Source organism: Canis lupus, chromosome 17 (assembly GCF_003254725.2).
Source record: "Canis lupus dingo isolate Sandy chromosome 17, ASM325472v2, whole genome shotgun sequence".
In the NCBI taxonomy this organism is placed as follows: Eukaryota; Metazoa; Chordata; class Mammalia; order Carnivora; family Canidae; genus Canis; species Canis lupus.
In genome coordinates this window covers 7,478,173-7,593,362 of record NC_064259.1, presented here as the reverse complement: position 1 = coordinate 7,593,362, position 115,190 = coordinate 7,478,173, and the positions used below count along the sequence as shown (strand labels likewise).

At 41.9% G+C, this 115,190-nt stretch overlaps 1 protein-coding gene, 1 long non-coding RNA gene and 1 other non-coding gene across 11 annotated transcripts; 1 reads left to right on the top strand and 2 right to left on the bottom strand.

Annotated features, from left to right (window-relative positions):
* Positions 1 to 24,724: 24,724 nt before the first annotated feature.
* Positions 24,725 to 108,233, top strand: NOL10 (nucleolar protein 10). Its single transcript, XM_025454670.3, has 21 exons — positions 24,725 to 24,918; positions 27,498 to 27,543; positions 29,692 to 29,790; positions 32,322 to 32,399; positions 33,579 to 33,616; positions 34,694 to 34,830; positions 35,946 to 36,011; positions 37,831 to 37,891; positions 40,258 to 40,343; positions 42,844 to 42,922; positions 44,470 to 44,619; positions 47,509 to 47,575; positions 54,596 to 54,648; positions 82,662 to 82,788; positions 84,981 to 85,060; positions 85,246 to 85,344; positions 87,037 to 87,126; positions 94,295 to 94,468; positions 94,725 to 94,972; positions 104,001 to 104,103; positions 107,432 to 108,233. The coding sequence occupies exons 1-21, from the start codon at positions 24,853 to 24,855 to the stop codon at positions 107,549 to 107,551; spliced, it is 2,067 nt and encodes a 688-aa protein (XP_025310455.1). The 5' UTR covers positions 24,725 to 24,852; the 3' UTR covers positions 107,552 to 108,233.
* LOC112665147 (U12 minor spliceosomal RNA) lies at positions 28,291 to 28,437 on the bottom strand. The gene has a single exon (XR_003140249.1). It is a non-coding gene; the product is annotated as a U12 minor spliceosomal RNA (small nuclear RNA).
* LOC112664837 (uncharacterized) lies at positions 62,734 to 96,366 on the bottom strand. 9 transcript variants are annotated; one of them, XR_007403182.1, is made up of 11 exons: positions 96,162 to 96,366; positions 95,419 to 95,517; positions 82,643 to 82,775; positions 80,944 to 81,014; positions 76,920 to 77,085; positions 76,132 to 76,480; positions 72,533 to 72,663; positions 70,824 to 71,018; positions 68,295 to 68,431; positions 64,308 to 64,394; positions 62,734 to 63,823 (listed from the first exon to the last, which is right to left on the bottom strand). It is a non-coding gene; the product is annotated as an uncharacterized LOC112664837 (long non-coding RNA). The 9 variants fall into 9 exon arrangements; XR_007403184.1 differs by lacking the exon at positions 72,533 to 72,663 and having other exon boundaries at positions 96,162 to 96,365; XR_003140025.3 differs by lacking the exons at positions 70,824 to 71,018; positions 72,533 to 72,663 and adding an exon at positions 83,408 to 83,532 and having other exon boundaries at positions 96,162 to 96,363.
* Positions 108,234 to 115,190: the final 6,957 nt, after the last annotated feature.

Genomic DNA, 115,190 nt, shown 5'->3' with positions numbered 1-115,190 from the left:
TCCTTACGGCACCATTCTTTCTACAAATATGGCTTCCTCTAATGAGCTTGTTTCACGAAATAAGAGTCAGACACAAAATAACTCCTGGACATCTGATTAAGAAGTTATTGAAGATCTACAGTGTTCCTTGTCTTAAAATCTTCCCACTGAAAACCTAAAATTTTCTGATTATTGTACACCTTAAGCTTCTTGTTACAGGTTGGAATTTGTGATAGTTGATGACTCCTGCTGTAGAGGTAGCTTGACTTTTTTCAACTCACTTTTTTCTGCTTATAAACATCACTTTCTGCTGCTTATAGAGAATTTGGAAAACATGGAAAGTATAAACAAGAAAGTTTAAAAAATCACCTGTATTTCCACGGTCTGAAAATAGCCCCTCTTAACATTTTTCTTAGCTACCTTTTAATGCATATTCATATATATAGACTAAGACTTTTGGCCATGATTGAGATTAGATATTATACATAAGGTTTGACATCCTTCTGTGGATTGTTTTTTAAAGATCAAAAAATTATCAAGCCAATCTTATCAATGAAGAATAATCCAATGGCATCAACAATTTACCACAGATCGGGACTTGAATCAGATCTATTTGATTTCAAAGGCAAATGAAGAGATCTTGTTGGACAACTTACATCTTAAATAAAAGGATTTTAAAAAAACAGAGAGAGAAGAAGAGAGAGAGATGAAAACAGCACTGTCTTGCCCCAGGGGTCTTTTGATTTGCAGCTTTCAAAGGCAACATCTGTACTCATCAGTTCTGAACGGACTTGTTTTATTTTGTCACGTTTCCCTATAGTCAATCAATCTTTAACACAGAGAAATTGGGAGAAATTCACCAAAAGTTGTGGAACCTGGTCCCTTGGTATATCTAAAGAATATAAAACAGCATTCCCACCCCATAAGGAAAGTGATTCCTTTCCATGTATCAGCCTGAAGCAGCCCTTATGAACCCATGTGCAGTTCCTCCAACTGTCCCCACACTCCCAACTTCTCTGAAATCTACAGCTAAATAACTCCAAGCTTATGTGCCTTGACCACTGCTTTGAAAACACCCGCAGGTTAGGGAAAGTGCCTCATAGACACAACCCTGTAAGAACCCAGGTTGTAAAGAATATTATCTCTTCCTGGGAATAAAGGCCAGGAAGGAAATGCTATCAGCTTGGAATTATCCTGAGATTATTATGAATTTAGCTTTGGCTACATAGTCCAGGAATATTTCCACAGTTGGCACTGGTTATGTATTGAGCCAGCTGAAGTCTGTGCAAGATGAAACAGTCCCATCAAGTTTGGGAACCAGAAGGACCAGGCTGGCCTAGTTGGTCTGTTGTTCCCTGGCCTCTCCCAGATGCTGCCCTTTGGATCTCTTTGTTACTTTGTGGAGAGAGCCGTCATAGGATGCTCCTTACGATGAGCACGGACACGTAATTCCACCTGCAGGTGGCTTAGGTGGATTTTTCTAGGCTTTCCTGATAAGAACCCAGGGAAGTTATTCTATAAGGACAGCTCTCTGGTGGAGATAAATGTTAAGTGGAGCTGTCTGCTGAGTCAGGATGGTGTTGGAGAAACAGATTAGGCTTTGGAATCGGGCAATTGGATGAGCTACTTAGCCTTGCTGAGCTGTGGGTTTCCCATCTGAAAACAGGGGCACAATTATGCCCACGTTTCAGGCTTGTCCTGCGGGTGAGAGAGAATAGCATTGGAGGCACCAAAGACGTGGTGTGCTCTGTGAACGCTCCCTTCACTTCCTGATCCCTCTCTTTCCTTAGATATCCAGTTGGGTTTTGTATCTTAAATATGGGCCATGCCAGGCATCTTTCTCCATGAGCCTAAAGTACTTTGACTTACGTTTTCCCATTCAGCCAATACCCTTGTGATTTAAGGACAGTCATGATGGCTTTCGCTCTTTGGTTGGACAAAGCGAGGCCATGAATTCTCATGATTTATTTGCCCAACCTGGACAGGGTTATGGAGAATACTGCTCTTCTTCTGCTCATTTAACAGCTTGTTACTATTCTTTCCAGTGTCTGCAAGGCAGTGGGGAGGATGCAAAAGCGAATCAGAGTTTTCAGCCTAGCGATGGAGAGAAGCAAGTGCGGTAAACAGAATCTTAAGAAGTCCTAACTCACAAAGGTATGAATACAACCCCCCGAGCAGGATGTGATACATGCATAGAAATGAGATGTAAGCGCTCAAGAATGCCATGATCCTTGTTTCACAGATGAAGAAACAGGCCAAGGAGATTAAGTGATCTGATCGGGAGCACAGTTACTGGTAGACCTGGAACTTGAACTTCATTCTTCCACCCCTGAGAGCATATTGCTCAACCAGATCTAAGCTCCCTCCACTGCCCTGTCCAAAGATGAGTTACTAGCACTCCGTCCATGATTACCTTCCTGACTCTTCCACTCTTAGCTGAGTGAACTTGCACAAGTTACTTGATTTGGGTGAGCTGGGACACAGAGATAGTAGACGTACCTGTCTTCTAAGGTTTTTCTGGGGATTCCATGATATGGCCCATGGACCGGCCCATATCAAGTCCTTGGTGAAGGCGTGCTAGGAGCATTAGCCACCTCAAACACTCTGCTCCTTTTCCTTCGTCTTTCCTTTCCTTATCCCTCACAGGGTTCTTTTGGAAGACACTGATTCTGCCCTGTTGTAAACTTGTGGCTCATTTGTCACTCATGCATTCAGTCACTTCAAACGTGTCTTTGATGTTGTTCGCCTTAGAGGAAGTAGAGCACAGCTAGTGCTCTGCTTGGGGAAGAAGGCAAAGCAAAGAGTCTCTCAGGGGTTTGGGTTCTAGCTTTGGAATTAAGAGGATCTGACCTCACATCCCATTTCTGGTGCTTATTAACTGTGCCCTTGCCACATACCCAACCTCCTTGCACTCCACTTTCCTCACCTGTAAAATGGGGACTTCAAGGTCTAGCTAGAGAGTTATGATAAAAACGGAAAGAAACGGAATGTGTGCAAATGTCCAAGTGTGCCTAACCCCACTGTGCTCCTCTCTTTAGATCAGAGGCTTATGCTTCACTCACTGTCACGTTCTTGGTGCTGAGTAGATGCTCAGGGAATATTTTTTGGGTCACCTAAAGCAAAGAGCTTAAATGCCCGCCACTGCTTGGAGAATCAGGGCAAGCCTGGTGAGAATTTTCTTGCTCTTCTTAAATCGATTCTGTTTTAGAACTTGTAAATGGTTTGACAGGGTCATGAAGATAGAACACTGTGTGTGAGTAGTGGCTCGGAGTGTTCAACAGGAGTGGCTTTCACAGTCATTTGAATTATATTTACAAGACTGAAAATTGGAGGTGGCGTAGATGCCCAACCAAGAGGGTTTGAGCAAATCAATAATGGCATAACCATGGTGCCATTGAAAATGTTTTAGAGGAATAGTAAGTGTCGTCATTAAGATTCCAATGGCAGCCCGGGTGGCTCAGCAGTTTAGTGCCACCTTCAGCCCAGGGTGTGATCCTGGAGACCTGGGATCGAGTCCCGCGTTGGCTCCCTGTATGGAGCCTGTTTCTCCCTCTGCCTGTGTCTCTGCCTCTCTCTGTCTCTTTCTGTGTCTCTCATGAATAAATAAATAATTTTTAAAAGATTCCAACTTTGTAAGAAATGATAATGTAAATATAAGAAATGCAATACATGCATCTATATTCATCTTAAAAGGAAATAAATTAAGATGTTAGAAGAAGTTATTGCTGGAAAGTGGGATCATAGGTGTTTTTTCTCCTTTGACCTTTGTATTTTCAACTTTTTTATAATAAACAAGTCTTTTTGGGGGTGCCTGGGTGGCTCAGTCGGTGAGGCGACTGCCTTTGGCTCAGGCCATGATCTCAGGGTCCTGAGATTGAGCCCATGTTGGGCTCCCTGCACAGTGGAGATTCTGCTTCTCCCTCTGCCTCTGCTGCTCCACCTGCTTGTGCTCTCTCATGCTCTCCCTCTCAAACAAATAAATAAAATCTTTAAAAGACAATAAGCAAGTCATTTTAAAAAAGATTTTATTCGTCTATCTGTTTATTTAGAGAGAGTGCATGTGCAGCAGAGGCAGGGCAGAGGGAGAGGGAAAATCTTCAGCAGACTCTCCACTGAGCACAGAGCCCAACTCAGAGCTCAATCTCATGAACCTGAATCATGACCTGAGGCAAAACCAAGAGTCAGATGCTTAACTGACTGAGCCACCCAGGCGCCCCTGTAGTAAACAAGTCATTTTTAAACTCAAGAAAAATAAGGAATCATAGTAAAATTAACAGCCATCCAGACCACCAGACACCAATCACTAAGGTGCAATAATGTCTACACGCTCCACCTCCTGTTCCAAGCTCTGAAATCTACCATCTTCCATCATTCCTGCCCTGCCCAACTCTTAAGCTCAAAGAAGCCAAGGAGAGACTGCCTTCTTTTTCTCTTTCTTTTTCCTTATCCTCATATTAGTTTGTACCTCTGAATACTCCCATCCTCTGTCCCTAAAAAGGCAGAGCATGATCAACACTTCCTTCCAAGAGGCCAAGTATTTAAGGCCATTAGAGAACTTTTCATCAGCTACATAGTCTTGCTTTTTATTATTGTATCATGATTAGTTATTTGTTTCTTTATAGCTAAATTTTAAGTGTCCTGAATTACCTTTCTCTGATGACTCATTTCATTTTTTTTGTCTTTTACTTCTCTGAGGAACTTAGAACACACCTAGCAAACATTCAAAGGTTGTTAAGTAAATATTTGTTACCACCAAAAAAAAAAAAAGGCTCTCCTAGCTTTATTACAATCTTTTAAAAACATGAGGTAGAAAGTTTCCACGTGTTCTGTTCTTCAACCTTTCCTCTAAGGAGCTTCCTAAGAGCCAGTCCCAAGCGTGCCCTACAGATTCCAGAGTACAACTTGAACTTGCCCACTCTTCTTCATTTCTCTGTTCTGGGCCATCATCACCTCTGCTCCCGTCTCCTGCAGTGATTGAATCATGCTCCTCTCCCAAATTCATGTTCACCCAGAACCTCAGAGTGGATCTGATTTGGAAAACAGGTCTTTGCAGATGTAACTAGTTAAGAATATCAAAATGAAATCATATTGGATTTAGGGTCAGCTCTAAATCCAGTGACCAGGATCCTACAAAAAGAGGAAATAGATACACGTGGGGAAGAAGACCAGGTAAAGACAGAGGCAGAGGTTGGAGGGATACCAGCCAAGGAAGACTGAGGGTGCTGGGGCCACCAGAAGGCAGGCGGAAGCAAGGAAACCTCCCTCCCCCCCTGAGACTCCAGAGGGAGCATGGTCCTGCTAACACCTTGATTTAGAGCTTCTAGTTTTCAGAACTTGAGAGAACAGATCTCTCTTGTTTTAAGCCACCTAGTTTGTGTCACTTTGCTAAGGTAGCCCTGGGAAACTAATACATCTCCCTACAGCCCAGAGTTGTGGTTTATTTTTTTTTAAAGATTTTATTCATTTATTCATGAGAGACAGAGAGAGACAGAGACAGAGGGAGAAGCAGGCTCCACGCAGGGAGCTCAACGCGGGATCTGATCCAGGGTCTCCAGGATCACGCCCTGGGCTGGAGGCGGCGCCAAACCACTAAGCCACCAGGGCTGCCCCAGAGTTGTGGTTTATAACACATATCAGATCACATCATGCCTCTGCTCAAAATCCTCCAATCATTTCCCATTGCTCTTAAAATAAACTCCAAAGCCCCATTTCTCACATAGAGGAAAGAAGTTACAAATACGGAAAAGGGGGGAAACTGGAACAAACCTTGTGTAGCTGGATGGGGATTAGAGGTGTGAGTAAAGAATTTCTAGATTTTCAGGTGGATGTGTGGATGCTGCACGGATAGTTGGATGGACAGATAGATATTTTCCTAGCTCTGTTCATTGAGAGAGCCTAGATGCAATGATTTATCAGTTATCAGCACCGAAAACATTGGTAGTTTACATCTTGATTTCTAAATACCATAGTCCCCTGAAAGGAAGCAGGGAACCAGGGAGAAATGTGTAGTTCCAGAGCTGGAATAGAGGACAGTAAAGGGACATAATGTCTTCAACTTACTCTCAAACTGTCCCAAATAATAATAACATATATTACATAGAGAGATATGTGTATCTCTCTCTTTTTACACACAGTCTCATCATATACCTACCATATACCATAGATATATCTATGGGTATCCCTTGTGCTATTTTTTTTAAAGTATTTATTTATTCATGAGAGACACAGAGAGAGAGGCAGAGACACAGACAGAGGGAGAAGCAGGCTCCCTGCGGGGAGCCCGATGTGAGACTCGTTCCCAGTACCCCGGGATCACGCCCTGAGTTGAAGGCAGATGCTCAACCACTGAGCCACCCATGCGTCCCCCTTGTGCTGTTCTTGTTACTTTTCTGTCATTTTGAAATTATGTTAAAATAAAAAGAAAATCTCCCTTTGCAGGCCTGCGGGAAGTGGAAGGGAAGAGAGGGGTCCCGTTCCCCCACCTCTGCTCACAGCCTGGCCCCTCTGTGGGCCTCGAGGCCACTAGGCCTCTATACTTCCATTCCGCCACCACAGGAAGCCAGCCCCCCGGCCAGGTCACCATTCCCATCTCACTCCTACTTCTGTCCCTCTTCCTATTCCTCCTCAAGCCCTCAGCCCCTGTACCTGTGCCCTCTGTAAGTCACACCCCCATCAGCAAACCCATGCTGTTCCACCTTCCTTGAGCCTCCCTCACCATCTTGTGCTGACCTCAACCTGGCTCCCCCTGAGGCCATGATTTTCTTCAGATCTCTCTCAAGCAGCAGCTGCTTTTCACTCTCGTACCTCCTAGCATTGGGTCTCCAGTGGGAAGCACCCTCCTTGCTCCTTCCTGCCACTTCCAGGTTCTTCTTCCTCCACCCCCACCCCCAACACCTCTCCCCAGCTTTGAATCTGCTGCTTGGCTCGTCCACTGGAACTTCTCTGCCTCCAATGGAAAGGAAACAGTTTCTAACTGTGCTCCCTTCCCTGCATGGTAGCCACTAGCCTTGTGTCTATTGGGCACTTGAGATGTGGCTAATGACCCTAAGGAATGGAGTTTTAGATTTTATTTAATTTGTATTAATTTAGGGGCACCTGGGTGACTCAGTGGTTGAGAATCAGCTTTGGCTCCGGTCATGATCCCCGGTCTTGGGATCGAGTCCCTCATTGGGCTCCCCACAGGGAGCCTATTTCTCCCTCTGCCTGTGTCTCTGCCTCTCTCTGTGTGTCTCTCATGAATAAATAAATAAATTTAAAAAAAAATTTTGTATTAATTTAGATGTGAGAAGTCACACATGGAGGGTGGCTACCATATTAGACATACCACCCACTTCCACTCAGGATGGTGCTCTATACACCCCCAAGGCACTCCATCTTCTTCCTCAAAGAGTTTAGTTCCTCACACATTCTTTCTCTTAATGCTTGGTGGTGGCACCACATATGGAACTGATCCTGGCCACATTCTGGCTCATTTCTCTGAACTCTTCTCCTTCAGTGATGGTGACCATCTGTCTTTTACTCCCATGGTCTTAGCCTTTGTCATTACTGCCTGGAACCCTTTGCTGGTCTCCATACCATGCGTCTCACTCTCCAACCACTGTCAAATCCACTAAGAATGGTACTGATGTTCCCCTATTGCCCAAAGAGGAAGTGATTTTCTCTGCCTCGCTTTTTATTAGAGCATTTGCCAGAGAAAGGTATGTTTGTAAACCGTAAGTCTATCCTTTTACATGTATATCAATCTTTTTTAAAGCTACAGAAGCCTCTGGCCAACAAGACAACCCAGGGAGGTTTTGCTTAAGGCCCCTCTTTGAAATGTAGACATCAAGGACCTAAGCTTCCTGTTACCACTTGTTATAGAAATATGAGAAATTTTCTTTTTTGCCTTTGGATAAAGGCAGTTGGCCAACACAGACAGCTACTCAATTACCAGGTGGATTATGTGCCCCCAACCCAACACCACCACCTTATTTTCCTAGTACCCTATGGTCCTTGTCCATCCCACTGAGACCAAAATCCATGGGTCCTGCCATTGGCTGTCACCCTGCCATGCCCTCACATCCCTCTTTAAACCTCACTGTCTGTATTATATTTACTCCCTTGCCTACCCTCTCAGCATTCTTGACACTTACTTGCTTTGTTTTACTTGATGGCCAAAAAATCCAACCTTGGGAAAATCCACCTCTTCGCCCACACTGTGCTGCATCACGCAGCAGTCACGGCTGGAAGAAAACACAGGGCTTGAAGGAAACATAGAATATGTCCCTTGATTGGTCTTGAAGGAAACATAGAATATGTCCTGCCAAGATATGCCATTGGTCTTAAATGTCAAGTGAAACTGTAGAGGAGGAAAAATTCTCCTCCACCCTATTTGGATCTCTGGCTGGACCTAAGGATTAAACTGGAACAAAACAGATTAATGGGGAAAAGCATGGCAATTTTATTAGATTTTTACAGGTACGTGGAAACCCTCATAAGACAATGAAGCCCAGAAGACCAGACCAGAGCAGGAAGCTTTTATTCTCTTAGGTAGAAGATTAATCAATTTATGAATTGATCAGACAAAGGAGTTTGGACTAGATGTAGTAGGAAGTGAAGAAGTAACTAGGAAGATAAAGGGTAGTTTAAGTAGGTTGCTTGTGCACATTTCTTGGCTCCACATTCCCCTACAGTCTCCCTTGACCTTTACCACCAGGATCCTAGATCGTGTTCTTGGTACAATCCAGTAATATACTACATTTCCCTGATCCATTTTGTCCCCGCTCTTCTATTTCAAACTCTCCTCTCTCCTTGTATGTTCAATTTCTCTTCACCCATTCCCACCCCCAGCAGGGAACTTTGCTAATTCCCTGAAAAAGGAAAACAATCTCCCCCACAAGCTCCCACCACGTCTACACCAATTAAGTCAAAATGGATCACAAACTTAAAATGAATGAGCTGAAGCTATAAATCCTTAGAAGAAAACAGAGCAATCTTTGTAATCTTGGGTTTAAGAAAAAAAATTTCTTAGATATGACACCAAGATCGCAAGTAATGAAAGAAAAAGAAATTGAATAAATAAAAACAAAAATAAAAAATAAATAACTTCTGTGCTTCAAAAGGACATCATTAGAAAATGGAAAGGCAACTCACAGAATGACAAAAAATATTTGCAAATTATATATCTGATAGGGAACTTGTATCTAGAATGTATAAAGAACTCTTACGAACTCAATAATAAAAAGACAATTCAATTGAAATGGGCAATGGATTTTTAAAAAAGATCTTATTTATTTATTCACGAGAGACACAGAGAGAGAGGTGGAGACATAGGCAGAGGGAGAAGCAGGCTCCCTGTGGGGACCCTGATGTGGGACTCCATCCAGGGACACTGGGATCACGACAAAAAAGAAATCACTATGAGATACCACTTCATACACACAAGTTGGCTATTACTGAAAGAAAAGAAAGAAAGAAAGAAAGAAAGAAAGAAAGAAAGAAAGAAAGAAAGAAAGAAAGAGAAAGAAAGAAAGAAAAAAGAAAACAATGGAGCATCTGAGTGACTTAGTCGGTTAAGCATCTACTTCTTGATTTCAGCTCAGGTCATGATCTCAGGATCTGAAGATGGAGCCCTGTGTAGGGCCCTGTGGTGAGTGTGGAGCCTGCTTGGGATTTTCTGTCTCTCTCTCCCTTTGCCTCTCTCCCCATCAAAATAAACAAACAAACAAATAAATAAAATTTTAAAGAAAGAAAAAAAAAAACAAGTGTTGACAAGGGTGTAGATGGATTGGAACACTCAAACGCTGGGAGTGGTAATATAAATGCTGCAACCACTTTGGAAAACAGTTTGGCAATTCCTTAAATGCTACCCCAGATGGCTCAGCAATACCAGTCCTAGGTACATACTAAAGAAATGAAAACACTGTCCACACAAAAAACTTGGACATGTGTGTTAATAACAGTATTATTCATAATAGCCAAAAAGTAGAAACAACCCAACTGTCCATCAGCCGGTGAAGAGACAAATAACCTGTGTTACGTCCATACAATAGAATATTACTCGGCAGTGACAAGGAATGGGGTGTAGACACAGGCTTCGCTGTGGATGAACCTTGAAAACATGATGCTAGGTCACAAAAGACCATGTATTATATGATTTCCTTTATATAAAATGTCTAGAATGGGCCAGTCCATTGAGGCAGAAGGTAGATGAGTAGTTGCCTAGAGCTGAGGGGTGGGAAGGGTTGGGAAAAAATGGAATATGACTATTAATGGATATAGAGTTTCCTTGTGGGGTCATGAACAGGTAAACTAATTGCAGTGATGATAGCACAACTCTATGAATATACTTAAAATTATATGGTATGTGAATTATATTTCAATAAAGCTACTTTAAAAAAGGAAAGCAGCTGCAAATACCACGTACAAAAAAAAAAAGGCAGCCTAAAAGCAAACAGGTCTGCTCAAGCACGACCGGCCTGTGAAACCCTTCCAGGTCCTTGATTGGATTTCTGTACCAACTGGCATCTCCTATCCCTCTCTTCATGGCTTGCAGGGCATCAGGCTGTGGTCGTGGGTCACTCATCAGGCCCATGGCTGGGCCGTGAGCCAGTAGAGGCCAGGAAAGACACCTCACTCTTCTCTGCGTCGTCAACACCCAGCACGGCGCCTGGCACAGAGTAGGTTGCCGGGAAATGTTTAATAAGTGGATACTCATAATTCTCTTGAAAAAAGATTACATTTAATGAGTATACCACTCAGATATTTAATTATTTCATAAGCATATATTCATTGCCATGAATAATATATCCTTGATTCATACACTGCTGATAAACATTGCCAGAACTATGAACCTAAGACCCACGCTGCGCCCAATAACTTCAGAGGTCAGGAATGTCAGTCTCTGAATGCTCGAGCTCTGTCTTGATCTCAACACTGCACTGCCAACGTTTTTGGGGAGCAAGCCACTGTGTAGGTGGTTGGAGGGACAAGCCTTGCCCCAAACCCCGCTGCAGTCAGCTTTGGGGACAATCCAGGTCCTCTTGATCCGAATCATGTCTGTGCCCCTGGTCTGGACACAGTGTTCCACATGGAGTGGGGCCCCAGGAAGGCTTGTGCTCTGGTTATCCCACATGGCTTATTGAAGAGATTTATGCTTAGCCAGAGGCCGGTGGAGGTGGGGTGTGGATTTTACAGGCAGATGAGCAGATGACAACAGTAGAGGAGGTAGCCCATCCCTTCATCCTTGTCCCTTCACCCCAGCACCTTGGGAGGACATTGTGGGAGGTTCCCTAGGGTGCAGATGAGACTGCTACCCAACACTTAAAGAGGTTGTAAAGATCTGTTTTAGAACTACTACACGCACCTGTGAACATTTGTGCTGAAATGCACAACCTCCTCTCCCCCGTGGATTTACCTGGCAGGAGTGGCACACTGACACCGAGATGAAATAACATAGAATGAGCTAAATAACATGCCATCTTTTTAAAGCACATCATTGTTTTCAAGGCCTGTTCATTTGAAAAAACCAGCAGCACAATCATAGGTAATTTTGAACCAGGATGTTACAGAGGAGCAATGGTTCTCCACCAGCATGGAAGAGCAGCACAAAACTCCCACAAGTCTCTGCTTTATGGAAGTCTGCTGAACCTGTGGACAAAGTGAAGCAGTTCACACACACCAACTTATAAAGCAGGGATTTTGAGGTGTTGGTAAGGCCAAGAGTGAAATCTCTAGGCAGAGTCCAGGCTGGGTATGAGCCTGAGCCCCGTATCCATGGGTTTGGAGAGGCCCTTGGGAACCCTCATTTCTTGGGCGAGCGCGTCCTGGCCTGCCAACCTCCTGGTCATCCCCACTTCTCCCCACCCTGCTCTCCTCTCTCTGTTCTTCCCGGAGTACTCAGGATCCTCCTTCTGGTCCTAAAGGCCCAGGGATCCTGGGAGCCAACATCCCCGGCAAGCAGACAATCTGCATGTCAGCCTTCCTCTGCCTCCCACCACGACCCTCCCCTGAGGACACCTGTGGGGAGACCCCCAGATGCCTCCGAGATAGTGACTGTGCAGAAGCCCCTCCCTGCTGAGGCTCCTGACCCCCAGCTGCCCACCGCCCTCTGCCCCTCCTAGGAAGGGACAAGAGAAAGCAGAGACGTGTGTCCGTGATGATTCGTCCTTAGACATGACAACACCCATCAGGGAAAGACCCGTATCTGCCTGCTTCACTGCAGGGTGAAGCTAATCAGCAGTATTTCCTGAATGAATGAATGAATGAATGAATGAATGAATGAAATGTGATGAGTGAGTGAAATGTCATCATCTGGTCACTCCCCCTTCCTCAGTGAAATTTCTCTGCAGCCCAGGATGCATGGCTCGAGTGTCCCCATGGACACCCCCCCCCCACCTCTGAGCACCTGGAGCTCTTCCCCTCCAAGGACCTTCCCTTTCTGTCCCTCAGCTCCCACTCCTGTGGCCACGCCCTGCACCTTGCCCCCCACCCCGGAAGCTCCTCCACATCTGAATGCTTAGATACTGCCAGCCCCTCAGCACAGCCGGCTGTCCTCCTTGTCCCCTGCCCGACTCCCACTGCATGGCCCACAGCGCACGCTCACACACGTACTCACATGCACACACACATGCATGCACATGCTCACAGTGCTCATGTGCTTGCACACACGCACATGCACACGCAGGCACTCACACCTGCTCTTGTGCATGCGCACACGTAAGCACGCCTGTCACCGGCCCTTGGAGGACCGACTGCCTGAACTTCCATCTCACCTGCACCCTTGTTCTCTCGTCCCCGGCTCTTGCCGCGGATCGCGGATCGCCCCACCTTGCTCAGCAAACCCCAGGCCCCTCCACTCTGTAAGGTTGCCACCATCCCCACGCGGCAGCTGAGCAGAGCTGGAGGGAGCCCCACTGAAGTCTGACCCCCACTGCTCTTGGCACTTGACACCCCCCACCCCCCAGCGGTCCCTTTCTTTGGGTCACTCGCCTGTTCACTCATTCCACAGCTATGCCCTGAGCACCTCCCACGGGTCAGGATAGTCATCAACAGGACAGGCAGGGTCCCCGCTCTCAGGGACCTTACCCACCATGGGGAGACAGTAAAGGGATCATAACCGTCAAAGGGATTTAGCGAGCTTCCCATTGCCCTTCTGCTGGGGTCCCTCCCCTGGGCTTTGCAGCCTTCATTCTGTAGATGACTTTGCCTCTTACTTCAAGGAAAGTGACCCCCTCAGGTGTCATATGCCTTCCAGTCTATGAATGTTTCACCCTCTGCACCCCCTGCTGCCACTGCCACCTTTTTTAAAAATTGTCTCAGAGGATGTGACAGGTCCCTGCTCACCCGGAGCCCCGTCTCTCCCATCAGTTGTTCCCTTTTATCTTCACATGGTCACCCTACAGATCCTTCCCTCAGCTTGCAAACAAGCTCAATCACCTCCTGTCCTGAAACCGTCCTCCTTGGTCCCCGAATCCCCTGTGGCCACCACCCAACCTCTCTTCTCTTCCTGTCAGGAAGCTTTACTTCCTCAGGCCTGGCTTTTGCTTCCTTACCACCCTGCACACATACTGTTGCCTGCAAGGGAAAGTGTGTGTAGGGGAGCAGAGCCCTCCTGGTCCGCTGCAGTAAACTCTACCCTTACCATTTCCTTGGCAACCATCCCACATGATGCTTCTGAGAGTTTGTGTTCTTGGGTGGAGCAATGGTTCATTCATTCTTTTTTTTTTTTTAAGATTTTATTTATTTATTCATGAGACTCACACACACACACACACACACACACACACACAGAGAGAGGCAGAGACATAGGCAGAGGGAGAAGCAGGCTCCATGCAGGAAGCCCAATATGGGACTCGATCCTGGTACTCTGGGATCATGCCCTGAGCTACAGGCAGACACTCAACCGCTGAGCCACCCCCGGCGTCCCTGGTTCATTCATTCTTAATTGACAGTGTTCATTGTTGGTCATTGCACTTTGTATTTTGGTGAACTTCTGTTTCAAGTTTGGGGTTACTAGGAAGAAAGCATTTGTGAACATTCTGGTAAGTGTCTTTTGGTGCACATGTTGTTCGCATTGCATTTGAAGACGTGTCTGGGAGTGAAATCAGTGGGTCTTGGTTTACATAGGTTCAACTTATGTAGATAATTCTAAATGGTTTTCTGAAGTGAAAATTTAATTTTAATGATATCTCATTGTGGTTTTAACTAGCATTTCTCTGATGACTAAATATGTAGAAGACACATGCATGTGCTTTTTGGTCATTACTCTATTAATACATTTTTATTAGATTTTTTTTCATTATTGAGTTGTAGGAGCTCTTTATATATGCTAGATACCAGTACTTTTTGGCATATATGTTATGATTGTTTTCTCCCAGCTTGTATTTTGCTTATTCATTTTAACCATGTCTCTTGATGGTCAGAAATTTCTAATTTTTGATGACGTCTAACTCGTCAATTTTTCTTTTATGATTACAGATTCTTTTTGTGACTGAAGCAGCTCTGCCTATCCCAAGTCACAAGATACTCTCCTGTGTTTCCTTTTAAAATCTTAATGGTTCAACTTTGATGTTGAGATTTATGATCACTTTTGAATTCTTTTTTTTTTTTGGTATGGTATGAAGTAGGACTCAAGGTAAGCTTTTCCCCACCTGGAGATCCAGTTACCCCAGCACCATTTGTTGCAAAAAAATTTCCTCTCCTCATTGGACTGCTTTGGTGCCACTGTTGAAAAATCAGATGATTACATAAACTAGGGTTTATTAGTGGGCTTTTTATTCTCGTCTGTGATCTGTTTGCTGATTCTTATTCTAGAAGCTCAACTATCTTGATTACCGTAGTTTTACAGTATATCTTAAAATCAGGTAGTGTAAGTTTTCTAACTCTTTTTTTCCCCAAAAGTGTTTTGAAAGAAAACTTTGTATTTCTACACATTTTAGGATCAGCTTGTCAATTTCTACCAAAAGAAAAGAAAAGCCCCCTGGGCTTTTGATGAGGAATGCATTGAATCCATAGATTAATGTGATGAGAGTGGACATTTTAACAATAAATCTCATCTTGAATTATTTATGTATCTCTCCCACCCCTCCCCAACCTGCTCTTATACTGTGTGACATCATGCCTGCCCCTGAAACTGGGAGGTGCCCTGAATTTGGCCCTCTCTCTTAGCCTCAGCAATAATCACTGAGGCCTGCTTATTTTTCTCCCTAAATATATGCTGGATCCATTCTTACCTTTCCCCACTACTGTGAGAATGTAGTAGAACATGCAGAATGCAGGCTTTCCCCCTTACTCAGCTAGAGAATTGCAATCACTGCTTACCTAGCTGCACTCTGCAAAGCCAGCTTGCACAGCAGCCTCAGAGAGAATCCTTTGCAGATCTGACCATGCCACTCTGGCTCAAAGCTCATTAGCTCCAGAATGTGGTCCCAACCACCTTAACTTGAAATGCACCATGTGCACGATCTGGCTCTTTGCCACCTTGTCAGCAGCATTTCCTGATATCCCCTGTGCCTTCCTCTATCTGAGAGCCTCCCCATGCCCACCAAATGAGTTAGGGGGCCTTCCTTGATATGCTCATTATGCCCTGTACACAGGATAAGGTATCTAATGTAGGGGGCCCTTGTTCAAAACTTATTAAGGATTTCAAGATGGTGACAGCAGAGTGTTAAGCCAAGAATAAGGCTTTTCTGAGTGCAGGGCCCTGTGTGACTGCACGGGTCCTTTGCACATCTCACACTTGTAACTGTTTCTGTTTCTATAGCGCAGGAAGCCGTAGAGCTTTAGAGGGCCCAGGCAAGTCATCCAGAAAATGAGTTGCTTTTTCCTAAAATCAATGGCTTTTGTCCTTTGGTATAATCTCATCATTTTAAATGGTCTCAGAAGACAGAACATTGTATTGTAGTATTGTAGTCCAGTTACTTAGTCTTGGAAAGTAAGTCAACAAACAGCTATGCGTAAGGCCCGCTGAGATCAGAACATTGTGAGCTCTGACGAAATGAATTTGCCTGTGCCCACAGTGTCAGCCAGCAACTCCGTCATAAGGAGAGGTCATGATAAGCTTTCAGGCACAGAAGTCACCTGTTTGTATTCTGTATGCTATACTCACCCTGTGCTCATTTTCAGTAAGCATCTGTTCTTATTTAAAGGAGCTCATACGTTAAATACTCCAAATATCCCCTTCCAAATAAGCTGGAAATGCATGAACATTCATATTTGGTATTCTTTTTTTAAAAAAGTTTTTTTTATTTATTCATGAGAGACACAGAGAGAGAGGCAGAGACACAGGCAGAGGGAGAAGCAGGCTCCCTTCGGGGACCCCGATGCAGGATTCGATCCCAGGACCCTGGGATCACGACCTGAGCTGAAGGCAGACGCTCAACCACTGAGCCACCCAGGCACCCCCCATATTTGGTATTCTTTATACAAAATGTAAGTGATTGAGGAGGAAATGTGTAGCGAAGTAGCATCTCACTGTCTGAGGCTGGGTGTGGGGTGATGATTGTGGTCTGGTTTGGGGCACAGGTCCCAGTGAGGGTATTTTTGATCAAGTGCAAGAAGTCTTCCTGTTTTACTGCTCAGCTTCCCTGGTTGGATTTCTCCCTCTCCAGGGTTCATTAGCAGTTTGGGCTATATCCTGTGCAGGCTTTTATTCCTAACGTGCACAAGGCCCGGCAGCAGGTCCAATAAATGTTTGGCTGATGAATGTATGAGAAGGGGGAGGGAGAAAGGAAAGAAAACAGAAGGAGACTTCAGGGCAGGATTCTATTATCTTATGGAAATAAGATAACTCCCTCCCTCTACCCCCCCCACCACATAAAGCTGACAAGCAAACAAAACGACCCGACTTAATCTGAAGTCCAGTTTAACTTTATCCTTAATGTAGGTACAGGTTCACTGAAGACCGTTAAATGCCCATGTTAATAATACTAATGAAGACAATAATAAATTTATATCAATAACGTTTATGAAATGTTATTTTCTTAATAACATGCATAGGGCTTTAACCATTTTTAATTTGGTTATTCGTTTATTTATGCACTCAACAGACAATGAGCACCTATTACGTGTCAAAACTAGGGAATACGTTTCTGTGGTCAAATGTTCTATAGTTTATTTTACCATTGGACATTTGTGGATTTAAACATAATAAAAAAAAAAACTAGAACCCCAGGTAACTCAGTCAGCTAAGCCTCCGACTATTGGTTTCAGCTCAGGTTATGATCTCATGGGTTGTGGAATTGAGCCCTGTGTTGGGCTCCACACTCAGTGGGGAATCTGCTTGGGATTCTCTCTTCCTTTCCCTCTGCCCCTCTCCCTGCTTTCTCTCTCTCTCTCTCTCTCTCTCTCTCTCTCTCTCTCTCTCTCCTGTATGCCAGGACTCCTTTGCATGGAAGAAGTGACTGTCTTCTCCCTCAGCAGGAAAGACAACTTGCCCTGGATGCTGGCATTGGTGGCAGTGGCGATGACTATCCAGGTGTGGTCAGCAGTAATCTAAAATGACCCATTGACCTTCACTTTTCCATGATTCCTTCCCCTGTGCATGTGATAGGATATTGTTATGTAGCAAAAGAGATTTTTGCAGGTGTAATTAAGGTTACTAATCAGTTGATCTTGCAGTAGGACCTCACTAACTCACACAAGCCCTTTAGAAGAATTTTCTCTGTTGGGCACAGAGGAAGACATCAGAGGGACCACACTGAGTGGCCTGAAAGAATGCAAGCATCCAGATTGTGAGGTGCCTCTGGGGGTCATGGAGGAGGGATCTGAGATCAGCCTCTGGGAGCCAAGAGTGGCCCCCAGATGACAGCCAGCAAGAAAAACAAGGGATCTCAACTGCAAGGGAACGAATTCGGCTGACAAGAATAATCTTGGAAGCTGATTTTTCCCCAGAGCCTCCTGACCAGAACTCAGCCTGGCTGCCACCTTTGTTTCTGCCTTGTGGTGCCTTGAACCAGGAAACCCAGCCATTCCATGCCAGATCTGACCTATACATAGCTGTTTAGTCGATATGTTGTTTTAAGCCACTCAGTTTGTGGTAGTTTCTTAGAGAGCAAGAGAAAACTAATGGCATTTTTAAGATAGGGAAAATTGTTCCATGGTTTACGGGCAAACCTAAGTGATGATGCCGAGAAGCAGGGAGACGGGCAGACGTGGAATCCTGGGCAGGGAAGGGCTCAGCTAGGAGGGGGAGGGCGAGGTCCACAGTCACTCAGGCAGGGTGCATCCCATCTCTCTTATGCAAACTGGGACAAGTTTGTTTTTCTTTTAAAACTTTCAAACCTACAGAAAAGTTGAGAAAGCGGTATTTTCAACATCTCACATACTCCTTTACATAAATTGAACAATTATTAACATCTTTTGTAATATGAGACAATTAATACTGCCTCCTCCATAGGTTTTGGTGAAGATTAAGAGAGGAGACTTGTATAAAGCATTAAATTAGAAAGCTTACTGTCCTCGCAGTGAAGTTGGTGATTTTATTCTTATTAATTCTTGCAACATACACTTAGCAGCATCTACATGGGGTGAGACACTTTCAATTCATCACAGATCTCATGCTGAAATTGCAGTTTAGGAATCTATGGAGATATGGTTAAGTAGATAAAAAATTACAAATTCTTCAACCTTAAGTAATGATCATTCAGGTAAGGGGAAAAGAAATCTCACTCTCAATATTGGCTTGGCTTATTTAAAAAAACATATTTATTTTGAAATAATTTTAGATGTATGGAAAGGTTGTAAATACACCACAGAGAGTTCCCATATGCACTTCTTCTAGGTGCCCTACTCTTACTGTCTTACACAACCATGGCATGTTTATCAAAACTAAGAAGTTAATACTGGTGCAATACTATTTTTTTAAAAAAATGTTTATTTATTTACTCATGAGAGACACAGAGAGAGGCAGAGACACAGGCAGAGGGAGAAGGCAGGCTCCCTGCGTGGAGCCTGATGCAGGACTCGATCTCAGGTTCCCGGGATCATGACCTTAGCCGAAGGCAGACGCTCAACCACTGAGCCACCCAGGTGCCCCTGATGCAATACTATTAACTAAACTACAGATTTTATTCAAATTTTCCTAATTCTTCCATTAATGTGCTCCTTCTGTTCCAGGGTCCAATGCAGAACACTGCATTGCAATTAGGACTTTTTTTTTTTAATGTTTGACTTGAAGATGTGTAAATATAAAGCCAGCTATAAGTTTATTGTGGTTTTAGCTCTTGCATTACTATACAACAGAATAAACCTATACGTTATTTTCAAGCAAAATGTTAAAAGTTCAAACCATTTGCCACTTTGTTAAAGGAATATATAGCATTGCATGAATTTTTTTTTTCATTGCATGAATTCTTTTGCATTCCCTGCCCCTACCTGACCAAGTTGATTTGATTCTTCCCATCATTGTTCTCTATTTGACGAACTGTAAAACCTTCTTTCACACAGCAGGCCATGACATCACTGGACTTTTACTTGGCTCAAACTTGTCCCTATCATATTACTTCATACCATCCTCCTCTCCTAATCACTGAGCCAAGACAATGAAAGTAGTGACACGTGGCATCAGTGAACTGTAAACGAAATGCAAACCTGGCACTGACACTGAACTTCTTTCAGAAGATGGCCAACCAGATAATCAGATACGCTTAAATCAATTATTAAAAAGACTATCATTGAAAATTTTTTTAAATCCTAAAGTTTTTTCTTTTAAAGAATACAGCCAGAAGTACCAGGTTAAGTGCAGCTTAAGAAACACTGCAGTGAGATTCTATACAATGTTTGATGAGAACTTAGATATTTTAAGGCCTCCTAGAGATGAAGAAGGATGAATGGGAGTTACTGAGGTTTCCAGAGAGAGGGAGTTGAAAAAAGTCAGAAGAGCAGGAGTGGCAGGAGAGGGTCTTGTATTTTTCAAGCCGTAAGTAGTTCAGCTTAGAGAGTCTAGTGGGTGAGGGGCAGCATCAGGTACTGTGACTGGAAGGCCAGAGAGGTCAGCAAAAGTAGGCAGATGTATTCTTCTAGGTTTGGGGAAAACTAAAGAGTTTTGAATTGGAGTGTAATGTGATCAGATTTTCCCATTAGAGATGGTTTTGTCCCCTGGGGGGGACAGAGACCAGAGAAAAGGATTATAAGGGGCTGGATGAGAGAGGATGAAGCTTTGAACTCTTATGGCACGATGGCAACAGAGAAGAATGAATCTGACATCTGAAAAGTAGAATCAAAAGGATTTGGAGACCAATTGGCAATGGAGGTAGAGAATTAAAGAGGAATCTTGGAGATTGCTTGAAAGTTTCTGAAATGGCAACTAATAAAACAGAACATTTAAGTTAGGCTTCATGGCTCCAAATATGGAGCCTACATTTAGCTCTTTTTCTCTTAAATAGTTTTAAATATTTTGGTTCCCAGGACTAGATAATAGCAAGTAATGCATAGTTTTCACCATGTCAGGTGCTGTTTTTTCACCATGTCAGGTGCTGTTTGGAGTGCTCCAACTGTACTGTATTTTATTGAATCTCAAAGCCCAAGGGGGCGCCTGGCTGGATCAGTTGGTAGATCTCAGGGTTGTGAGTTCGAGGCCCACATAGGGCATGGAATCTATGAAAGAAAAGAAAGAAAGAAAGAAAGAAAGAAAGAAAGAAAGAAAGAAAGAAAGAAAGAAAGAAAGAGAAGAAAGATGGATGCCTGGGTGGCTCAGCGGTTGGGTGTCTGCCTTTGGCTCAGGGTGTGATCCAGGAGTACCTAGATTGAGGCCCGTATCAGGCTCCCTGTATGGAGCCTGTTTCTCCCTCTGCCTATGTCTCTGCCTCTCTTTGTGTCTCTCATGAATAAATAAATAAAATCTTAAAAAAAGAAGAAATAAAGAAATAAAAGCCCATTAACTGTAAGACACACCATTAGCTAAAGTACCACTACAGGAAAAAACACCGTCAACTAAACATGCATGACACAGAAGACAGACCTTCACTTCAGGAATGTTAAGAATATATATCCTGGACTCCATGATTTATGGCATCTGCTCATTTAAAAAAAAAATTACATGGGGGTCCCTGGGTGGCTCAGCAGTTTGTGCCTGCCTTCGGCCCAGGGCGTGATCCTGGAGACCCGGGATCAAGTCCCACATCGGGCTCCCTGTGTGGAGCCGCTTCTCTCTCTCTCTCTCATGAATAAATAAATTCTAAAAAAAATTACAACAGCCCTCTGAAGTAGGTCCTAATATTATCTTTATTTTTCAAATGCGGAAACAGAGGCAGGGAGAGATTAGGTTCGCTCACTGTAGCTCTAGGCTCTCTCTGGGTAGCCAGTGGGAGAATCAGGATCTGGCTCCAATCTGGCTCTACAGTCTATGCTCTTAGCTCCAAGCACAGGCATCTAGTAAGCATTACATTCACAGTTCATTATATCCTCAGAAGCGTTTGTGTTATAGATGATACTAGAAACACTGGAGAAACACCTGCTTTGCAGTTCTGTCCTCAGTGGAAAGCAACCTAGAGTGCAGTCATAGTCAGTAAGCCCCTCAGGCTAGTGACGGTGGGGAGGGAGCTGTGTTGGCTTTGAGGAACCAAGAACACCTTGTTTTATCTTGCAGGAAACACTGTGTTCCCTCCTGTGTGGTTTCTGACTCTGACATTTCTTGTTGGAGACACAAGAAATAGAAATGGACGTATCTGAAACAGTAATCATCTGGCATAGAGATACACTGTTTTTAATAAGGCCGCAATGTACAGATGAAAGAATTAGGACTTTGGGTCAGGATGAGCAGTGATAAATTAGTTGATTCATTTCAATGAAGAGATATCTACTGAAAGTGTGCTACACACTAGGCACTGGGTTGGCCCAGGGAACCCAGAGATGAATTAAGGCCCAGTGCTGCCACCGAGTCTAGATGGATGGGGTGGTCAGACACGTACAATACAACCCTCAAAGATAATTGCCGTGGATTTACACAAAATCATTCAAACTAACCCAAGAAGAGGGAGTGTGAGGGTACAATGGAAGCATGCTGGGTCACATGTGAGCTGTTGAAGCTGGTATGGTATTATACTTTCAAATATATTAACATTTTCCTATGGTAATAAAAATGAGAGAGGGAGAAGATAAAAGAATGAAGGACATGTTCTAAAGGAGACTGTCCCAAGTTTAATAAAGGAAGATGCTTTATGGGCTCTTGAAAAATGCCATTTTAGTTAGCCTCGAGAAGTCATGGTGATTTAAGGAAACCAGAGCACTTGAAGGAAATCTCCAAGCCTAGGCTTTGAGGACAGCATTACATCCAGGTTCATTATTATTGTCCTTACAGGGTGTGTTAAATTACCGTGTTTATTGCTAACAAAAATCTACCAAAAAGATATAGTTGCCATAAAGGTACTTATACAGTACAGTGAGCATAAGAGAAAGAACAAGATATTCAAGAGGTGAGTTTTGAGGAGGCGGTGGAAACTGGATATAAGGTGAAAAAGAGAGCATTCCAGAATTCAGATTAGCATGAACGAAGATTCAAAAACAGAATGAAACCAGTGCTAATGAATGAGGAGGCAAATTTAGGCATCCATGGGAAATAGGACCCTATAAAGCAAAGCGAAATGGCCTATGGCCCTTAATTACCAAAATTAGTAGGATAGGAGTGCCTGGGTGGCTCAGTCAATTAAGTGTCTGACTTTGGCTCAGTTTGTGATGTCAGGGTCCTGGGATCCAGCCCCGCCTCAGGCTCCCTGCTCCGCAGGCAGTCTGCTTGTCCCTCTGCCACTCCTCTTGCTCATGCTGTCTCTCTCAAATAAATAAAATCTTTTTAAAAATTAGGGGACGCCTGGGTGGCTCAGCGGTTGAGCGCCTGCCTTCGGCCCAGGGCGTGATCCCAGAGTCTTGGGATCGAGTCCTACATCAGGCTCCTTGCATGGAGCCTGCTTCTCCCTCCTCCTGTGTCTCTGCCTTCTCTCTGTGTCTCTTGTGGATTAAATAAATGTTTTAAAAAAATTAGTAGGACAGGTCTACATATCTTCTAACGCATAGTACTTCATAAGTGACAGATACTATCATGTTTTACAATCAATGGACTTTTACAAGACATTCGTGGAAATAATAAAATATCCTTTTCGTATAAAATTATTCTAGATTTCTTGGAAATCATCTTGCATATTTTGGAAAATAAGCGTCTTCTATTTTTATGACTTGCTTGCAAGGCTTATTACTGCTATGGAGCCGATGACCTAACTGTAGCACGATGCCTCCCCACCGGGGATGACAGTCCTGCGCATTTCCTCCAAATAAACGCTCAAGCAGAAGGTAGAACCTGGACTGGAACTTTGAGGATAGTTACAACAAAACCAAAATTGCTAAGCCCAGAAGCCTTCCCCCTGGGGTAAACTAATGCAGCCTGTGCTCGAAATGACCCACCTCGGTTACATGCAAGGGACGCAGTACTGTTAGATTTCACAAGGCCCCGTGTGACTGCTTGGAACTACACTTTCCCATTAACTTTGCATCTAAGCTGAAAATGCTCCAGTCCCCGGATCTGGGCAACAGTTTCGGAGGCCTTCTCCCTCACCAAACAACCAACAGAGTTCGTCAACTTTCTGAAAACGCTGTAGCGAGGGGCTGTATTTGTCCTTCCGGTCACACACCCCTCTCCAAAGACATCAGTTTCAAAAGCACTTCATCCTTGATCTTCACCCCTTGCTTTTACAATTTTCCTTAGTATGCTTTTTTTTTCTTTCCCTTCTTAGTGGATGAATGTCAAACAAATCTAGATGCAAGTAACATTTTTACTACACCGGCTTTTTAAAAAATAGATTTACAAAATATTTATTTATTCATGAGAGAGAGGGAGAGAGAGAGAGAGAGAGAGAGGCAGAGACACAGGCAGAGGGAGAAGCAGGCTCCCTGCAGGGAGCCCGACGTGGGACTCGATCTTGGGACTCCAGGGTCAGGCCCTGGGCTGAAGGTGATGCTAAACTGCGGAGCCACCGGGCTGCCCTTTTTAAAATATTTCATTTCTTTATTTATGAGAGACACAGAGAGAGGCAGAGACACAGGCAGAGGGGAGCCTGTCGGGGGGACTCGATCCCAGGACTGTGCGATCAGGACCCGCGCCGAAGGCAGGCGCTCAACCTTTGGCCTTTGGCTCCGGTCGGGATCCTAGGGTCCCGCGGGGCCGGGACTTGATCCCAGGATCACAACCGGAGCCAAAGGCAGAGGCTCACCCACTGAGCCACCCAGGTGCCCCTACACCTGCTTTATTCATTGTTTTAAAGATTGTATTTATTAGAGACACACACACTCACACAGAGGCAGAGACATAGGCAGAGGGAGAAGCAGGATCCATGCACCGGGAGCCCGACGCGGGACTCGATCCCGGGTCTCCAGGATCACGCCCTGGGCCGAAGGCGGCGCTAAACCGCTGAGCCACCCAGGGATTCCCCCGACACCAGCTGTAAAGCGCACTCATATGCGATGTATTATAGCTAAACGGGGGGAAGAAAAGAAAACGAGTCCACCGGTTCGCGGCCGCCTTCTCCCGCTGGGGTCCCTTGACCCAGCCTCCAAGACCTCCGGTCGCCCGGCAGCACCGCGACACTCGGCCAGGACGGCGGCTCCAGGGGCTTCCTAACGGCCAGGGGTGTGGAGGGGCGAGAGAGCGACCCTCCTGCCCCGCGCCGGGGTCGCCCCGCCAGAGCCCCACTCGTTGTCCACCCAGCCGCTCCGCTCCCCGCCGCCCGCCACTTCCTTCTTCCGGAGACTGGCGCTGTTCCGGCGCGGGGGCTGCGTCATCAGCCGGCGCCTGCGCCTGCGCCTGCGCCGCCCAGGCGCGCGGGGCCCACGCTCAGAGCCGGATGCTCGCGTGCGGCGCGGGGCCCCGGGCGCTGGGAGGAACGCGGGGCGCCGCGGCTCTGCCCCACCATGCAGGTGTCCAGCCTCAACGAGGTGAAGGTTTACAGCCTCAGCTGCGGCAAGTCGCTGCCCGAGGTGAGGCGCTTCGGGGTCCCCCTCCTGGCGACGCGGCCGCCCCTGGCCTCGCCCCTGGCCTCGGCCCTGGCCTCTGTCAGGCTCCCCCCGGGCCGGCCCCTGACTCGGGGGTGGGGGCGGTCGGTGCGGGGAGACGGGGACCTTGCTGTGCCGAGGGTGGGTGATGGGCGCCGGACAGCTTCGCTGCACCTTCTGTCGGGTTCTCTGGAACAGAGGACGCGTCCCTTTGGGCTTCGAGGGATGCTCCCAGTCTCGGCCGCACGGAGGACGGAACAGATCGGTTACAGAATTTAGGGTGTAGAGGGCAGTATCTCTGAGCCTTGCTGACCTTAGCTTGATGTCATCGAGTCTTGGGACCTTAGGACCTCGGAATTGGAAGGAGCTGGGAAAACAGTGATTCCTTTACAGTCTTATATTTAAAATGTGCAACAGATCCAGTGATGGGAAGGGTGACTACTTATCCAAGCTCACACACCTGTGCCCTGAGGCTTGGTGTTTTTTTGTTTTGTTTTGTTTTGTTTTGTTTTGTTTACTTCTTAAAAGTTTCAGTCAAGGGATCCCTGGGTGGCGCAGCGGTTTGGCGCCTGCCTTTGGCCCAGGGCGCGATCCTGGAGACCCGGGATCGAATCCCACATCGGGCTCCCGGTGCATGGAGCCTGCTTCTCCCTCTGCCTGTGTCTCTGCCTCTCTCTCTCTCTCTCTCTCTGTGACTATCATAAATAAATAAAAAAAAATTAAAAAAAAAAAGTTTCAGTCAAGCCTCTGTCCAACTGCTTCCAGCGAGAGGAAACGTAGCAGAGGCTGATTTCCGTTTTTAGATCACTGATTAGATACTGGTTTTATTTACTTATCTATCTATCTATTTGTTTAAAGATTTTATTTATTCATGAGAGACACACAGAGAGAGGCAGAGACACAGGCAGAGGGAGAAGCAGGCTCCCTGCAGGGAGCCCAACGTCGGACTGGGTCCTGGGACTCCAGGATCACGCCCTGGGCTGAAGGCGGCGCTAAACTGCTGAGCCACCCAGGGATCCCCTAGATAGTGGTTTTAAAACTTGTCGTTTAACAGCATGCTGGTGTGGGTTTGACTCTTGCCCTTAGAAATCAGAATACAGGGCAGCCCAGGTGGCTCAGTGGTTTAGCACTGCCTTCAGCCCAGGGCGTGATCTTGGGGTCCCGGGATCAAGTCCCACATCAGGCTCCCTGCATGGAGCCTGCTTCTCCCTCTGCCTGTGTCTCTGCCTCTCTCTTTCTCTGTGTGTGTCTCTCATGAATAAATAAATTAAACCTTTAAAAACAAACAAAAAAAGAAGTCAGAATACATGTAGCTCTTTGCGGGGTCTGCCCCTGAAAGACCTGAAGTCAGGGATTCGATTTGTCCTCTCTTTTCAGAACTCAGGCTAGGTAATTCCTCATCTTCCAGTTTTATTCTTCACACACAGTATGATCTTTTCTCGTTTTGTTCATTCCCCACATTTGTTGAGAGGTCACTGCACGCGGGCAGCCCTGTTGTGAGTGTTGGGATGCACGGAGAACACATCAGATCAAAGTTCCCTGTTGGGATAAAGATGAGTGAACAAACGAGGAGTCAACTGCAGATAATGATTAAGTGTTTTGAGGGACGTGTGAGTAGAGGAAAGCATCGTGGTGAATGTGGTCAGAGAAAGTATTTTGGGTAAAGCCTTTGTGGAAGGCCTCTCCACCAGAAGTATAGGAGCAGAAGCTTGGATAAGGAAAAGGAGCCAGTCGTGTGAAGCTGGGGAAAGAGTTTTCAGTGCTGGGAGAACAGAAAGTCTAAGTGTTTCCAGATTGGAATGCTCTTGGCATGTTGGAGAAACAGAAGAAGCACAGGTGTAGGTGTGGCTGTGTTTGGCCAGTGGGGAGAGCAGAGGTGGATAAGGCTGGAGAGGTGGGCCCTGAAGGTGGAGGTAGGGAGTTGGGGTGTTGTCCTTAGTGCTGCTGGAAGCCATCGTTGGGCTTTAGTATGGGCTGCTGTGTACAAATGACTGTCACTGGGAGAAGCTGAGTGGGGATGAGGTTGATGGGCCACCTGAGAGACTTGGGCTTTGGAATTACACTGCCTGCTGCGCTGAGCTCCATTAATTTCAGAATGAAATGTGCCATCAATGAATTTGACTTAAAAGTGTCATTTCTTCATTATCAGGTATCAGCTGTTTGGTTAGTTGATGATCTACTTTTCTTCTTTGTTAAAAAAAAAAAAAAAAGTGTCCGTAAGAAACTTTCTCCTTTTAATGTTTTACTGATTAATATTTCACGTGAATAAAGTTATCCCATATGTTAGTTGTAATCCCTAATATTTGAGGCTTATTGCCTTCCGGATGAATTCATTTTCTGTGGTGTCAAACATAGTAGTTCTAGAATTTATTATCTAATGTGTCTAAATATGTAGTAGAAAAAAAATCCAGAGGATATAGTAACAAGGTTGGGAGCAGAGAATATTTTCACTTCCTATGTGAATATATTCCTGTAATGTTTTGATTTTTTTTTAATATGAGCATTTTTGTAAGCAGAAAAGCAAAGTAGTTATGTTTTGAAACTGTCTCTTCATTTTCTTTAAGTGGCTTTCTGACAGGAAGAAGAGAGCACTACAGAAGAAGGATGTCGGTAAGTATTATTTTTTCCCACTTTGGCTATATTCATGATCCATGTTATAATGCTTTCACACATTTGTTGTTACATTTAAGTGGAGGTTCGCAAAAATATGGCTCAAAATACACTTTTTTGCCCTTTTCCATCTAGAAAACCTTATGCTGTAATTGATATGTTCTGGTGGGTGTGGGGTTTAATTCTACCTATGTATAACCAAATAAGTTAGCCTGTTACTATTTCATGGATAATAGCAGAGGATGCAAGACTCCTGGGTCAGAGATGAGGACTCTGTTACTCAGTGTGGCATGGCAGGTAGCAGACATGTCAGCATATTGCTGTCAGTTCTCTTTGCCCTGAGTCCCCCAGGGGCACTTAGATAGCCCGCAGCTGCTGGCCACACAGGGGGCTTGTGTTGAAGCTGAGGGACTCTGAGCTTGGGGAGTCCACTGCTTTTATAGCAATTAAGAAGCAAGCCTGCTTTGTCCAGAGGAGACGTGTTACCTGTCCAGGTTCTTAGCTGTATAGTTAACCCAGAGAACTGGCTCAGGTGAAGGCATGGCTGTGGCCTTATCATACCTAGCAAGATGTATAGGAATGTAAGAGGCCCAAGGAGGACAGTCTGTCCTAGCAGTGCCGTAATTGCCTTGTTCTGCATTGTATCAATTTTCTTTATTAAAAGATCATTGCAGAAGATTTTGATTTTTTAATTGATGGTGGTTGGGAAGAATATAAGATCAGTTGTTTGTTTGTTTTAAAGGGGGACTGGCAGATTGTGACTCCCAGGCATCCCACAAAGTAGGCCGGTCACCTTAGGGGCAACCTTTACCCACTTAAAAATTCATCTCACATTAACAGTGAGGATTCATGTGTCACACTGAATTATTTTCCTTACTCATAACTTTGAGGCATTGAGGCATTGATCGAGTTGGTTTTTTTTTTTTTTTTTAACAAATTTTCACTAAATTTTCTCCATCACAACTGTCATATAAGAAAGATGATTTACTTTCCATATATATTGTTTAAATTTGTCTCTAAAAATCAAAGACTAAGATGTTGAAGGGGTTTCTTCTGGGTGTGAGATAAATACCCCAAGGCAAGCATCTTGGAAGAGATAGCTTTGTATAGCTGGGACTGAAGTTAGATGAGAAAACTTTGAGTCAAAGGAAAATGAGAATGCTGCCCTAGTAATGTTCACTGATTTGGATTTCTTCTGATTCCCCCATCTACTCCAGCACCCAAGTGTGTAGGAAAACAGATTTAGATGACTTAGAGGAAAAAACTGTTCATGGACTCTTTCAGCCCATCTCAAAACTATTGTGTATCTTCCATATCGAGTGGGCCATTCCTACTCAGCTGGTTTGAATCTTATATTTGGGTTTAGTTTAATAAACAAGGCAGTAATGTGCCATAGAGTCATAAACAGTCCTTGCAGTAGACCCATTGTTACTATAACAACCCGCAAGAATCCACACATTTTTATAGAAAAGGGAACCAGGTGTGAGAATCCATGTTTGTGTTTTGATCCAGAGAGATTGCTCTAAATCTTTACCCTGGGTCCTCTCAGCTCAGCTGTGTGCCAGTTTCTTGGTAGCAGTTTCTTACATTAACTTAAGATTTGAAAGGTTTAAACTTATTATTATTTAGAAGGAAAAAAAGATTTTTGTCTTACCTATGACTAATAATAGTGGTATGATGTTTGTTGTTTCCCCTTTATCCAGATTTTGAAACTGGATGATTGTTTCACACCATTATGGATATTTTTCTTTTCAAGTAGTGATGATACTTCTTCTGTTTAAAAAGTAAAAATAAGAGGTGCCTGGGGGGCTGAGTGGGTTACCCATCTGCTTTCAGCTCAGGTCATTATCTCAGGTCCTTGGAATGTTGGGCTCCCTGCTCAGCGGGGAGCCTGTTTCTCCTTCTGCCCCTCCCCCCTGCTCATGCAGGCTTAGTACACTAAGTACTAAGCTTAGAAAACTAATGTATGAGCTAAGAAAAAACCTCCCCATGTGATAGGTGGGTCTGTACTGATGTGCTTTCCCAAGGCTCGGAAGTACGGGGACGTTGATGACCTGTTCATAGTGATTGTTCTATGTGTTTAGTCTTTTTATGAAATAAAATAAGCACTTGGTAGTTAAACCCATTACTTACTTCCTCTCTTTGTAGATGTCCGCAGGAGAATTGAACTTATTCAGGATTTTGAAATGCCTACTGTTTGCACCACTATCAAAGTGTCAAAAGATGGACAGTATATCTTAGCAACTGGTAAGTATCATTACATACATGATTTACATACATTTTATAGTAGGAAATGCTAGGGTGGGAAAGGGCACTTTTTTATTTAACATTTTATTATAAACCATTTCAAACATACAGAAATACTGAAAAAATTGTATAGTAAACATCTCTTTACCCATCACCTAGGTTCTCATTAGTGTTTTGCATGACCATATCTCTCCATCTCTGTGCATGATGTGCATTCATTCTGTTTCTTAATGCATTTCAGAGCAGGTTGCAGATATGAGTGTCCTTTTCTGCCACATTTTTTGAGGAGTTTTGACAGAGGCATACACCTGTGTAAGCCAAATCCCAGTCAAGATCCAGAACATTCCTTTTACCCAGAAATGTCTTTCATGCCCCTCATCATCTTCCTCCCACCCATGCAGAGGCAATGCTCTGTGGTTTGTGTGTTGTTGTGTTGTTGTTTTGGTACTGGTGACAAGTGCAGCCTGTTTTGGAACCTTACATAAATGGAGTCATACATTGTGGATTATTTTTATGTGGGACTTATTTTCTTAGGACTTTAAGATTCATACGTGTTATGTGTGTCAGTAGTTTTTTCTTATTACCAAATAGTATTTCCTTATAAAAATAGAGTTTATTTATCTATTCTCCATTTAATGGACACCTGGACTGTTCTAATTTTTTGGCTGTTATTGATAAAGCCCTGTGAACAACCCTATACAGGCTTGTTTTGAGAACATTGCTGGGTCATAAGGTCTTTTTAGTTTTAGAGGGAGCTGCCAGACTTTTTCCAAAGTGGTCAGATCATTTTACATTCCTACCAACAATGATTGAGAGTTTCAGGAAGGGTTACTTTTAACATAACTTACTGTATAATGGACTAGTATTTTTTATGCCACTAAGCGTTTATATTAGTAATATTCATCAGTTTCAAGTGATATGAGTGTCACTCGTATAAAATATAGGGAACTTTTAATGTGTTATAATTTAGAAGAGTATTACCCAGGGTGTGGTTTGGCTGTGCTTTTGGTACAATATCCTGTGTATTGGCCATACACTTTTTTTTACTTCGCTGGCTTAACATGCATCTGTATCCCTTTTCTAAACACTTTCTTATTTGACAGAACTTTTATACATCAACATGCCAGTCTCTCTTACTCTGTAATGGTTGTCTCAGTACTAATACTATGCACATTTCTTAGCCTCCAGTTCATATGTAAGAACTATGTATGCCATATGTAGTTTTATATACATAAACTTATGGAATATATTATATATAGTAATGGTGTTTTTGTGTGTGTGTGTGTGTGTGTATATATATATATATTTTACACTTTTTAAAAATGAGCCGAAGGCAGATGCTTAACCACTGAGTCACCCAGGCGACCCTATTATACCATTTTTAAGTGAGGTCTTAGGAACTCAAAGATTACCTTATTTCCTTTTTAAAAAATATTGGCTTTAAAAATCAGTCTTTTTCTTTTCTTAATAATGCAAACATGATAAACTTACAAAAAATGAAGACATTACAGAAATATAAAAGATAAAATGTGAAAGGACCCTAAAATTGGGCTTCACAGAAATGAACAATCACTGTGCAGAGTACTTACATCATCAGTGTTGAGTCTTATAAACATGGGGTCATAGGCACCACTCTGCAGCACTCACCTGGTCCCTCTGTCCTCTCCCTTTACTTGGTAGTGTGTTTTGGCAGCTTTCCTTGTCAGTACAGGTCTTCATCCTCCACTTTATGAGGTGTATGATGATTTGCCATCATTTATTTAATGATTTTTCTATCAGTGGACATTTTACTTCCTTTCAGCTTTGGGCCATTTGTAAACAGTGCTGCAGTGAACCCTCTTCATGTCTCGCTATATGTTTCTCTAGGACAAATTTGTATAAGTTGAAATAAGGATTCCAGGTATATAAACATCACATATTGTACAGATTTTGCCAGGTTGTCCTTCAAAGTTATAACAATTTATACTAATCACCAAGTGTGTGAGAGTACTTCTTTTTTTAACACCCTCATCTACACAGATGTTAACTGTCTTTTAATCTTTGCCATTCTGATAAACAATAACTATTTCATTGTTTTAATCTACTTTGTTAGATTGTTTGTGAAGTTTATTAGTTTTTTGTATTTCATTTTCTGTGACTTGCTTGTTTGTATTCTCTGCTGATTTTTTTGTTTTTGAAAGATTTATTTATTTATTTATGATAGACATAGAGAGAAAGAGAGGCAGAGATACAGGAGGAGGGAGAAGCAGGCTCCATACCGGGAGCCCGACGCGGGACTCGATCCCAGGACTCCAGGATCACACCCTGGGCCAAAGGCAGGCGCCAAACCGCTGAGCCACCCAGGGATCCCCCTCTGCTGATTTTCTTCTTGGGTTGTTGAAGAGGGCTGCTTTTAGATTCTTTTTCTTTCATGAGATTATAATGAATCCTATTCATCTCAGAACAGAAGGTATACTTAATACACCTGCAAGGTATTGACAATGAAAAGCATGTCCTTTAGGTTTTACATCACATTAATTTTTTTTTTATAGGAACATATAAACCTCGGGTTCGATGTTACGACACCTATCAGTTATCCTTGAAGTTTGAAAGGTGTTTAGATTCAGAAGGTAAGTAAGAGATAAAATTTGAGTTCACGAAAATAACTTTTTTATATGTGGCTACTCTTCTGCTTTTTAAAAATGGAGACGGGCCATGTATAAGTTTTCTTTGCTGTGTAATGGATTGGCATGAATGTGGCAGCTTAAAACATCCATTTATTAGCTGATTGCTCTGTAGGTGAAGTTCATCTAGGCTCTGCTGTGTCCTGTTTTCAGGGCTGACCCAAGCTGTCAGCCAGGCACATCTGGCTCTTACTCAGGAACTTTGGGTGAGAATCTGCTTCAAAGCTTCCCGGGTGTTGGCAGAATGCGGTTTGTTATGCATGTGGGGCTGGGGTTCCCGTTTCCTGCTGGCTGTCAGCCTGGGGCCACTCTCAGCTCCTGGAGGCTGCCTGCATTCCTTGTCACCTGGTCTTCTCCACCTTTAAACCAGCACCTACTTGTTGGGTCCTTCTCCTGGTTTGATTCTCTTACTTCCCCTTCTGCCATCAACAGGAGAAAACTGATTTTAAAGAGCTCTTGTGATTATAAATCTCCCCATTCACCATCCAATGCAATATAGTCATGGGTGGCCCACCACACTCATAGGCTTCACCCTCTCTGCAGGGAAGGTGACTGTACCAGAAGGGCAGGGAAAGTGGACAGATTTCTGTCAGGTGCCTGGTTTTGAGGCATTTGAGAGAAAAGCAGTTAATGGACTAAGTCTTCTCCAACTGGTTTTACTCTTTCCTTTTTCAAAACAAGATGAACTTCCGCATGCTACTAATAGCAACTGTTTTCACTCTTCATTTATGTTTAGCAGATATACAACAAAAGGGTAAAAAGCTGCTGTTCTCTTTTTTAAGTAAATCATTAAAGAATTTTTGAATGTTCTTTAATGTCTATTTGTATTTTGAACTCAGAAAAACTGGGAAAGTCTAGAAGTCATTATGTTTTGTGAGTTTAATTCGCTTCAGTTCTGCAGAAAATCTGATCTATCTGTATTGAGAAATTAAAAAGCTTTTAATTTTCCACTTGTTTTAGGGCCAATATAATATGGCAACTTTATTATTTTATGAAAGGACAAAAAGGGGGAGAACCCAGTATTTGCATATAATTTTTGTGTTGAATTAGAATCTGCATCAAGTTTGCATTTGTATGAAAGTGGATTGATAATTGTAATTTTTCTTACTCTTTCCTGTTTTTCAGTTGTCACCTTTGAAACTTTGTCTGATGACTACTCAAAGGTATGCTTGATAGTGCTGGTCAGAACTGATCATGATAGATATTTCTATGATGTTCCCATTGTTACGTTAGGAATGGCTCTGTAGTAAAATAAAACCTATAATTTCTATTAATATATTTTTAGTTTGACCACAGGTGTGATACATAAAGTATCTTTTAAGACAACAGTGATGGCCTTTGGCCAGTCTAATTAAGTTTTCTATATAACATATGGAACTTTGTCTACATCGTCAAGAATTGGTAGCAGCCATCTCTTTTTAGGCCATGTTAGATTGTAGATTTGTGATTTTTAAGTATTTCCTTTAAACTAGTATTATTTACCAAGTTGCTTTCATATGTGAGAAGTAAGATAGTATTGTATGACTAATTTTTTTTACCCTGCAAACAGATGGTCATGGAACAGTTCGAAACACAGTTAAATTCATCTATTTTTTCTTGTCTGTTTTTGGTGCCATTAGTCCATCTTTCAACTTATGTCATATTCAGTAGTTATAAAATTGTCAGAGTACCGTATTCAATTTAAGGTACGTTAAAAAATAAAAAAAAAATTTTAGTCATGTCAGATATCACTGTGAAGGAAAATGGAATTTCTGAGCTGACCTGGCTTTATGTATTGTCTTCAGTTCTGGAAACTGTGGAATGTAGTCTATTCTTTTGCCTAATAGTGGTCATTAATTGTGTTTTTGGGAACATATAATTCCCTGAGTGGCAATTGTGAGATTATTAAAATGTGTTAAGTAAAATAGGGAATTACTTGAGGTTGCTGAGCAGTGTTCCACGTTGTAAAGTGCTGGAGCCAGGTAAATGAAGGGCGTTTGTTTTAAGTCTCTGTCAGAGGCAAGAAAAACTATCTTGGGTTCAGGAAAGCAATAAGAAAGCATGGGAGAAAAAAAAAGAAAGCATGGGAGAGGTTTGATTCTTAGTCATGATAGAGAGTTAGTTGTGTGTGCACACGTACGTGTTACAGAGAGGGAGGGTGGGAGGGATCAGAGTTATCTAGCTCCATCGGTTCTAGTGGTGATGAAGTAAATGCTTTACCTAGAAACCTCAGCAAACTCATGTTCTTGTTTCATTTTCAGATTGTTTTCTTACATAATGATAGATACATCGAATTTCATTCACAATCAGGTTTTTACTACAAAACCAGAATACCAAAGTTCGGGAGAGATTTCTCCTACCACTATCCATCCTGTGACTTGTACTTTGTTGGCGCAAGGTATTGGGTCGGATTCTTTGTTTTCTCCACCCCACCCCCCACCCCCCAGCTTCTGTTGTTGAAATCAAGAAGAGGGATTCAAAGAGGAATAAGAGGGATCCCTGGGTGGCACAGCGGTTTGGCGCCTGCCTTTGGCCCAGGGCCCGATCCTGGAGACCCGGGATCGAATCCCACATCGGGCTCCCGGTGCATGGAGCCTGCTTCTCCCTCTGCCTGTGTCTCTGCCTCTCTCTCTCTCTGTGACTATCATAAATAAATAAATAAAAAAAATTAAAAAAAAAACAAACAAAAAAACAAAGAGGAATAAGACATGATCCCTGCCTTTCAGTTGCTTGAAGGATGTAGTTCCAGAGTAACTGCTCATTTGGGAATTACATCCGTGGCTTTCATTAGCGTGGTGCTCTGAACCTAGCGCCATGTGGGCACCTCAGAGGGTCATATTGGTGGTGAAGGTGATTTCCTAGTCCCATTGCGCAATGTTTTAAAATCTCATTTTTTAAAGCTACCTTCTATATGATGATAAAAATAATACATATCCATTTTAGAAATTGGGAAAATATAAAAAAGTATTAAAAAAATCACCCATCATCATGCCTTCTAGAGGAAATCCTTTTAAGTATTTAGTTGTATTTCCTTAAAGTCTTTTCTGCTATATACATACGGATCCATTTTGGATCTTGTATTTTCTGTGTTATTTGTAAATAACATTCCACCTGATAAATTCTTTTTTTTTTTAACCCTTTGATTTTTTTGTTGGAGTTCAATTTGCCATCATTTAGCATAACACCCAGTGCTCATTCCGCCAAGTGCCCCCTCGGTGCCCATCACCCAGTCACCCCAACCCCCGCCCACCTCCCTTTCCACTACCCCTTGTTTGTTTCCCAGAGTTACCACCTGATAAATTCATAATATTTTATTTTGTACATGAACAAACTCACAAAAAAAGGTGATTATTTTTTAGGTTTAAAATACATTTTGGTTTAAGTTTTACATGGGGAAGTAATGCCCTGTAAGCAAAAGATATATGTACATACTTCTAAAATTTATATTTACTTGAAGTGAAGTTCATTGCAATTTACCAGATTTCTAACTTAATTCAATTCATTACTTTGCAGCTCTGAAGTTTATAGATTAAACTTAGAACAAGGACGGTACTTGAATCCTCTACAGACCGATGCCGCGTGAGTGTTCTGTTGTCGGAATACTGCTGTATTTCTCTTGGCCAGGAGATGGAGCCAGATGCTCAAGTTATCAGATGGCATGTTGCATTTAAAGGAGCATGGGGCAACTTAGTTATTTAAAAAAGTATCATTGAGTTTTTTCTTAAATATAAAATTCACTGAAAGACCTGGTGATTTCTTTAAAATTTTAATTTTTTAATATACTCGAAAATTTTATAACTCTACAAAGTTCAGTTTATTATTTTTTGGAGTGTTCTTTAACTTTTCATTTATGATTTTGTTCTGTGATATCTCTTATGGAGAAATTTTGGATTATTTGCAATATGACTTTTTAAATTTTATTTTTTATGTTTTTGCTGGCAGACATTTAAGGTTTTTTTTTTCAAGTTTTCCTCCCCCCCCCCCCTCACATTATAGTCTGTATTTTTATTTTATTCAGAGAGAAATCCTTTAGGGATTAATTTATCATAATAATAATACTGAGTAATAATGACAATGGTAACAGTGAAAGCGCTTACTCTGTGCCAGATATTCAGTATTTTATACATATTAGCTCATTTTAAACTTAGAACAATTTTACTATCATCATTTCCATTTTAAAGATAGGACAGCTGAGGCACAGAGAGCGTGAGTCCATAGTCACACAGCTAGTACGGATTGGAAGCTAGGTTACTTTTCATCTAAGTCTATAAAGCACTTTTTGGATTTTCCTTATTTTTTTTTAATATTTTAATTTATTTATTCATGAGAGACATAGAGGCAGAGACACAGGCAGAGGGAGAAGCAGGCTTCATGCAGGGAGCCTGACATGGGACTCGATCCCAGAATCCCGGGGATTATGCCCTGAGCCAAAGGCAGACACTTAACTGCTGAGCCACCCAGGTGTCCCTGGATTTTCCTTATTGCTTTGAGAGGGTTTTTAAAGGTTGGAAGAACGTGTAGTGATAAAGACCAGATAAACTCTTCAGTATTTCTTTTCATATGGCTTGAAATGCTCTTATTTTCTTTTAAAAAAAAACTAGAGTAACTTCATGATGCATTGTTGAATAATAAATGCTTTATGGCTGGATACTTTCCTGTTGGTAATAGCTATTATTTATTGAGTATCTTGTGAGTTCGGATGCCGTGCTGAACATTTTATCATTTTTTCATTTAGTGAAGTATCCATTTTACAGAAAATGAGGCTTAGGGATCCCTGGGTGGCTCAGCGGTTTGGCACCTGCCTTTGGCCCAGGGCATGATCCTGGAGTCCTGGGATCAAGTCCCACGTCAGGCTCCCGGCATGAAGCCTGCTTCTCCCTCCTCCTGTGTCTCTGCCTCTCTCTCTCCCTCTCTATGTCTATCATAAATAAATAAATAAATAAATAAATAAATAAATAAATAAATAATCTTGAGAAATGGGTAAAATGTTATAAAAATAAAAAAAGAAAGAAAGAAAGAAAATGAGGCTTGGATTAGTACACCCAACTCAAGCTAGTCCGGTCTCAGGACTCACTATCTTAGTAATAGCCTGTGTTCTTTCTGCCGTGGGGAGAAGGTATACTGAGAAAATAGAATGAACCTTTATTGTCAAGGTGGTAGGATAGTATTTTAGAAGGAATCCCTTCATTGTCTCATCCCCTGGCAGATTGAGGGTTGAGTGTCATTCTGGGGAATTCTTTCCTTTCTGGGATTTTTTTGTACGCAGATGAATAAGGAAGAACCTACCTGTCTTCTTTTTCCACAGGATTGAGTTGGCTATTTAGAAAGTTCATGGAGTATCTCTCCCACCTAAAATAAATATAATAATACTTTCTCCCTTCCTGCTTTACTGATTCAGGGAGAATAACGTGTGTGACATCAACTCAGTGCATGGCTTGTTTGCCACAGGAACGATAGAGGTAAGCAGACATGGTGTTTATTTTTTTAACTTGTTTTGCATTTGATACTGAGTGGAGTGTTACTTGAAGATGGAGTGGCTTGTTCTAAGAGCAGAGTGCTAATGGAGCAGCAGGCTACTGGTTTACTTTTTGCAGGGACATTGGTAACGCTGCACACCCAGACAGGGCCCTTCTGTTGCTGCAGATTGGCCCTGGTGTGTCTGCTCTGGCACACTTTGACATGGATCATCTCTGACATTGATCATCAGGAGCTAGATGAGCATTGCCAGCCTCAGGGGAGCAGTGGTAGCATGACAGCCAGTCCTGTTCCTAGCAGGAGGCAATATGTCATGCAGTCCCAGCTCTGATACTTCCTGGCTTTACAACTGAATTACTTTCCCTGAGGCTGTTTCCTCATCAGTGACATGGAGATAATGATAGCTTGCTTGCCAGCTTTATAGAGGCGCTGGTGAGAGCCACTCCGAACACCCTGTGTGGAAACATTGTCGGCTATAAAGGCATACAAGATCATGATCTGTACATCCTGGAGAGTAGGATTCAGTAAATACACAACACTTCCCTTTTAAACTGTAGTACTTTGGAGTCTATGTTCTTCGTACTTGTTGAGAATATTCCTAGATTTGCAGTTTTTTGTTTCTTTTTTAAAGATTTTATTTATTTATTCATGATAGAGAGAGAGAGAGAGAGGCAGAGACAGAGGCAGAGGCAGAGGGAGAAGCAGGCTCCATGTCGGGAGCCTGACACGGGACTTGATCCCAGGACTCCAGGATCATGCCCTGGCCCAAAGGCAGGTGCTAAACTGCTAAGCTACCCAGGGATCTCCAGATTTGCAGTTTTTAATTAAAATAAGTACTCATAGTTTTAAAAAAAAAGTGAGAAATGTATTATTGAAAAAGTGTTCTCTTGTGCCTTCCAGTCATCAAATCCTACAGCCTGGAGTTAATTCTTTAATGTTTTTTCCCTAGGTATATGCAAATATGCATATGTTAGTCATATATTTTTTTAAAGCTTTTTACAAAAGTAAAATTATATTTCTTGACTTGCTTTTAACATGATAGTATATAATATACATCTTTATACATCTCTACTTATAATGCTAAATTAATTTTTAAATTTTATTTTATTTTTTAAAGATTTTATTTATTTATTCCTGAGAGAGACAGAGAGAGAGAGAGGGAGACAGAAACAGGCTCCATGCAGGGAGCCCGATGTGGGACTTGATCCTGAGATTCCAGGAGCATGTCCTGGGCCAAAGGCAGGTGCTAAACCGCTGAGCCACCCAGGCATCCCAAAATTAAATTTTTTAAACTGATGGATAGGATTCCATTGTTTAAAGGTACTATAGTTGATTAAACCAATCTCAGATGGATGAAATTTAGGGCTCTACTCAAATTATTTTTATGCATTTTTCTTTTAGTGATTGCATAGTATTCTTTTTTTTTTTTTTTTAAGGTTTTATTTATTTAAGAGAGAATGAGCAGGGAGGAGGGACAGAGGGGGAGAGAGAGAGAAAGGGGGGGGCAGACTCCCTGCTCAGCAGGGAGCTGATAAGGGTCTCGATCCCAGGACCCTGGGATCATGACCTGACGCCACCCAGGCGCCTCAGCATAGTGTTCTTCTTAAATGGATTGTGCCAGTCACTCTCTTGCTCTATTGCTTGCAGTTCTTTTTTTGTTATTGTTTTTTCATTTTTTGTTTTATTTTTCCCTAGCTATGTATTTTTTTAAAATTCTGAAAAGTTGGAAACTGCACTTTCAAAAAAAAAAAAAAGAAAACCGCACTTTCTGAGAAATTGAAAACACAGTTCACTTATTACATACATTTTGCACATTTGCTTTCTTTTCCATAAAAATATGAGTGTATATATAAAATGTTTTTTGCACCATTTGAAAGCAAATTGCAGACATTGTGACATTTTAGCCCTAAATACTTCTGAATGTTTTTCTTAAAAGCAAGGACTTTCTTGTATAAAATCATAGTACTGTTATCCCTAAGAAATTTAGCATTGATACAATAAAATTATGTATTAAATACTTAACATTGATACAGTAAATATTTAAATAGTTTCAGTTCTACCACAATGTCTTTCACAGCTCCTGCTCCACTCTACCACCCAAACCAAGGTCCAGTCAGGGATCAGACATTGCATTTCAGACTTTTCTTAACCAATTTTTTTTTTCCTTTTAAAAACAAATTCAGCTCATTGTAAAATATTTGACAGTACCAAAAAGGGTGGAAGAAAAAATTAAATTCTTAGCCCCATGAGATAATCAGTGTTAGTAAAGCCCTTTTCAGTATTTGTCTAAGAATTTTCTGGCAGCAGCTATTTTGTAAAATTACCACGTTTTGTTTTTTTTTTTTTTTAGGGTCGAGTAGAGTGCTGGGACCCAAGAACTCGCGGTAGAGTGGGCCTGCTAGACTGTGCATTAAGTAGTGTCACAGCAGATTCAGAGTAAGTGGAAATGAACGTGGTTTAAGTACCCATCTGCTTATGATTTAAACACGGGTATCAATATTGCATTAAAATTAATTGCTGAAGGTATCTGAGGTAGTAGTTTTGTGAGTGTTTTATGTAAAAACCCTTTTCTGGAAAAGTTCAATAAGAGGGAAAGCCGGACAGAATTCCTTTCTAAGGTGCTACATAGAATGTCTTTTTTGTTAGTTGCTGTTGAATTTTATTTAAATAGGTACACTGCAGGAATGTGTAGTTCCAATTCTGTAGGATCTAGTGATAGAACCATGTGTTCACCACTGCAGTTAATAAGCAACAAGGTGTACTTTGAATTCTAAGGTAGAGGAAGGCAAGTGTTTCAGATATCTTCTTGTTCTTGTTTGCCAATTCCTACTCTAAAACAATCAGAAAAGTAACACACACTTGGGGGATGAAAACTTCTATCTGCCTGAATTTTAGTAAGATGTATAGGCCTCTGTTTTCCCTCCACTCACCAGAGTGGTTACTGTTGCACTGTTTGGTACATATGTTTTCAAACATTTTTCTGTGCTCATATTAATACATATGCAATCTTACACTTTCTTGGTCAGATTCACGATTTGGGATTATTTGTTGTAATCATTTCAGAAACATCTTTTCTCTGGGATCTTGATATTTGTAGTATTGAGACTTTACTCATCATTTCGGTTGGCCAGACATATACCTGTAGTTGTGTTGTGTGGGAGGTAGAGTGTTTGATGGGGGGGCTGCAGAGAGAATGTGAACCCTCTAAATTATTTCTGATATTTGTGTGATTTGCATTTTTCTGGGAGAGAAAAGAATTTATGTAGTTCTTTCTTTTGAAAAATTAGCCTATTTAAAGCATCCTTGACTTAGAGAAAAGGTATAAATTGCTTACTTGGAAAGACATCTTTTTCTAATGTATACATTTTCCCCTATATGATAAGTAAAGATTTAATCTTTTTCATCTTTTAATTATGACATTTAAAGGGAGTGTAGGTAGTGGGGGGTGGGGTAACTGGGTGACAGGCATTACGGAGGGCACATGATGTAATGAGCGCTGGGTGTTATATACAACTGATGAATCACTGACTACCTCTGAAACTGGTAATACACTGTATGTTAACTAATTGAATGTAAATTAAATAAAAAAAATAAAGGGAGTGTAGGGAATTTTTTTCCTTATTAATGAGTAATACTAAAGTAATACTAATGAACAATTTCATTAATCATGGTATGGAGTATAGATAGTAGACAATCTTAAAGTGGAAAATTTACTTATTCTACATTCGTTTGTTTTTAGAATTAGACATTTCTATTGTGAAATACCATATACATACACAATCTCAAAACATTAATGTACAGATTACCAAATTATTTTAAAGCTCTATGTCAATAGAAGAAACCAATAGAGAAATGATTCTCATAGAAGCCTGAGAAAACAGGCCAGCAGCAGTTCTATGTATTGTGTCTTAACACTTATTTTTACTGTAATTTTTATGACTGTAATAGAAGTAACATTATAGAAAATTTAAGGAAGGGATGTGAAAAGATAATCTTTAATGTGGTCTTTAGAAATATGGGAGTATTTATTGTTTTTTTTTTCTTTACATAAAATATTGATTTACAAACACTTCCTATGACCACTTTTGTTCTTGTGAGTTGAGTGTTTTTAGCTATGATGACAGTTATTTTGTTTGCTTGTTTATTATTTTTCAAAGATATTTATTTAAGAGAGAACATGAGCAAGGATAGAGGGGCAGAGAGGGAGGGAGAAGCAGGCTCTCTGCTGATCAGGGAGCCCAACGCAGTACTCAGTCCCAGGACTCTGGCATCATGACTTGAGCTAAAGGTAGATGCTTAACTGACTGAGCCACCTAGGTGCCCCCAAAGAAGAGATGTTTATGTAAATACCTTATCCTGGCTTAATCAAAGGGAAGATATTGTCATACTGATCTTTTTCAGGTTTTATAAATTTTTATTTTTGCTTGTAGATACTTTGACAGTATTTTTTACAGTTTTGAAGAAGTTAATCTACAGATATTTAAAAGCAGATTACATTTACATATAAAGCTTATTTTTTATTTTGATTAAGAAAGTCTGGATATAAGTACCTTTTTATTATTATTATTTTTATTTTAAAGATTTATTTTACAGAGAGGGAGAGAGAGAATGTGTGTGGGGGGAGAGGCAGAGGAGTAGAATCTTTTTTTTTTTTAAGATTTTATTTACTCGTGAGACAGAGAGAGGCAGAGACATAGGCAGAGGGAGAAGTAGGTTCCTCATGGGGAGCCTGATGTGGGACTCGATCCCCAGGTCTGGAATCATGCCCTGAGCCAAAGGCAGATGCTCAACCGCTGAGCCACCCAGGCGTCCCTGTAAGTACCTTTTAAATATTATGCTAGAAATAGGATTTTCTCCATTAGAATTAAAGATTAATGCATTTGTTATTTGAAAGGTTTGGCCATAATACATGGAACACAAATATTTTGCCTTTCAGAATAAACAGTTTACCAACAATCTCTGCTTTGAAATTTAATGGTGCCTTGACCATGGCAGTTGGAACATCCACAGGGCAGGTGAGTATGTTTAAGATGGAAACTTCATACTTAAGTTAGTATCTCAGAGGCATGTATATATTGTGGGAAACATCCACTTTATTTGTTCTGTTTGGCAACAGAAAATGAAGCATTATTGTTTTGACCAGAGTGGAGGGGGTACTCTGGAATGCTATACTCTTTTAGCACCTTGAGAAAAAAAAAATTTTTTTTTAAAGATTTTATTTATTTATTCACGAGAGACACACAGAGAGAGGCAGAGACATAGGCAGAGGGAGAAGCAGGCTCCCTGTGGGGAGTCCCATGCGAGACTCAATCCCAGGACCCTGGGATCACGACCTGAGCTAAAGGCAGACGCTCAACTGCTGAGCCACCCAGGCATCCCCACCTTGAGAAATTTTGATTGTGGCCTTCATGGTTGACCTGAGAGGTTTTTTTTTTTTTTTTTAATAAGATTTTATTTATTTATTCATGAGAGACACAGAGAGAGAGGCAGAGACACAGGCAGAGGGAGAAGCAGGCTCCATGCAGGGAGCCTGATGTGGGATGTGATCCTGGGACTCCAAGATCACACTCTGGGCTGAAGGCGGTGCTAAACTGCTGAGCCACCTGGGCTGCCCAATCTGAGAGGTTCTTAAGCTGGAGCTACAATGGAGCTATTTATTATGCCTCAGGCATTCTCTTAAATGTGATTTAGAATAATATTTTCCAGAGTGTGTGGGTCAGCAAAGCTTGGAATTTCAGCAGATTCCTACTCTTGCAGGATCACAGTGCATTTGCGTACATATTGAAGCTCTGAAAAATTCATCTAGACAAGAAATGTGCTTAACAAGTATTTCCAAAATTTATGTATCCCAGGAAGCTTTTTTTCACCAAGCACCATTGACCCCATGCCATGCAGTAATGTACGTTCGCAGTGCTCGTCTGACAAGTATGGGTTGAGTAGCCACTGTGACCTATTCTTTCTTCCCTTCTTTCCTTCAAGGCAGAGCCCACACACTTGCAGGTTTGCTCTCCTCTGAAACAGATTCAAGACCCTATTTCCAGTGGAGATACTGCCTGTGTTGTCATGGTCTGCAGAACTCGGCCCCCCCCCCCCCCCCCCCCCCCCCCCCCGCAACAGTCATAGCTTTGCCATCACTGTCCGCTCAGATCTGCTGTGATTATGTTCAGCACGCCTTTTTTTCTTATTTCTGTCAGCAACTCTGACAGTGCGTGGTACATGTAGGTCGTCGGTATATATATTTGTTTTAGTTCACAAATGACACAGACTCTTACAAATTTTTCTTTCTGTTCCTTTCTTAGTATAGCCCAGTTATTCTCAATCTTAGTGTGCCCAAAAATTATTCTCTGGTGAAATTCATAAAACTGTGTTACTCTAAGGGTGATTTAATAGATTTTTCTAGAATGTTTTTGTTGTCAGATTTTAGAATCATTGTGCCCTGAGTAAGGTGTTCATTATACTCGTAAAAAGGCAGTAAAACAAATGGCATCCATTATCCTAAGTTTTCAAAGTTGTTTTTAACATACAATTTGTTTAAACAAATCATTTGTTTTCTTTCTCTTAGGTTTTATTATATGACCTTCGATCGGATAAGCCACTGTTGGTTAAGGATCACCAGTATGGGCTGCCCATTAAGTCAGTTCATTTCCAGGATTCATTAGATTTGATTTTGTCTGCAGACTCGCGCATCATCAAAATGTGGAATAAGAACTCAGTATGTACTTACTAGATTATTTTCCTAATATTTCTTTTCTTTCTGTTGTCTTTTTGAGTTATGTGGGCTTTTGAGAAAGAGATGCTAAGTACCCATCTGAGAGTTTAGTTGGGAGTCAGTTACTTTAGCAGAGATAATATTCATACATAAATAAAGTAGTGAAGACTGCTTTCTTACTGCTGAGAAGTTGTCCTGGTTTGCTAGAACTGGCATGCCTTTCTGCATGTTCAGTTAGGTAGAGAGTAAATCCCTTTTTAAAAACATCGCTCCATGAGAACCTCCTAGATCCTGAGGCTCTTTCACAGCTTGGGAAAGTTTTTATGAGCTACTAATTATCTTTCCATGTCAACGTTATTATGTATCTCAATTTCATACCTTTTAAAACCTATCTCAAATAATTGCCTTCTGGAAATGACCCCTTTTCAATAATTTCTTAAAGTGTTTTTCTTAAAAACATTATTAAGAATATTTGATGTGGGGACACCTGAGTGGCTCAGTTAACAGCTCTGATTCTTGATTTCGGCTCAAGACACAATCTCAAGAGTTGTAAGATTGAGCCCTGCAGTGGGCACTGTGCTTGGTGGGGAGTCTGCTTGAGATTGTCTCTCTCCTTCTGCCTCTCCCTGCTTGTGTGTTCTCTCCTTCTTTAAAAAAAAAAAAAAAGAGTATTTGATGTTCTTTCTTCTCACTTCCAAGTGTCATTTAAAATGTAAAAGTAACAAGCCTACATTTCTGGTTTTCACCTGCCTTATGCTTTTCATTTTTTGTTTTAAAACTTTAAATATTTTGAGAGTTGGGACACCTGGGTGGCTCAGAAGTTGGGTGTCTGCCTTCGCCTCAGGGCCTGATCCAGGGTCTGGGGATCAGGTCCCATGTCAGGCTCCCTGCGGGGAGCCTGCTTCTCCCTCTGCCTATGTCTCTGCCTCTCTCTGTGTCTCTCATGAGTAAATAAATAAAATCTTTAAAATTTTTTTTGAAAGTAGAGGAAGATTGGTTTGTTAATAAAATGGGAAAAAATTCAGTATAGCAATTTTTTTTTTAAAGATTTTATTTGTTTAGAGGGAGAAAGAGCACAAGTGGGGTGAGGGGCAGAGGGAGAGAGAAGCTCAAGCAGACTCCCCTCTGAGTGCAGAGCCAACACAGGGCTCAATCCCAGGACCCTGAGATCGTGACCGAAAGCAAAATCAAGAGTTGGATGCTCAACCGACTAAGCCACTCAGACATCTCAATATAGCAATGGCTTTTAAGGTTCTTTGTATTTGGGGGTCCCTGGGTGGCTCAGCGGTTTAGCGCCTGCCTTTGGCCCAGGGCGTTATCTTGGAGTCCCGGAATTGAGTCCGACATTGGGCTCCCTGCATGGAGCCTGCTTCTCCCTCTGCCTGTGTCTCTGTCTCTCTGTCTCTCTGTCTCTCTCTCTCTGTGTGTGTGTGTGTGTCTCTTATGAATAAATAAAATCTTTAAAAAAAAAAGAATTTTTTGTATTTAATTAATTACAAACTTCAGTGTCTTTAGTAAAAAGTGTTACTTTTTTTTTTTTTTTTAAATTCATTTTTGAGGTGAAGGGGGTGGAAAGTCCAGCAGCCTCAGCAGTAGTTGCCAGAGTTGCACATGTCCAGGACAGAAGTGCTACTGCCATCCCATCGTACTTCAGCTACGTCCCCAGCTCCTGGGACCATAACTTTTGTTTTTAATTTTCTTTTGGTTAACTCCCGGAGTATTGGCCTTTGTCATCATGTCTTGAATTAGAATTTGGCTGCAGCTTCTCACTGCGTGTGCAGTGGGTATCTTCCCCATGCTATAACTAAACCCCCACTCCTTCTCATGGGAGCCTCTGATGATACATTAATAAATGCAAGAGCTAGCAGACATTTTCAACATCAGTTCTTGAAATTATTCCACCGCGGTTGCTGCAATGCATTTTCTTTTGGTGTTGTTATGACTAAATACGCCCTCTTGACCAACACCCAGATTGCTTGGTTTTGCTTCACTCGTTTTCCTTATTTACCTTTCTCATCACCTTTTTCCCTTTCCCATCTTCTTATCTTTTGCCTCTTGTTTCTTTTACTGTCCTCCTCTTAATTTTTTAAAATATAACACCTTTCTCCCTCTGCCCCCATATTGAATATAAAAGTCTGTTAGCCTTTCCTGCATAACTAACACATTACATGTTTATAGGATCACATTTTGTAGGTTATTTTCTGCCCATGTCTTACTCGATCCTCCTCAGAGCTTTGTGATCCAGGTGTTGCAGATATGCTCTCCTCTGACCCTGCTGACCATCTCCCATTCTTTGCTTTCTCTGAGTACAAGCTTAACTGAGGCCTGTCTTCCAGATGAGAAGTATATCTCTAAGTTGATGCACAACCATAGCTTAAACTTTATGTAACCGCTGCTGGTGTATGGACCTTATCTGTGAAACTGTATTTCCTTGGATAAATCACCTTCCCCCCAGGCCTCAACTTCTCCATCTCTAAAGTGAACGCATTTCATAAGTTGATAAAATGAATGCCCTACTATTTTTGAGACTTAAATTCTGTGCTTTCAACTAGGTAATGTTATTTCTTTACATAGTAGTTTGTGGTTAGGTTAGATCTCTGGTTTATTTTTTTACTCAACATTGCTAAAAGTTGTCTTCCGGGATCCCTGGGTGGCGCAGTGGTTTGGCGCCTGCCTTTGGCCCAGGGCGCGATCCTGGAGACCCGAGATCGAATCCCACATCGGGCTCTCGGTGTATGGAGCCTGCTTCTCTCTCTGCCTGTGTCTCTGCCTCTCTCTCTCTCTCTCTGTGTGACTATCATAAATAAAGAAAAAAAAAATAATTAAAAAAAAAAGTTGAAAAGTTGTCTTCCTTTAACTGTTTTAATAATTCCTTTTTGCTTATTCTTCTAGGGAAAAATATTTACTTCCTTGGAGCCAGAACATGACATTAATGATGTCTGCCTCTACCCCAACTCAGGTATGCAGTAGCCATTCAGTGGGATAAATCTAGGCTGTATGTTATAGGGTTTTAAATTGATTTCATTTCTTCAGACAGGGTTTGGCTTGGTTAGGACAATTCTTGGATATTATATTTACTGGAAGAATCAAGAGCAGGAAGTGGTGTGAATGATTCAGAGAATGGCACTTGGTGACTCAGTCCTTAGCTGGCCTAGCTATTAGTAGAAACTAACAATATATAGGCAGGTGGCAGGTGAGATGCTATTTTAGTGTGCTCTTCACTCTTTTATGTGATTAGTAATGGTGTGTGGAAATTGAGGTCAGGGATTTGGAGAAGGCTGGGATTGCCTGATAATCCACAGGGCTTCCGCAGTTGTGGGTTTTGATGTCTTCTGTGTTGTATGCTGTTCAGCACGCATCATGGATTTCAAGACTTATGATACCTTCAAGACAAATCATTGAAGAATTTTGGGTTACAAAAGTAAAGAACAGTCCCCACTCTCAAGCAGTGTTGTATTCTTTTTTTTTTTTTTTTTTTTTTTTTTTTTTGTTTTTGCAGTGTTGTATTCTAAGGACAGGTGTTCACAGATCATTTTGATGGAGGGATACAAAGCAAAGTAGGAAAAATTCTGTGATGTACAAACAGCACTTTGATAGCATGTTAGAGTGAGGGGTTTCAGCCATAGCAACTGGGGAGATTGCAGAGGAGATGTTGGTTTGCATATATTTGGTAGGTGGGGTGGGGAGATGGGACGTTCCACGTGAGGGAGCAGTGTAGGAAGGGCAAGAAGGAGAGGGTACAGCAGGTACTATAGGGTATCATTCGTGGGGCTTAGTTGGGAAAGGGGTGGAGCCTTTATGCGGGAGCCCTGGTGGCTCTCCCAGGAATGAAGGTGGCAGAGGTCCAGGAGTGATGTGCTGAATGGTTTGGGCTCAGTCTGTAGTCAGGACCTGTTCAGACCATGGTTTCAGAAGATGGTTCTGTCCATCGTGTAAAGGATAGATTGGTGTGGAACTAAAAAGAGTAGGAGGGGATATTCTGAGCTAAGGAGAACACAAGAGACCAAGCCAGTTTAGACAGATTGTTTTCTTTTTTAAACATTCAAATATCAAGAGGCGGTAGGTTAGTGACAGTGTCTGGCAGAGGGTCTCACACCTGCTGCTTGTCAGTATCATATTGGGAGCCTTTTTAAAAACTACACATCTCTGGGCCCAGTCCCCAATGGACTGACTGGAGTGTCCCGAGGAGGGCCCAGAAGCATGTGTTTGTAATGTGTTTGCCAAATACTCCGGAGGCCCTGGCTGTACCCATAGCCTTGTGGTGGGAGCCAGGTCTAGTGGCCTATAGAAAGTGTGGTCTCAAGAGAAGCAGGTCTGTGGTTACGAAGTTTGGAGACATGTAAGTAGAGGTGATTTCAGAAGAAGTTAGAGTATGTGAGATCACTGTAGGAAAGTGTAGAGGTCAGGACCTGAGTCCATTTAGAGAGGCTGTGGGGAGAAGGAAGACCCAGCTGAGAAACTTCACAGGAACAGATAGAGGCCAGAGAAGGGACCGAATTTGAAGTAGGTGATTGGGTAAGGCATGGACGATCGGGTGAGCACTGCTGGGCAGGTCTGAGGATGGTCAAAGTTGAGGTAGGAGGAAAAGCGAGTTCTCAGCACTCCTGTGCTACTGTGCTCGGCAATACCCATGCATCATTCATTTGTTCAGAACCCTGTGTCGTTGGTGTTGCACACAGTTGTTACTTTTTTCCTGTTTGTTTTGCATCTTAGGAGGGGAGGATGGTTGGGTAATCGGGCCAGAATTGGTCACCCCGCTGGTGTGTGGCAGGGCCTCAGCTAGAGCCAATCTTTCCTGATTCTGGAGCCCTTGCCCTTTCTAGTTCCATGCTGCTCTCCCTGGAGAGCTGAGAAGCTTCAGTTTTGTAATCAACTATATATTTATGATTTCATAGCAGAAGTCGGGGTGAAGTCAGATTCTGATGGGTTGAGGAATAAACTGCAGTGAGGATGGTGGAGTCCGAGTTAGAGAGAGTAGACAGTCTGAGAGGGGGTCTTAGACAGGAAGATGAGTAAGACCAGGTGAAAGTGACGTTGGAACAAGGGTGGTGAGCAGGTTTCGCCAGATTGAGGGGAGAGTTTGAAGGGGGCAGCTGGTGTTGGGAGCAGGAGGCTGCATGGCCACTTACGATCCTTGAACACTGGCAGGGCGACTCATTGAACAGAGGTGTGCTTTATGTGTAAAATAACAGGTTTCAAAGACGTTATACAGATAAAAAATAATGTGAAATAGAGGAGCCTGGGCACTCAGTTGGTTAAGCCTCTGACTCTTGATTTCGGCTCACATCATGATCTCAGGGTCATGAAATCGAGCCCTGTATCCAGCTTGATGCTGGGTGTGGAGCTTGCTGAGAATTCTCTCTCCCTCGCCCTCTGCCCCTCCCCCTGCTTGCATGCACACGCGCACACACACATGTGGGCACGCTGTCTTTAATTTTTCATGTGAAAAGATTTTGGACATATTAAAATCATTTTCCCTGTTTTAAAAAAATTTTTTGTTTAAATGTATCTACCAGAAAACGTGAAATCACGTGTGTGGCTTGCATTATATTTCTGTCTTGCAGTACCGGCCAGACGCGGCGATCTTTCCCAGGGTAGGATGCTGCCAAGATGCAAGGTGTTGAAGTCGGGCAAGGACGAGCAGCATTAATCTTGTTGGAGTAGGGATGTTCCTCTAGGAGTCCGATCCCATCTGATGATTCTGGTTCCCCAGCATTACATCCTGTCCATTCTCACATTCCCCATTGTCTCCCAGATGCCTTTCGTAGCCCATTGTTTGGAACCAGGCTGTAGTCAGTTGTGTGTTACATCGATGTGTGGCCATGTTTAGTTTCTTTCAACCATAATAGCGTGTCCTTCCCCCCCCCCCCCCCCCGCCCACACACACACATCCCCACACACATCCCCCATGGGTTTTTTTGTTTGTTTGTTGGTTTGTTTGTTTTTGCCTTCTCCATGACGTTGACTTTTCCAGGATCAGTCAGTAGTCTCAGAGAATGCTCCTCACCCTGGGTCTCGGTTGGTTTTCATAATGTCGTTTACCTTGTGCCTCCAGCCTGTATTATTTTTTCCCAAATAGAAGTTTGGCCTAACTGTGGTGGACTTTAGGTTAAGTATTCTGGACAAGAGAAATGGTGGTTTCTCCATGTCAGACCCCATCCCATAGCCCTCTAGGGCCAGTGAGGGGCAGTGTGACCCAGGTTAAGGTGACCACCAGGTCTCTTCATTGCAAAGTACACTTTTCTGAGAGGTAAAAATGTTAAGAGTAATGTTTTGGATAGAAGAACAAGGTGACTGACAGATATCTTATAAGAAGTGAATCAAACACCAAAAAATAGCCAAGTAATGTATTTCCTGAGCCGGCAAGCACATTAGGACAAGTACCTCAGATGCCGCCTTGGGGTTTGGATGTGAGCAGGCTTGATTTCACGCGTCTCGCTGCTTTCCCTCGCTCTGCTCCTTTCCCTTTAATACCACTCTTGCTACTTCGTGCTTAATCATCACGAGCTTAATCATATTTTAGAAAAGCTAAAACGTTCTTCTTTCTTTATCTTCTTGCTTACTCATTTTGAAGTAATTAAAGCCGAATCACAATTATTGTTTTGTCATGTTTTTCTAATATAGAGATGGCTCAGAATATTGAGAAATGTTCCCGCCTTCCTGGCTCCTTTCTGGTCCTTCTCGTGTTGCTCATTCAGCCCGGCTCCAGCGTCTCTGTGTCTGGCAGCTGCATGCAGGTTGGCCCGGAAGGGGTGGTGCGCAGCACGTGTGGCTGAGCCCTGCCGCAGCTGGGAGTCAGGATGGCTGGGTTCAGGTCACTGGGAGAGAGAAGATGGGCTTTCCACCCAGAAAGCTTGAGGTGAGGCTGAGTAGTCCTATAAAGTACACTGTGTGGGTCTCCCCAGCTGCCTTCCAGGCTCCTGGAGACTGCCTGCCCTGGTAGATGGGAGGAAACCTTGCCTTCTCCCAGCATCGAAAAGAGTGGCTCAGGACACCTGTAAATACTCTCGGTGCCCTCTTTGGGAAAACCCCACGCTCACAGCAGGAGTTGAGTACATGGAAAGAGGTGTCCTGGCCTCTCCTCCCTGGCACAGTTCTATACTCAGACTGTACACTCTGTGTTGTTCATGGCAATGACTGCTGCTGGCCGCCTAGCACAAACGTGTCTGAAGGACTGAGATTTTGCTTTTCCTTTGTTTTTAAATTTTCAATTCATGGCAGGCTGCTACTTTCGTAAAATGTAATAAAAATGAATTACAAGGAAAAGGCAATGTGGCATGGCTCCACTGGTTTCTAGATTCTTCCCTTCCATTCCTCCACTTTCCCTGGGCCTGGGCCCACTTTGCAGATTGGCCCTGGGAGCTGGCCAAGTAGAATTGGCAGAGAGCATGGTTTCAGATTTTGAACATTGTGCTTCAGTGAATCCTTGAGCCCCTGAAGCACATGCAGGTGAGAATTGATGTGTGCTTGCTTCCTGGGAGGGCCCTGCTGTTCCATCCAGGTTTTTGTGACTGCACCGTGAAGCTGCACAGCACACGGGATAGCACATGGTATAGCAGATACCAGACTTGAGGTGTTTTTTTTGTTTGTTTTTTTTGTTTTTTTTTTTAAGATTTTATTTATTTGGAGCAGCCCAGGTGGCTCAGGGGTTTAGTGCTGCCTTTGGCCCAGGGTCTGATCCTGGAGACCTAGGATCGAGTCCCACGTCAGGTTCCCTGCATGGAGCCTGCTTCTCCCTCTGTCTGTGTTTCTGCCTCTCTCTCTCTCTCTGTCTCTTTCTGTCTCTCATGAATAAATAAATAAAATCTTAAAAAAAAAAAAGATTTTATTTATTCATGAGAGGGAAAGAGGCAGAGACATAAACAGAGGGAGAAGCAGGCTCCCTACAGGGAACCTGATGTGGAACACGATCCCAGGACCCCAGGATTACACCCTGAGGGGAAGGCAGAGCTTAACCACTGAGTCACCCAGGCGCCCCAAGGCGGGCTCTTAGACTCTAGGCCTCCTGAGCTTCTCCCTCTCTTTTATAGTTAATATTGTCATTGTTGACACTAATAAGCATCACTACAAAGGACATGGGGGAGGAAAAACCATTCATTATTCCACCCTCTCCTCCCGAGTACTGTTACAGTTTCCATGAAAGAAATTCTTGTATTTATCTTGTGTTCATAGGTTTTCAGTTGTTGTCCTCACACTGTATGTATAGTTGTCTTTTGCTTTCCAGTTGACATACTAGTTTTTTTTCCCTTTGCTGTATGGCATTTATATTTGAACTTCTGAAATTTTTAGTATTTGACCATGTAAGAAGTCTTTCATTTTATCTTAGCTGTGGTTGTGGTTTGAGAGTCCTGTTCCATGGGCTTTGGAGTTGATAGAACATCCGCTTCTCTCCTTCCTAGCCGTGTGGTGACCTTGAGCAAACCATCTAACTTTCTGAGGCCGTGTTATCTGGAAGTCAAGTTCCTGGCACAGGGCCTTACACTCTTCTCCTCTCTTGAGTGTGATCATCTTAATTTCTACTGAATTTCTTTTGCTGATTTTATGTACTTCTTTTGGCTTCTTGTTCTTGGGCTTTGCCAGGTTGCCTGGTTTTTTTCATTCATAATTGGTTTCAGTCCTGACCTTCCCCACTTTAGTTTGGTAGTAGGTCAGCTTGTATCATTGTCCATATATGGCCAAGTGAGATCCTATTCCATTGTGGAAAACAATCTGCTTTTTCTAGTCTGAGTTCTTTTGTGCAGTTAGATTAGAGCCTTCTCACTGGTTTATTGGGTAGATGTGATTGTGTTTCCTTGTGGAATGCAGTTTTTTGAATGATCCGTGTTCACAGTCGAGCCATTGAAGCCAGACTTAGGGAATCTCTTTCGCAAGAACTTTCATTTTGGTTGTAATCTGTCTCCTCAGTCCCCAGAACGACTTCTTTTTATCGTGTCTAAAAGGTATAGGGAAAGGTTTGGCTCTAAAATTCTCTAGCTTGTGGCAGGGCACTTGGTCCCTTTGAGCTTTTTTTTTTCCCCCTATCTGTAAAAATGGATGCTATTATTTCTTATTTCAGAGACTTGTTGCATGTTCACCAAGTTAATATCTGTGAAGGCTCTTTGTCATTCTGGAACAGGGGCTATGAGGACTGGCACTGCTTTGGAGGCTTGTGGGGAGGAGTAGGTTGCAAATGTGGCAGAGAGCAGAGACCAAAACCGGGACATGGACACACTGGTACTGTGCTGCAGAATCATGGGGGTCACTGGGTGCTGCTGCTCCTGGGGCTTGGGGGGATGCCTTCACCAAATGCTGGGAACTTTTCCCATACTTCAGTTCTGCTTTCTCAAAATGCGGATCTGTTAGTTGAGTCTCATCAAATTCCCTTGGGAGTGAATGAACTGGGGTAGAGTAAGGGCTGTTAGATGCTCTTTAGATCTTTCCTGGTATGGCCACACAGAGCATTCCCCTTAAGTCAGTGGTTTTGTTTTCAGTTCAGGAGTGAAATTTAATGCAAACCTGAGGAACTAACTACGTTGCTGTGACATTCTGTGGAAGATGCTTTGCCTTGGTTCTTTGATTCCTGATAACAGAAGCCTTTCTTCTTCATTGTCATCATCATTATTATTTTAACTAGTGCACCAGAAGTATATTTTATGTATCTACGTGTCTAAAGCATCAAACTCTCTCCCCCTTAAGAACAATGGCAAACTTTATGTAGACCTGAGCACCTAATGGTAGAAACTGCTTACTTACTTGGCTAGTTCAGCTTGAGCATTTTGCAGGTAGGGAAGCTGGTCTTCATGATACTGAAGGCTCCCCATCTAGGAGGATCAGAGACTGAAGCCTGTGACCTGATTCCTGGGGTGCCTGGCCTCTAGGCCCTGCTCTTCTGCGGCATGTGTCTTCTGAGCACCTGGAGCATTTCAAAGTGTAAAACAAATAGAAAAAGGCACCTTTCTCTTACCCGTGTGTTTACCTTTTTCATTGTGTTTATTTTTAGGAATGCTTCTTACTGCCAATGAAACCCCCAAGATGGGCATCTATTACATTCCGGTAAGTAATTTGAATAGTAGTTACGGTAAATGTAGGACAAGCAAAGACAGTTTATTTTTAAACTGGTTGTATTGAAGGCGTTTGGGTCTGCATGCGGTTGCATAAATTAAACATAGCGAACTCACTTGTAGTTTCACTTTGCTTCCTGGAGCCAGTAAAATAATGCTTAACTATTCTTTTATGGGAAACTGCTTACTCTCACATTAAAATAGGGATTAGGAAGTGTTTGTTTTTCACATTGACATTTGGTTTTTGTTTCCGAAGTATTGCAGAATCTTAAGCTTTAAGCTGTTAGTGATCAGGAGGTCTGATTCTAAACCAACAGCCTGGTGCTCTTTAGTCATTTCATTGTTTCTCTTATAAATAAGTTCCGCCTAAGGAAACGGTCAGACGGATCTGGTCAGTGATGGCATACAGTCACAGTCTCGGCCTTTTATTCTTCTTTAAGAAATTCTCTTGCATGTGACAGAAGCTTCCCTACCTTTACCATTAGATTACAATAAGAAAGAAACATAGGGGAATAAGATCTCCTGAATAGAAAACCACGTAGTGCAGCATTGGCACTAGATTACTTTATGGCTGGCAACCAGCTCCTTTTCTGAGATTTGGGGAGAAGAGGGTGAGAAGTGTTGCAGAGCAGGACTTTAGGAAGGTCAACTCCGTAACTACTGTCAGCCTCCAGTTGGGAAAGTTCTTCATATTTACAATTGTCCTTTTAAAATAGCTTAATGGTGTGTATATTTCCCAAAAGAAGTATTCTGGTTGATGTCAACTTTCTGTGGTTTCAGGAAACTCCTGAGTTGTTAAAAGTACTTTGAGATAATTCTTTTGGTTGCTAGTGAAACGAAGGCCATTCAAGCAGCAAACTTTGATGCTTTTCTGAGTTGTTATTTGTTCCATTTTCCCCAGCCTCTCCAATACTGCTTCTGTATTCCTATCCATTTTTCTGTCTTTCCTCATGTTTGTTTGTTTGGTGAATACATTTATTAATTGCATCAATGGTGTGTCAGGCTGGATGCTAGATGCCAGAAGAGTAATGGTGTATAGAGCATTGCCCCTTTCCTCACAGAGTTGGCTGACAGGGAACGAAGAAAGGAGCAGTTCGAGTCCAGTGTGAAGAATGCTGTCATGGGAGTAAGGATGGTGCTCTGGAGCACTTGGGAGAGCAGATGCGCCACCCAGTGTGGAGCTGGGACCTGGTGGCTGGTGCAGAGGGTACTCAGAAACCTGCCCATGGAGATGGACTTCCAAGGAGAGACTGGAGGGTGGTTATATATATCAGATGGAGAGGGTGGGGTTCAGAGTGGGAGAGAGATCTTAGAAGTAGAGGGAGCAGTGTGCAGATGTCAGGGAGAAAGTAGCCAACATGGCTGGGGCACAGAGAAGGATGGGGGTCAAGAGCCAGATGGTGGAGGTCTTATAAATCAGGGTGGCTTGCGGGCAGGGAGGCCTGGATAGGCTTCAGGCAGGGGAGTGATATAATCAGATTTGCACTTGGGAAGGATTATTTTGGCTTTCCAAGGAGAATGGCTTAGACAGGATCTAATATGAATACGCCAAAGCCACATACAGGAGATGATGGTACCAGTGCTACCTCTGCTGGGCTTCCATTTTTAATGGTTGTAGCCTTTTGAGTTCTGGAATAATTTGAAGCAAGATCGAACCAGCAGGCAGTAATTTCAGAGGTTTGTTATCCTTGCATTGCCAGATGGCATGTCCCAAAGGTGTTTAATGATGAAGGCTTGTACAGATCATGAGAAATGCCTTGCCCCGGTCCAGTATGACAGTCTTCAAGAGAAACAGAATAAATCAGCTTACCTCCTACACATTACTGCTCATCTTGAGAGAAGTCTCTTCATTTTCCTCTGCGGAGTGCTTATTATGTTTTGGTCTTACCACTTGCGCATAAGGTGTTAATGTCCTGGGTGGTGCTTTCCTAGGTCAAACTTAGGAGAATCAACCAGTGGATGGGGGTGGAGGTCTAAGATGGAGCATGAAGGGCTGCATCAAGAGGCTCCCTAAGTGGATAAGGAACCACAGGCCTCAGCCCCAGAGCTGCTTGGTGGGGAGGCAGGAAGGGCTGTCCTGAGTGCTTGTGCACTAAAGCCACCTCACCCGTTTGTGCTCTGCTGACAGCAGTGGGGATAGGATTGAAAGATAGACTTGGCTACTGATGGGACTTCGGGAGTAAGAGAGAGGGAGAGAGCAGAGACAGCAGCTCTGTTTCTGCTCAGGGGGAATGGGTGGAAGAGGAAAAAGAGGGCGGGGATAGTAAAAATCAATCTCCCATTGGTATCCTTGTCTGCATTTTATAAAATGATCTTTAAAAGGAACAAGCACACAGTTTTTTTGATTAGACAATGTATGCATGTTTCTAATTATTCCAAGTGTTGTACAAGGTATGAGGAAATAAAAACCACCCATTATCCCTTGATACTCTTAAAAACACTCTTTTGGGATGTGGTATTTTTCAGTTATGATGTCATTGGTGTGAAGTTATATTTTATATAAAAGTTTGTATCCTGGGCTCTTCAGATTAACTTCAGAAATATTAATTCCAAGGCATTAAAATCACCTAAAACATTTTTAGTTGTCTGTTGTTTTTTCTTTCATTATAATTCCAGTGTAGTTAGCATACAGTGTGACAATAATTGTGGGTTTACAGTGGCCAGCACTTCTGTAAGTACTTCGCCGGTGCTCATCACAGGGCACTCTCGGTCCTCTGCACCTATTTCACCCATCTTCTCCCTCCCCGTCCTGCTATCTGTATTAGTGTTCATTGCCTGGCTCATGACATTTATCTAATCTTAGGACTATAGGAGACCCATGACTTAGTTCTCACTTTCTGTCTATTTGTTGGGGTGGATATTTTTGTTCCAAGTAATATGGACTTTAAAGAGCATGAATGATAAGGGTCAATGCCAGCCAGATGGTGAGTAACTGCTTTCTTGACAAATGGTAGCTTGTCTTCTTAGACCTTTTTAGTTTGTGCTTTGTGACTTAGAATTAACAGAGGCTGTGCAAAAAAGCCCACAGGGACCGCTCCCAGGTGACTGCGTGTGGTAGCAGTGGGAGCATGTCGTTCTTTCCCAGCTAAGCACTGTGCTGGGACTTGTATTCAATGCTCCTTCCTGACTGCCTTTTTACCCTGCACTGCATGATGTTTTAGAGTGCCCTTGTCTTTCTTTGGAACCTCTTCTTTTGTAAGCGTCCTTCAGAGCAAGGAGAGAGCCCAGGGCTCTGAAAGCCTGCCATTTTTCTAAAGATTTTATCAAACTTACCAAGCTGATATTTGACACAATGATTTCTTTGAGGCCTATAAAACCGGGAAGTATGTTTTTAATATATGATTCATGCCAAATTTAGGAGATTTGCATTGTGATGTATTGGAACATAAATCAGGTATGAGGCCCCCATCCTCCACTTTGGGCCTGTACTAAAAAGGAAGACAGCTTAATGTTCTTTTAGCTTAAATTTGGCAACTCTGTCTCTTACCATTTTTCTTGAATACTTGAAATCTTTATAGATTAAGTGCAATTCCTGATGTACACACTTTGCCACATACAGAACCCATAACTGACGAGTCTTTTATGGCCAAGTGGGTTTTTTCAAGCCCTTTCTCTATTTTCTCGGTATGCTCTTTTCCCCCACTCCTCTCAGAGACCAAGAGGTGTTATTTTGCTTGTTTGTTTGCATTTTAAATTCTAGGGTCTAACTCAACTGCAGCTCCTGAGACGAAAGTCAGGAATAGTTTTTTAGGTTTGGTTTTCTTCTGCAATGTAATTTAATCTTAGGGTAGTTCTTTATACTTAAACCTTTGGCAACTGAGTGGTTTTTAGAGGGAGTCCAAATGTCCTGTAGCACCCAACCTTAAACCCAGCCAGGGTGGTTAATGCTGTCTCTGTTGGAGATGACCCTAAGTTCCAAGCCCCCCAGTGTGTCAGGAGCTCCCGAAACCCCTCATGACTGGATAGTTGATCGCTTGCACGCTTAATAATATGTATGGATGTGTAACCTTGAGGAAAAATGTAAAAGGAAAAAGCATCATTATTTGTTTAGGAAGCTGTTTAATTTAGAAGAATAAAAGGCAATTGAAGATATATTTTTAAAACATGTAGGGGCACCTGAATGGCTCTATCAATTAAGTGTCTATCTCTTGATTTTGGTTCAGTTCATGATCCTAAGGTCAGGAGATCCAAGCCCTACATTGGGCTCTGCACTGGGCATGGAGCCTGCTTGAAATTCTCTCTCTACCTTTCTCTCTCCCCCTCCAACCCCTCAAAAAAAAGCCAGACCAACTCCCCCTAAAAAAACACAAAAAATTAAAAAAATAATAAAACGTGTAAATATAAGCCACTATGAAGAATTATATGCAACATCATCAAACCCAACAATCAATATTGGCAGTTAAGCATTTTATTTTAAAACAATTTTTTAAGGAAAAAGAATAAATACATTGTTTTTATTGAAGTGTTTTTATTATTTGTAAAAAATCAAGTATTAACTATTTTAACATTCACTATTTAAAAGTATGTTTTAAGTTTGGAAAGTACTTTTGAATCCAAAGCATCTGGAATTGGGCAGGATTTCAAAATTATAAATCCAGGATTTCAAATATTACAAATAAAAACAATATTCAAATAAAAAAGGATTATATTTAACTTGCACTAGCACTTCTGTTTCTGTTGGGAAATAGCACTGGAACTCAGCCAGCATAATGCATAAAACCCACAAAACTTTGTCTTTGCAAATAAAAGTAACTAGGTATTAAGCATACATGCTCAAGAATACTTCATTTAATGATAAAACACACACACACACCCTCATAAACGCATGTAAAGCCAAAGGAAATGCAAACATTTTTTAGTTGTGCAATGTAATAAAAGCCTCATAGTAAAGAATGAGTGTAAGTCTCTTCACTTCAGTGAGTTCTCACAAATCTGGAAAGGTCTGTGGTAGAGCCAAGGGCTTCTGATACCATCACTGGGTTCATGTGCTCCTGTCTTCGTAGGGGTTTAGTCACTGGTTTGGGTTAAACGTCCGTGCTGTGGTTCTCAGGGAGACACACGGTCAGTAAGTACTTTCTGGTTGAGGGGGGTGGGGGTCCGCGCTTTTGAAATTACTGAGTTGTAGCCTTTGGAAGTCAGTTTTAAGAAGTGGAGTGAAAACTTTGTAGTCTCTGTATGGATGCTTGCATTTGGGCGCATTGGGTTGTTGCTCCAGCAAAGGATAAAAAATGGGTACCATAATTTTCTCCTCAGTATTTTTTGTTCGATAGGCAGGCAAAGAGAAATTTGTGACCAAAACAAAGAAATTTCAGTACAAGTGATTTTTCTTGCTCTGTATGTGGCAGATTGAATTTGTTCATCTAGTTCTGAACTCAGCCACTCTGTCGTGTTGGTACAGAGATATTTCTGGATATTTGTTCACCTCCGTGTAGCCACTCTGAGGTATGGCATCTATTTTTTAAGTCCAGCATTTCAAAATATTACTGCTCTGAGGGGCTTTGGCATAATTTTCCAGAAGACTTAAGAGCATAGCCGTAGAATACTTTCTAACAATTACTCCATACCTTCACCTCTTAAGGCAACATATTTTTTTTTATCACCCATGCAAATTGTAAATAACTTATTTTATGTTAGATTTGACAGTATCTGAAAACTAAGTGCTAATTAAAATTCTTAGGGGGGGTGACCCCTTTGCTCTTTTGCCTGTTGGCCGTTTTGTCTTTTCCTGTATTATAAAAGCAATTGGAGGAGACCGACTGATACTTGTATTCATTTGGCAAGAATATACTGAGCATGTGCCTGGACCCGGGAATGTGTTGGTGAATGCAGCCATTTTCCTACCCTGCCTCTGTGAGTTCATGATCTAGGGGAGGGTGATGGTAAATAAGTGTGTACCTAAGTGCTGTGGGGAAAAGGACCAGGTGCAGTGACAGAGGAGTACACTGGGGGCAGGGAGGGGGATTAGGCCCTGTTAGCATTCTCCATTTTGTGAGATATTTTAGGTTTCCTTTCTATATAGATGTTATCCTCCCTGTTTTAATCATAAAGCTTAGGGGTAAAAACTTGGTCTTCTTTCTGTCTTATGATCGCAGCACATACCTCGGGGCTAAATGGTGAATGACAGATTTGTTCCATAATCTCTAGAAACAAAACACCCGCAGAGAGAATTTTGGCCAACGAAGAAAGTGTTGCTTTTCCTGGAGAGTCAGTGGTACAATCAATCAAGTGCCCTTCCTTCCTTAATGTGGATCTCACATGCAGATCATTTAGATTTATCTCTAAATAGCACATAACATGGCCGATCAGACCGCTTTGAAACACTGCCTTGACTTCTAGAACACCATATTCTTGTGGTCTTCCTCTTATCATCCAGTTGGCTCTTCTCAGTCTTCATTGGTTAGTTCTTCTGTGTGTGGCTCAGGGCTTGGGTCTCACCCTTCTCCCCTTGACCTTCGTGAACCCAGCAGTTTAGTCCTTGTCACTTCTCTTTCTATTCTTCCCCTCAGGAGCTCTTCTGTCCCTAGGCTTTCTATGATACATGTGTGCTGATAACTCCCAAATTTCCATCTCTGGTCTTTCCTTCTCTGAGCTACGGTTATGTATCCACTAATCTTCTTGGGCTCTCCATTTGGAGATCGAATAGGCACATTATATTGAATAGGTCCACAGTGGAGTTCTCGATCTCAGCTCTCTACCCTTACCCCACACCTGCCAGGTGTTCCCATTTCAGCAGAGGACTCATCATGCACGTAGTTACCTAGGCCCGGGGCACAGGAGCCACCCTTATTCCCCTCCCCTTTCCACTTCGTGCCTCCTTCTCCGTCTGTCAGAAAATCAATATCGATTCTGTTTCCAGTTTGGTTCAGATCCTGCCGTGTTCCCGTGCTTTGGCTCCTGCCCCTCATCTTGATTGCCAGACTGGCCTCTTAGCTGCTCTTTCTTCTTTTTCTGTTAGCTGTCTTGCAGTCTATTTTCCATATACCAGCACGAGTGATATAAAATATAAAAATAAAAATGAAACAAATATAAATTGAATTATATCACTCTACTGCTTAAAACCTTTCAGAGGCTTATCACTTTGCTTAGTATAACTCCTTTTCTAACTTAAAATGCCCTATAAGCAGAAAAAGATCCCAAATCTGGAGTCTCCATTTTCTCTCCCACGTTGGAGAATAGATCTCTGTAACCCATTAATCCATTTATAGAGTTGACCAAATAGAGTATAAAGCCAAATCCACAGCCATTGCTGCCATCAAGGGGAAATAACCTAAATGAACCAAAATCAACACATGAAATTAGTAGAGAGGAAAATAAAAATTAGAAGAACAATCAGCAGAGTTCTGCTCTCCCCCTTCCTTCACCTCTGGGAGCCAAGGGGAAAGCTGTACTCGAGCCTACACAGCCTGTGTGAGATGAATGTCTCAGGCAACGGAGTTTACCTGGCTGTCAGGTGAGTCGGTTGTGTATCTAGGTGAGACCTTCAAAATGTAAAAGATCATTGCAGAAAAAGGTTAAATCGTGACTCTCACATAGATATCAAATAAATGTGTTAAAATTACTTATTTTAAACAGATTGAGAGTGTGACTGGGGGTGGGAGGAGCTGAGAGGGAGAGAGAGAATCTCAAGCAGGCTTCATGTCCAGCATGGAGCCTGACACAGGGTTTGATCTCAGGACCCTGAGATCATGACCTGAGTCAAAATCAAGAGTTGGATGCTCAACTGACTGAGCTAACCAGGCACCCTGAACATGTTGAAATTTTTATTTAGCCTGTTTATTAACTGAGGGAACCAAGCACATAAATCAAAGGAGAAGTCTAAAAAAGCACAAATTTGCGTGCCATAAAGTTATGTTGAATTGGGTGTGTGCAAATGGACACATAAATCAGCTTTTTCAAAGGTGTGGAGGGTTATTTGTGCAAGACAATTCATGTGCGTGTCTACAGACAGTATTTTGCACTGCTACCAGTTCCCTACATTTAGAGTTGTAAAATGAATTCCATGAAATCAGAATCCAATCATCTTGAAGGGTGTGCTCTAGATCAGGGGTTTGGCAAACTAAAACACCAGCACTTGTTTTTGTAAATAGTTTTATTGGAACACAGCAAACCCATTTGTGTCTGTATTGTCCTTGGCAGTGTTGAGTATTTGTAACAGAGACCGTATGGCTCACAAACCCTGTAATATGTACCTGGCCCTTTAAGAAAAAATTTCCCGACCCCTGCTCTAGACTATGCATAGTTTTCCATGAAAGCACAGTATTTTTCCTATGCTAATTAATCTACTTAAAAGTTTATGTATTTCTTCATCATAATATACAGAATATAAAAATAAAATATAAAACAGGGATTCAGGATTTTGGCTTTTCTACCATTAAACTTCTAGCACCTAAAGCAGTGCCTGTTACACTGTAGGCATTCAATTAGTGTGTATTGAAAAATCAATAAATATGTGTGAGAGTAATCTGATGACTGATTTGGAAAATCTTTGTGATTGTCAGCTTCCACAGTGGCTGGTTGGCAGTGTTAATTTTTAGCTATTATGTCAAATTCGAATTTTGCATGGGCCTTTTTCTGCTACCACTCCTGAATCACAAAAGTGGAGAACATGCCTCTTAAGTGCCAGAGTATAATTTTCATACGGTGGGATAAGGATCAGTTCCTTTGCTCTGACAGTACATTCTAATCAGCTAGATCAGAACATCTTGGAGTGATGCAATCTCTGTATTTGGGAGTGCTGACAGATTTATAAAAGTAATACCTTGTCCAGAAGATTTACTAGTGATACTGTTAAGAGGATAAACCCTTTCCTAGAAGAATACAAAAGGAAAATATGAGAATATAGGTATTTAGCTTTTGTTGGACCCTTTTTGAAATTTGTGCAAAAGTTGGCTTTTCATCTGAGTAAAGCAGACCTATATGTTTTAAAGAGTGGAAGTAATGCCTTTGTTTTTCTCCCTGTGTGTCCTGTGCTTTTAAGCAGGAGTTGCTGGAAGTACTGTGCATGTTCTTGTCTAAGATGTGGGTTTGAATCTAAACAATGATGATTCCAGTTGATCCGTTTCAATTCAAAGTCAGTACTGAAAGCCCTTTGGTGTCCACTAATCAGATATTTGATGATTCCCCAGATATGAGATCTCTCTGGCCAACTGGTGTGTCCATGTACAGTCCTGAAAGTGACAAACCAAAGGAGAGAGCTATTAGACACAGTGATAGAAGTAATTTTGTTAGAAATTCCTGTTTCATGATGCCAGTGGCAACGTATTCTCTTGGTTCTAGGGAGGTAATGCCAGACACAAAGAAAACTATCCCCCTGGGGAATTTGCTAGCATACAAAGGATGTACAAGACAGAACATAAACTGGACAAGTAGTTGCTGAATTGTTTCCTCACTAAAGGAATTTCCATGTGCTGTAGACAAATGGGGGAAGCTTTTGGAGCATAGAACAGTAGAGCAGGAAGGGAACTTAAGGTCATCTTGCCCGACTCCTTAATTTATAGCTGAGGTGTCAGACTATTTGTTCAAGGTCAAATGACAAGATGGTGGGCAGAGCTGGCCCTAGAAGGCATTTCTTCAGTCTGTATTGCAGAGCGGAAACGGCTGAAATTTTCTAACTAGTCGAACCTGAGTTTGAATACTAGCTTTGTCACTTACAAATTTTGAGGCCTTGAGTGGGTTATTTACCCTGGCTGATTCTTCGTTTCTTGAGCTATGGAAGAGGAGTGATATCCTAAGGCGGTTCTGTGGAGCAGATGGATTTATTCAATCATTTATCTGGTGCCAGGCACATATATGGAGGTTTTGCTGATTATGACTGTTACACTTTCTTACAATAGCAAAACTATTTGCTACTATCCCCGTTGTCCGGGGATAGGGAGTATTTGGCATTATGTGAAAATGGGCCTTTATGTAGGGCTTAGAAGGAATGTACTTTGAGCAAAATGGAGACATATTGAAAAGTTTGTGATAAAATCATAAATATGAACTAGGAAAATGATTTCAGAAATATACCTTGGTATTGTTGAGCCTGTGATAGTGGATTATATAGAATGTGGGTTGGGAAAGAGCAGTCCAGTGCCATTAGTTTTGCTGTTCATTATTGAAACAGAAGTGATGAGAATCTGGTTGCTAAAATAAGAAATCTGATTTATTTATTTTTTTAAGATTTTATTGACTTCTTCATGAGAGACACAGAGAGAGAGGCAGGGACACAGGCAGAGGGAGAAGCAGGCTCCTGCGGGGGGCCTGATGGGGGACTTGATCCCAGGACCCCGGGATCACAACCTGAGCCAAAGGCAGACACTCAACTAAGTCATCCAGGTGACCCAAGAAATCTGATTTTTAAAACTGAAGTACTTTCCCCCCTATTATATCATCGAAGCATGCTTTTTATAGAAAATGGCAAATAAAGAGAAGCAGGAGAAAACTTGAGCACCCTCCACTTCCGAAAGACATACTAACATTCTGCTGTATTTTTTCCATTGTTTTAATCTGAAACATTGTTTATGTGGTTTCATATCTTGCTTTTTCCCAGTTAATTAATATTTCCTGGTGTTTTATAGACTCTTGGAGATTAGTTTAAAAGCAGGTTTTGTGTGTAACATAAAAGTAATATATATTTGGGCACCTGGGCGACTCAGTCGAATGGGTGTCTGACTCTTGGTTTTGGCTCAGGTCATGATCTCAGGGTCGTGGGATGGAGCCCTGCATTGGGCTTCATGCTCAGCAGGGAGTTGGTTTGTCCCTCTTCCTCTACTTGAGTGCTTTCTCTCCTCTCTCTCTCTCTCAAATAAATAAAATCTTTTGTAGAAAAGTAATATGTAGCTATTTTTAAAAACATTTATCAGAAAAAAAGAAACTCCCAGGGGTTGGGCCTCTGGGTAGCTCAGCGATTGAGTATCTATCTGCCTTTGGCTCAGGTTGTGATCCTGGGGTCCTGGGATCAAGTCTTACATCAGGCTCCTCTCAGGGATCCTGCTTCTCCCTCTGCCTGTGTCTCTGCCTCTCCCTCTCTCTGAGTCCTTCATAAATAAATAAATAAATAAATAAATAAATAAATAAATAAATAAAATCTTTAAAAAAGAAAAGAAACAAAACCAACCATAGTCTCAGTAGTCAAGAGACATTCTTATTTATATTTTGTTACATTTTCTTTGCATTTGGGAATATCTTAGTGGCCACTGATTAGATTTACAGCCCAATCCCATAATTAAATTCACTTAGCTTACATAAATATAAACAGAAGTCCTTCAAGGTGCTGGGGGCTACAGTGACAAGAGCACATGGTGGCAGTTATGTGGTGGCCCATTCCACATGCTGGGAATGTGTCCTGGACCAAACTGTGGCAGAGAGAGCCTTTCTCAACTAAGAGAATTCAGTCCTAATTCCTAAAGGGTCTACTGTATGTGATTAGCTACCTTCTCTCTGGTGCATGGAGGGAGGTGCTAGTTACATGTCTGTCATTCTTGGGAAAATAGAGAAAGTAGTTATTTTTTGTTTATGTGGTAGAGATGAGGAATGCCATTAGAAAAAGGCTGCTTGGATCAGTTGTTTTCTTCAGAAGATATTTCCCCTAGTATCTCTCAGAGTGTTGCCACACTGAGTGCAATTCTGATCATTTAAGAGATGGTTTCTCTTTTGGCATGACAACCAACCACTAGATGCAAGTCATCCATTGTATCTGCCCTGTCCCAACACTGAGGAAAATGTGCTTTTCATTTACTGAGGGATATCCCAAAGGGATATTGTCAGATTTAATTTTGTTTCTACTCCATTTGGTGTTACCTGCTTGATATCAGAGCCTGATCTCTACATGAGGTCGAACCAATGAAATTGAATTTTAGAAATATTACATGTTATGGACGGAGTAGGAGAAGGGAAAAGATTTAAAAAATATAGTTAGCAAGTTCAGAATGGGCAAGAGGGTTTAGCCACGGCCTTGGTGAAAAAGAGATCTGAGAGTTCTCCAGCTGTAAGTCAAAGGGGTGAATGTCAAGCAGAATGTTGGCAGTGATGCCGCGTGTGAAGGTGGAGGACAAGGTGAACCAGTGAAAGGGACATCTGCGGGCTTTTAATGTGGGAATGTTCATTGAGAAATATTTTACAGGCTGAGGGTCAGAGCCAGTTTGGAAGAGAGTTCAGGAGTTGTTTGTCATGCACAGCTAGAGAAGGCATGTTTTTAGGATGTAGGGAAAGAGTAAGATTATGGGAGAAAGGTACCTGCGTGAGCCAGAGGAAATGGTGGGGTGTCGGGCTGTAGGGGACAATGTCTGTGACTAGGAATACGGGAAAAGCTGGTGGAATGTGGGGCGGAGCGGGGAAGGATGGAACTTCCAGAGCTGCTGCAAGGAAGAAAAAGATAAATTTGAGGAAAAAAACCAGTTCATTGTAAACTGAGTTCAGTTTTCAGACCAAAGATGCATATTTTTCAGATGTCTTGGTCCATAATAATGCAAATGGGCCATATGCTTAATTTTGTTCTCCAAGAAAAGCATTTCAAAGAGAAAAAAACTAAACCTTGATATAGAAGGATGATATCTTACGAAAAGTAAAAGACCTGATATGGAGGAAAAAATGGGAGGCACTTATGAGTTAGTGGAAGAGTTAGACTCAAAGCCTGTGTGTTTTCCTGATGAACAAAAGGAGAGGGATACAGAGCAGGTGCCTTTTGGGGGGGGTTCCTTTCCAACCCAAGCTCGCAGGAAACTTGTGATTGAATTTTATCTTATGCATGAAATGGCATGCTGTTTGTAATGTGTCAGTTACATGTTCCTCACTATGAAATGGGAAGTAAAGGCAAAAGTCAGGTGGCTCATAAAGTGTTCTGTTCTAATACACATAAGTTGTTTGCATCTTGACCAAGGGGAAACGTGGGCTTCCTATTTTAATCTAAACACTTACAGGCAGCAGCAGAGCATGTGAAACATTTTTCCCAATAATGGAAATACTTTCCATTGCCATTTCTGATGACAACTTATTAGGTCTTCAGAATTTCAGACCTATAGAAAACATTGATGTGCGACACTCAGGAAGTAACTTCCCAAGCATCCTGTCACATTTTCAGAAGTTAATTTGAGTTCTGGCTAGGTAAAATGCATCATTTTCATATGGAAATATTTGATACACATGTGACATATGCTTTATTATGTTAATACGTCAGATGGTATTTATTTTGCTTAAACGGTTATGTGTCAGGCATGCCCATTTTCTTGAAAATAAATGACAACTTCCTATTTGGGTGCTAGTTACTCAGTTTGAATCAGATATTGACCAGAAGACTTGTCTCCTAGCTCTCTGTTAGTCATCTTGGTGTTTATCAGTTTGATCTCTTTACTTCTTCTGGACAAGATAGAGTTGGAAGTAAATCGAGTATTCCCATTTCCTGTTGCTATGGTCATGTAGGTGGTGTTGATACAACAGAGTGTCCACAACTAGGGATTGGTTTTAGCTTCTGAAAATGCTTGACCACTCAAATCATGGGGCAGTCTTTGGTTAATATGCCTGTTACCTACTCTGATTTTTTTGGCCTGTTTTCTCCTTAAAAATAGAAGGGAGGTTATACAAATAGGCAAGAATTTGGGGCTACATTCTTTTAAAAGGCTTAACATATACAGAAAACAATAAGAAGGTTCTCGGACTCACACAGTCTTTACTTTGACTCTCTTCTCCAATTCCAAGAAAGTTTGTCCATCTTCTGATGTCGTGGTCTCAGGTGTCAGCTCCTCAAGGGCAGGGCCTCTGTGTATTTTACTTTTTTTGTGGCTTTCACAGAATACATGCTGATATGAAGGAATAGATAGTATTGACACTTCATGTTGAAATTTTTATCATGGAAAAATTTCAAATATGCATGAAAGAGAAAAAGAATGAACTCCATCTACTTATCTCTTAGCTTCAGTATTTGCATTTATAGAGGGAAGCAGAGGAAGGATTGGTTCATATTTCTAGCACTTTAAATTGCTCCAGAAAGTGGTTGTTAAAAATTGTTAAATGGAAATGAATATTTCATTTTCACATTGGCTCATATCTTTAATTAGGTTGTGTATTTGACCTGCTTGAAGAACAGGACATTATTCTCAATTAGAAACAGATCATATATAAATGATAGTGAGGCATATTGAGAGAAAGGTTAGATCTACCTGTCTGTGTTTCTTGTGTATTTGCATGTGGTTGTCATTCAGTTATGACTGACTTTACTTTTTAGAGCAGTTTTAAGTTCCCAGACAAATTGAGTGGAAAGTAGAGAGTTCCCACATACTCCATACACGCATTCACACACAATGCGCTCTCCACCATTGTCAACATCCTGTACCAGACTGGTACATTTGTTACAGTGGATAAGTCTACACTGACACATCATTATTATCTGAAGTCCTTAGCGTTCACTCTTGGTGTGTACATTCTGTGGGTTTTGACAAACATATAATGACGTGTATCCACCATTATGTTTCATACAGAATAATTCACTGCCCAAAAAGTGCTCTTGTACTCTACCTGTTTATCCTTCTCCTCCCTCCAAGCCCCTGGCAACCACTGGTCTTTTTACTGTCCACTTAGTTTTGTCTTTTCTAGAATGTCATAAAGCTGAAGTCGTATGGTATGTGACCTTTTCAGATTGGCTTCTTTCACTTAGTAATATGCCCTTATGATCCCTCCATGTGTTTTTGTGGCTTGATTGCTCATTTCTTTTCGTTGCTGAATACTATTCCGTTGTATGAATGTACCACATTCATTTATTCATTCATTCATCTCTGGAAGGACATCTTGTTGCTTCAAGTTTTGGCATTTATACATAAAGCTGTTCTTAACATTCTGGTGCATGTTTTTGTGTAGATGTAAGCTTTTGACTCCTTTGTGTAAAGAACAAGGAGCGTGATTGCTGTATCCTCCATTAGCGTCTGTAATTAGTTTTATAAGAAAACAATTTTATCTCAGAGTGGTTGTACTGTTTTACGTTCCCACCACCAGTGGGTGAGAATCCCTGTTGCTCACATCCTCACCAGCATTTGGTTATCAGCATTTTGGGTGTTAGCATCCTAATAGGTGTATAGTGGTATTTCATTTTTTCAATTTGCAAATACCATTTATTTTTACATTGATCACTGAAAAAGACACCATGGGCTTGACTACAGTGTCTGTGTTGGCTAGTTTTTAGTTTTAGTATTTTGAGGGGACTGGATTATTATTAAACAAATATTCAGTAGGCATTTTTCATGTGCCTGCATTAAAGCCTGAGGTACTGAAGACATTTTCAGACTTGGACATTACTACTTCTGAGCTTCCTGTTATGTAAAGAGCAGACAATACAGTTGCTAAGGGACTTGTATACAAGATCTTAAAGGAGCACATAGAGAAGTCACTTTTCCATAGTGAGAGGCTCAGAGGGAGTACTGATATTGGAGTTGAATTTTGAAGGACTTGTAGGATTTAGCCAGTAAAAAGGTAGAAGGGAAGGGTGATGGTATCAGGGAGCTCTTTCTACATGCAGTGAATTGAGAAGAGCCTAGGTTTTCTGGGTAAGAGATAAATAAAACTGGGGAGGTATTGGGGCTTAAATCTAAACCTTTTATATCATGTTAAAGTCTTTGCTTTTGATTTTAAGTAGAGTGGCATGCCTTTAAAGGGTTTTATTCAAGGGAATGGGATCAATCATTTGTGTATCAGATTATTTGCTTTTAAGGAGGGGAGTGGCTTTGAAAACAGAGGCTAGGACAGTTTGTAATTAGGAAAAGTCATGAGGGCTCCATCTAAGACAGTGACAGTGGGTGGTGAAAGAGGTGACAGATACACATTAAAGAGGTATATCCCTAGAGCTCAGTGATTGTTGGGAGTGGAGGCTACGTAAGGAAGGTAGGGGAACCAAATGAACAGTGGTACCAATTACAAAGACAAGAGCTATGGAATGTCGGGTGAATGCTAACTTCAGTTTTAGAAATGTCTAATTGTCTTGATGGGATCCCTGGGTGGCGCAGCGGTTTGGCGAAGTTCTATCTCCCAGGTATGAATTAAAACTCTGGAGCTTCAGGTAATATTGTGTTAAAATGCTTCCTGGGAAGGAGTTTTGATCTTTTGGTTTTTTGGTTCATCTCCTTGGAAGGGGTCAAAGGTGGTAAGGAAGTTAGGTTCTTGAATTTTCTAGTGCTAAAAAATCATCTTTCCTAAAGATCTTACCTTAGTCAATATCACAAATACCAGTCCAAGTGTTGACGAAGGACCTCAGTCCCAAATTAAAAGCTGGGCTTCTGATCCTTTAGAAAGATTATCTGAATCAGTTGGTGTTTCAGTTTGTTAAGGGGACTTGTTAACCCTTGGTGTCTGTGCCCTTTGTCTTTTGGAGGATGTTTGTTTTACTTTAGAAAATATGTCCTAATTAAAAAACAAATCAAACAGTGTAAAACTCTATACTTAGAAAGGAAGAGTTCTTCCTAACCACCCCTCCAACTACCATTTAGAACAAAGATGGTGCACGTTCTTTGCAGAGTCCAGTCAATTCTCTGCCTTCTTCCCCTCCCAGACAGTAGTACACACACACATTAGCATACGTTTTTTTGCAAAACTGGGATCTCATTATGCATATCATTGTGAGAGGGTTTTTGGTGCTTTAACAATATATCATTCTGATCAACACGTAAGTCTAACCTGTTCTTTTTGATCGTTGCTTAGTATATCATTTATAGAGAATGGCAGTGATTTATTTACCAACTTTCCTATTCATGGATATTTGCCACCCATTTCTTTCAGTTCTCTAAACCAGCACTATTCAGTAGGACATTTTGTAATGAGGGAAATGTTCTAGATTTGCTCAGTCCAGTATGGTAACCGCTAAGCACATGTGGCTTTTGAGCATTTGAAATGTGCTTTGTGTGCTTAAGGAACTGAATTTAAGATTTTATTCCATTTTATTTTTTTTTAAGATTGTATTTATTTATTCATGAGAGACACAGAGAGAGAGGCAAAGACATAGGTAGAGGGAGAAGCAGCTGGGATCATGACCTGAGCTAAAGGCAGATGCTCAACCACTGAGCCATCCATGTGCCCATTTTATTCCATTTTAATTTAAATTTAAATAGCCACATGTAGCTAGTGGCTACTATGTAGGACAGCGTAGCTCTGAGCTGTTTTACAGTCAAGTTATGTCATCACGCCATTTGCTTGGATCACATTCCTTTAGCCTTCATACATTACAATTTAATGGTATTTGATGTTTAACAATCTTGTGAAGTTTATTTTGTGAACCTCTTTTAAAGAAATACTGTTCAGAATCAGAGTCTCTTAAAGATCTTTGATATACTTTTTGAATTTAGTTCCAATAGAGAGTTGATAATTCCAGACATATCAGTATGCTTCCCTTTATCAAGTAAATGATATCTTTTCACCTTACTGTGCAAGTCCTTTTGCCTTAGGTTGCCGGGGAGCCCAAAGCAAAAGTTTTGGTCAGCGATAGCAGGTGGTATTTTACCTCTGCTACTCCCCTACCTAACTACATAGTTTTCCTTTCATTCTGAGTTTAAAGATCTCATTATGTAAATGGTTTTTCTTATAAAGCTCTCTTCTTTTTTGCACGTAGTTAGATTTTACATGAACTTTTTAGAATCTGTTCTGGCCTCACTAAAAAAAGATTAATCTGTATACACACTGCTTCCCTCACCATAGCGTAGGTCTTGATAGGACCTTTAATATCGTCGTATGTATGGGACTCCTGTTTATCTTCTCAGTGGGAAATAGACATTCTATCTGGGTTGTAGGAGGTTACTTAAATACTTAATGGCTGGTCACTTATTCAATTATGAGTCCATGTTGGGTTCTTTCACTCTCCTCTTTTGTTCTGCCAGTATAATGCTCTCTGTTGGTTTTTTTGAGGGGTAAATGAGAAATCTTACTTTACTTGAATTGAAAATGTCTTCAGGATTTCCTAGTTTCATGTGTGGCACTCTGTAGATAAACAGTAACTGCTGAATGGTGGCAAAATATTTTTTGATCCTCGTGGAATAGCACTATTGAGGTGTATAACCTTGAGAAAAAGTACACATAAAATTTTAAGACATTTACTCTTCCTTTGTTTCTGCCAAGTTTCCATCCATGGCTATTTTAAAATATTAATATACTATTAGTTTTTATGTAGACTTCAGATTAAGAATTGGAAAGAATAAGAATATGCTAAAAAATTAAAAATACTTTTGCCTGCAAGGAAGTGGGATGGAACCAGGAAACTACTGATGTGGTAACCAGGATAACACACGACAACCATCTGTGTAACCCTTGGCAGGAATCAAGTGACAAAACAAGATCTGGGAGAGTGCTCATTACCAGGTGTGTGATCCAAAAGATAAATACATTCTCATATGATAAAATTGGCCTCATGCCTTCAGCACCCATGGGGCATGTGCGTGTGCATGTGCGTGCAGACATAGCCATCAAGGTTGAGCATTTTTAGCATGGTTAGGAAATTGGGAGAGGAAGAGGCTGGAAGTGCAGTACATTGATACTGTTTGCACTCATTGTCGCTGCACGCTCTGGACGTGAGCTCCAGAAAACTGACTGAGGATTTCAAGTGTAGCATGATAGTAAACATAAAATGGTGACATGGGTGCAAGGCCAGGCTGTCCAGGACAGAAGCAGCGGGGGGCCCTAGAAGAAACAGGTTCTCCTATTTATTTATTTTTAAAGATTTTATTTATTTGAGAGAGAGCAAGAGTGAGAGAGAGAAGCAGATTCCCTGCTGAGCGGGGAGCCCAAATGTAGTGCTCAATCCCAGGACCCCAGGATCATGACCTGAGTAGAAGGCAGATGTTCAGCCTACTGAGTCACCCAGGCACCCCAGGTGTTCCTATTTAACTAGCAGTGGACTTTGAAGAAGTCAGGGACCATATTAAGATATTCTTTCCTTTCTCTTGAGAATTTAGGGCATTGTTTGTCATTTCATGAAAAAGCAGAAAGAAAGCTATTCATTCTACCCTAAATTAGAATTGCTCAGATTAAATGTAATGTAGTTTTGAATGCTTAAGTGAGAAATTGAAGAGATTTGCTTTATGAAGGAGTTTTACATGTTCGAATAAAATTTTTGCTCTCTTAAATTGCGGCGGTTCATTTGAATGTAATTCTGTTCTCAAATTTAGCAGAAATATTTGGTTTTCAGTAAGCTTAAATGTTCTGAATGATACTAAGCTCAAAGTCAGTACAGCTCCAGGGGATACATGTGTCTGGGTTTCAAAAAATCATGGCTTTGGTGTCCCAGAAGCTTTCTTGACATTCCAGCACCTCAAATAAATGTTAAAAGTTTAGGAAAGAAGAGGAGTGGAATGCTTTTGTATATCTTTTCATTTGATAAGATCAGGAGACAGGAGAGTCTCTATCTGCTGGCACGATCTTTTCGCCTAAGTTTGCCAAAGGGTAATTTCACGATACCAGTTCCTTGTGAAAAGAGGTGAAGTGTGTGTCCCTGTCTTCAGTTTTGCTCATCTCTCTAGTTTTTTTTCTGTCTGTATGGTGGGGAAGGAGGGCAAGGGAGTCTAACAAGTATTCCATGTATTTTTCTGGCCTCTCCTTCTGGCTCCCGGGATATGGTACTCAGACAAACTCTTATTGGGCCCCCTTTCCTGGAAACTCATTTTCTATCCCAAATCCAAAAAACAAAGAAAGGGAAGTGTAAAAATACATGAAAATAAATTCTGTAAGCACGTGACATTACAAATATGAATCATGTGAAGTCAAATCTTGTTGTAGAAATAGGATTAAGAGTTGTTTGGGGGGTACGTGGTTGGCTTAGCTGATTAAGCATCTGACCCTCGATTTCGGTTCAGTTCATGCTCTCAGGGTCGTGAGATCGAGCACTTTGGGTTCCATCCTGGGTGTGGGGCCTACTTGAGATTCTTTCTCTCCCTCTGTCCCTCCCCACACACCCTCTCTCCTTCTCTTAAAAAAAAATTGTTTTGGCACACATTACCTGTGTATTCTTGTTAGAAATGTTTAAATGAATCTAATTCTGAGAAACAGACTGTAAAGGTGTTGAGACCTCTACATATCAGCTGGCCTGAACTCAGAGTGTAAACATCCTTAGAGGTAGAGGAACTCTTTTAGATTAAAGGAAACTAGAGAGGCATTATAACCTAGTGCAATGTGTGATCCCTCATTAGATTTTTTTTAAATAACAGCTTTTTCAAGATATAATTCAGAAGCTGTAAAGTTATAACCCTTTTAGAGTACACGATTCAGTAGTTTTTAGCATATTCAGAATTTTGTGTAAGTAAGCATCACTATGTTTTATCAAACCCAAAGGAAGCCCCATACCAGTATTCCCCAACCTCTCTTTCCCCCATCCTCATCCCTTGGCAGCCACTAGTCTACTTCTGTTTCTCTGAATTTGCTTGCCTATTCTGAACATTTCACAAAAATGGAGTTGTTTAATATGTGACCTTCTGTGTTTGGCTTCTTTCACTTAAAAGTTTTCAAGGTTTATCCATGTTGTGTTATGAATCAGTACTTCATTCCTTTCTGTTGCTGAGTGACATTCCCTTGTATGGTTATACCACATCTTGTTAATTCATTCATCAGTTGATGTACTTTGGGGTTGCTTTCACTTTTAAAATGAATATTGCTGCTGTAAGCATTTTGTATGGACATGTGTTTTCAGTTCTCTTGGGTATATATATATATATACACACACACACACACACACTTAGGATTAGAATTGCTAGATCATATGACAACTCTATGCTTAACTGTATGCAGAAGTGCCAAACTGTTTCCCACAGTGGCTGCCCCATTTTACATTCCCACCAGCAATATATGGGGTTTCCAGTTTCTTCAGATTCTCAGCATTCTTTGTTGCTTTCCATTTTCCTGAGTATAGCTATTCAAGTAAGTGTGGTGTGTTAACCTTATTTTGGGTTAGATTAGCATTTCCTGGTGACTGATGATGTGGAACATCTTCTCATATGCTTGTTGGCTGTTTTTATATCTTTGGAGAAATTATTCAAATCCTTTGCCAAGTTTTAAATTAGAGTACTTAACATTTTTATTGTTGTGTTGTAAGACTTTATAAATTCTGTCTTTCCTTTATTGTTTTCCTTTCTGGAATGGAAGCCTTTTAAAAGCAGAGATTCTTGTTTTATTCTCTGCTGTATCTATGTCTGACAGGAACTATTTGTTGGATAAATGAATGGTGATCTTTAGCAATCTATTCTTATTTAAGAATGAGGCACTAAGGTGCCAGGTGAAAGTTCTTTATACACGGTGGTCTAGTCCATGGTAGTTTTCATGCTGACTGTTCAGCTCATGACTGTTGGGGGATTCCCAGAGACCAGCATTTGCCCTTTGGGGGATCTTTCATTTCCTGCAGAGAAGAACCCTCAGTTCATTATGGGAACACGGGGAGGGGGGTTAGGATAGCAAGAGTGGAAACACAGCAACACATCTGTAGTTTTTGGAAGATGAGAAAAGGAGCCGGGGGCGGGGGCGGGGGCGGGGGTCAGTGCGGTACCTGCTGCTGGACACACAGATTGGCATTCATTGTGCTAATTTCAGCCTCACAGTGCAAATCTCTTGTGCTGGCATCCTCTCTCCTGTCCTATTCACTTTCTCCGAAGAATTATCCTCTGGTCTCCTCCTGGGTGGTGAGAACTTAGGCTTTCATCATCTCCATCACCTCCCCTCCGTCAGGCTTGGTACCCCAGATGAATGGAGCCTGGAAGTCCTGGGTCTCAAGGGCTCCAGGGAAGAATCTGCTCTTCTTTTTCTGTTAGGTTCACCATGCTAAATTCCTCAACTGCTGCATTTTCTTCTTTTGTTCTTTTTGTCCTTGAAAGTTAATACCTTTTTATATTGATGGACTGAATTTTGAGTAGGTTTGGGAGAGAGAGATGAAAACATATAGTCAATGTGCTGTTATTAACTGAAATCTCTGATGTTGTTATTATCAGTTTTAATTTTGTATTTAGATGTTTGCTTGGGGTGTCCTGTCTTCCCCAGCCCTTGAGTACAGGCATTCTATCTTCTGCTTATCTGTGCACAGAGCCTTGCATACATTGACCACTGATTTGATTGGCTAATAGTGAGACAGTAGCATGAGCACTTTTTTCGCTTAGACTTCTTTTCTTATTTCAGTTTCTAAACAGCTTCAAAAACCAAATCGAAATTGAAATCATGGCTGACAATTTCTCTCTTTTGAAATATACTTTTGAAAATGTTGAAATTAAATTGCTCTTTTTGCTTAATCTGATATTTAGGAATGAGAGAACAAAGTGCTAAGAGTACCTTTAAATGACTCACAATTACTCAAGCAAATGCATGTGAACTTGGGTGTGCAGTTAGGCAGCTCATCGTGTTGCAGATGCAATTACACGCCTAAGTGCGTGGCCACTCCCTCGGCTCACCCTCGGCTCACCCAGCTGCCTCTCTGGTTTCAGGCTTGTGATCGGTGATTATTAAGCCCCAGCTGTCAGAATTTGAAAGTACATGCTGGGGCTCGTGGTGCCTCTCAACCAATAATGGAGGAAAAGTCCGAAAGGAAATTTGCCTCAGGGTGTATGTATTGAACAGTTGGTCTTACTTGGCAAAATCCCATTCAGCCACTAGAGATAAAGGCTACACAGTGAGAAAAATTAATAATCATAATAGTAGTCAGTGATGTTTACAGTATAACTACCTCTGATCTGCAATGAAATCGAAAAAGCCTTGAAGTTTTTAAAATAATTCATTGGTGGGAAAACCTGACTTGACTTGCTTCATTGAGATGGAAAACCTGCCCATTTTAGTTGTTATTTATTGTCTGTTGATAATTTTTTTTTAAAGATTTTATTTATTCAAGAGAGACAGAGAGAGAAAGGCAGAGCCACAGGCAGAGGGAGAAGCAGGCTCCATGCAGGGAGCTCAATGCAGGACTCTATCCCGGGACTCCAGGATCACACCTGAGGAAGGCAGGCGCTTGACCGCTGAGCCATCCAGGCATCCCTGTTGATAGAGTTCTACCAAACGGAATAACAAAGAATTTTCTTAGTTGCTTAAGTTTTTTAAGTTATTAAAAATTCAAGATAATAATTGTAGGGAAATACAAATCAAAACTACAATGAGATAGTACCTCACACCTGTCAGAATGGCTAAAATTAACAGCACAGGAAACAACAGGTGTTGGCAAGGATGTGAAGAAAGGACAATCCTCTTACACTGTTGGTGGGAATGCAAACTGGGTGCAGCCACTGTGGAGAACAGTATGGAGGGTCCTTAGAATGTTAAAAATAGAGCTACCGTGGGATCCAGCAATTGCACTACTAGGTATTTACCCAAAGGATACAAAAATAGTGATTTGAAAGGGACATGTGTACCTCGATATTTATAGCAGCATTATCAACAATAGCCAATTATGGAAAGAGCCCAAGTGTCTGTTGACTGATGAATGGGTAAAGAAGGTAAGGGGTGTGTGTGTGTGTATATATATAAAATAACATATATATATATATATATGTATATATATATATAATGCCATTATTATTACTCCGCTATCAAAAAAGAATGAAATCTTGCCATTTGCAGTGATGTAAATGAGCTAGACTGTATTATGCAAAACAAAATGTCAGTCAGAAAAAGACCATATGATTTCACTCATATGTGGAATTTAAGACACAAAACAGGGGAGTCGGGGGAAGAGGCAAACCAAAGAAACCAACTCTTAACTACAGAGAACAAACTGATGGTTACAGTTGAGGTGGGGTGGGCTAGATAGGTGATGGGGATGAAGGAGAGTGCTTGTAATGAACACCAGATGATGTATGGAAGTGTTAAATCACTATATTGTACACCTGAAATTGATATTACACTGTATGTTAACTAAGTGGAATTTATTTATTTATTTATTTAAGATTTTATTTATTTATTCATATGAGATACACACACACAGAGAAGCAGGGACATAAGCAGAGGGAGAAGCAGGCTCCATGCAGGAAGCCTGATGTGGGACTTGATCCCAGGACACTGGGATCATGCCCTGAGCCAAAGGCAGACTCTCAACCACTGAGCCACCCAGGGGTCCCCAACTAAGTGGAATTTAAATAAAAACTCAAGAAGGATAATATAAAATTTAATTGCTGTTCTATGTTATCAGTTATTTTCTTATCATTGATAGGAAGATAATGAGATTATTTGATTGTGTTCAGTAGCATTATGAGTAAATGAAAGAAATGATGAGATTTATACTGACATAGTAGTTTGGTTCTTTGTTTCTAATAATATGAATAATACTTCGTTGTTATTTTAATTGTACTTGATTTGTTAAAACCATCCCTTTAGTAAATCCTCATTCTTTATTTCTACCCCAGCCCAGCTCAGGCTGCAGCACAGTGATGTTTTAAAAGTAGAGTAGTGGGAGGGCCACCCTCTTCTGTGGACTCCAAAAGGATTTTAATATTCATCCTCTTTTCTCCCCACTCTGTCATTTCTGTCCACTACCTGAATATATAAGAACTTTGGGTTTTATTTTTTACAACTTGTTTTTGCTTTTTTAAAGACTTGACTCATTTTATTTATGATAGACACGCAGAGACATAGGCAGAGGGAGAAGCAGGCTCCTTCCAGGGAGCCTGATGCAGGACTCCATCCCAGGACCCTGGGGTCACAACCTGAGCCAAAGGCAGACGCTCAACCACTCAGCCACCCATGCGTCCCAGAACTTTGGGTTTTAAAATTAAACCTATATAAGTAACATCTTAAAGGCAGTTTATAACCATAAAGGCAGAAGATCACGGGCACATACTATGTATTTTTCATGTATTTTAAAACCAGTTCTGCTCAGATGAATTAGAGCAAGCAAATATTTGGCTGCATTGTTGTTGAGGCGTTCCTGGGAATGTTGATAAAGGTTCTTTCCCATGTGGTAGAACCATGTATTTCCACCCAGATTGGTTGGTATGGTGGTCATTAAAGTTGCCAAGAGGCCCACAGTATCCCTTCATTAGCAGTTGGTTGAATCCGTTTCCAATTCACTGCTGTGCTGACTGACTTTAGGAAATTCTTATAAATTAAAAGTAGTTCATGAATAGGTAATAGAAGTTTAAAATAGAACAGTCTCCACTAATTTTCTGAAACAAACAAAACCTTAAGGTAAATAAAAATGTAGATAAAGGAGCAATAAGCAGTTGTGGCTGAAATACAGAATAAGCAATGTGATGACAATACAGAAAACCTAGAAGCTTTTGATAGACTAGTTATAGTACACCAGTAGTTAGAAAGGATGTTTCCTTCAAGTTGTAAAGCCTGAAATTTAGGAAGTAAATTAACATATTTTTAGGATTAATTGAAGGTTTAACATATTTTATGAGTGAGGACAAGAACTTTTTATACATTAATTAATATTGTGGTCATTATAGTTACCTCAGAGAGCTGTGTGAGGGGCTGTGCCCTCCTTATTGGTTAAGCTGACCACTGCTTTTGCAACCTAATGCTAGGCCTTTGGGGAAATCTGGAATGTAGATAAAACCTGCAGTTTAATGCCAGTTAAATCAGTAATTTCAACTTTGTTATGGTTGTTCTGTTGTTTCTTTTTTTTTTCCTGAAGAGGAACTAGGGAAATGTGATTAATAAAATCAACCCACTAGATTTAATTTTGTTTTTGATGGAAATATTTCCTCCTGTAAAATTTAATGGCCATGAGTTTGATTGCAGAGTTTATTTACCGTAACCAGACCTGTCCCCTGAGAGGCAGTTTAAAACAATACCACTAGAATCCAGTTAACTAATCAAGATGAGTGTTGTGGAACATTATAAAAAAGGACTTTTGTGAAAGTCAGTTCAGATCTGGCCTGATATTTTGATACTCCTGCCCTTCACCCCCAAGAAAAGTCAGTAAACACAATATAATCTTGTCTTGGAAGCCAGTGACTTATCACTGATGGAAGGTTTTTAAAAATGAAACTGTCTTATTATGAGGTCTTTTGGTCACCATTGCCCCCTCGCCTGCAAGGCAAAAATGGTCTGACCAAATGTTCTTTATATCCAGTAGTTTTATGGTGAGATACTTGAGTGTTTTTATCTGAATAAGGAAAATTAAACAATGTAGAAAAATACTTTTGCCAAGTAGGACCCTTTAAAGTCTTGGTACTTTGTGCTATGTGGAATTCACGAATGCATCCATACATTATGTACCAATCAAGGTATTTGTGAAATAGTATTGAAAACATGCTACTTGGCAGGCAGTGTTCTAGATACTGGAGATTCAGCATTTAGAACAGAGGAAGTTCCTGCCCTCCCATGAGGACAGTATTTTGGATATTATATTCTAGAAAAGTGACCATAGTGTACTTACTTTTTGTCTGAAAGAGGAGGAAGCTGCCGTCTTAGCACTACTTCAGTGTATGGCAGAGCTTTGCGTTTGCCCTGTGATGGATGAGAAGCAGATACCCTGTGACTGCCCGAGCTGTCACTCTCAGAAGGGACCCTGTGATTTTTTCCCTGCTTGCTCATGAGTTCACTCCAACCCAAATACCCTCCAGACGTGCTTTTCGATGTTCCTGCCATTTGTTCCAGCTCTCACCTGTCTTCCCTAGAGACTCAGGGCATCTGTTTGTTGCTTTACATGATTCGTTGGGTGTGCACATGTGCTCCACTCAATATTCTCTTCCAGCTATATTTTAAACTCCTTCAGAGAGATCATGGGCAGTGACTTTGGTTTAGTGTAGTGCTTCCTGTGTAGTAGACTTATTAGTGTTTGTGACATCCAGCCACTGTCCTAAAATTGCTTAAAAACATAGCAATTTCTTTAAAAAGTGTTCTACATTGAATCTTTAATGCCTTGCATTTCTTGAAGGTTTGTCTTTTAGTTAGAGTCAAACCACTTAGTACATCAAAACATTTACTTTAAAAAATTCTATAAGTCATGCTAGTATGAAACTTCTTGTTAGGGTTCCTTTTATGCTCATTAAGCACTGTTTTTCATGTTCAAGAGTGCCATACCCTTTGGGGTCTGGGGGATCACCCTTTCTAATCAGGCACAATAATTAATACTACATTAGTATGGCCATGTCGAACATTTATAGTTTTTTGATTGGAGATGGTATTAGGCACTGTTTTTCTTTGTTATAATTCTCTTCCTCCCCCCCTTCCCTTCTCTAAAAAATTTAAGCTAGATTTAATAATTTCCATTATGATTTTTGTTTTCCTCACGTTTAATTGATTACTATCACAGTACACAGGGAAGTAGTCATGGGAAGTTCCATTTTGTCAGAGCCCAGGGTTGGTCCTTCGGAAACCTCCAGTTCAGTGAGGCTTTCAGCAACATGGCCTTCCCGCTGAGCAGCATTGCTTCCTTTGGGGTAAGCTTTGACCCCAGTGGATGAGGCATTGTGCTGGGAGAGATTTGTATCAATAGCAAAAAAGTAAAAAGCAGCCATTGAGTTTTATGAACTTAATATTTTCTTAGTTAGCTATAAATTCTGTTCAACTTTTATTCCTCAGCCTATTGTTGGGACTAACAATGGGTGAGTGACCCATTTTAGGTTAAGTCTAAAGGAGTCTATATACAGAATTTAATTTTTAATGAATTAAATGAAGTGGACCACACAGAAACAAATATAATTATCAAATAATTAGTTGAAAACCCCTAAAAAAGGAGATAATTCTCATTTTAGACTTCATTTGTCATGAACAGCAATCTTAAAAAAAATATATTTTATGCCAAATATGTTTTTGTAGATTTTAGTACTCTTTTGAATGAAAGAAGTGATAGATAAAATGATGGATGTTATTTTTAAGTACCTGATTTATTTGTATTTTGGTAGCGCTAATATAAGAGCATTCATTAATATCTTTGTATTCTAGACTGATATTTTTCCCTTACAAGCCTAAATTTTTCCTACTTTATTCTCTTCCATTATACACATGTTGGTTATGCATATTATAGTTATTTTTCAATACTTCTGATAGAAACAAGGATTTTTAAGTTATTGTAAGAAAATCTGGTGGTAAAATTACTCTTAGTTGAGGTGGTGAGAATGTACATATCTAACCTGTTGATCAACACGGTAGGTTTTGGGTCCTGCTCCCAGGTGGTGTTCCTTCCTAGACAACTTGACAGAAGAATTAGAAGAGAATCCGGAAAGCACAGTCTACGATGATTACAAATTTGTCACCAAGAAAGACCTTGAAAATTTAGGTAAAAAAATTATGATAAAAATTTTTTAAATTTTTTAAATTTTTTGTGGGGGAGGGTGAATTTTGAACATTAGCTAGAGTCACATTTTTCTGATTTTCCAAATCTTCTCTCTCTGCCAGATGAGATATTAAACATACTATTTATTTTGCCAGGTTTGTAATCTCTGCTTAGAGAAAGGTTCAGATAAATCCAACCTACTGAAGCTTTTTTGTATCCTAAGTGAGGAATAATTTTCTTTAGCCTATTAGCTATGTATAGAAAAAAATCGCTGATTTTTTTGCAAGAAAGCAGCGACTTTTTTCAAGTACTATTTGAGTATAAGGTTTTGAAGATATCTCAGAAACTACACATAAATGATTTTTGGCTCCCTTTTACGTTTGCTTATAGAAGACCCCATCTAAAACTTAGAAACTTGATCGAATCCTCAGTTATGTAGAACCTTAAAGACCAAGCAATGCCTTTTACCAATAGCCAACACTTGTGGGGCTTATCATGTGCCACGTAATATTCTGAATGTTTACATACAACTCTTAAACCTCACCACTCCATGGAGTGGATATGGTTATGATGCCATTTTATAGATAAGGAAACTGAGGCCCTAAAAGTGAAACTAACTTACCAAAGACTTCAGTCGTCATGGACACAGGGGTTGGGGTTTACACCTAGAATGCCTGTGCTTCACCTAGCCTTGCTGACCGGGCGGAAGAGAGCGTGTGTCTCAGGTGATGGGTACTACTTCGGCACCTGGGAGAAGATGGATAAGGAGAGGAGATTTTGCTGATCTAGTTCTGTTGTTTGAGAACGGCTGCAGCACAGGAAATGTTGGACAGTGGGCAAAGCCCAAGGACCCCTTCTCCAGGAGTCGACGCAGCTTAGTTGTCTGTGGCACAGATAGATGTACAGCAACAGTTCAGTGTTGAAAGAAAATAAAGTTTAAGAGCCTCTCAGTGTATTTATGACACAATTCTGTTTCATAGCACAATTAATTTTCCACCAGTTCCGCCAAAACAGCTCTTTACATTTTAATGTTTAAAGAGAAAAGACATGTAGTCAGCCTTTTAAAAATGCTGATTTGAAATATGGTCAGGTGGGATCTTCCTACTGACATGACTTCCTGAATATCTCGAGTGTGACTTTTATACTATGCTGTGTCACACTCACCATTCTTAAATTGGAGGGGAAAAGTCACTGCTATTGCAGAGTTTTAAAAAATACTATGTTTAGTTCATTGGGGCACTTGTTTAATCTCTTTTACTATGTTCATCTTGGGTGAAGAAGGCAGTTACAAAGTATAGTGTTTCCCAAAGCATGTTTCGTGGAGTATTTCTTGTGCTGGAATGCTGGATGGAGCATGCAGTGGCTAGCACTATGGGCATTAGAGGGAGACTGGTATGCGTCCCATGTCTCTGCTTAACATCTGCATGACTTGGCCAGTTACTTAACCTCCTTAAGCCTTGGTTTTCTCATCTATAAAACAAGAATAATAATGGGAAAGAGCATGCCCTTCCTACCTTACAGTGATAGGATACTTTGGTCTGGAAATTATGGGAGATTATGCCCCCGACTCCCTGCCACCACTACCCGGTGGTACAAAGTTGGCAAATCACTGTTGATGCCAATATTTTTTAAATTAAACTGGTGCACAGAATCTAAAAATCTGATAAACAATAGTATAAAGAAATCTTCTTTGCCAGTCTTTCATAGTTCATTAAGACTTTTTCATCATTTTTATGCTTAATAAGACCTTTAAAATAAACAAGGGTGGGCAGCCTGGGTGGCTCAGCGGTTTAGCACCGCCTTCAGCCCAGGGCCTGATCCTGGAGACCCGGGGTTGAGTCCCACATCAGGCTCCCTGCATGGAACCTGCTTCTCCCTCTGCCTGTGTCTCTGCCTCTCTCTTTCTCTCTCTCTGTGTGTCTCTCATGAATAAATAAATAAAAATCTTAAAAAAAAAAAAAAATTCCCATTCCTTAAAAAAAAAAAACAAGGGTGACACTGCTTAAGGTGAATTAATTTTTCTCCATGGTTTGTGAAGATTAGTGGTTCCAGTCCTTGGAGTTTTACTCCAAAGTGAAATCTTACAGTCAAATCAGAAGTGAAATCTTAGTATAATGCAAGAAAAACTGTTTAATTTTAATCAAGATTTCATAAGGATTATGATTTACTTCCCTCTTTTGATTAACTTCCTCCAGGGCTCACACATCTCATCGGGTCACCTTTTCTCCGGGCATATATGCATGGATTTTTCATGGACATAAGACTCTATCACAAGGTAAGTAGAAGACTACACTTATTTTAGGTGATTAATGAGCCATTTCTTCTCTATTTACTTGGATTTTGTAGAACATATTTATGATTTGTAAGATACTTCTGTCCTTTAGCAGAATAGTCATGGTGTAGATGAAACATGCTATTAAATATGCCTTTATTTTTTAACTTGTTTTTCCTCTTTGAAAGGTGAAATTGATGGTAAATCCATTTGCTTATGAAGAATACAGGAAAGATAAGATCCGCCAGAAGATAGAAGAAACCCGCGCACAGAGAGTCCAATTAAAGGTAGATGTTGTGCTCACTACAGAGTTGACCAGAAAAGTACTACATTTTCATTTTGTATGTTACTCCAGAGAAACCAGCCATCTATTTCTTTGTTTTCCCATTTTTAGTTTACATCTTTTCCTAATAGTTTGGTATATTTTATTGGTCATGAGGGCAGATACTCTTTACAGCTTGGACATTATGGATTCTATGGTAACGATATTGGGAAATAATATCAGAGGGACTGACATTATCAGCCCTTCTAAGAAAATGTGATGGAATTTTCACACAGGTTTTCAGTGTTTGGAGTGTTGAGGCTTCGATAATCCCCATTTCTTTCTGACATTTGGCAGTATCTGAGGCCATCTGGACTTGGATCATGGTCATTAGACTATGTCAGGATCCAGATAGGAATCAGATCACCTAGTTCTAGAAGATAATTTAATGTAAGGGATTGTTAGCCAAGTGTTAGAGAACTAAGGCGAAAAACATAAGGACAGCTATAAGAGACGAGGCTGTAGGAAGCAGCTAGTGCCTCAGGGCTGGGCAGTGGGGAGGAGGCAGCCCTGGTGGAGCTGGGCTATGGCCACTGCTGGGACCCAGCCTCTGAGGAGGCTGCAGCCTGTGCTGGCATCCTGGGGTTAGAGCAAGTCTGCTCCTGGGAGTGTCAGAAGACGGCACACTGAAACCCCACGCTGCTGGAACCACCTGCTTGCTGCCAGAGTGAAGAGCTGCTGACTTGTGTCAGCCCAACAGCAGGCCGACAGGGAAGCCAGGTCCCCTCTGCATCCCGATCTTTCTGGCAGCCCTCCTTGGTTACATTCACCACAAGGTGACACACTCATTTCTAACTAAATGTTGGCAATAAATAAATACACATGTACATAAGTACATACATGTGCACATAAATATACATATATATGCAACACTCAGTACCCTCTTTGTAGATTGTTTTCTAGGAGTGCTGAATGTGTGTGTGTTGGCAAGGGGGATACTGGGCTGTGGGGTACTCGTGTCCCATTCTTTGCATTACTTGTCAGAGTTGTATTCTACAATGGAACAGAAACCCTAAGGTGGAAAAGGACAAAAAAGAACTCACAACTTGATCCTGAGAGTCGTCAAGACACCCACTGAGAATTCCTCTTAGAAATGTGCTATTTCAAGAGCAGCAGAGTGCACGTAGCATTATTAGTAACATCTCAAGGGTTCCCTAAGCCCCAGCCAGGGGCTGCCATAGCAGGCCTGCTGGTTTCCAGCCCCCAGTGAGGGGCGTGGCCCCTGTGACACTGCCTCCAGCCAAACCGCCCCCTAAGCAGGTGCATGTTTCTCCATGCACCAGGGAGAGGCCAGGTGAGGGCAGGTATTCCTGGCTGAACTTTGTGTCTCCTTGTGCCCGCCTGATAACATCGCATGTGTCCACGTTATTTCCTACTCTGGGGATTGTGAAATTTTAAAAGTAAGAATCAGAGGGCGCCTGGGTGACTCAGTCAATTATGCATCTGACTCTTGATCCTAGCATGAGTCCTGATCTCGGGGTCGTGAGTTTGGGCCCACATTGGGCTCCACGCTGGGAGTGGAACCTACTTTAAAAATAGATAAATAAGAAAGAGAAAGAAAGAAATCTCTTGTTTGTGAAACTGTACTCCTTATAGAACTATTAACTTTTAAAGCTAAAATCTAGGTACTTAGTACACCTTTTTTTTCTTCTGCTAGAAACTGCCAAAAGTTAACAAAGAACTGGCACTTAAATTAATTGAGGAAGAGGAGGAGAAGCAAAAATCTACCTGGAAAAAGAAAGTTAAGGTAAGATTTTATAAGGTAGTGAAGATACTGCTAAGTTGTTTCTGTATTTTCTTAGTAACTTATAATTATCTTTTTTCTTTCTTCTCGGAATATTTTCCGAGATGTAGCTTTTTCCCCCCTGCTTGTCGAATGGTATATGCTCAATAGGGGAAGTTTGGAAAACAGAAAAGAATATAAAGAGTGTCGCTTACATAATTCTACCCAGAAAAAGACATCACTAATATGTTAGTGAATTTCATTCCTGTCTTATTGCTCTTAAAATTATAAGCTATAATACTGAGATAATATTGTATATTTATCCTGACTGTATAAAATAACAAGTGGTTTTGAGAGCTGCATATAATATATACTCTTAAGGATGTATAATTTATTTAATCCTTTTATTGTTAAATATTTAAATTGTTTATTGTTTTTCTTTGTTCTGACTAGATCTGTTTATAATTCGAGAAGTAATTTTTATTTAGACTTGGCATTATCAGGAGTATGCACACTTGTGTGTAACTGCTGTTTATGTTCCTTAGTTACTAATGGGAAAATGGAATGAAATAAGTAAGGGTTAGTGTTTCATGTTGTTGATATGGTCAAGGTGGGGAGATTTTTCTAACTTTCCCACATATATGAAGACTTCCTCATCATCTGCTTAGACTAGCTGGCAGGTAGGCAGATCACTCAAGTTTGGCTCTTTGCTGGAATGAGTTCTAAAGATCCAAGCTCCCAGGAGCCTGTGGACTTCGACTCTGAGTAAAGGGTCTGACCTTGGAACTTTGGGCTAGCTGTGTTATGCTCTCAGGTTTTTGTTTGCTTGTTTATTCTTTCTCTGTTCTCTTGCTGATTTCTAACCAGGTAAATAAACATGAGATAAGCCAGTTCTTTCTGTGTTTATTTTTGTTCCACTCTCTTATAATGCCAGCAGACTTCGGCTGATGAGTCTTATAGTTTCTTGCTCACTAGTTGGGTCATCCTCGGTGACCTTGGGCTTTACTGGAGCATAGTGTTTTCTTCTATAACATGCAAAGATAGAACCAGGAAGGGGATGTTTTTGCAGTGCTGTGATTTCTAAGTGGAGCACACACTCACTACTTAACCTCTGTCTCCTCATCCTGGTTGCATCTTCCCATCCTGGTCTATTACGTTTTTTTAATATATTATTTAAACTCTGATTTTAAGAGCCTCCCTTATGTAAATCCATAGATGACTTTTGTGCTTCCATTTTCCTTATGTGAATAATATACCAACATTGAAATAATCACTTAAACTTATTATATACATTTATATCCACATGCTATGTCTATGCCTCCTCCTAATTAATTCACATCAGAGCGTTTAAGTGTGTGTGTGGATCTTAAAGTGCTTGAAGTGCAAGTGCCTCCTGCTGTGTTGACTCTCTCCTCAGAGTATTCATCTTGATTTTCTTGTAAGCCCAGCCTGAGGATGACTAGAGAGGTAACTTTTTAACTTCAAAATGTCTTTTTGCAAGCTAAATGGGAGTGATCTTTGGATTACTGAAGCCCTAAAGCTTCAGGAGGAAGAACGTGGGGCTGATATAGAATGCACACGTATACATTCCTATCTATGTTTTATGCTGACGAATCCTTATCTATAATGATACGTATCTTAATATTACAGAGAGTAAGACACTTCAATTGTGATTTCAATACTTGTGAAGGGTGGTATACTCAGTTCAGGAGCTTTTTAAAAAGGCCCTGATGATCATGAAGATGTGGGGAAAGTATCCTGTCCTTGCCTCCCACCCCCTTTGTTTTAAAGACTTGCATTGCAGTTGAGGGACAGCCAGAGGTTTATAACACAGATGGTTCTCACTGTGCACAGGGTGCAGGCTGGTAAAATGACTATGTGAACTGAAAACCTGCAAAGTGATCTTAATAGTTAGTGGGAAAAATTGTGATTGTGCATTTACAGGTCTTTGTCAAAACATTGATAGAGTCATCCTGTAAAGAATCCTCAATCAGGCTGTGTACTACTTCTCTTGCAGCATAAGGAAGGACAACCTTCAAAATTCTTACCTTCCTTCATCAAACACCATTATCTCTCTGGCTGCTGGAAGCTGGATGTGCTGTCTTTGTAAAAGCAATGTCACCTATAAAATTCTGCTAGAAAGTGCTATTTGTAAAATGTGCCCCTGATTTGCTTTTCAGTTGCTTGCCAACCCAGCTCTGGACCTTATCATCAGAGCTCACTTTCTTTCTAGAAATACTTGTGTATAGTTTTCTAGAAATCTGAGGCTATTATTAGACAAAGTTTATATGACTTGTTGTTTAACGTTGTTATCTAATTAAAAACGAAGACCTTAAAGACCACTTGCAAGTTAAGGGAAGAAGCCTTCATAATGCAAAGAATACTTGAAAGAATTGTTCCGACTCTCAGCAGTTTGTTAGTTTTGCCTTTGAACTAAGTTCTTCAAACCCTCAAGATTTGTAATAGCTCTGATGACTTCTGATTTGAAAGCCAGTATGCTTTAATTCTGCTTTGGCCCCAACTGGAATTTCTTGGAGGCAGACACCAATATCTGCTCCCAAATATTGCTGCCACTGATAACATCGTTAGAGTGTAATAAGATGTGTACTGCAGACCTTATTGATGCTGGGCCTGCAGTGCAAAGGGACCCATTATCTAGTGTCAGGAAGCATTATCTGGACCTTATCCAAACTTAAACACTTGGTGATATTAATTCTAATTAAGACTTGATTCATTCATTTCTTTCAACAAATCCGTATTGAACTCCCCATGTACACAGGTTTGGCACCTGGTGATTCATTGGATTTGAAAGGATTTGAGCCATTTTTCTTATAAGTGTCATTTCCTGGCCGTTGGCCTTTTCTACCAGTTTTTCACTGTTGCCTTGGAGTCTTGTATGAATGTCCTTCTCTTGGGTTCTGCAGCAGCTCAGTTGTGTGTGGTCTTGCACAACGTCTCTAGGTCAAGTGTACTCTCACCTGGGCCGTTCACAGGAGAGGTGTCTTAGCCCGCAGGTTGATTCGATACTGTGAAGGGTATACTTTAAAGTAATAATTCATCTCTCTAGGGAGAAGATAGAGCCATGCAATGACACTGGGTTGGATCAGATTAGCTTTAACATTCCAAATACTCTTTTTAATGTTTTTTAGTACCAACTAAAGATTGTTTTTGGATTTATTAGTTTTAAACCACGTGGTCTTAAAAACTAAGTATTTCTCCATGCTTTGTTAGGAATGTCGGCTCTCTCTCCCTTCTCCCCCATTTTCACCTGTCCTAAGGTAAGCACTTTTGCCCTTTTAGCAGACTATTTTGGTGTAAAGCAGATTACAGTTGCCCACAGTGCTCCTTTGTGACTTTTAAATGTCAGGCCAGGGATGCCTGGGTGTGGCTCAGCAGTTGAGTATCTGCCTCCGGCTCAGGGTATGATCCTGGGGTCCAGGGATCAATTCCCTATTGGGCTCCCTGCGGGGATCCTGCTTCTCTGTCCTCCTGTGTCTCTGTTTCTCTCTCTGTGTATCTCTCATGAATGAATGAATGAATGAATGAATGTCAGGCCAACCATCTTTCATCTTTTGATGACCTTCCCTCCTGGTAAGTTCTGTTGCAGTTTGGGACTGTCAGCACCAGCATTTACCTCATCGGGTCTGTGCACGTGCTCTTCCTGTTCCAGATGGAGTCAGGTGGCCATCTGTGATTACCGTCCCTTCAGCCTCTGTCTTCTATGGATTTAGTGGTTGGCCTTTTGTTGGTCTTATATACAGTGATCACTAGTTAGCGTTCAGTCCTTTGCTGGTTGTCTAAATCTCATATCAAGATATTTATGTGAATATCAGTTGTTACATGAACTTTTCTTTTCCTGATGGAGTCTCTTCTACATGTGTCGACCCTGCTCCATCTGGACTGGTCACCTCTGAGTGTTGGTCCATGGTCAACATCCTGGGGATTCACTCCACCTCCTCCCCATCTTGGATACAGAATTAAAAGGACCTTTATTTCCTGAAGGCATATTCTTTCCAACCCAGACGAGCAGGCAGGCAGTGAGGGTATAGGGAAGAGATTTTCACATGTGCGGGTTCTCAGCAACAACCACACATTATATTGGAAGGAGAAAATGCTAGGTAATTTCCTGAGGAAAATAAACACATAAATGTAATAATATGTGGTTGTGCTACGCCAAGGGGTTGTCCTCCTTCCATTAACCCCGCCTGTAGTGCTGGCCACTGAGTAGGCCCCTTCAGTCCAGAAACTTAGGCTCTTCAGTGCTGGGGGATTTTCTTGGGGAAAAGAAATTTTAAGTACTTTGTTCCTACTATGATCTTAGGTCATTTGTTTATATTTAAGAGTGAAGGACCTAAAAAAAAGCTGAATGAAGACTCTGAGGTGGGGAGATAGGACTCAGCAGTCACTGTATGGTGACCCAGCCAAACTGTTTATTTGGGGAAGCTTCAAAAAGCAATGTCTTTTTGGTTTTTCTCTTGGCTGGTCTATTCTCCTGTTTGGAGGGTAGTGGCCTGGCTCCCAGCGTTCTGAAAGCTATAGTACAAGGGCGTGGGGTGTGGGGCAGGGTGTCATCGCAGCCCATGGTGTGCAGCCCCTTTGTGCCACGTGCTTCCCTTGTCCTCAGGGTGCTGCTGCCACAGCAGGCACCTCTCTCTCTCCAGGGAAGAAGCCTCTCCTGGGACAGGGTGGGTTTGAGGCCTGCCTTGCTTCTTTTTAGAATCTTACCGCTCCTATTTTTCTGTCTTTTCCTCCTTCTTCTTAAGGCTCGTGTCTTTAAGCCTATATTCTGTTGCTTTAGTGGGGTTTTAGCAGAGGTTAGAAGGAGATGCTTGTGTGCAGACTAGCATCTTTACCCAGAAGCCTGCACCCAAGACATCATAGCATTCATTTCATAGATATCGTAGCCTTGAAGGAATTGACTTGTTTCAAATGTTAAGCATTCCTCGTATATTACTCTCTTGGGACAGAATATTCATGGTAAGCATCCTACTCAAATCTATAGATAATACTTCTTTGAAGTAGAGCTGTGATAGGAACAATGCTTTGAGAGATGTTTTTCAGATTTGCCTGGCAGGTGTTTAACGTGTGCATGTGTATTTCTAGGGTAGATAGCTAGCCAGACACATATAAACTACTGTAGAACATCACTAACTACATCTTATCATACTCCTTTTTTTAAATTGGTTGTAAAAATAAACAATTAGACCAGGAGAAATCTCCAAGGGAAATATTTTTATAGCTAGGTCAGAAGAGTTATTATTTTATAGTTGTTCTTCCAAAACATACTTGTCCATGGCAATATAATTTATTTGTTTAAAATTCAGAAAAAATGTAAGAATACTAGCAGCATATTCTTTTGTAACGTGTTTCTGTATTACTCAATGTGATTATTTAATAAATACAGTAAGAATTAATACAATTTAGTCTCCTCCTCTCACTTGAGACCTAGCATGGTGTTCCCAGGCAGTTAATGGTGTTCCTCAGAATCCAGAGGACATTCTCCTTAAAGACTTAATTTTGGGGATCCCTGGGTGGCTCAGTGGTTGAGCGTCTGCCTTCAGCTCAGGTTGTGATCCTGGGGTCCTGGGATCAAGTCCTGCATAGGGCTCCCTGCAATGGAGCCTACTTCTCCCTCTGCCTGTGTCTCTCCCTCTCTCTCTGTGTATCTCTCATGAATAAATAAAAATCTTTGAAAAAAAACTTCATTTTTTTTAGAGTAATTTTAGGTTCACAGCAGAACTTAGGGGCAAGTCTGGCCTGATCAAAGAATGCTTTTTTCAGATTTTGTCATTATCCTTGTGTCGTCAGACTTCACCAGTCCATAGTGGGCTGGAAATGCTCTTCAACTCTGTGTCTGTTTAAACCCATTCATCTGTCCTCAGATACTGCATCCCCCAGTGAGCCCTTTTGACATGTCTTTTGTTGGAGTTACTTTTTCCCTCTACCCTTAGAGCACTTTCAGCTCTGCTTAGCATCCTTCATACGGTGCCTTGGATCTTCTAGGCTTTTGTTTGTGTTTTTATTGTTTTCCTTCTCATTAGATCTGAGCTAGCACCTTGGAATCAGGAACTGGATTCTTACCTATCTTTCTGTCTTCCTTGAACCTAAATCTTAGATATGATATTTAATCAGGGAACGCTTGATCAGTGTCTTAAATATATATCCAGTATGTCTTAGAATTTTAGGTTAAGGGTTTGTCAGACATTAGGGACATGCGAATAATAAATAGCATAAGTTCCTTAATGTCTTGTGCCTTATCAAATCTATTCCAAGTACCACACTCAGAAATCCACTGCTTACAAACAACCACAGACAGGTTAGCTTTTCCAGCCTGTGTTCAGGCTGTTTAATTTACAAACCCTGTGAAGTAGTTTGATTTTTCTGGTTTCCAAGCCTGTAGTAGATAAACATTAGAACTCTGAATGTAAAAGATTGTCATCTGTTTATGTGAACAGCTAAGTTTACAATACATTCTAGAAAACTTTCTATTCAAAATGGTACAACTAAAAAGGAATTTAGTTAGCGTCAGCCCTGACCTATTCAGATCGGTCTCAATAGCAGTTTTATTGTGTCAGAAGGTTTACACTGTATCCTTCATGAACAGTTAAATGGCCTACAGGAAAAAATTGATGAGGCCATTGCGTAAGAGATGGAAGCTTCCCTTAGGTTTCCAAATAGCTCCCTGAGAGCCAGGAAGTATACACCAGCATCTCCTCACCGTGTTAATGGTTGCCTTATTATTACTATGTATTTTCTTTCCCAGTTTTGGAATATGAACTTGGAAGACTCACTAATTTTATTTCAGTATAGTAGCTATGCTTAAAAAACTGTGTTTCAGAACTATATGTTTCCTTGAAAAGTATTTTTTCATGAGAAATGCTAATTGAAGAAAATTCTTTCCAACATATTAGGCATAGAGTTAAGCCAGAAAAGTTCATTCTTAGCTCATTATGTGTAATGGCCACGTAATACATGTAGTCTGTGAAATAGATTAATAGAATCTGTGAGTAGGAGGTAAAACCCAAAGGCAGATAGAAAGTTCTGGAAACTAGTACTAAAGAATTTTCCTAATGATTTAATGTTATGCCTTATGCAGCCTATTCATTTATAATTGACTGAAATGTTTTTAGGCCGTCTTTCTGGTCAGATTTTGTTCATACTGACTTGAAATTCTGCATTCTTTTTGTCATAGAGCCTTCCTAATATTCTCACCGATGATCGATTTAAAGTTATGTTTGAGAACCCTGACTTCCAAGTAGATGAAGAGAGTGAAGAATTTAGGCTTTTGAATCCACTTGTCTCCAAAATAAGTGAAAAAAGGAAGAAGAAACTAAGACTCTTAGAACAACAAGAACTCCGTGAAAAAGTAATGTACTCCTTATCATTTTGTATCTGCTGTTGTTTCCTTAATGTAAAGTTTTCTATGTAAGTTAGAAAAACCTTTGGGACACTGGAGATATAATTCATTTGACCTTCCGCTCAGAAGTAGATCTTACCTAATTAAGAGCATTTTGCCCCGATGCGTGTGATGTCACGTACTCTGGACAATGACTCTTTCCAAGAGAACAGCAAGTCAGTGTTTGGTGGGGGATAGGAGCTGCTGCTTACTATTTTTATTTCAGGAAGAGGAGGAAGAGCCGGAAGGAAAACCAAGTGATGCGGAAAGTTCTGAGAGTTCAGATGATGAGAAAGACTGGGTTGAAGAGGTCAGGAAACAGCGCAGACTGCTCCACCAGGAGGAAAAGATGAAGCGGCAGGAGCAGCTCAGGGAGGACCAGCAGACTGTCCTCAAGCCCCAGTTTTATGAGATCAAAGCCGGTGAGGAATTCAGGAGCTTCAAAGATTCTGCCGCCAAGCAGAAGCTGCTGAAGTGAGTAACCCCCCTCTCTGATGCCTCCCGGGTTGCCGGGGCCTTGCTCTTCCTCACGGCCGTGTGACCCTGAGGAGGACATCTTGGTCTTTGAACTTAACATGAGGGAAGCACCACAAGGTTTGAGGGGAAATATACTGGCCTTCCTTACGATGACTTTTAACAACTTTCTGAGGTGGAGTTCACATAGGGGAAGGCCCAGGGTGTGAGTGTTGGCTGGTAGAGGTAAGAACACTTTGACACTGCACAGGTCATGATCTTGTGTTGTCCTTGTTTCTTTCCCTCTGTTTCCCTCACCTACAAATACCTGTTTTGTTCTGTGCCCCTATGATTGATGGTTTTCGGTATAGTGGTAACTGAGAACAGCAACAGATTCTTTGCCTCTTAACAAAAAGTTATTTTTCCTAATTAGAATTTCCACTATGTTTATCTGTATCTCAGCTTACCTGATGACTGAAAAGATCACTTGGAAAATTTGCCAGAAATGTTAAGCCTTTTGCAAGAACACTGAGGGATAAGAGTGGTATTCTGGAATAGTCAAAAACCTAGAAACAGAAAATGGAATGGGGGTTACCCAGGCTGGAGGAGGGGGAATGGGGAGATGCTACTTAACTAGGTACATGGGCAGCCCGGGTGGCTTGGGTAGCCTGGGTGGCTCAGTGGTTTAGCGCCGCCTTGAGCCCAGGGTGTGATCCTGGGGACCTGGGATCGAGTCCCACATCAGGCTCCCTGCATGGAGCCTGCGTCTCCCTCTGCCTGTGTCTCTGCCTCTCTCTCTGCGTGTGTCTCTCATGAATAAATAAATAAAATATTAAAAAAAAATAACTAGGTACAGAGTTTCAGTTTGGAAGATGAAAAATTTTTGTAATGGATGGTGATTGTTGCACAGCAAGGTGAATATATTTTATCACCATAAAAAAGTCAACTTAAAAAAAAAAACAGTATTACTTGGATAGTTTCAATTGTAGGTGTCTAAGTAAGGAACAGGCTAGGCTAGGTCCTCAGTTCCAGATTGTGTACAAGCCATAAGTTAGGTAAGTCTCTGTTAAGAGAGCTCCTGGGCTGAATGTTGATGTTCAAGATGAGAATGTGATAGATGGTAGATAATCTCAAAAGAAGAGCGCGAGTGTCTGGAGGAGCTGGGCGGAATGGATGAGGTGTGAGGTCCGGGGCAGTACCAGTTCTGTACCTGTACTTCTCCAGCTCCTTGCTTCCCATTTAGAAAATCTGGTTTTTCAGATGTAGGAAGTGGGAAAAGGGTGGAGAGGACATTGATGGACAGGCTAAACTGTCTCTGGAATGGAAGAAATATGACTGGTCCTCATGATCTCACTGCTTCTAGCAAGTATCTGGGACACCAAATAATAAGTAAATCCTTCAACTTAGAATCCAGGAGATCTCAAAATTCTGGTTCTAAAGAACCAAAGGTCTGCTGGTGAATGAAGAATCTAGTAATTGGGTTGGTATCTTTACCGGCCTTACTTTTCTTTCAGTAATAACAACTTCCTTGAGATACAATTCACATAACGTACAGTTCACCTACTTAAAGTGTAAGTTTCTAGTATATTAACAGAGTTGTGCAACTATTACCACAGTTAACTTTGAAACATTTTCATCTTCCAAATGAAGCCCCATTATCATTTGCTCCCACCTGCCCCCAGCCCATCCTGTCCCCAGACAACCACAAATCATCTTCTATCTCTATGGGTTTGCCTGTTCTGCCATTTCATATAAATGGAACTACACACCGTGTGGCATTTGTCCGGCTTCTGTTACTTAGCGTAATGCCTTCAATGTTCGTCCGTGCTATAGCATCTGTTAGTACTTCATTCATTTTTATTGCCAAATAGTATTCTGGTGTGTGGATAAACCATGTTCCCTTCATCTGTTCACCAGTTGATGGACATTTGGGTTGCTCCACATTTTGGTTATTATGAATAATGTTGTTACGAACATTTGTGTATAAGATTTTACGTGGACGTGTTTTCATTTCTCCTGGCTATGTACTTAGGAGTGGAATGGCTGGTCATATGGTAGCATTATGCCTAACCTTTTGAGAAACTGCCAAACTTTTTCAAAGAGGCTGCTCCGTTTTACTTTCCCACCAGCAGTGTGTGCAAGCCTCAATTTTCATGTTCCTGCTGGTCTTGGAAATTTAACTTGGAGTCCCACTCAGAAACAGAGGGAAGACTAGTTGTTTGTAGTATTCTGATTTGTAGTATTCTGATTCTGTGGAGTGAGATTCTTTGTTAGATTATCTGCTGGTTTTGTCTGGCTTTATTTACTTGACAACTGGCTCCTGAATCGGTACTGGGTAGACCCAAGTAGGCACATGATACATTTTTGTGGAACTGTGAATCTCCAGTGCCTTGGCTACATGACAGGCAACTCAGGAAGTTACCCTTTCAAGGGTAACTTGAAAGAAAAATGAGAAAGAACCCATTTACTCCCAACCCATTGGCCAGGAAAACTTAGGAACAGTTGTCTTTAGTGTAAGCATGGTAACACGGTGATTTGGGAGGAGGAGGCATGACTAAACTTTCTGACATTTTTGTTCTGCCTGTGGGTTTTAGTAGGACGTTAATAAGAGAAACAAAAGGGATAGAAATTTAGTACTTAATGGATAAATAATAGCCATGTTAATACACTACAATTAAACATTTTTACTAAGTTAAACTTTTTTTTTTTTTTGAAAAGGAACTATATAAGTGATAATACTTCATGAGCTTAAAAGAAGAGTCCTGGTTCTTGAAGTAATAACCCTTTGGTATGAACAGCCTGCAGTTTGCTGGCGTTTTGGCACAAACTGCTCATTGAGTTCTAGTCTTGACTGGATTATTTTGGCAGATCCTGAACTTGCAATATTTTTATATTATTTGATGAAGCATTGAAGCATTATCCTTCAGAGAACCAAAGTGACACCTTCTGCTTATTCTGTGAGTTACCACAAGGCAATCAATAAAACACAGCATCAAAACTGAGTGTATCACATTTTAAATGTTTACTTGGACTTGCCCAACTTTAAGACTTTTTCTGTAAAGGGTAAAGTGAATTATGAATCCTAACTCAGTACTTGAGTGAGTCCTCTTCTTTGCTTGGCATGCTAACATGAATTCAGACAAAAACGTATGTCTGTCGACACATAGTTATAGACCTTATAGTATGTTGTGCTTTGTGAGTTTATTCACCCACCTGTCAGCCTCTCCAGCCACCCATTCGTCAGTGAGACATTGGTTGAGTGTCTGCCTAGTGTGAACAAAGTGCTGTCCAGAGCCAGGGGTTGGAAAGAGAAGGCACAGCCCACAGGCCTGTAGCCTTCACATTCTAGCTAATAGTCTAGAGCTAAAAAGGGCCATGTAGAAAGTGCATAAGAAAGGGAGAGATTTAAGGAAGTCCTTAGAAGAGGTCATACTGAAACTGGCTGTAGACAAAAGACAAAAAGATGAGCACCCAAGGCAGGGTGGGAAGATGGCATGCCAGGCAGAGTGACATGTGAACAAAGGAGCACTGTGTGAAAGCCGAGGGAAGCATGGTTTGGTGTAGGAGGGCATAGAATAACCAGAGAGCAGTGGGCAGGCCCTGGCCCAAGCATTGCTAAGCCAGGGAAGGTTGTCACACTGAGGTTCCCGTGAGCAAATCTGTTTCCAGCTCCTTCCCCAAATCATAAAATCATTTGTGAATAAAAGGAGTTCATATTGGTTATGGAAGATAAAAATAAAAACTTGTAGGTACAAAAAGTCCCTCTTTCCCAGAAACTCATAATGAAATATCTCAGTTTTAGAGAGAAAGCACAGGGAGGGGCTCCTGAGGTCAGCTAACAGACTATTCAGTAGTCCCAGTCAAAAGTGATAAAAGCCTGCACTGTGGGATAGAGATGACCAGGCCATCCTGAGCCCAAATTATCCACAAGACTGTCTAAGAATAGGAAAGGAAAATGGACATACATCACAACATTGTTCAGTTACTAATGTAATAGCGAAGGAAAAAGAGGTAGTTGGATGATATTGAACTGTCTGGCAGTGTTGCCATCAAGAGCAAGAATACAGAATGAAAACCAGGTTTAAGGCCACAAGTACTAAGCTGGCTATCAGCACATTAAGTGTCTTCTTGGTGATGTTCAGTAGAGAAACGGAGACCCAGGGGCTGGACTAGAGATACAGCGCTGAGAAAGCAGCTTTCCCTGTGTGATTGAGACCACAGGGTGAGGAAGATCGACTCAGTGTGTAGGATGCATTGAGGGTGAAGAGTGGAGCCCCTTGGGAGCAACAGGTATTTTTTTCTTGAGTCTGTGATAAAAACCACATGCCTCTCTTTAGGAAAATAAACAGCACACAAAGTACTGCAGGTAGTTTTAGAGCTGTCACTGATAATACTAACAGCCACATGCTAACAATCCCAACTTGGACAAGCAGAGGGGAAGGTAGCTAGTAAAGATCACTGAGGAGTTTTCAGAGATGTAAGCTGGAAGGAGCCAAGCAGGAAGAAAATGGCACAGAGGGTGTGGCACAAATGTGCAGTGGGGCTGGGAGTTCCCTGAACAGAGGAAAGCCATTAGGAAGATTGTCTTGCTGGGACCAGCTTCTCAGGCACCAGCCCAAATGTCGGATTGCCATGGACTGATGAATGAATAGAGATAATAAATATTGTGAGTAATTAATGTAGATGATTCTTCCAAGAAGTTTGGCAGAAAAAGGAAGGAGTCCAAGCCAATAACTTGATGGGGAAAGTTTTTTCGGCTATTAGAGATAGAATGTGTTTGTGGGCAGAGCAGGATTACCCGTGGCAGCAGACAGTGACTTGAGACACCAAAGTCAGTTGGCAGAGCTGAGTTCAGTAAGCAGTCAGGAGGGGATGGGCCAGGGCACAGGCCAAGGAGACAGCCTCAGAAGGACAGGGGTTACCTCCTCAGAGACCAAGGGGAGGCTGTCAGGATGGGTGGGAATAATTACGTTTGCAGGTGGAAAGCAGGGAAGTTCATGCTGCCGGCCTGTCAGGATTCCAGGCACATTGGCCTGTCCAGTTATGGGAGTGGAGGCAGGCAGGTCCGCAGGGCCTAATGGAGGTGCTGGCCGGGTTGTGCCGGTAAGCCTGGAGAAGAGGTCTAGAACACAGCTTCCTGCACCTCAGAGTGGGGGTGCCTCTTCTCCTCTCCCTGCCAGGCGGCCCGTCAGTGGGAAGGCATTCTTGGAAGCACCTAGCCTGTGGCCTGTCTTGGAAATGCAGAGATTTCAGAGACATTTCCTACCTTGGAGGAATTCGCCTTCTTCATCAGGTGGTTTTAGTAGCTCATGGGAGGCCGCTTATCACGCCCACAGTTTTATCTGCTTGTGGATGAACCATGGCCAGTTTTTACTCTTCAGCTAATTTTCCTCACTGCCAGTGGATGAGAGCTGAAGGAACACAGTCTTATTTTAATAGAAGCATTTTTAATTTAATCTTGAAAGCAGTTTAATTCCAAAGTTGCACTTAGAAAAAAAATAATCTCTTATCACTCAAGTTAATATGCACTCAGGTGATGTATAAGCATATTTTCATTGTAATACTTAAGAATATGGAATAAAACGTGAAAGTCTCCCTTTTACCCCCTCACTCCCTCCCTGAGGTCTCTGCTGTGTGTGCCTTTCTAGAATCCAGTCACTCCTGTGGGCGCATGTTTGCACGTGTACAGATTAGCTATTCTGTTCTAGACGTGAAGGGGCCTTACTGATCCTATTACTGATGAACTTCTCTTCATGTAGCAGTGAGTTGGAACATTTATCCTTCTAGTACGTGTAGGCCTCTCAATAACACATAAAACTCCCAGTAATGCCTAAAATGGCTCATAAGGTGGTTGGGCCATAACATACGTAACATTCTCTGATTTGAGATATTTACATTGTTTCTTGTTTTCCTCTTACCCCTTTCCACAGTGATAAATGTGTGCTCATGTGCAGGGATTCCTATAGACTGAACTACCCTAGGCATGGAACTTGCTGGATCAAAAGGGTCTGTGATAGATATGGCCGCATCACCCTGGAGAAAGGCTTTGAGCTCTGACTTGCAACAACAGTGGATGTTACGAATCTTTAAATATGAACAGAGCTGCTAGATGAGGTATCCAGGTATCCTGGTTGCTTCAGTTCACATCACCTGAGATGGGCTTTGAGGAACTCATGTAAACAGAAAGCATGAAGATGGAGTTTTCAGTGATCTGTAAATATTTTTCAAAGTTAGTTGGCTCTAAACAGAGTATTTAACATTTTCCATTTATCTGTAGATTCCGTTTCTCTACCGCCTGCCTATTCCCCTTCAGAGTATAGACTGTGAAGGAGCGAGTCCTTTCTTTTGAGTTAAGTCCTATGAATGCTGTACTAACGCACATGCCTCCACAGAGAGTGATTTTTAAAAACTCAAGTTGAGCATTACTTCCTGAGGCATATAATAAGTATCTATCTAATTTGATGTTTCTCCTTGTATTTGCTGCCCACCTTCGTTTAAAGGTCGCCTAGCTGAGAATTCCTATTCCCTCCGCCAAAGCCCTGTCCGTTGTCCTGTGCTAAATCATTCCATCCTTTCAGCCTTTAGAAGGTTGACAAAGGTTGGAAGCCCACGTCTGTCTTCTTGGCCATCTCCACAGATTGGTGAGGGGCTGTTCATCATGTGACAGTGGCATTTTTTTTCCCCTAAAATTCTTCACCTTATTTAGGGATTTCTGCATTTTGTTCCTCTGTTGCAGTAGACAGTTTTCAGGTATTTGCATCTTAAATCACCTCCGACTGAATTCATTCTCAAATAGCTGGCTTAGAACTGCTGGTTAGCAGCCACATACCGTAAACTGACTTTCAAAGGGCGGGAAGTGGAACTTGCTTTAATGTAGAAATCTCCACGCTCAGTGCCTGTGTCTGATCTTTTGCCATGGCTCGTTCTAAAACTCAGCTTGTCTTTCCAAGTAGTCCAGACAGAACAAGTTTTTACAAGTACACATCGAAAGTACATTGAGAGAAAACCAGAATTTATGTACCCTGTCATGGAGGAAATAAGGTCATTCTTAAAAGCATAGTAATTGCCCACAATTTACTTGAAAAGTGACTTTCTTCCCAAATTAGTGTTTGCTGTGTGCCACCCTTCAGCAGCCATGAAGGGAAAGAACAGAAATGGCACGAACAGGCTGAGGAATTTGCTTAGGCTGACACAATCACATCCACACCGGAGTCCCTTTACACTTCATTTTTGAGTTCTTGTTTTAAAAAAAAAAAAAACTAAACTAGATCTTTGTTTCATTCAGTCTGTCATGTAGAAGCTTGTCACTTGGAAGACTTTGTGGAACATTTCCTACACAAAACTTTATAAATCAGGTTTGGTCTGACACACTCCTGGAAACCAGAAATTCTTAAATCGGAATTCTGGTTTTAGACTTGAGTCCTCCTATGGCCTGGGGCGAGTCATTTAGCGCCTCACCTCCCTTCTTGCCATCTATAAAGGATAAATACTTGTGTCTCAGGGATGTTGAAAGGATTAATTAGTTCGTCTGTAAAGCACTTTGAAGATGAAAAGTACTTTAAAAGTGCTTCTTAATAACATTATTGCTTAGAAAAGAGTGCCACTTTTATGCTAACCACTTCACGTCTCAAGTTATATAAAGAAGGCATGTTCAGTACGTTACTACTAGTCATAAACTGGAGATAAATCTCTCATGGTGCGAACATCAAACATTTCCTGCGGAATTTCAAAGGAGCATCACTTTATCTTGTGGGCCATTTAGAAGCAGCGTTCTGCTCAGTAATTAGTTACGATGATCGTATTTCAGGCAAAAGAAAACCCTTCGCCCAATTCAGCTACTTTTTAAAATCAGTCCAGTTTTTTACTATTAACTCAAAAGGGGTACATTCAACTTAGGTTGGTACAAGGAGGACTGGAAAGGGAAGCACGTTGACTTTTTTGGAAGAGGGAACAGGAAAGAAAAGAGAACCGTATTCCTTCCCTCTTGCTTCCTCTACCCTCTCCTCCTGTTTTCCTCACGGGTGCCGGTGGGGGGATTGCTGCTTTGGCTGCATCTCTGAGCGTTAGAGCCAAAGTGAAAACTTACTGCAAGTCTTTGTCTTGAAGCTTAATTCCAGTTTTTCCCTCCAAACTCAGTTCACAGAAGGGACCACTGTTTCGATTTTATAGTAAAACAATATTATTGCAACATGCCACGAAGTGTTATACGTACGAGACAGAGTGAACATCTCGATTATAAAGCCGAGGTAGGGTGGCAGTAATGGTGCCGAGGACAGGATTGCAGGACACAGATTATACAGAGAGACCCTAGAAAAGTCTGGGAGACATGAGCAAGGAACGAAATGAAACAGTCGGGGTAAAGTATATGGAAATACTTATTCAGGGAAAAATTTGGAAGGAAAAGGCACCTAGTAGCAGTGAGTGAGCAGACCGAACTGGATAGAATTTACCCGCCGTGCTTTTGCTCACTGTCTATAGGCAGACGGACTCATGTTTCAAATTGTTCATGCTGTGGGTGGTGAGGGTAGCTAAGGGATCCACTGGACTCGCATGGCACTTCTCCATGGCTTCACCTGGAAGAGGATCTGTGTTCGCTCCCTTGGAGACGTGCCTGAGGTGCAAAAGCGTGAAGCACTCCGCCGCCTGCCTCGTGTGTGGTTTAAGTATGAAATGCTTCAGAAGCGTATGTGCCACTGACCATTACAGTAAATTATAGGCTTCAGAAATACCGCTCCTTGCGTGTTGGCTTCAGAAATGTGATTTAGTAAGATAAGTAGCAACCATTGAAAATATATTTGGAACCACCACTTAAAATGCTAAATTAGCGGGTGTTTTGGCAGCTGCTCTTTTTGCTTGTATCTATTGAGCATGAGCAATGACTGTCTGCCCCTGATTCTTTCCTCGATTATGTTAAGTGAATGCCATGTTCTGTCTTTCCCACAAGTGTAACAGATTTCCTTCGTGTGATCCATTCTAATTAAAACTTGTTTCAAATGCTAAATCAAAACATGATGCTAATTAATGTGTCATTCTCTTCATTCTCCTATAGTAAAACCCTTGAAGATCGTTTGAAACTTGAAGCAAAAAATGGCACATTGAGCGTATCAGACACCACAGTTGGCAGCAAACAGTTGACATTCACGTTAAAGAGGGTAAGTTTTTTAATGTGATTTTGTTAATTCAAGGAAGGAAAATAGGCTTCCAGTAGTGCCGTATAGTGTGTCTGACTTCAGCACAGCCTTCCCAAGCTTTTCCCCTATTGAGGAAGCCATGTTCCTGTTCTAGCACTTTTTCTGCAGCCAGAGCTCTTCCTGGGTTGGGAGTGAGCGCACAGCTCGGCCGTGGCAGAGCCAGAGCCCGAGGCAGAGCCAGAGCCTGAGCCTGAGCCCAAGGCAGGGGCGGAGCCCGAGCCCAAGCCTGAGGCAGGGGCAGAGCCAGAGCCAGAGCCTGAGCTTGAGGCAGGGGCAGAGCTCGAGCCCGGGGCAGAGCCAGGCTGGCTTCTGGTGTCCTGAGGGAGGCGGGACCTTAGTGATTAGGAGTTGGCGCTGTTGGTGTGAAGCTAGCAGTCAGTGTGGTTTCTGCGTCATTGGGCCACCTGAGGTGCGGCCTTGTAAAGTGAAAGTCCTGACTATCTAGGGCTTATATAATTTGTGGTAAAATGAAAATAAGATGCCTCTGAAATTATTATTTTTTGCTAAAAACCAAAGAAGTACTAAGGGTTGAGTCAAGCAGAGGCTATGAAACAATTTGGGGAAATTTATCAATTAATGTTTGATTTTGCCTGTTTGTATCATTAGAGTAACAAAATTTTAACTATTAAATCTCACTTTTACCTAGGAATAATTAGGACTTTATGTAGTAGTAAGTCTTCTTTGATATTAGATGTGTGATATATTTAGGTAAACTCTTAAGTTTCCCCAGGATTTTCATATATACTTTCCTTTTTTAAGTAAACTCTGTACCCAATGTGGGGCTTGAACTCAAAACACCATGGTCAAGGGTCACATGCCCCACCGACTGAACCAGCCAGGCACCCCTCACACATACTTTCTAATACATGAATAAAATATAAGGGGAAAGCTTGTGCTTTAGTATTATTTCCAGTTGTGTAGTGGCAAAACTAGGATTAGGTCCCAGGTCCAATTTTCAGATTTCCTGTACTGCAGTTTGTCATCAGACTGTTGACCAGGCTGCTGCTAATAAGGCATGGGGGCTTGCACATGTCTGCATCCCTTACTTCTCTGGGCCAGCCTGCTGGTGATAGTGAGCCAGCAGCCACAGCAGGACTCAGAAGCAGAAGGAAAGGAAACTTGGAAGATGAGCATCTGGCCCACCGGTCGTGCGGGATTGGGCAGGTGGTGCTGACATCATCCAAAACAGCCTTCCAGAGAGAGACAGGCGAGTGTTCCTTTCTGAGTGGGGCTTTGCGGGACAGTCGCTGCTGCTTACAGGCTCCTCTGGAGGCTCCTACCATTGTGGGGAAGGCCTGGCAGGGAGGGCTCTGCAAAAACATGGTGCTGGAGAGGGAGCAGTGCTCCCGGGAGATTGCTCTGCACCAGACTGGTGGGGAAATGCCTAGGACTGATGTCCACGCTGAAGGTGCAGAGGAGCGCCCAACCTAGAAGCGCCTGCGCACCCTGTTTTATCTTTATTTGGTATATCATGTTCTGAGATCATTTGGACAAGAAATGCTTCTGGGGATACTTTTTAACATGAAGAAACAAAATATGGAGTAACCAGTGTTTGTTGATCTTACAAGGGTCTTGTTACCATTGTATGATGTGCCGGTATGTGGGTTCGGTATGTGGGTTCCTCCAGGTTTGTCGAGTAGTCCATTAACAAGTGCGTGTCAGATATCTGCTCTGTGGTGTGTGCTGAGGACACACAAAACAAGGCCGATGGGGTCCTTGCTGCCACAATTCTCAGTCTGTTGAAAGGAGGACACACCCAGTTATGTCAGTGGAGTGGTGGCAGGTGCTCCAGCAGGGGACAGGGTGCCGTGAGAGTGTCAGGTGGGGCCTGGCCTGGACAGAGGGGCTAGGGAAGGGTAGGTGATGTGTGGGTTGCGTCTTTAAGTCGAGCGAATCTCTGAGGGGTCAAGCAGGGTGCCAGGCACAGGGTACCACCAAGGCGAAGTTCTTGCTTGAGGAGGGAGGAAGCCAGGCACACTCGAGGATCTGAATAAGAGCCTCTGTGTGTAAAACGAGATCAGAGGGAAAGAGTGGCATCAGAGCAGAAACTATGCGGAGCTCAGTCCTGGAGGGCCTTGTGAGTGGGCCACAGCCAGTGTTTATCCTTCATTCTCAGTAGAACCGTGGAAAGCTGTTGAAGAGTTTTACTTAGCAGAAGACTGACCCTTTATATTTCTAAAAACTCACTGTGGATGTTGCCTGAGGAATGGGCTGAAGGGGCCCAGAGCGACAGTGCAGCAGGAGCAGAGGTGGAGCCAAGCAGAGGAAGGGGCGTTGTGCTGGGGAGGGATGTACAGGGCAGGATTTAGTGGGGCTCTTGAAGAGTAATAGTCATCAGAAAAAGAACTTAAGGATTTATTTGTTCTCATTTTCAGAGCTCCTGGATTAGGGGACTCGTTGGTTCTGGGTCTTACAGATTGCTCTCCTTCCCCACTACTCCCTTACCTCTCAACTCTTTGATTTTAAAATATTGAGTAATACCCCCTGGCGACAAATACAGACTTCTCCTTCAAGAGCAAAATAACAAAGGAATATTTTTAGGTGCACAGAATAATGCAGACCGGTGTGAAGCAAGCCTCATAGGTGTCTATAAGGCATTGCTTTTCAACTTTTAAAACTTATGCCCCAACAGTGCTCTCTTGGTTTACCTTTTGTGCCATTCCACTGGCTAAGGATATTTTTTTGAGTTTTGCATTCAAGGGTTGGTACCCTCAGAGCCATCAAACGTGATTTTAAAATCATACGGCTCTGACCTCCATCGTGGGTTCTGCATTGGCTCTCTTCTCTCCAAGAACTGCTGCTGGCAGCCACGGGCCTAATTGGGGGGGAGGGGGCCCCTCCACTCTGCCAGCACGGGTGTCACCCCAGGCGACATGCCCTTGGAGCCGTCAGCCTGTAAACCTGTGTGCTCACTCCAGCCAGGGACTTGCAGGCCACTTGTCTGCTGAGCCCTTGTCAGTGGTTAATGGCAGCAGATCTCTGCCTTCTGAGGGGAGTTGGACTTTTTGGAAACAGCCAAAAATTCTTTGGGACCAGTCCTGGTGAATGATACTTAATCGTGGTGGGTTATAGTACACCTTTAGTACGTGTTCAATATTTGTCTTGCGTTTGGGGCAGTGTAAGTAGACGAATGGCTCTGGCTTGTGAACAGGACAGCATTGTGGGAGCAGAGTCCAGGGCCGGCCGGCGTGGCCCCTGCAACTGGGCTGTGCCGTGGGATTCTGATGCTTACAACAGGGGACGTTGGGGTTTTCTTTCTCTTTCTCTCTCATGTAATTTTCTCCTTTAGTCCGAACAGCAGAAGAAGCAGCAGGAGGCTGAGAAGCTGCACCGACAAGAAAGGAAAACACTCCGTCGCTCAGCCGGTCACCTCAAGTCCCGACACAGACGCGGACGGCCGTTTCATTGAATCTGGAAACAATCCTGCGTGCAATTCGGGAGGTCATTGTTGGAGCACGTTAAACACACAGGAACGCACTTTAAAAGTACACATAAATTCTTGGTCTCTGTGTGAGGTAACATTCGGCAGCTCGTCCCGGTGCCTTCTGTGTTGGGCTTGGATGCTGCCCCCTTCCCTGCACTGGGCAGTGCACCACCCCCGGGGCGCTTCTCGTAAGTTGTTCCGCATAAACACTGTCTGCTTTCCTGTGGTTTCAATCATGTAGAACAGATTGTTGTTTGTCAATATTGTGAAACGTGTACCACCAAATGGCAGGTTGTCCTGAGCTGCAAGTTAAGATTGACCGTGTCCTGGGGACTTTTTTCCTTGTGGCATCTACTGCTTCTTAACCGTTGACCCCCCAGAAACCTCTTTCCTGTTTCAACATCTGTCGGTGTTGGCCGTGTTCACAGTTACACGTGTGTAGTAGGTTTGTGGCTTGTTGACATGTTTGGGACTTTTTGAAAAATATTTTTATACCAAGAGAATATAATTTAATGGTAATAACCTAAAACCAGAAATGGAAGCTACTGGTTTTTCTTTTAACTTTTCACAGGATTCATTACAGATTTTTTTTTCTGTTTCTTAAGTGCAATTTGAGATAAACTGGCTGGAGAAAAACATTTATAAAAATAAATACTTTTCATTTGAATAGTTTCGTTGAGAAAGATCCATTCTTTGAATTAATTTGACAACTGAATTTAGTTTCTCTGGATTTTCAGGTATTAATGTGTGTTTTCTTTATGTACAACTGGAACAGGGGCTCTTTAGCCTTTACATGATGGAATCTGACTGAGAATGCATAAGCACAAAGGCAGAATGTGCTAGCAGAACCAGGCTGCAGGATGTCTAACTGGCCTCAGGGACACCTGGGTCCAGGGCCCCAGACTTAGGCAGGTCTGTCTCCCCCTCTTCTTGTCCTACGGCAACGTTGTTCCTTAGCCCTTGGTCTCTCCTCTCTTTCCTTCCTGTCCTGTCCCCGTCATATCTCTGTAGCTTCTGTACAGACATATGTCCACTTCTGAGGCCTAAGAAGTGCAGTCTGCTTCTAGAAAAAAAGGTGTGTGTGTTTGACGTGTGTGTGTGGACAGATACCGTCACAGGAAGGAGTGTTGTTACCTGGGCCACCTATTTCCCACCTGTTTCCATGCCTGGTACCACCTGCTCTGCTCTTTCGGCTTCCTACCCCTTGAGGACACTCCTTTGATGAGCTCCCTCTTCCCAAAGGAGGGGCCTCAGCTTCTCTGCTATTCCTCTTCCTTGTTTCCCACCTTGATGGGTTCCTAGAGAGGGGAACTTCAGAAGTCACAGAAGGCCACCGCCTGCTGCAGTTTTTTCCCAGGGGTGAGTGGTTGCGCTGCAGACCTGTAGCCGGAGGCCAGGGTCTGCCCCACCTCCTCCTGACCTTCCCTGCCTCTCTTTTCCTTTCCCTCCTCCTGGGGGGGTCCTCACTGCAGAGTGGAGAGCCTGTATGCCATGGTATTAACCCCCAGACGCAGTGCCATGGGCTAGTGGGGCGCGATCGTGTGCTCGGTGAGCCAGGGTGTTTCGAAGACGGGCGTCAGCATCATCGGGCCAAGGGCAGTGGAACCAGCCCAGCCCAGTGTTCAGCCCCAGCCCTGCTGCCCACCCCTTCAGAGCCTTGACTGTTTACCCTCCCTGAGTCTCAGCTCCTCCTCTGGCGTGAGCCCAGTACTTCATTTTCGTGAGGATGAGATGAGGTACTTGTGTTGGGTACTCATTGAGCACAGCATGAGGCTCACAAGTACTTGGTACAGCTTGTCTCTCAGCTGCCACCCTTCCCTCACCTTGGCACACACCCCTCTGAACCGAACAGATATCTTAATACTGCTTAGTACTGAGGTTCTTCTAGGGTAGTGGTGCCCCCCAGCTTTTGTTCTGGGGGATTCCTGAAAGGGAGGTGGAGGATCTGAGCTGAATCTGTGATGGACGGTCAGGGAAACTTTACAAACAGAGTTGCAGATAACCTGCTCCAGGCACCCAGGCTCCGTCCTCAGTGCCTTGTAGCAGCCCCATCTCTGCAGGGTTGAGATTCTTTAAGTACATGCTACAATCCTCACCTTCCTCCGAAACACAGGTTTCATATTCGGTAGTTTTTGTTTGTAATGGTACATGCAGAAGGTACACACAGGCGGTCATGGGCCAGGCCCAGCCTAAAGAGTAGGGGCTTGGCTTTCACAACAGGACCATCCTGGGGGCTGCTGAATGAATAATGGCTTCTCCCCCAGTCGTGCTCCAGATCTCCCTCATTCTCTAATATCCCTGGCCTGATGCCTAAATATATTTTTTACCAACTATTTAAAAGAAAATTGTGGGGGCATCTGGGTGGCTCGGTTGGTCAAGCATCTGCCTTCAGCTAAGGTCATGATCCTGGGGGTCCCAGGATCAAGCCCCACATTGGGCTCCCCACTCAATGGGGAGTGTGCTTCTCCTTCTCTCTCTGCCTTTCTATTCTCTCTCTCGAATAAATAAATAAAATCTTTTTTAAAATGAAAATAAAATGTCCAAGTGTTTAATAAATAAATAAAAGGAAGTTGTTTTCAAAGCAGTCAGGGTGGTGAGCAGGGAAAGTAGCTGAGGGCACAGTAGGACATCTGGGCTCTGGTTGGTTCTGCACCTTACCCTGTATGGCAAGCTGCTCTCATGGCTTCCATACCTCTCTGTATGCATGTTATACTTCAATTAAAAACTCTTATTAGAAAATAATTATTTTATCAAAGTCACCTATACCCATTGTAATAAATTACCCCATCTAATCCCGCTGAAATAACTCCTGATAGTGTAAGCTATATTTATTTAAATATTTTTCTGTTTTTATAAACAACTATATACCCATTTGTTTTAGTAATGCAGTGGGACCATACTATTTATGCTGTTCTTCATCTTGGTTTTTATAACTAATTTTCTCAAGTATGGACATACAGAGAGATGTACTTCATTCTTGTGTATAAACCTCAGAGTATTTTATTACATGGCTGATCCATAAGCTAACTCTTTCTCTATTGATGGTTATGCCAAAAAAAGACATCTTTTTTCTTCTTTTTTTTAAAGATTAATTTATTGGGGAGGCAAGATGGTGGAAAAGTAGGGGGTTCTTGAATCATCTGGTCCCCCAAACTTACCTAGGTAACTTTCAAAGACTCTGGAAACCTATGAATGCAACCTGAGATGTAAAGAGAGAACAACTGGAATGCTACAGAGAGAAAAGTGATCGCTTCTGACAAAATATTTATTTTAGAGAGATAGCGTGTGTGAGTGGGAGGAGGGGTGGGGGAAAGGGGAGAGAATACTCGAGCAGACTCCTTACTGAGTGCAGAGCCCAAGACGGCTCGATCCCAGGACCCTGAGATCATGATCTGAGCCGAAATCAAGTCAGACGCTTAACCGACTGAGCCACCTAGGCACCCTGTAACCCAACTTATTTTTTTAAATGGACATAGTAATTGTATGAAACACCCATTTTAGCAAAGCAATCTAAATTTCATTTCAGTTATTTGTTCCCCTTTTTTGCATATGGAATTTGAGAGAATTTCAGTGTTCTAGTTAGAATATAGTTTTGGCTTTATCTGTAGGATCCACCATTTTGTCAAAAGAAGCAAATATTTTGTAACATAGTTGGGCTGTTCTTAATGATGTACTTTTCAGTACCATTTATGGAGTGTGTTATTATGCCTACAACTATAATTATTAAAAAGTTCCTAAGACAAATGTATGGGTTTTCATCTCATGGAAGACCCACAGCAAGTACTCTCCAGCGGCCATGAGCAGAGCAGCCTCTACCAGGTCATGGGCAGGGGAACCATGGCACTTCGGGTGAGGAATCTGCTGCTGGCCTGGCTGTGGAGGATGAAGGAGAGGAGCTGGACATGGCCTTGAGGCATTTGGCCTCAGTAAAGGCAGGGATAGAGTTATCACTGGCTGATAGGGCTGACCCCAGCAAAGCGAGTGTAGGGTGAGGAAGTAATGATCCCATCTGACCAGAGGAAGCTTATTTAAAATCTAATTCAGATCAGCTCCCTTTCTTAGAAACCCTCTAGTGGCTTAGTCTCTCCATAAAAGCCAAAGCCCTCCCAGCCTCCAAGGCACAGTGTGACCTGACCCCTTCTGCAGTGTCCTCCACTCACTCATCATCATTGCACTGACCTTGCGGCTTCTAGAACACCAGTCATTCTCTTTAGCTGGAGCCTTTGCAGATGCATTTCCTCTGCTTGGCGTGCTCTTCCTCGGCGGGCCATTGGCATGTCTGTCACACTTCAGGGCACAGCTACCCTATGTAAAACAGTCATGCCCCTGCCCCCTACGCTACCCATGCCTTTACTGCAGCAGATACCCAGTACAGTGTGCTTGTAAAAGACTCTTTATTATGGAAAATTTCAAACGTACACCAAAGTAGAAAACAGCTTAATGAGCTTCCATGTACCCATCACCTGCTTCAGCGATTAACAATAAAACTTCTCTTGTTTTGTGGTTACTCCTATCCATTGGCCCCATTACTTTGAAATATATTGATCCCAGATATCATATTATTTTATCCATAAATACTCATAGTGCTTTTTTTGTTTGTTTATTGTTTGCCCTCCATCCCATACCAGAATGCAACTCTGTAAAAATAGGGATATTTTTTATTTTTGGTCTGCTTCATTTTGTTCACTGCTGTACATACAGCATGTGCCACCGTGCCTGGCACCTAGTCGCTATCTAATAAATTTGTATTAAATGAATAGTTAGGTGGAACTTTGGATTTAATACCAAGGGGCTATTCTCCGTTGGCAAGAGCTGTTTCAGGGCTGGAAGGTCTCACTGGAGTAGCTGAGGACAGGACTAGGGAAAGGGAATTGGAAAGAGGGATGGTAGACTGCACTTGGTAGGAGTTTTTGGATATAAGGGAACAGAAAATAGGACATGTGAGATCAAGAGATGGTTTTGTTTAGGAGAAATCCCAGCATGTCTGCATGTTACTGGAAATCATCCAGAAAAAGGAAAGAGTGTTGATGTCAGAGAGAGGACAGTTCCCGGAGTGATACCATAAGTGTGGGGTTATCTATTGCTGTGTGACAGATTGCCTGGAAACAGCAGCTTGAAATAACAGAGTTATGTAACTGTTTCAGTGGGTCCAGAATTCAGGAGCAGGCTAGCTGGGTGGTTCAGATGCAGGACCTCCTGAGGGTACAGCCAAGGCTACCGCCATCCACAGCTGTGACCTGGGCTAGAGGATGCCCTTCCTCGCCCAGACTCTCAGCTGCAGGCAAGAGGACGCCTTCTCAGATGCATGGCTGCAGGCAGGAGGTCTCCGTTTGTTGCTACATGGACCTCTCCATGGGTTGATGGGGTGTTATGACACAGTAGCTAACTTCCCCCAAAGGTATCCAGAATTCCAACCAAGTTGGAAGCCACAGTGCTTCTTATCACCTGGTATCAGAGGGCATACATCATCACTTACTTACCTTTTCTTCCATCAGTTAGAAGGGAGTCACTGAATAGAGCACACACTTAGAGAGGAATTAGATGCCATCTTCCTAGTGGAAGGAGCGTCAAGAAGGGTGGCCAGGTGAAATAAATACAGGACACCTAGTGAGAGTTGAATTTCAGATAAATAGGGCAGCCCGGGTGGCCTCAGCGGTTTAGCGCCGCCTTCAGCCCAGGGCCTGATCCTGGAGTCCGGGGATCGAGTCCCATGTCGGGCTCCCTGCATGGAGCCTGCTTTTCCCTCTGCCTATGTCTCTGCCTCTCTCTCTCTCTCTCTCTCTCTCTCTCTCTCTCTCCGTATTTCTCATGAATAAATAAATAAGATATTTAAAAAGTTTTTTTTCAGATAAACAAGTGACTTACCAGAGTGTGCACCACATGTTGCATGGGCCATACTTCCATTAAAAATTTTTTTATTTATTCAGAATTCAAATTTAATGGATGACCTGTATTTTTGTTAGATCGGGCAACCCTAGAGAGAATTTGTTGATGCAATTTAGAATGAACATGGTAGCAAAGGAGGGTGTGGTACACAGAGATGGTGACCACCTCAGTGGTTTTCAGATGTCTCTTTGTTCCACAGTAAGAAATACATTTGACATTGTGACTCAGAACACGCGTACATCAGGTGTTATAGAGCATGGTCGATAAAGCACGCTGAGATTTCTCTATCCTATGCTATTGCAGTTCTTCATTCTCCCCCCCGCCCCGCAGCGCCACCCATGTAATAAGTTTTACACCCATTGAATTGACTTCACAACTCACTAATGATGGATCCAGCTCCAAGCTGAAAATTAGTACTGACCCTAACAGGTGGATGGTTTTTTTGAACTCCAGGAGCGTGGTGCAGAGCAGGGTATGGTTTGTCTCCCAGGTTTGTGCTTGTTGCTACAATGTGTGATTGTGACACATTGTGGAGTGAGCTGGATCTTCCATGAGAATTTTTTTTTTCTACTAAATGCACAAGATGAGTAACTTGTTTTCAAAGCTCTATCGTCAGCATCATTTAAATGCAAAACAGATTTTTTTAAAGGTTTATTTGAGAGAGTGCCCCCACATGTGAGCATGGGGGTGGGGGGAGAATCTCGAGCAGACTCCCTCTGAGCGCACAGCCAGCCGCAGGGCTTCGTCTCAGGACCCTGAGATCATGACCTGAGCTGGAACCAAGAGTTGGAGGCTCACCCGACCAAGCCACCGAGGCGCCCCCATAAATGCAAAACAGATTTTATAGAAGAAAAGTTTTTGTGGTTTTATAAGATAATGTGAAAGAATTTATAGTTCTTAGGTAAATTTTCAATGCATTAAGAAGTTGGGGGTTTTACTTGATTGCTTTTGGCTTTGAAATGATTTTCAAACTTCACTTCACCTGTGTAGCCATGAGGCTGAAGCAAAATCCTGGAGTTGACGCTCTCATTTTGAGCGAATATAGATGATGGGGCTCACCCAACCATGTAACTCTTTTTAACAGAGATCAGCTTCCATGTCACATACTCAGTAGGAAACTTGTCTTTGAGAATATCAAAAGTAATGTATTTTAGTCCAATAAAAGTCCACAGTAAATTAATATGTTGGGTCTTGGAATGACTGAATTTTATGGATATCTTGAAAGAGGAGAATAAAGCATTAGCAAAGTGTGTGTGTGTGTGTGTGTGTGTGTGTGAATACTATAAGTAGATACTTGATTTTTTTTTATCAGTATCCCTAAAAAGTTTATATAACCAAGTTGGCATAATTATTTTTTCCTCCTCCTTGGGGAAAATGTAGAATTGTCTTGTAGTTGGAATTTCCTTCTATTTAGGCGTGTATAATAACTTAGGATTCTTGCACATCTTGAATATGCACGGGAAATTCCAGTCCTAGTAATTTTTATTCTTGAAAATCAGTTTCTATCCCCATGTAAATTTTCCTAAATTAATTAGTGCAATACAGAAGCCTAACAGTTATATCTGAATGAACTATTTTGGAAATTAGGGTGCTGTCTCCTCAAAACATGTCCCCTTCATCACGAATGAGCACATACTGGGTGGAGAAATTGACTGGAAACTATGCCTCTGCGCGGCTCTCCTGGTGGGGAGTGGGAACCCCTGATGTGGTGGGTGCCAGGAGTGGAACTTCAGAGTTG

Coding starts and splice junctions, on each gene's coding strand:
- NOL10 (XM_025454670.3), top strand. CDS start 24,853: ATGCAGGTGTCCAGCCTCAACGAGGTGAAGGTTTACAGCCTCAGCTGC. Junction 47,576..54,595: donor CTGCCTCTACCCCAACTCAG/GTATGCAGTAGC, acceptor GTTTATTTTTAG/GAATGCTTCTTACTGCCAAT. Junction 104,104..107,431: donor TGACATTCACGTTAAAGAGG/GTAAGTTTTTTA, acceptor TTTCTCCTTTAG/TCCGAACAGCAGAAGAAGCA.